Consider the following 112709-nt stretch of genomic DNA (forward strand, 5'->3'; position numbering starts at 1 on the left):
AATCGGATGGGGCTAGAAAAACTGGTGGCAGTAGGAAGGCAATGTAACATGTTCCATCCCAATCGAGGGGCAGACGAACATATGCGGTCTGACCACAAACAAAATAAGAATGACGTGAGGCTTTGAAAATAGAGTTCCCACTGTCACTATACTCGACCATAGTAGTACAATCACTATGTCCTACATGTGCGGAACCATTCTTTCTGACACATAATTCGCCTTTGACTGGTAGTACTGAAATAGCAGGCAAATCTGAAGTAGTCTCGGACTGAACATTCAGGACCATGAAATTCGAGGAATAATTACCTAAATCATATACTTCATTTTCTAGATCTAACCCTGTTCTATGGGATAGACCTTGCTTGTCTGGGAAACATGTTCTATTCAGAAAGGGACATATCAGTTGAGGATGACGTTAACGTGGACCATGCTCCACACGAACCATTATGTGAAAACGGATAGGGAAAGAGTGGCAGAACTCCCTTCGGTGTCTGGAAAGGGGGGAGTCGACCACACACCCAACAATTAGTGGCATTGTTGGTCTGGTGTGAATAATGCAACATTCGGATAAAGGTATTGTTACGCATAGCAAGACGATAGGATAACTCGTGAGGAGGCAGGTCACTAAACGTGTGCTCTGCTGTAGCATTAGAAAACATATGTACATGTGACATCGGAAAACATAAATATAAAGCATAACTTGTGCATGTAATCATTAGACTCAAAAATAACAAGAAGAATAGAACGACAATACATCTTTTAGAGTTTTGACTAACTCTCTCACTGTGTGGGTCTGTCTCATACATGTCAGGAACCTGTCTAACCGTTTCACCCGAGAGGGACTTAGACAATTAAACTGGCTGACTTATTTTACTAGACCTTAACTTGGCTTTATACTCCTCCTGCGGAGTTTTCTCTAACAGAGGGAGTTTCGGTTCAGAGTCTGTTTTTAGGCAGTCTTTAGGAATGAGGCAGTCCTTAAAAAATGTCTTTGGCCTAAGTCCATGAAACTTCTTAATATGGCTGGTGTGCACCCAGCCTTTGCGGTTCTCGAGCTTGACGGCGGTCCTGGTGGTGAGGAGGACAAGACGGGGCTCCTTCCATCGGGGCTCCAGCGGACTTGAACGATCAAAGTTCCTTACGAAGACCATATCACCTGGAACGACCTCATGCGGTTTCACCTCAGTGTTGTCTGGGAATGTAGCGGCAACCTGTGAACGACAAGATTGTAGTGCAGACATCAAGGAGGCTAGGTAATCTGTCAGCATATTACTGGAAACGTCTGTAATCTTTCGGGGCATAGGTGTACCCCACATATTTGGAGGGCGGCCGAATACGACCTCGTACGGGGACAGACCTGATCTGGAATGAGCAACCATTCTCATGTAGAACAGAGCAACTGGCAGAGCTACTAGCCAGTCTACACCTTTTTCTCTACATACTTTAGCAATTCGGATTTTCAGAATCTGATTATGTCTCTCTACGAGACCGGCTGCTTCAGGATGGCGTACACAATGGAACTTCCACTGGTACCCTAACAGAAGGGAAACTTGTTTCATGAGCTCGGATGAGAATGGCTGGCCGTTATCTGAATACACGACCCTAGGTAATCCGTAGCGGGGAAAGAACTCACGAACCAACTGCCTGGCAGTGGTCGCAGCTGTGTAATCTGGGACTGGATATGCTTCTGTCCACCTGGACAAAGCACACACAACTACAACGACATACTTGAAACCTCGACATCGCTCCATCTGAATATAATCCATCTGGAGGACTTCAAAAGGGTGGTCAGGAGGTTGGAAACCACCTTGTTCCACCGGGACACTTTTACCTGGATTGAACTGACAACAGATCATGCAGGTACGGACTTTCTGCTTGGCTGCTGCTCGTAAATGCTTGTTGAACCAGAGGTTCTGGATGCTGTCTAACATAGCTTTTTCTCCTAAATGTGCTGGATTATGTGCGGTATTAATAATGACTTGAACCATAGAGTCAGGGAGAAACCATGTGGCTTTTCCCTTTGTCAACCATCCTTGATCTGTCTGGACCCCTCCTTGTTCGGACCATTTCTTGATTTCATCAGGAGTAGCATGTGACTGTATATCTATGACATCTTGTGTAGGGTCCTTAACTGTCATACAAGTAGTCTGTTCTGGAATATGTGTCAGTGTTGTGTTAACTGGAATATCTGGAGTCTGAGCTGTGAGCTTGGCTGTTCGATCTGCTAGATCGTTACCTTGGGAAATGATGTCAGTGACTCTCGTATGTGCTTTGCACTTCATGATAGCGATAGCTGTCGGTAAATGTATTGCATCTAACAGAGCTTGAATGAGGAGACCATGCTGGATCTTGGTGCCATGAGAAGTCATGAAACCTCTCTCTTGCCAGAGCACTCCAAAGTCGTGTACGACTCCGAATGCATAACGTGAATCAGTGTATATATTTACTTTCAGGTTCTTGGCACGTATGCAGGCTTGGGTCAGAGCGACAAGCTCTGTTGCTTGAGCAGACAGGGTGTCAATACGGTGTGTTTCTATAACTTCGGTGTCAGTAGTCACTGCATACGCGGCTACTAGTTCTCCTGTACTTGTTCTCATACATGAACCATCCACATAAAGTGTCAGGTCGGGATCAGGTAATGCAATATCTGTCAAATCTTGTCTTGGCTTTGTCATGGTGTTAACAACTTCCACACAGTCATGTGTGGCAGGATTTGAAGTAACTGACGGTAATAGTGTAGCTGGATTTAAGATGTTGCAGCGTCTGATTTCTATGTGTGGCTGGAACAATGTCAGTTCATATCCTGTTAAACGTGCAATTGTCAAGTGCTGAGTCTGGGTTCGGTTTAAAAGAACTTCCACGGAGTGTGGGACTTGTACTGTCAGGGAATGTCCTAATACTATGGAATCACTTTGTCTGATAGCTAGTGCTGTGGCTGCAACTGACTTGAGGCACGCAGGCAGAGCCTGGGCCACTGGATCTAATGTGCTAGAAAAATAAGCAGAGGGCTTGTATTGTCCTGCTTGATCTTGTGTGAGAACAGATAATGCAGTACCATCACGTTCTGTGACAAAAAGTGTAAAAGGCTTACTATAGTTCGGTGTGGCTAGAACAGGTGCTTGACATAAAGCTTTCTTTAATTCATTAAAGACAAGTGTATGTTCCTGGGTCCAAGGGAGGACAGACGATACGGCTGCCTCCTGTGTCGTTAACTGTATCAGTGGCTTGGCTAGAAATGCATACTGAGGAATCCATTGTCTGCAGCAAGAAGTGAGGCCGATAAAAGCTCGTACCTCCTTCTGAGTCTTGGGCTGTGGAAGACATGCTATTAACTGGATACGGTCAGGTGTCAACTGCCTACCCCTCTTGGACAGTAAGTGTCCCAAGTAGACCACTTGCTGGACACAGAATTGTAATTTGGAAGGGGACACCTTGTGCCCCATCTCGGCCAGAAAATACAGGACTGTAAGTGACGCACGTTCGCAGTCACGTTCAGAACGGGCTGTGATCAGTAGATCATCAACATACTGGAGCAGGGCAGTGTCAGCTGGCATGTGAATATTGTCTAGTTGTCTCTTAAGTGCTTGACTGTAAATGCTAGGACTTTCTGTGAAACCTTGAGGAGCTCGTGTAAATTTATAGCTCCGTCCATTTAAACAGAATCCGAAAAGGAACTGGCTGTCTGGATGAATGGGGACACTGAAAAATGCGTTCTTGAGATCGATAACTGTAAAGAATGTGGCTTCAGAATCAATGGCTGTCAATAGGGAAGAAATATCGGGAACCACTGGGTACTGGGGTATGATACATTTATTAAGTTCTCGAAGGTCAATCACTAATCGATAAACTGGAGGTGCATTTGGATCAGTACGTTTCAGAATTGGAATGATAGGAGAATTACATACATTGGAGTCAGTTTCTACAACCACTCCTTGAGCAATGAGCTCGTCAATAATTTTGGATAAGGCTGCTACAGCCTCAGGTGGCAATTTGTACTGTCGGATTCGTGGTAATACCACACCTTGTTTCAGAGTCACACGATGGGGTGTGATATGCATACAACCTACATCAGTTGGACCTTGCGCCCATAAATGCTGTGGTACATTCAATAATCTTGGATCAAAATCACGTAATACATAATGACCTTTAAAATCTCTCAAGAACAGACGTACTCCTTCTGGAGAGCAGCATATTACTGCTCCTAATTCTTTTAATGTCTTAATGCCTAACAAATTTTCTGGGCAAGATTTCGTTGGACCAACTTCTAGAGTAACTGGTTTCGATATTTCATTAACAATAGGCTTTCCTGAAAATCCAAGGGAAACATTTCTAGAGCCTGAGAGCGGAGCCCCTGGAACCTCGTCATGACTGATAGTAGTCCTACTTGCCCCTGTATCAATCAGAAACTTTCTGTCTTTCCCCAATACTTGACTGTGTACATAGGGACCCTCTTGATCTACAGGTATCTCGATGAGAGGCAAGCCTACCTCCCTCTCTAGGCTGTTTCATGAATATGGCTGATAATCTGGATACTCGGACTGTGCATACTGATACATCTGCTGTGTAACGTGTTGTGTTGCAGCGATAGGCTGCGGTGCTGTAACTGTCTGTTGTGCATTCTGTGGTGGCTGAGAAGTCTGTGAAACTTGTTCTTGTCTAGGCGGACGTGGTCTTTCTTTAGTCTTACCAGTAGCTATGTTGTGTTTCAGAACTGCACACTCACTTATGAAATGACTGGGCTGTTTACAATAATTGCAGGTCCCTTTAACGGGAACTGCAGGATGACTGGCTTGATTCGTACCCCTCTTCTGACTGTCTTGGGGAACAGATTGTGCAACTAATACTTTCATTTTCGTGTCTTTCATACGTCTCCTTTCGTGTTCTTGTTCTTCCCTGATTCTGTTCTGGTGGTACTGGAGCATTTGTAACATCTGTGACGGAGTATTAGCTTGCCAGGTACTTTCGACTTTCAATACTCGATTTTTAACTTGTGGACTTGAATTCTCTACTAGTTTCGTGACAAAAAGATGAGGGTATGATTCACTACTTGTTTTCAGACCACTATTAATAATAAAACATTTCTCAAATCTAGAATAGAAATCACTAGTATCTTCGTCTTGTTTCTGTTTACAGGCTGAGATGGCATCCCAGTCTTCCTTTTTCGTGGCTAGTAATCTTGGCAAAACTTGTATCAATAACTCGGGCAATTCTTTAGCTTTATCCCCAAGACCGGTACCTGGTACTCGTGTATTATCTTCAGCTTCTAGAGCTGTCCAATCTATCTTTTTCTCTCCCACCTCCCATTCTTTTTCTTTGAGTTTTTCATATATGCCCGCAGGCAACAGGACCTTTAACATTTTAATGATATCTGGATACGTGTATTCTCCCATACGGAGCATGTCTTTTAATTCAGGTGGAACCCTGCTGGATCTTTATCGTGACAGGGAATTAGTTTCTTCATCTCTAAGAGTTCCATTTTCGTGATGGGGGTGTAAACAAATACTCGTTCTAGACCACCACCCTCTTTCTTGACTGGATGTACTTCTCGTAACGGATTCTGTCTGTCTATGTAGAATGATTTACTTTCTGGGGGTGAGACGTGAACAAAATGTGGATTCAGGAACGTTCGGTATTTGTGGCGCTGTTCTAGAATGACACTAATTAAATCGGTACCTAGACCTTTCCATCTGTACTGGAGTAACTCGTTTAATACATCATGTAGAGGACCTGGATCGGAATGCTGATCCTCATACAGTGTGATGAGGTGCTGGATCATATACATACCCACCAGTCGCTGTTCGGCTGGGGGAAGTTTCAGAAACGTTTGAGCCACTATTTCGTCAGGAAAAGTGGTAGAATCAGTAGTCCACCGGACTGCTGATCGGGCTAATTCTTGTTCATGCATGGTACTGAGCTCGCTATAACCTATTCGTGATTTCAGAATATGATCGGTAGCCTGGAATACTTGTTCCAGAGAACACTGTTCTGGTGCTGGAGAGGGAAAAACTTTCTTGTAGTCTAGGCGTGAATATCGGTCGGAAAGTCTAGTTCTACCTACATACGCTATTCTGTCGGGATTCTCGCTGTCTACCTCTTCACTGGAAGAGTTATTCTCTTTCTCGGTTGCTCTACTTACTCTCTCTTTCTCATGTATACTTACAATTTCCTTACGTATTTTCTTGTACATACTTTCTACACAACCTTGTGTCTTGTGTTTTCCATCTGCTATATTGTCACTCCACCTGGTCAGGACTTTCATTTCTTCCTTGTCTTTATCAGGATAATCTTGTTCTCCTATTAAACAGTTAATCAGAAACTTTAAAATCATGAGCTGAGTCTCAACTTTTCTTTGAACCATGGCTTCGTGAATGCTTTCTGGATTCACTCCTGTACGGATAAAACAATATATTCTGTCTAGATGTTCTTTCATATCGGGCAGGGTGTCCAAATAGCTGGCAACCTGTCTTAAACGTAATGAATATATGACCATGTGATCATCGCCTGGAACTGGATCATATCGACATTCAGTAAGGTTTCGCTTGAGATCTGCGTATGTAGTCACTTTTGGCGTACGCTGTTACGCTAGTTCATGTAGCGTCATACGTCTTGGTTGAGGCGGGGTACGAGGAGAACCTCCCCCCGCGGCTCCTAAACTAGAATCGTCGGGGAATACTGTACGGGCTGGTAGAGTGACTGGCAAAGCGGGTACATGTACTATGGGCTGGGCCGGGGGTGCTGTAACATTATCTGGACCCACGGGACCAGCGGCTGGAGGAACAGGAATTACATTATTTACGGGAGCAGGCGGGACAGGATTTGCATATTCTGGGACTGTGTCGTCCAAATAGGACGAAAGAAAAATATCAGCTGCGGTCGGTTTATGACGTAGCTTAATCGGGACTAATGGCGGTGGAAAATTACAGGATGCTTCCGGGGTTGCTTTTGGCAAGCCCTCAGCAAGAAGAGGATACATACCCTTAATAAGGGCATTTCTCTGTCTGTCTGACTGTTCTGCTCTAACTCGTTTACCTTCTTCGATTAATTCCCTTTCTTGGGCTTTCTCTGCGGATTCTCTACTTAATTCTGTTTTTCGGAATTCTTTTTCGGTTCTTTTATGAGATTCTTTGCGCCATAACTCGATGGCATCTTTCTGGGACTGTCTGGCTTTCTTTTTCCATAATGCTTCTTCTACTCGCATGATGCACTCGGCATCCCATGTACCTGATACAGGCCATCTATATTTCTCTTCGAGATCTTTGGTGTAATCAGACCATAAGTCTAGATATATTATGGCATCTAAGCCATGCTTGTGATACATAAAATGTCCTGGACTGTCCCTAGGAGGGACAGGGACTGCTTCTTCAAGCAACCCTTTTCTGGTCTTTAACTGACGTAACTTGGAAAACAGAGGCATTACGGGAATACACTTGAAATACAATACACAATAATCACAGTAGTAACACAGCAAACAAAACTTTCATACCACGACATAAAAATACATGAATAACAGTTCGAACAGAAATACTACCTGATACACTGAAAACAGAACGCATGAATTTCTTGAGAACTGAACTTACTAGAAATACTGGATGCACTGCTAAAACAGTACAGAACATACCGGTCTCATAAAGAGACACGTCTGGACCCGTACCCACCTAGGTGGATACTTCGTGCTGGATCTGTGTACCCAAACCCATCGGACCAGGAGCAAATTAATGCTCCTGTCTAGATACCCCCCTGTGACGGTACTCACCGGGAAAGCAGAAACTGGAAGGCCTCGGACTGGACTGGACTGCACTGCTACGACGTCGGACTACGAACTTCGGAAACTTCGGTTACTTCGGTTACAGGTGGGCCTCCAGATACTTCGGACCTTGCACTCTCGGCTTGGGCTCTGGTCGGGACTCGCCGCGTTCCTCACCGCCTCGTCTGGATGCTGGACCGCAACCTCCGTCTCCTCCGTGGGCCTGAGGGATACTTGAAGCAGAAATATCTTCACGTGCACGGTATGGTTCCGTCACGGCTGCTGAGGGTCAGGGGGCCTGCGTGGCTTCGCCGGCGCGTGGCGAAAGGGCAAGTGCCTATTTGGGCGCCATTATGTGGTAAATAAATAATTAATTACCGGTACTATTTTTGACAAGATATAACTAGAACAGATAGCTCAATAAATAAGAGGCAGGATCCGATGTATCCGAGTCAGAAGGATTTTATTCAGGCAAAAAGGAAGGGACTGGAACGGGACAGCCTGAAATAAAATAGGAAGGAAGACAAGAAGGCAGGAAGGCAGCTGCCGGGGAAATGGGAATCGAGGAATTGGGAATACATCACATTAACAGTATACAATATATATACCAAAACAATTACATTACATTCAATACAGTAGGCGTAGCAGTAGGCGTAACTCGTAGCAGTTGCGAAAGATAAGAGTGAAATGGGTGGAGAAAGAAAGCGTGTACAGGGCGTATACATAGACATGTGGTGTAAACGTAATAGAAGTGTCATAAATGGGGCGGAAACATGGAGGGGGCTACTCGAGCAGCTGGGACCTTTAACCTAGTGGTGCGCGCAAACGGGCAATGACGTATTACCAGGGAGAACTGGGGGCTATGACTTCTGCGCTAGAAGAGGAGACTAAAGTCTGCGGTGTCAGGACGACATGTACCTATATCATATCTGGTATCTGGTGTTTGGAGTACATGTTGATAGAATCCAAAAGTTATCAGGGCAAAGGCTACTTGACACTAAGACTGGAGCATGCATTATTCTACATGTATTGCGTGTGCTAGGAATATTCTATGAATATTAATACAGTATTTCTCTTACATGGAGACAGAAAGGCTAGACCCTGGCTGAAACTATTGATACGATTCAGTAGCTTAGGAATGCAAAGAAGGAGGGCTGGACTGATAACTAGAAGCATAACATACTCTTGGCAGACAGGCAGGCAGAGCCAGGCTGGGCCGGGCACTGTGCGGCAGGAAGTAAGCGAAAGGTCAGGGATGCAGGTGGGGGCTGCATCGCTCCTCGGAGTGGGTTCAGAAAACAAGAGCTTGAATCTGGTGTCCGGGCCCTTTTGAGGCCTAGAAACGGGGACATTTTACTGAATTAACGTGCACACTGTAAAACGTGGCAACATAGGCCTAATACTCGTTGCTTTCACGAGAACTGGAAACTGGCATACTAGAGTTGGACACAACTATGATTGCGTCTTTAATCGATCATAGGGGGATACATGCATATCGATCATGCACATATAGCATAATATGGGGAACACGTAGGCACATACAACATGGCAAAATTTACTTTTCCACAAATAGGGTCCCAAAAACTTGAGTGCCACATGAGAGTATGCATGAAAGCCTATCCTTTTCCAACCTAGAGATATACTCATGCAATTTTTGTTTTTAGGAGAGAATGTGCCTGCTGAAAAAAACATTATTTTTAAAAAGTGCATTGCAGAATACCAGGAATTTGCTGTGGGACACCTTGAAAACTTTCATACAGATTATTTGCACAAAACTTACAGTCAGTTGTTGTGGCCGAGTGGTTAAGGCGATGGACTAGAAATCCATTGGGGTCTCTCCGCGCAGGTTCGAATCCTGCCAATAACGAGAAATTTTTTAACATCGGCTACAATTTCAGAAGTTAACCTTTAGAATTTCTTCCATGTCAGTTTTATAAATAGGTGGCTTATTTTGGTGTCACTATTGCCCTTTCACATATTTATTATCGCTACCCCTTTCGTATCTTTGCTATAACTCTCGTCCTACATTGGCGCTGGCGCAAACACTTGAAATTATTATACCCTGGCTCTCTCAGTCATACCATTCATGCACTTGAAACTTACTTTACCAATAAAAGAAGCAAATAGAAAAATAAAACAAAAGTGCTTGCTGGATTAGGCAAACACACTTCATAAAACTGCATTTTCTTTTCTATTCTCCCCGTGTTACAAGTTTAACTGCTCCCTGTGTAATTTCTCTTAGCCTGCTGTCCCAGGAAGAGAAGTTTATCTACAGGCTCTTTCCGTGTTTTTTTCCTAGTCTTTCTTTCCCTTTTCTTAGATTTGTAACTGTTCCTTTATGTGCTCTATTTAGTCGCCATTAATCTCATTTGAGCTCCTTGTACCTGCTGCTGTTTTCTCCACACCTCATACTGCCTTTTCCCTCTTTCTCTCTTTCTCTGAGGTTGGTGGCTACTTTCCAAAGCTTCTGTTGCCCCAATGTTCCTTCATCTTGTTGTCAGACGTGAATTGGAAAAGCAACCAAATTAACAAGCCTTTACCACTCATACATGGCAGAGGTTTATACTTTAATTCAATGAGCTAAGAAAAGCGTGTTGTGGGGCCCCTACGAGCCATGGTGCTTGCTTCATCATAATTAGGCACGCAGTCATTAGCCACAGCTCTGATCATGGGTCACTGAGGTCAGTTTCAATAATTCCTCAAAAACCTAACCATGCAGTCCCCCCTAACTGTGTAGTTATCTTGCTTTACTGCTGTTTGTGTGATTAGCTGGGAGGAGCTCACGGCAGCAGCATCCCTATAAAAGTGTAGATGGACCTCTCCTTAACTTTTTCTTGCTTCACATACAGATGGCTTGAGGAGGCACAGGGGAGATACAGGTCTAATAGACAGAATAGAAGATCTGCGCCAGGTGTGTTTCTCTGCATTGGTGTCCCATCACAGGCCCACAAGTGTATGTGTGATCTTTGACTTCTGGCAGTTCACAAGCAGGCGGCCAGGAAACGGTTTCAGCCTATCAACCACTGAGGAGACAAAGCCTTTGTATAAGGAATGAGGAAGCAATGAACACATTCAGCCTATCACAGGAGTTCCCTGAGTGTTCCGAATTATAAATTCTCCATGTCACTGTATGCTATTGAGCCCAAGTAGCTTGCCGTGATCGTATAGTGGTTAGTACTCTGCGTTGTGGCCGCAGCAACCTCGGTTCGAATCCGAGTCACGGCATTGTGGTTGGCAATGTCACGGCAGTTGGGTTTTTCTTTTACAGAATTACCAAATGTACCAGTTGTTTTTGTAAAATGTCTATTAAAAACAGATCCTTTAAAATATTTAAACGATCTAACGACAAATTATTTAAACACACATGATTATAAGATGTAGCTATATTGTACCTACTGACATAAATTATCGTTCTTGAACCTATTTGCGGTGGCGGGAATGGAGCTCTCCCCCATGCCAATCAGAATGCAGTTGCAGTTGAGTGACCTGTGTTGTGGCTGTCTAGAGGGAATGCACAAATGTAGCTGTCTCGCAGCCCAATCCAGACGTCAATTGGAGACAGGTTTTCAGGCAAATAGAGCAGTAAGTGCAGAGAAATGCTCACTCTCTAAAAATGGCATTTATAAAATAGTAAAGTTAAATCCAACCTCACCAGTAAATAGGATTTATCAATAAATAAATAAAGCTTCTCCTCTCTGATATGGAATTACCCCCCAAAAAGTATAAGGGAATACCCAATGCTAACCTATGAGAGGGGTAGACCTCACTGTAGTGAAAAATGTAATAGACTGTTTGGTACTACCAGGACATGCAAACTACCACAGTACATGTCTTACCTTTTACTTACATAGCATGATGCCCCTAGGACTACCTAGGGCCTACCTTAGGGGTTACTTATATGTAATAAAATTGGAGTTTAAGGCTTGGCAAGTAGTTTTAAATGGCAAGTCGAAGTGGCAGTACACTGCAGCACAGGCACTGCAGTAGCAGGCTTGAGACAGGTTTGAAATGCTACTTCTTTGGGCGGCACAATCAGTCCCTGGGTATATGGTATACCACTTTACAAGGGGCTTTCAAGTCAATTAAATCTGTCAGTCAGGTATACTCCAATTACACACATGATTAGGGAAGAATCACGTGCACTTCAGCACTGATTAGTAGCGATAAAGTGATCAGAGTCCTAAGGCCAACAAAAAGATACAGCAAAATGCATAGGTGAAAAGCAATAAGGTAGGGTTGAGGCCACCTTAAGAATGCAAGGTCTAACAAAAACAAACTAAGAATAACATGAGTAAAACATCAGGTTTCTCTACGGCATTTGGTGAGACCAGTGTGCCTTCTTTTATCTTCCATAAATGCAATCTTTCCCTGACCCCTTTATTATATAGCTCTTTAAGTAAAAAAGATAAAGCACTTACAAAGGAGCCTCAAATACTCAAAGATGGTAGACTTCTGTAATATGGGCCATAGACTAAAAGCAGCACGAAAACAGAGTGCAATAGGGTCCCAAAAACTTGAGTGCCACATGAGAGTATGCATGAAAGCCTATCCTTTTCCAAACTAGAGATATACTCATGCAATTTTTGTTTTTAGGAGAGAATGTGCCTGCTGAAAAAAACATTATTTTTAAAAAGTGCATTGCAGAATACCAGGAATTTGCTGTGGGACACCTTGAAAACTTTCATACAGATTATTTGCACAAAACTTACAGTCGGTTGTTGTGGCAGGGTGGTTAAGGCACTGGACTAGAAATACATAGGGGTCTCCCCGTGCAGGTTTGAATTCTGCCAACAACGAGAAAATTGATAACATCGGCTACAATTTCAGAAGTTAACCTTTAGAATTTCTTCCATGTCAGTTTTATAAATAGGTGGCTTATTTGGTGTCACTATTGCCCTTTCACATATTTATTATCGCTACCCCTTTCATATCTTTGCTATAACTCTCGTCCTACATTAGCGCTGGTGCAAAAACTTCAAATTATTATTCCCTGGCTCTCTCAGTCATACCATTCATGCACTTGAAACTTACTTTACCAATAAAAGAAGCAAATAGAAAAATAAAACAAAAGTGCTTGCTGGATTAGGCAAACACACTTCATAAAACTGCATTTTCTTTTCTATTCTCCCCGTGTTACAAGCTTAACTGCTCCCTCTGTAATTTCTCTTAGCCTGCTGTCCCAGGAAGAGAATTTTATCTACAGGCTTTTTCCGTGTTTTTTCCTAGTCTTTCTTTCCCTTTTCTTAGATTTGTAACTTTTCCTTTACGTGCTCTATTTAGGCGCCATTAATCTCATTTGAGCTCCTTGTACCTGCTGCTGTTTTCTCCACACCTCATACTGCCTTTTCTCTCTTTCTCTCTTTCTCTGAGGTTGGTGGCTACTTTCCAAAGCTTCTGATGCCCCAATGTTCCTTCATCTTGTTGTCAGACGTGAATTGGAAAAGCAACCAAATTAACAAGCCTTTACCACTCATACATGGCAGAGGTTTATACTTTAATTCAATGAGCTAAGAAAAGCGTGTTGTGGGGCCCCTACGAGCCATGGTGCTTGCTTCATCATAATTAGGCACGCAGTCATTAGCGACAGCTCTGATCATGGGTCACTAAGGTCAGTTTCAATAATTCCTCAAAAACCTAACCATGCAGTCCCCCCTAACTGTGTAGTTATCTTGCTTTACTGCTGTTTGCGTGATTAGCTGGGAGGAGCTCACGGCAGCATCCTCCCTATAAAAGTGTAGATGGACCGCTCCTTAACTCTTTCTTGCTTCACATACAGATGGCTTGAGGAGGTACAGGGGAGATGCAGGTCTACTAGACAGAATAGAAGATCTGCGCCAGGTGTGTTTCTCTGCATTGGTGTCCCATCACAGGCCCACAAGTGTATGTGTGATCTTTGACTCTTGGCAGTTCACAAGCAGGCGGCCAGGAAACGGTTTCAGCCTATCAACCACTGAGGAGACAAAGCCTTTGTATAAGGAATGAGGAAGCAATGAACACATTCAGCCTATCACAGGGGTTCCCTGAGTGTTCCGAATTATAAATTCTCCATGTCACTGTATGTTATTGAGCCCAAGTAGCTCGCAGTGATCGTATAGTGGTTAGTACTCTGCGTTGTGGCCGCAGCAACCTTGGTTCGAATCCGAGTCACGGCATTGTGGTTGGCAATGTCATTGCAGTTGGGTTTTTCTTTTACAGAATTACCAAATGTACCAGTTGTTTTTGTAAAATGTCTATTAAAAACAGATCCTTTAAAATATTTAAACGATCTAACGACAAATTATTTAAACACACATGATTATAAGATGTAGCCTTATTTTTGTTTTTAGGAGAGAATGTGCCTGCTGAAAAAAACATTCTTTTTAAAAAGTGCATTGCAGAACATCAGGAATTTGCTGTGGGACACCTTGAAAACTTTCATACAGATTATTTGCACAAACCTTACAGTCAGTTGTTGTTGCCGAGTGGTTAAGGCGATGGACTAGAAATCCATTGGGGTCCCCCCGCGCAGGTTCGAATCATGCCAACAACGAGAAACTTTTTAACATCGGCTACAATTTCAGAAGTTAACCTTTAGAATTTCTTCCATGTCAGTTTTATAAATAGGTGGCTTATTTTGGTGTCACTATTGCCCTTTCACATATTTATTATCGCTACTCCTTTCATATCTTTGCTATAACTCTCGTCCTACATTAGCGCTGGTGCAAACACTTCAAACTATTATACCCTGGCTCTCTCAGTCATACCATTCATGCACTTAAAACTTACTTTACCAATAAAAGAAGCAAATAGAAAAATAAAACAAAAGTGCTTGCTGGATTAGGCAAACACACTTCATAAAACTGCATTTTCTTTTCTATTCTCCCCGTGTTACAAGCTTAACTGCTCCCTGTGTAATTTCTCTTAGCCTGCTGTCCCATGAAGAGAATTTTATCTACAGGCTCTTTCCGTGTTTTTTTCCTAGTCTTTCTTTCCCTTTTCTTAGATTTGTAACTTTTCCTTTACGTGCTCTATTTAGGCACCATTAATCTCATTTGAGCTCCTTGTACCTGCTGCTGTTTTCTCCACACCTCATACTGCCTTTTCCCTCTTTCTCTCTTTCTCTGAGGTTGGTGGCTACTTTCCAAAGCTTCTGATGCCCCAATGTTCCTTCATCTTGTTGTCGAATGTGAATTGGAAAAGCAACCAAATTAAAAAGCCTTTACCACTCATACATGGCAGAGGTTTATACTTTAATTCAATGAGCTAAGAAAAGCGTGTTGTGGGGCCCCTACGAGCCATGGTGCTTGCTTCATCATAATTAGGCACGCAGTCATTAGCCACTGCTCGGATCATGGGTCACTGAGGTCAGTTTCAATAATTCCTCAAAAACCTAACCATGCAGTCCCCCCTAACTGTGTAGTTATCTTGCTTTACTGCTGTTTGTGTGATTAGCTGGGAGGAGCTCACGGCAGCAGCATCCCTATAAAAGTGTAGATGGACCGCTCCTTAACTTTTTCTTGCTTCACATACAGATGGCTTGAGGAGGTACAGGGGAGATGCAGATCTACTAGACAGAATAGAAGATCTGCGCCATGTGTGTTTCTCTGAATTGGTGTCCCATCACAGGCCCACAAGTGTATGTGTGATCTTTGACTCCTGGCAGTTCACAAGCAGGCGGCCAGGAAACGGTTTCAGCCTATCAACCACTCAGGAGACAAGCCTTTGTATAAGGAATGAGGAAGCAATGAACACATTCAGCCTATCACAGGAGTTCCCTGAGTGTTCCGAATTATAAATTCTCCATATCACTGTATGTTATTGAGACTAAGTAGCTCGCCGTGATTGTATAGTGGTTAGTACTCTGTGTTGTGGCCGCAGCAACCTCGGTTCGATTCCGAGTCACGGCATTGTGGTTGGCAATGTCACAGCAGTTGGGTTTTTCTTTTACAGAATTACCAAATGTACCAGTTGTTTTGTAAAATGTCTATTAAAAACAGATCCTTTAAAATATTTAAACGATCTAACGACAAATTATTTAAACACACATGATTATAAGATGTAGCTATATTGTACCTACTGACATTAATTATCGTTCTTGAACCTATTAGCGGTGGGGGGAATGGAGCTCTCCCCCATGCCAATCAGAATGCAGATGAATGCAGTTGCAGTTGAGTGACCTGTGTTGTGGCTGTCTAGAGGGAATGCACAAATGTAGCTGTCTCGCAGCCCAATCCAGACGTCAATTGGAGACAGGTTTTCAGGCAAATAGAGCAGTAAGTGCAGAGAAATGCTCACTCTCTAAAAATGGCATTTATAAAATAGTAAAGTTAAATCCAACCTCACCAGTAAATAGGATTTATCAATAAATAAATAAAGCTTCTCCTCTCTGATATGGAATTACCCCCCAAAAAGTATAAGGAAATACCCAATGCTAACCTATGAGAGGGGTAGACCTCACTGTAGTGAAAAATGTAATAGACTGTTTGGTACTACCAGGACATGCAAACTACCACAGTACATGTCTTACCTTTTACTTACATAGCATGATGCCCCTAGGACTACCTAGGGCCTACCTTAGGGGTTAATTATATGTAATAAAATTGGAGTTTAAGGCTTGGCAAGTAGTTTTAAATGACAAGTCGAAGTGGCAGTACACTGCAGCACAGGCACTGCAGTAGCAGGCTTGAGACAGGTTTGAAATGCTACTTCTTTGGGCTGCACAATCAGTCCCTGGGTATATGGTATACCACTTTACAAGGGGCTTTCAAGTCAATTAAATCTGTCAGTCAGGTATACTCCAATTACACATATGATTAGGGAAGAAGCACGTGCACTTCAGCACTGATTAGTAGCGATAAAGTGATCAGAGTCCTAAGGCCAACAAAAAGATACAGCAAAATGTGTAGGTGAAAAGCAATAAGGTATGGTTGAGGCCACCTTAAGAATGCAAGGTCTAACAAACACAAACTAAGGATAACATGAGTAAAACATCAGGTTTCTCTACGGCATTTGGTGAGACAAGTGTGCCTTCTTTTATCTTCCATAAATGCAATCTTTCCCTAACCCCTTTATTATATAGCTCTTCAAGTAAAAAAGATAAAGCACTTACCAAGGAGCCTCAAATACTCAAAGATGGTAGACTTCTGTAATATGGGTCATAGACTAAAAGCAGCACGAAAACAGAGTGCAATAGGGTCCCAAAAACTTGAGTGCCACATGAGAGTATGCATGAAAGCCTATCCTTTTCCAAACTAGAGATATACTCATGCAATTTTTGTTTTTAGGAGAGAATGTGCCTGCTGAAAAAAACATTATTTTTAAAAAGTGCATAGCAGAATACCAGGAATTTGCTGTGGGACACCTTGAAAACTTTCATACAGATTATTTGCACAAAACTTGCAGTCAGTTGTTGTGGCCGAGTGGTTAAGGCGATGGACTAGAAATCCATGGGGGTCTACCCGCGCAGCTTCGAATCCTGCCAACAACGAGAAACTTTTTAACATCGGCTACAATTTCAGAGGTTAACCTTTAGAATTTCTTCCATGTCAGTTTTATAAATAGGTGGCTTATTTTGGTGTCACTATTGCCCTTTCACATATTTATTATCGCTACCCCTTTCATATCTTTGCTATAACTCTCGTCCTACATTAGCGCTGGTACAAACACTTCAAATTATTATACCCTGGCTCTCTCAGTCATACCATTCATGCACTTGAAACTTACTTTACCAATAAAAGAAGCAAATAGAAAAATAAAACAAAAGTGCTTGCTGGATTAGGCAAACACACTTCATAAAACTGCATTTTCTTTTCTATTCTCCCCGTGTTACAAGCTTAACTGCTCCCTGTGTAATTTCTCTTAGCCTGCTGTCCCAGGAAGAGAATTTTATCTACAGGCTCTTTCCGTGTTTTTTTCCTAGTCTTTCTTTCCCTTTTCTTAGATTTGTAACTGTTCCTATATGTGCTCTATTTAGGCGCCATTAATCTCATTTGAGCTCCTTGTACCTAGGGTGACCAACCGTCCGTAAATTTCACGGACGGTCCGTAATTTGGACCTGGCGTCCGTTGTCCGTCAGGATTCCTTTTACGGACGCCTTTTGTCCGTAATTTTGGATAGGCCTCTTCTCCCTGATGGCCGCCTAGCCCTCCTCCTGGAGCACAACAAGAGCAGCCCCACGCCGCCCATTGTCATTCTGTATGTCGCTGATTGCCACTTACAGAATGACAATGGATCAGTCTGGGCTGATAAAGCATGTAGCAGCCTCTTCCTGCCACAGTTTAGGGCAGCGCATTCTGTCAGACAGAAGAAATGTGCAAACACGCCAGTGCTGCTATGTGAGAAACCAGTTCGTTCAAAGAAGCTGGTGAAAAGTTGATATAAAGGGGCTGGAGTTCTTTCAGTCTCATTATTTTAGAAAAGTGCACTTTCAATATTATATTCAATGAAGCCATGGTTGCTGCATTTTCATTTTATGCAACTAACAACCATTGCCAAAGCCAATAGTCCTGGCTTGTAGTTGGTGTAATGATACTTGCTGTATTATATATCTGGATTTAATGACAGAAACAACATAATACCACTCGGGCGGAACACTATGCTAAGAACAGATTTTTATTTTAGGTGTTTTAAGTCACGCCCTTAATTACATCAAACGCCCCCTTTAGAGAGGACCCTCTTTTTTCACCCTGCTTAAAGCCCTGTAAAAACACCATGTCACAGTAACCTCATAGCATGGCACTGAGCATCATGCATGACTTGTGGAAAAGTAAATTTTGCCATGTTCTGTGTCCCTACATGTCCTCCATCTTATGTTATGTGTGCATGATTAAATATGCATATGTATCCCCCATGTTTGATTAAAGACGCAATTATAGTTGTGTCCATCTCTAGTATGCCAGTTTCCAGTTCTCGTGAAAGCTACGAGTATCAGGCCTATGTAAAGTTACGTTGCCACGTTTCTCAGTGTGCACGTTATTTCATTGTAAAGTCCCCGTTTCTAGGCCTCAAAAGGGCCCGGACACCAGATTCAGCTCCTGTCTCCTGAGCCTCGCTGAGGAGCGATACAGCCCCCACCTGTATCCTCGACCCTTCACTTACTTCCTGCCTCACAGTGCCCGGCTCAGCCTGGCTCTGCCTACGAGTCTGCCAAGAGTATGTTATGATTCTAGTTATCAGTCCAGCCCCCCTTCTCTGCATTCCTAAGCTACTGAATCGCATCAATAGTTTCGGTCATTGTCTAGCCTTTACGTCTCCATGTAAGAGAAATACTGCATTTAATGGTCATTTAATATTCTTCATCACGCACTACATGTAGAATAATGCATGCTCCAGTCTTAGAGTCCGTTAGCCTCTCCCCTCCTGACTCTTAGTTTATATCAACATGTTCTCTAAACATCAGATACTAGATACTGTTTAGGTACATGTCGCCCTGACTCTCCAGACTTCAGTCTCTGCTCCTAGCACAGAGTTCATAGCCCCCAGCTTCTCCTAGTAACACGTCATTGTCAGTTTGCGCGCACCATTAGGTTAGAGGTCCCGGCTCCTTAGGTAGCCCCCTCCATGTTTCCGCCCCATTTATGACATATTCTGTTACGTTTACATCACATGTCTATGTATACGCCCCTGTTACAACCATTTTCACCCTTATCTTTCGCGACTGCTATTGACCACACCCACTGCTCCGCCTACTGTAATTCATTGTAATGTAACTGTTTTAGTATATATATTTGTGCACTGTTATTAAAGGTTGCGCTGATTCTGATCCTGCCCCCGGCAGCGCTGCCATCCTGTTCCCGTGCAGGTTGTCCTGTTCCTGTCCTTTATGCTGTATTAAACCTGCAAACTCCTACTACCTCGAATCTTGACTCTTATTTATACAGCTATCTGTTATTCATTTATCCATTCAAAAATAGAGGTATTATTTATTTATTTACCACATAATGGCGCCCGAATAGGGACTTGCCCTTTCCCCACGCGCCGGTGAAGCCACGCCGGCCCCCTGACCCTCTGCAGCCGTGACGGAACCATACCGTGCACGTGCAGATATTTCTGCTTCAAGTATCCCTCAGGCCCACGGAGGAGACGGAGGTGGCGGTCCAGCATCCAGACGAGGCGGTGGAGGAACGCGGCGAGTCCCGACCAGAGCCCAAGCCGAGAGTCCAAGGTCCGAGGTATCCGGAGGCCCACCCGTAACAGAAGTCCGAAGTTCGTCCGTCCGGCGTCGAAGCAGTCCAGTCCAGTCCGAGGCCTTCCGTTCTTGCTGCCCGGTGAGTACCATTGCTGGGGTAGTATCTAGACAGGGTCAATCTAATTGACTCTGGTCCGTGGGTTGGTGGTACACAGACCCGAAACGAAGTGTCCACTTCGGTGGATGCGGGTCCTGACGTGTCTCTTTATGAGACCGGTAAGTTTCGTACTGTTTCAGCAGTGCATCTAGTTTCTGTTCTAGTCAGTTCTGTTCTCGAGAAAATTCATGTATTCTGTTTTCAGAATTCCAGGTAGTATTCTGTTTGAACTGTTATTTTAAATATTCTTCATGTATTTTAATGTCGTGGTATGAATGTGAAGTAATTATCGTGTTCATTGTGTATTGTATTGTGTCTAGATTACAGTTCAGTCATGCCCTTATTCTCGAAATTACGTCAGTTAAAAACTAGAAAAGGTCTGCTAGAAGCAGCAGTTCCTGTCCCGCCTAGGGACAGTCCAGGTCATTTTATGTATCAGAAGCATGGCATAAGTGCCATATTATATCTAGATTTATGGGTAGAGTATACCAAAGAGTTAGAGGAAAAGTATAGATGGCCTGTATCAGGCACGTGGGATGCCGAGTGCATCATGAGAGTAGAAGAAGCATTATGGAAAAAGAAAGCCAGACAGTCACAGAAGGATGCCATCGAGTTATGGCGCAAAGAATCTCATAAAAGAACCGAAAAAGAAATCAGAAAGTCAGAACTAAGTAGAGAATCCTTAGAACGAGCCCAAGAAAAGGGAACTAATCGAGATAGGTGAACGAGTTAAAACAGAACAGTCAGACAGACAGAGGAATGCCCTCATCAAGGGTATGTATCCTCTTCTTGCCGAGGGCTTGCCAAAAGCAACCCCGGAGGCATCCAGTAATTTTCCGCCACCATTAGTTCCGACCAAGCTACGTCACAAACCGACCGCAGCTGATATTTTCATCTCGTCCTATTTGGACGACACAGTCCCGGAATATGCAAATCCTGTTCCGCAAGTCCCTGTAAATCAGGCAATTCCTGCTCCCCCAGACACCGGGGCACCTCTTGCAGTACCTGCTACGGTACCCCCGGTCCAGCCTACATTACAATTTCCCGCCGCGCTGGTACGAAGAGTATCAGTCGACGATTCCAGTTTAGGGGCCGCAGGAGGAGGTCCTCCTGGTACCCCGCCACCGCACCAACGTAGAACGTTGGCCGAGTTACATGAATGTGCGTTACAGCGTACGCCCAAATTTAAGTCCGTTGCAGAAATCCGACGAGCTCTCACTGAATGCCGCTATGATCCAGTTGCAGGTGATGATAGTACAGTAATATATTCCATCCGTGTAAGACGGGTGACCGGGTATTTAGACACCCTACCAGATATGAAAGGAGATCTAGACAGAATATATCGTTTCATCCGTACAGGGGATGATCCAGAAAGTATTGGCGAAGCCATGTCTCAAAGGAAAGCTGAGATCCAGCTCATGTTATTAAAGTTTCTGATTAATTGTCTAATAAGAGAACAAGATTACCCGACTAAAGATCCGGCCGAAATGAAAATCCTGACAAGGTGGAGTGATAATATAGCCGAGGGTAAACACAAGACTATCAGTAGTATAGAGAGTATGTACAAGAAAATTCGTAAGGAAATACTAAAGTTACACGAACAACGTAAAGCAGCACAAGTAAGCGAGAAAGAAAATGACTCTACTGAAGAGGTAGAGGACGAGAATCCCGCTAGAATAGCGTATGTAGGAAAATCTAGATTTCCAGATCGCCATTTGCGCCTAGAACACAAGTCAGTTTTACATCATCCAGCACCAGAACAAGGTTCTCTGGAACAAGTATTTCAAGCTACCGATCACATTCTGAAATCACGAATCGGTTACAGTGAGTTAAGTACTATGCATGAACAAGAACTAGCCCGATCAGCAGTCCGATGGATTACTGATTCTACCACTTTTCCAGACGAAATAGTGGCACAAATGTTTCTGAAATTGCCCCCAGCCGAGCAACGACTGGTGGGTATGTATATGATCCAGCACCTCATTACTCTGTATGAGGGTCAACATTCTGATCCAGGTCCGTTACACGATGTCCTGAACGAGTTACTCCAGTATAGATGGAAAGGTCTAGGTACCGACTTAATTAGTGTCATTCTAGAACAGCGCCACAAATATAGTATGTTTTTGAACCCGCATTTTGTTCATGTCTCACCTCCAGAAAGTAAACCGTTTTACATAGACAGACAGAATCCGTTACGAGAAGTACACCCAGTTAGGACAACAGATGGTGAAATGCAACGAGTGTTTGTTTACACTCCGATTACAAAGATGGAACTCTTAGAGATGAAAAAGTTAATTCCCTGTCATGATAAAGATCCAGCAGGGTTCCACCGAGAATTAAAAGACATGCTCCGTATGGGAGAATACACGTATCCAGATATAATTAAAATGTTAAAAGTCCTGTTGCCCGCAGGGGTATATGAAAAACTCAAGGAAAAAGATTGGGAGGTGGGAGAGAAAAAGATCGATTGGGCAGTCCTAGAAGCTGAAGATAAGATACGAGTACCAGGTACCGGTCTAGGAGAGAAATGTAAAGAATTACCAGAACTGTTGATACAAGTTTTGCCAAGATTATTAGCCACTAAAAAGGAAGACTGGGATGCAATCTCAGCCTGTAAACAGAAACAAGACGAAGACACTAGTGATTTTTATTCTAGATTTGAGAAATGTTTTAGTATAAACAGTGGCCTCAAGACAAGTAGCGAGTCATACCCTCATCTTTTTGTTACTAAATTAGTCGAGAATTCAAGTCCACAAGTTAAGAATCGAGTTTTGAAAGTCGAAAGTACCTGGCAAGCTAATACCCCGTCCCAGATGTTACAGATGCTCCAATACCACCAGAATAGAATCAGAGAAGAGCAAGATCATGAAAGAAAACGTATGAAAGACACGAAAATGAAAGTACTAGTTGCACAATCTATTCCACAAGACAGTCAGAAGAGGGGTACGAATCAAGCCAGTCATCCTGCAGCTCCCGTTAAAGGGACATGCAATTATTGTAAACAGCCAGGTCATTTCATAAACGAGTGTGCAGTTCTGAAACACAATATAGCTACCGGTAAAACTAAAGAAAGACCACGTCCGCCTAGACAAGAACAAGTTTCACAGACTTCTCAGCCACAGAATGCACAACAGACAGTTCCAGTACCGCAGCCTATTGCTGCAACACAGCAGGTTACACAGCAGATGTACCAGTATGCACAGTCTGAGTATCCAGAGTATCAGCCATATTCATGAAACAGCCTAGAGAGGGAGGTAGGCTTGCCTCTCATCGAGATACCTGTAGATCAAGAGGGTCCCTATGTTCATAGTCAAGTATTAGGGAAAGACAGAAAGTTTTTGATTGATACAGGGGCAAGTAGGACCACCATTAGTCACGCCGAAGTTCCAGGGGCTCCGCTCTCAGGCTCTAGAAATGTTTCCCTTGGATTTTCAGGAAAGCCTATTGTAAATGAGATATCTCAGCCAGTTACTCTAGAAGTAGGTCCATTGTCCCGCACTACTGATCTGTTACTTACGAAGTCATGTCCAGAAAATCTGTTAGGCATTAAGACACTGAAAGAATTAGGTGCAGTTATTTGCCGTTCCCCAGAGGGAATACGACTGTTCCTACGTGACTTCAAGGGTCACTATGTATTACGAGATTTTGATCCGAGATTGTCTAATGTTCCGCAGCATCTATGGGCGCAAGGTCCAACTGATGTTGGCTATATGCAAATCACACCCCATCGTGTGACTCTCAAGCCAGGTGTAGTGTTACCACGAATCAGACAGTACAGACTGCCACCTGAGGCTGTAGCAGCCTTATCCAAAATTATTGACGAGCTCATCGCTCAAGGAGTAGTTGTAAAAACTGACTCCAATGTATGTAATTCTCCGATCATTCCAGTCATGAAACGTACTGATCCAAATGCACCCCCAGTATATCGATTAGTGATTGACCTTCGGGAACTCAACAAATGTATTATTCCCCAGTACCCAGTTGTCCCAGATATCTCTTCCCTATTGACAGCCATTGATTCTGAAGCCTCATTTTTTACAGTCATAGACCTCAAGAACGCGTTCTTCAGTGTCCCCATTCATCCAGACAGCCAGTTTCTTTTCGGATTTTGTTTAAATGGAAGGAGCTATATGTTCACACGCGCTCCTCAAGGTTTCACAGAAAGTCCAAGTATTTACAGTCAAGCACTTAAGAGACAACTAGACAATATTCACATGCCAACTGACACTGCCCTGCTCCAGTATGTCGATGATCTACTGATCACAGCCCGTTCTGAACGTGCTTGCGAGCGAGCATCCCTTACAGTCTTGTATTTCCTTGCCGAGATGGGGCACAAGGTGTCCCCTTCGAAGCTTCAATTCTGTGTCCAGCAAGTGATCTATTTAGGCCACTTACTGTCCAAGAGGGGTAGGCAATTGACACCCGACCGTATCCAGTTAATAGCGAGTCTTCCTCAGCCCAAGACCCAGAAGGAGGTACGTGCTTTTATTGGCCTCACTTCTTACTGCAGACAATGGATTCCTCAGTATGCATTTCTAGCTAAGCCACTGATACAGTTAACGACACAGGAGGCAGCCGTATCGACTGTCCTCCCTTGGACGTCTGAACATACACTTAGTTTTAATGAGTTAAAGAAGGCTCTATGCCAAGCTCCAGTTCTAGCTACACTGAACTACAGTAAGCCTTTTACACTTTTCGTCACAGAACGGGAAGGTACAGCATTATCTGTTCTCACACAAGATCAAGCAGGACAATACAAGCCCTGTGCTTATTTTTCGAGCACATTAGATCCTGTAGCCCAGGCTCTGCCTGCGTGCCTCAAGTCAGTTGCAGCCACAGCACTAGCTATCAGACAAAGTGATTCCATAGTATTAGGACATTCCTTGACAGTACAAGTCCCACACTCCGTGGAAGTTCTTTTAAACCGAACACAGACTCAGCACTTGACAATTGCACGTTTAACAGGTTATGAACTGACACTGTTCCAGCCACACATAGAAATCAGACGCTGCAACGTTCTAAATCCTGCTACACTGTTACCGTCAGTAAATTCAAATTCTGCCACACACGACTGTGTGGAAGTAGTTAACATTATGACTAAGCCAAGACAAGACTTGACGGATATTCCATTACCAGATCCCGACCTGACACTTTATGTGGATGGTTCATGTATGAGAACAAGTACAGGAGAACTAGTAGCCGCGTATGCAGTGACTACTGACACTGAAGTTATAGAAACACACCGTATTGACACCCTGTCTGCTCAAGCAGCAGAGCTAGTTGCTCTGACACAAGCCTGCATACACGCCAAGAACCTGAAAGTTAATGTTTACACAGATTCACGTTACGCATTTGGAGTCGTACACGACTTCAGAGTGCTCTGGCAGGAGAGAGGTTTCATGACTTCTCATGGAACCAAGATTCAGCATGGTCTCCTTATTCAAGCTCTGTTAGATGCCATACACTTACCGACATCCATTGCTATCATGAAATGCAAAGCACATACGAAAGTTACTGACACTATTTCTCAAGGTAATGATCTAGCAGATCGCACAGCCAAGCTTACAGCACAGACACCAGACGTTCCAGTAAATAAGACACCGACATACACTCCAGATCCGACTACCTGTATGACAGTTAAGGACCCCACTCAAGATGTCATAGATATCCAGTTACATGCTACTCCCGAGGAAATCAAGAAATGGTCCGAACAAGGAGGGGTCCAGACAGATCAGGGATGGGTAACGAAGGGTAAAGCCACATGGTTTCTCCCTGACTCTATGGTTCAAGTCATTATCAATACCGCACATAGTCCAGCACATTTAGGAGAAAAAGCTATGTTAGACAGTATCCAGAACATTTGGTTCAACAAGCATTTACGAGCTGCAGCCAAGCAGAAAGTCCGTACCTGTATGATATGTTGTCAGTTTAATCCAGGTAAAAGTGTTCCGGTGGAACAAGGTGGATTCCAGCCCCCTGACCACCCTTTTGAAGTCCTCCAGATGGATTATATTCAGATGGAGCGATGTCGAGGTTTCAAGTATGTCCTTGTAGTTGTATGCGCTTTGTCCAGGTGGTCAGAGGCATATCCAGTCCCAGATTACACAGCCGCGACCACAGCCAAGCAGTTGGTTCGTGAATTCTTCCCCCGCTACGGATTCCCTAGAGTCGTATATTCTGACAACGGCCAGCCATTCTCATCCGAGTTGATGAAACATGTTTCCCTTTTGTTAGGGTACCAGTGGAAGTTCCATTGTGTACGCCATCCAGAAGCAGCCGGTCTCGTAGAGAGACATAATCAGACCCTGAAAATCCGAATCGCGAAAGTATGTAAAGAGAAAGGTGTGGACTGGCTAGTAGCTCTGCCAGTTGCCTTGTTTTATATGCGCATGGTCGCACATTCCAGATCAGGTCTGTCCCCTTATGAGGTCGTATTCGGCCGCCCCCCTAATATGTGGGGTACACCTAGACCTCGAAGTATTACCGATGTTTCAAGTAATATGCTGACAGATTACCTAGCTTCCTTGATGTCTGCCCTCAACTCTTGTCGTTCACAGGTTGCTGCCGCATTTCCAGACAATACCGAGGTGGCACCGCATGAAATCGTTCCCGGATGCATGGTTTTGGTCAGGAACTTTGATCGTTCAAGTCCGCTGGAGCCTCGCTGGAAGGAACCCCGACAGGTCCTCCTGGCCACCCGTACTGCCGTCAAGCTGGAAGGCAGGAAGGGCTGGGTCCATTTGTCACATGTGAAAAGATTTTTTGGATTGAAACCTGTTTCAAAGAACATTTCCGAGGATCTTAAAGACTGCCAAAGTACTATTCTTAAGGACTGTCCCGCAAAAGACATTGCTACGAACCCTTCCCTGTTAGAGAAAACTCCGCAACAGGAGTATAAGCTTAAACTAAGGTCTAGTAAAATAAGTCAGCCAGTTTGATTGTCTAAGTCCTCCCCTAGGTGAAACGGTTAGACCGGTTTCTGACATGTATATAATAGACCCCCACAGAGAGAGAGTTAGTGAGAACTCTAGAAGTTGCACTATTATTTTATGTTTTCTGCTATATTTCAGCATTATAATTTCCTGCACCAGTTATGCATTTTATTTGTATTTTTCAGTTTCTCATGTAAATAAGTCTGCTAATGTTACAGTAGAGCACACGTTTAGTGATCTGCCTCCTCATGAACTTTCTTATCGTCTTGCTATGCGTAATAACTCTTTTATCCGCATGTTACATTATTCACACCAGACCAACAATGCCACAAATTGTTGGGTGTGTGGTCGACTCCCCCCTTTCCAGACACCGAAGGGAGTTCTGCCACTCTTTCCTTATCCATTTTCACATAATGGTTCGTGTGGAGCATGGTCCACGTTAACGTCATCCTCAACAGATATGTCTTTACTTAACAGTACATGTTTCCCAGACAAGCAAGGTCTTCCCCACAGAACAGGGTTAGATCTAGAGAACGAAGTTTATAATCTAGGTAATTATTCTTCGAATTTCATGGTCCTGAATGTTCAGTCTGATTCTACTCTAGACTTACCTGCTATTTCAGTACTACCAGTCAAAGGTGAATTATGTGTCCGAAATAATGGTTCCGTACATGTAGGCCATAGTGATTGTACTACTATTGTCAAGTATAGTGACAGTAGGAAATCTATTTTCAAAGCTTCACGTCATTCTTATTTTGTTTGTGGTCAGACCGCATATGTTCGTCTGCCCCTCGATTGGGAGGGTACATGTTACATTGCCTTCCTACTGCCACCAGTTTTCCTAGCCCCACCTGACTATCATAGGAATTCCCACCTAGTACATACTAGACACAAGAGAAATTTCCCGATTGTCGATTATACTGAAACTGCTCTAGAACAATACATAGATATCAATAAAGGTGTCTTCCCCTACTTAGGTACTGTCGTGAATAGTAAACTGATACGTAGATTAACCAGAACACTTGAAGCAGTAGTGATTGAGACTACTTCTGCTCTAGGTAACTTAACCGAAGAACAATCCTTTATGAGAATTGTCGTGCTCCAGAATCGTCTCGTCCTTGACATCATACTGGCCGATAGGGGCGGGGCATGTAGAGTCATCGGATCTAGTTGCTGCATTTTCATTCCTAATAACGCGCCGTCTGTTTATTCAGCTATTACCAGACTCCATAAAATTGCCCATATGTTACACCAAGATCCAGGCACCTGGACATGGTCCGGTTGGTTCTGGAATATAATTTCCGCCTGGGGATGGAAAGTATTGTCATTTCTGGGTATTGCAGTAGCGATCATATTCAGTTGCTGCCTCTGTTTACAATGTGGCCCTGCGATTTGCGGCATTTGTGCTACATCATGTGTTCCTAGTCCCAAGTCCCGTCCTAAATCCAGTTCCAAGAAAATTCGAGACGAGCAAATGATACTGTATGAAATGATAGATGGTATCATGAATATTGATGTTTCCTGATGGAAACGTAGTGACAAGGAGGGAATGTGGAAAAGTAAATTTTGCCATGTTCTGTGTCCCTACATGTCCTCCATCTTATGTTATGTGTGCATGATTAAATATGCATATGTATCCCCCATGTTTGATTAAAGACGCAATTATAGTTGTGTCCATCTCTAGTATGCCAGTTTCCAGTTCTCGTGAAAGCTACGAGTATCAGGCCTATGTAAAGTTACGTTGCCACGTTTCTCAGTGTGCACGTTATTTCATTGTAAAGTCCCCGTATCTAGGCCTCGAAAGGGCCCGGACACCAGATTCAGCTCCTGTCTCCTGAGCCTCGCTGAGGAGCGATACAGCCCCCACCTGTATCCTCGACCCTTCACTTACTTCCTGCCTCACAGTGCCCGGCTCAGCCTGGCTCTGCCTACGAGTCTGCCAAGAGTATGTTATGATTCTAGTTATCAGTCCAGCCCCCCTTCTCTGCATTCCTAAGCTACTGAATCGCATCAATAGTTTCCGTCATTGTCTAGCCTTTACGTCTCCATGTAAGAGAAATACTGCATTTAATGGTCATTTAATATTCTTCATCACGCACTACATGTAGAATAATGCATGCTCCAGTCTTAGAGTCCGTTAGCCTCTCCCCTCCTGACTCTTAGTTTATATCAACATGTTCTCTAAACATCAGATACTAGATACTGTTTAGGTATATGTCGCCCTGACTCTCCAGACTTCAGTCTCTGCTCCTAGCACAGAGTTCATAGCCCCCAGCTTCTCCTAGTAACACGTCATTGTCAGTTTGCGCGCACCATTAGGTTAGAGGTCCCGGCTCCTTAGGTAGCCCCCTCCATGTTTCCGCCCCATTTCTGACATATTCTGTTACGTTTACATCACATGTCTATGTATACGCCCCTGTTACACCCATTTTCACCCTTATCTTTCGCGACTGCTATTGACCACACCCACTGCTCCGCCTACTGTAATTCATTGTAATGTAACTGTTTTAGTATATATATTTGTGCACTGTTATTAAAGGTTGCGCCGATTCTGATCCTGCCCCCGGCAGCGCTGCCATCCTGTTCCCGTGCAGGTTGTCCTGTTCCTGTCCTTTATGCTGTATTAAACCTGCAAACTCCTACTACCTCGAATCTTGACTCTTATTTATTGAGCTATCTGTTATTCATTTATCCATTCAAAAATAGAGGTATTATTTATTTATTTACCACAGACTCATGACTTCCACTTTTTCAGACTGCCTATGTACAGGGGCATAATGACCCACCCCACCCCTTGCTTCAGGAACTACAGCAGGATGAATTTCTTGATGGGCCTCTTCTGTATGCAACTCTGCAGACAGAGGCTCAGCTCATAATTAATATGAAAATGTGAGTGAGTGAGCAAGTGAAGGGATGGGTGGATGGCTGGATGGATTAGTGAAAGGGTGAATGGCTAAATGAAAGGATGAGTAGAAGGATAATGAGCGAAAGGACGGATGGATGAGTGAAAGGGTGGATGATTGGCGAGTGAATGGGTGGATGGATGAGTGATAGGGACAATGGATGGATTCATGAGTGGATGAGTAGATGGATGGGTGATTGGATGGAAGGAAGGATGGCTAAGTGAAAGGGTCGACGGAGAGAGAAAGGGAGGATAAATGGATGACTGAAAAGGTGAATGGGTGGAAGGATGAGTGACTGGCTGGATGGATGAGTAAGTGAAAGGATGGCTGGGTGGATGAAAGGCTAAATGGCTGGATGGATGAGTGGATGGATGGGTGGAAGAGTGGATGGATGAGTGTACGGATGGATAGGGTGAAAGGGTGGGTGGATGGATAAATGGATGAGTGAAAGTGTGGATGGAGGGATGGATGGGTGAAATTATGGATGTAAGGATACATGATAGATAGGTTTGCAAATGGATGAATATGTTTGGATATAGATGGGATTACTTATATACTATTGCACGACCTCCTCTGATCTGCCTGAAAAACGTGCTTTTTGTCCTGAATTTTGATCCCCTGTCCTGAATTTTTGTCCTGAATTTTGACCCTCTATCCTGAATTTTTACACTCACCATCCTGAATTTGCACCCATGCCAGTTGGTCACCCTACTTGTACCTCCTGCTGTTTTCTCCACACCTCATACTGCCTTTTCCCTCTTTCTCTCTTTCTCTGAGGTTGGTGGCTACTTTCCAAAGCTTCTGATGCCCCAATGTTCCTTCATCTTGTTGTCAGACGTGAATTGGAAAAGCAACCAAATTAACAAGCCTTTACCACTCATACATGGCAGAGGTTTATACTTTAATTCAATGAGCTAAGAAAAGTGTGTTGTGGGGCCCCTACGAGCCATGGTGCTTGCTTCATCATAATTGGGCACGCAGTCATTAGCCACAGCTCTGATCATGGGTCACTGAGGTCAGTTTCAATAATTCCTCAAAAACCTAACCATGCAGTCCCCCCTAAATGTGTAGTTATCTTGCTTTACTGCTGTTTGTGTGATTAGCTGGGAGGAGCTCACGGCAGCATCCTCCCTATAAAAGTGTAGATGGACCGCTCCTTAACTCTTTCTTGCTTCACATACAGATGGCTTGAGGAGGTACAGGGGAGATGCAGGTCTACTAGACAGAATAGAAGATCTGCGCCAGGTGTGTTTCTCTGCATTGGTGTCCCATCACAGGCCCACAAGTGTATGTGTGATCTTTGACTCCTGGCAGTTCACAAGCAGGCGGCCAGGAAACGGTTTCAGCCTATCAACCATTGAGGAGACAAAGCCTTTGTATAAGGAATGAGGAAGCAATGAACACATTCAGCCTATCACAGGAGTTCCCTGAGTGTTCCGAATTATAAATTCTCCATGTCACTGTATAATATTGAGCCCAAGTAGCTCGCCGTGATCGTATAGTGGTTAGTACTCTGCGTTGTGGCCGCAGCAACCTCGGTTCGAATCCGAGTTACGGTATTGTGGTTGGCAATGTCACGGCAGTTGGGTTTTTCTTTTACAGAATTACCAAATGTACCAGTTGTTTTTGTAAAATGTCTATTAAAAACAGATCCTTTAAAATATTTAAACTATCTAACGACAAACTATTTAAACACACATGATTATAAGATGTAGCTATATTGTACCTACTGACATAAATTATCGTTCTTGAACCTATTTGCGGTGGGGGGAATGGAGCTCTCCCCCATGCCAATCAAAATGCAGTTGCAGTTGAGTGACCTGTGTTGTGGCTGTCTAGAAGGAATGCACAAATGAAGCTGTCTCGCAGCCCAATCCAGACGTCAATTGGAGACAGGTTTTCAGGCAAATAGAGCAGTAAGTGCAGAGAAATGCTCACTCTCTAAAAATGGCATTTATAAAATAGTAAAGTTAAATCCAACCTCACCAGTAAATAGGATTTATCAATAAATAAATAAAGCTTCTCCTCTCTGATATGGAATTACCCCCAAAAAAGTATAAGGGAATACCCTATGCTAACCTGTGAGAGGGGCAGACCTCACAGTAGTGAAAAATGTAATAGACTGTTTGGTACTACCAGGACATGCAAACTACCACAGTACATGTCTTACCTTTTACTTACATAGCATGATGCCCCTAGGACTACCTAGGGCCTACCTTTTGGTTAATTATATGTAATAAAATTGGAGTTTAAGGCTTGGCAAGTAGTTTTAAATGGCAAGTCGAAGTGGCAGTACACTGCAGCACAGGCACTGCAGTAGCAGGCTTGAGACAGGTTTGAAATGCTACTTCTTTGGGCGGCACAATCAGTCCCTGGGTATATGGTATACCACTTTACAAGGGGCTTTCAAGTCAATTAAATCTGTCAGTCAGGTATACTCCAATTACACACATGATTAGGGAAGAAGCACATGCACTTCAGCACTAATTAGTAGCGATAAAGTGATCAGAGTCTTAAGGCCTACAAAAAGATACAGCAAAATGCGTAGGTGAAAAGCAAAAAGGTAGGGTTGAGGCCTCCTTAAGAATGCAAGGTCTAACAAAAACAAACTAAGGATAACATGAGTAAAACATCAGGTTTCTCTACGGCATTTGGTGAGACAAGTGTGCCTTCTTTTATCTTCCATAAATGCAATCTTTCCCTGACCCCTTTATTATATAGCTCTTCAAGTAAAAAAGATAAAGCACTTACAAAGGAGCCTAAAATACTCAAAGATGGTAGACTTCTGTAATATGGGCCACAGACTAAAAGCAGCACGAAAACAGAGTGCAATAGGGTCCCAAAAACTTGAGTGCCACATGAGAGTATGCATGAAAGCCTATCCTTTTCCAAACTAGAGATATACTCATGCAATTTTTGTTTTTAGGAGAGAATGTGCCTGCTGAAAAAAACATTATTTTAAAAAAGTGCATTGCAGAATATCAGGAATTTGCTGTGAGACACCTTGAAAACTTTCATACAGATTATTTGCACAAAACTTACAGTTAGTTGTTGTGGCCGAGTGGTTAAGGCGATGAACCAAAAATCCATTGGGGTCCCCCTGCGCAGGTTCGAATCCTGCCAACAACGAGAAACTTTTTAACATCGGCTACAATTTCAGAAGTTAACCTTTAGAATTTCTTCCATGTCAGTTTTATAAATAGGTGGCTTATTTTGGTGTCACTATTGCCCTTTCACATATTTATTATCGCTACCCCTTTCATATATTTGCTATAACTCTCGTCCTACATTAGCGCTGGTGCAAACACTTCAAATTATTATACCCTGGCTCTCTCAGTCATACCATTCATGCACTTGAAACTTACTTTACCAATAAAAGAAGCAAATAGAAAAATAAAACAAAAGTGCTTGCTGGATTAGGCAAACACACTTCATAAAACTGCATTTTCTTTTCTATTCTCCCCGTGTTACAAGCTTAACTGCTCCCTGTGTAATTTCTCTTAGCCTGCTGTCACAGGAAGAGAATTTTATCTACAGGCTCTTTCCGTGTTTTTTTCCTAGTCTTTCTTTCCCTTTTCTTAGATTTGTAACTGTTCCTTTATGTGCTCTATTTAGGCGCCATTAATCTCATTTGAGCTCCTTGTACCTGCTGCTGTTTTCTCCACACCTCATACTGCCTTTTCCCTCTTTCTCTCTTTCTCTGAGGTTGGTGGCTACTTTCCAAAGCTTCTGATGCCCCAATGTTCCTTCATCTTGTTGTCAGGCGTGAATTGGAAAAGCAACCAAATTAACAAGCCTTTACCACTCATACATGGCAGAGGTTTATACTTTAATTCAATGAGCTAAGAAAAGCGTGTTGTGGGGCCCCTACGAGCCATGGTGCTTGCTTCATCATAATTAGGCACGCAGTCATTAGCCACAGCTCTGATCATGGGTCACTGAGGTCAGTTTCAATAATTCCTCAAAAACCTAACCATGCAGTCCCCCTAACTGTGTAGTTATCTTGCTTTACTGCTGTTTGTGTGATTAGCTGGGAGGAGCTCATGGCAGCATCCTCCCTATAAAAGTGTAGATGGACCGCTCCTTAACTCTTTCTTGCTTCACATACAGATGGCTTGAGGAGGTACAGGGGAGATGCAGGTCTACTAGACAGAATAGAAGATCTGCGCCAGGTGTGTTTCTCTGCATTGGTGTCCCATCACAGGCCCACAAGTGTATGTGTGATCTTTGACTCCTGGCAGTTCACAAGCAGGCGGCCAGGAAACGGTTTCAGCCTATCAACCATTGAGGAGACAAAGCCTTTGTATAAGGAATGAGGAAGCAATGAACACATTCAGCCTATCACAGGAGTTCCCTGAGTGTTCCGAATTATAAATTCTCCATGTCACTGTATAATATTGAGCCCAAGTAGCTCGCCGTGATCGTATAGTGGTTAGTACTCTGCGTTGTGGCCGCAGCAACCTCGGTTCGAATCCGAGTTACGGTATTGTGGTTGGCAATGTCACGGCAGTTGGGTTTTTCTTTTACAGAATTACCAAATGTACCAGTTGTTTTTGTAAAATGTCTATTAAAAACAGATCCTTTAAAATATTTAAACTATCTAACGACAAACTATTTAAACACACATGATTATAAGATGTAGCTATATTGTACCTACTGACATAAATTATCGTTCTTGAACCTATTTGCGGTGGGGGGAATGGAGCTCTCCCCCATGCCAATCAAAATGCAGTTGCAGTTGAGTGACCTGTGTTGTGGCTGTCTAGAAGGAATGCACAAATGAAGCTGTCTCGCAGCCCAATCCAGACGTCAATTGGAGACAGGTTTTCAGGCAAATAGAGCAGTAAGTGCAGAGAAATGCTCACTCTCTAAAAATGGCATTTATAAAATAGTAAAGTTAAATCCAACCTCACCAGTAAATAGGATTTATCAATAAATAAATAAAGCTTCTCCTCTCTGATATGGAATTACCCCCAAAAAAGTATAAGGGAATACCCTATGCTAACCTGTGAGAGGGGCAGACCTCACAGTAGTGAAAAATGTAATAGACTGTTTGGTACTACCAGGACATGCAAACTACCACAGTACATGTCTTACCTTTTACTTACATAGCATGATGCCCCTAGGACTACCTAGGGCCTACCTTTTGGTTAATTATATGTAATAAAATTGGAGTTTAAGGCTTGGCAAGTAGTTTTAAATGGCAAGTCGAAGTGGCAGTACACTGCAGCACAGGCACTGCAGTAGCAGGCTTGAGACAGGTTTGAAATGCTACTTCTTTGGGCGGCACAATCAGTCCCTGGGTATATGGTATACCACTTTACAAGGGGCTTTCAAGTCAATTAAATCTGTCAGTCAGGTATACTCCAATTACACACATGATTAGGGAAGAAGCACATGCACTTCAGCACTAATTAGTAGCGATAAAGTGATCAGAGTCTTAAGGCCTACAAAAAGATACAGCAAAATGCGTAGGTGAAAAGCAAAAAGGTAGGGTTGAGGCCTCCTTAAGAATGCAAGGTCTAACAAAAACAAACTAAGGATAACATGAGTAAAACATCAGGTTTCTCTACGGCATTTGGTGAGACAAGTGTGCCTTCTTTTATCTTCCATAAATGCAATCTTTCCCTGACCCCTTTATTATATAGCTCTTCAAGTAAAAAAGATAAAGCACTTACAAAGGAGCCTAAAATACTCAAAGATGGTAGACTTCTGTAATATGGGCCACAGACTAAAAGCAGCACGAAAACAGAGTGCAATAGGGTCCCAAAAACTTGAGTGCCACATGAGAGTATGCATGAAAGCCTATCCTTTTCCAAACTAGAGATATACTCATGCAATTTTTGTTTTTAGGAGAGAATGTGCCTGCTGAAAAAAACATTATTTTAAAAAAGTGCATTGCAGAATATCAGGAATTTGCTGTGAGACACCTTGAAAACTTTCATACAGATTATTTGCACAAAACTTACAGTTAGTTGTTGTGGCCGAGTGGTTAAGGCAATGAACCAAAAATCCATTGGGGTCCCCCTGCGCAGGTTCGAATCCTGCCAACAACGAGAAACTTTTTAACATCGGCTACAATTTCAGAAGTTAACCTTTAGAATTTCTTCCATGTCAGTTTTATAAATAGGTGGCTTATTTTGGTGTCACTATTGCCCTTTCACATATTTATTATCGCTACCCCTTTCATATATTTGCTATAACTCTCGTCCTACATTAGCGCTGGTGCAAACACTTCAAATTATTATACCCTGGCTCTCTCAGTCATACCATTCATGCACTTGAAACTTACTTTACCAATAAAAGAAGCAAATAGAAAAATAAAACAAAAGTGCTTGCTGGATTAGGCAAACACACTTCATAAAACTGCATTTTCTTTTCTATTCTCCCCGTGTTACAAGCTTAACTGCTCCCTGTGTAATTTCTCTTAGCCTGCTGTCACAGGAAGAGAATTTTATCTACAGGCTCTTTCCGTGTTTTTTTCCTAGTCTTTCTTTCCCTTTTCTTAGATTTGTAACTGTTCCTTTATGTGCTCTATTTAGGCGCCATTAATCTCATTTGAGCTCCTTGTACCTGCTGCTGTTTTCTCCACACCTCATACTGCCTTTTCCCTCTTTCTCTCTTTCTCTGAGGTTGGTGGCTACTTTCCAAAGCTTCTGATGCCCCAATGTTCCTTCATCTTGTTGTCAGGCGTGAATTGGAAAAGCAACCAAATTAACAAGCCTTTACCACTCATACATGGCAGAGGTTTATACTTTAATTCAATGAGCTAAGAAAAGCGTGTTGTGGGGCCCCTACGAGCCATGGTGCTTGCTTCATCATAATTAGGCACGCAGTCATTAGCCACAGCTCTGATCATGGGTCACTGAGGTCAGTTTCAATAATTCCTCAAAAACCTAACCATGCAGTCCCCCTAACTGTGTAGTTATCTTGCTTTACTGCTGTTTGTGTGATTAGCTGGGAGGAGCTCATGGCAGCATCCTCCCTATAAAAGTGTAGATGGACCGCTCCTTAACTTTTCCTTGCTTCACATACAGATGGCTTGAGGAGGTACAGGGGAGATGCAGGTCTACTAGACAGAATAGAAGATCTGCGCCAGGTGTGTTTGCCTGCATTGGTGTCCCATCACAGGCCCACAAGTGTATGTGTGATTTTTGACTCCTGTCAGTTCACAAGCAGGTGGCCAGGAAAGAGTTTCAGCCTATCAACCACTGAGGAGACAAAGCCTTTGTATAAGGAATGAGGAAGCAATGAACACATTCAGCCTATCACAGGAGTTCCCTGAGTGTTCCGAATTATAAATTCTCCATGTCACTGTATGTTATTGAACCCAAGTAGCTCGCCGTGATCGTATAGTGGTTAGTACTCTGCGTTGTGGCCGCAGCAACCTCGGTTCGAATCTGAGTCACGGCATTGTGGTTGGCAATGTCACGGCAGTTGGTTTTTTCTTTTACAGAATTACCAAATGTACCAGTTGTTTTTGTAAAATGTCTATTAAAAACAGATCCTTTAAAATATTTAAACGATCTAACGACAAATTATTTAAACACACATGTTTATAAGATGTAGCTATATTGTACCTACTGACATAAATTATCGTTCTTGAACCTATTTGCGGTGGGGGGAATGGAGCTCTCCCCCATGCCAATCAGAATGCAGTTGCAGTTGAGTGACCTGTGTTGTGGCTGTCTAGAGGGAATGCACAAATGTAGCTGTCTCGCAGCCCAATCCAGACGTCAATTGGAGACAGGTTTTCAGGCAAATAGAGCAGTAAGTGCAGAGAAATGCTCACTCTCTAAAAATGGCATTTATAAAATAGTAAAGTTAAATCCAACCTCACCAGTAAATAGGATTTATCAATAAATAAATAAAGCTTCTCCTCTCTGATATGGAATTACCCTCCAAAAAGTATAAGGGAATACCCAATGCTAACCTATGAGAGGGGTAGACCTCACTGTAGTGAAAAATGTAATAGACTGTTTGGTACTACCAGGACATGCAAACTACCACAGTACATGTATTACCTTTTACTTACATAGCATGATGCCCCTAGGACTACCTAGGGCCTACCTTAGGTGTTAATTATATGTAATAAAATTGGAGTTTAAGGCTTGGCAAGTAGCTTTAAATGGCAAGTCCAAGTGGCAGTACACTGCAGCACAGGCACTGCAGTAGCAGGCTTAAGACAGGTTTGAAATGCTACTTCTTTGGGCAGCACAATCAGTCCCTGGGTATATGGTATACCACTTTACAAGGGGCTTTCAAGTCAATTAAATCTGTCAGTCAGGTATACTCCAATTACACACATGATTAGGGAAGAAGCACGTGCACTTCAGCACTGATTAGTAGTGATAAAGTGATCAGAGTCCTAAGGCCAACAAAAATATACAGCAAAATGCGTAGGTGAAAATTAATAAGGTAGGGTTGAGGCCACCTTAAGAATGCAAGGTCTAACAAAAACAAACTAAGGATAACATGAGTAAAACATCAGGTTTCTCTACGGCATTTGGTGAGACAAGTGTGCCTTCTTTTATCTTCCATAAATGCAATCTTTCCCTGACCCCTTTATTATATAGCTCTTCAAGTAAAAAAGATAAAGCACTTACAAAGGAGCCTCAAATACTCAAAGATGGTAGACTTCTATAATATGGGCCATAGACTAAAAGCAGCATGAAAACAGAGTGCAATAGGGTCCCAAAAACTTGAGTGCCACATGAGAGTATGCATGAAAGCCTATCCTTTTCCAAACTAGAGATATACTCATGCAATTTTTTTTTTTAGGAGAGAATGTGCCTGCTGAAAAAAACATTATTTTAAAAAAGTGCATTGCAGAATACCAGTAATTTGCTGTGGGACACCTTAAAAACTTTCATACAGATTATTTGCACAAAACTTACAGTCAGTTGTTGTGTCCGAGTGGTTAAGGCGATGGACTAGAAAGCCATTGGGGTCTCCCCGCGCAGGTTTGAATCCTGCCAACAACGAGAAACTTTTTAACATCGGCTACAATTTCAGAAGTTAACCTTTAGAATTTCTTCCATGTCAGTTTTATAAATAGGTGGCTTATTTTGGTGTCACTATTGCCCGTTTACATATTTATTATCGCTGCCCCTTTCATATCTTTGCTATAACTCTCGTCCTACATTAGCGCTGGTGCAAACACTTCAAATTATTATACCCTGGCTCTCTCAGTCATACCATTCATGCACTTGAAACTTACTTTACCAATAAAAGAAGCAAATAGAAAAATAAAACAAAAGTGCTTGCTGGATTAGGCAAACACACTTCATAAAACTGCATTTTCTTTTCTATTCTCCCCATGTTACAAGCTTAACTGCTCCCTGTGTAATTTCTCTTAGCCTGCTGTCACAGGAAGAGAATTTTATCTACAGGCTCTTTCCGTGTTTTTTTCCTAGTCTTTCTTTCCCTTTTCTTAGATTTGTAACTGTTCCTTTATGTGCTCTATTTAGGCGCCATTAATCTCATTTGAGCTCCTTGTACCTGCTGCTGTTTTCTCCACACCTCATACTGCCTTTTCCCTCTTTCTCTCTTTCTCTGAGGTTGGTGGCTACTTTCCAAAGCTTCTGATGCTCCAATGTTCCTTCATCTTATTGTCAGACGTGAATTGGAAAAGCAACCAAATTAACAAGCCTTTACCACTCATACATGGCAGAGGTTTATACTTTAATTCAATGAGCTAAGAAAAGCGTGTTGTGGGGCCCCTACGAGCCATGGTGCTTGCTTCATCATAATTAGGCACGCAGTCATTAGCCACAGCTCTGATCATGGGTCACTGAGGTCAGTTTCAATAATTCCTCAAAAACCTAACCATGCAGTCCCCCCTAACTGTGTAGTTATCTTGCTTTACTGCTGTTTGTGTGATTAGCTGGGAGGAGCTCATGGCAGCATCCTCCCTATAAAAGTGTATATGGACCGCTCCTTAACTTTTTCTTGCTTCACATACAGATGGCTTGAGGAGGTACAGGGGAGATGCAGGTCTACTAGACAGAATAGAAGATCTGCGCCAGGTGTGTTTGCCTGCATTGGTGTCCCATCACAGGCCCACAAGTGTATGTGTGATCTTTGACTCCTGTCAGTTCACAAGCAGGCGGCCAGGAAACAGTTTCAGCCTATCAACCACTGAGGAGACAAAGCCTTTGTATAAGGAATGAGGAAGCAATGAACACATTCAGCCTATCACAGGAGTTCCCTGAGTGTTCAGAATTATAAATTCTCCATGTCACTGTATGTTATTGAGCCCAAGTAGCTCGCCGTGATCGTATAGTGGTTAGTACTCTGCGTTGTGGCTGCAGCAACCTCGGTTCGACTCTGAGTCACGGCATTGTGGTTGGCAATGTCACGGCAGTTGTTTTTTTCTTTTACAGAATTACCAAATGTACCAGTTGTTTTTGTAAAATGTCTATTAAAAACAGATCCTTTAAAATATTTAAACGATCTAACGACAAATTATTTAAACACACATGATTATAAGATGTAGCTATATTGTACCTACTGACATAAATTATCGTTCTTGAACCTATTTGCGGTGGGGGGAATGGAGCTCTCCCCCATGCCAATCAGAATGCAGATGAATGCAGTTGCAGTTGAGTGACCTGTGTTGTGGCTGTCTAGAGGGAATGCACAAATGTAGCTGTCTCGCAGCCCAATCCAGACGTCAATTGGAGACAGGTTTTCAGGCAAATAGAGCAGTAAGTGCAGAGAAATGCTCACTCTCTAAAAATGGCATTTATAAAATAGTAAAGTTAAATCCAACCTCACCAGTAAATAGGATTTATCAATAAATAAATAAAGCTTCTCCTCTCTGATATGGAATTACCCCCAAAAAGTATAAGGCAATACCCAATGCTAACCTATGAGAGGGGCAGACCTCACAGTAGTGAAAAATGTAATAGACTGTTTTGTACTACCAGGACATGCAAACTACCACAGTACATGTCTTACCTTTTACTTACATAGCATGATGCCCCTAGGACTACCTAGGGCCTACCTTTTGGTTAATTAGATGTAATAAAATTGGAGTTTAAGGCTTGGCAAGTAGTTTTAAATGGCAAGTCGAAGTGGCAGTACACTGCAGCACAGGCACTGCAGTAGCAGGCTTGAGACAGGTTTGAAATGCTACTTCTTTGGGCGGCACAATCAGTCCCTGGGTATATGGTATACCACTTTACAAGGGGCTTTCAAGTCAATTAAATCTGTCAGTCAGGTATACTCCAATTACACACATGATTAGGGAAGAAGCATGTGCACTTCAGCACTGATTAGTAGCGATAAAGTGATCAGAGTCCTAAGGCCAACAAAAAGATACAGCAAAATGTGTAGGTGAAAAGCAATAAGGTAGGGTTGAGGCCATCTTAAGAATGCAAGGTCTAACAAAAACAAACTAAGGATAACATGAGTAAAACATCAGGTTTCTCTACGGCATTTGGTGAGACAAGTGTGCCTTCTTTTATCTTCCATAAATGCAATCTTTCCCTGACCCCTTTATTATATAGCTCTTCAAGTAAAAAAGATAAAGCACTTACAAAGGAGCCTCAAATACTCAAAGATGGTAGACTTCTGTAATATGGGCCATAGACTAAAAGCAGCACGAAAACAGAGTGCAATAGGGTCCCAAAAATTTGAGTGCCACATGAGAGTATGCATGAAAGCCTATCCTTTTCCAAACTAGAGATATACTCATGCAATTTTTGTTTTTAGGAGAGAATGTGCCTGCTGAAAAAAACATTATTTTAAAAAAGTGCATTGCAGAATACCAGGAATTTGCTGTGGGACACCTTGAAAACTTTCATACAGATTATTTGCACAAAACTTACAGTGAGTTGTTGTGGCCGAGTGGTTAAGGCGATGGACTAGAAATTCATTGGGGTCTCCCCGCGCAGGTTCGAATCCTGCCAACAACGAGAACCTTTTTAACATCCGCTACAATTTCAGAAGTTAACCTTTAGAATTTCTTCCATGTCAGTTTTATAAATAGGTGGCTTATTTTGGTGTCACTATTGCCCTTTCACATATTTATTATCGCTACCTCTTTCATATCTTTGCTATAACTCTCGTCCTACATTAGTGCTGGTGCAAACACTTCAAATTATTATACCCTGGCTCTCTCAGTCATACCATTCATGCACTTGAAACTTACTTTACCAATAAAAGAAGCAAATAGAAAAATAAAACAAAAGTGCTTGCTGGATTAGGCAAACACACTTCATAAAACTGCATTTTCTTTTCTATTCTCCCCGTGTTACAAGCTTAACTGCTCCCAGTGTAATTTCTCTTAGCCTGCTGTCCCAGGAAGAGAATTTTATCTACAGGCTCTTTCCGTGTTTTTTTCCTAGTCTTTCTTTCCCTTTTCTTAGATTTGTAACTGTTCCTTTATGTGCTCTATTTAGGCGCCATTAATCTCATTTGAGCTCCTTGTACCTGCTGCTGTTTTCTCCACACCTCATACTGCCTTTTCCCTCTTTCTCTCTTTCTCTGAGGTTGGTGGCTACTTCCAAAGCTTCTGATGCCCCAATGTTCCTTCATCTTGTTGTCAGACGTGAATTGGAAAAGCAACCAAATTAACAAGCCTTTACCACTCATACATGGCAGAGTTTATACTTTAACTCAATGAGCTAAGAAAAGCGTGTTGTGGGGCCCCTACGAGCCATGGTGCTTGCTTCATCATAATTAGGCACGCAGTCATTAGCCACAGCTCTGATCATGGGTCACTGAGGTCAGTTTCAATAATTCCTAAAAAACCTAACCATGCAGTCCCCCCTAACTGTGTAGTTATCTTGCTTTACTGCTGTTTGTGTGATTAGCTGGGAGGAGCTCATGGCAGCATCCTCCCTATAAAAGTGTAGATGGACCGCTCCTTAACTTTTTCTTGCTTCACATACAGATGGCTTGAGGAGGTACAGGGGAGATGCAGGTCTAATAGACAGAATAGAAGATCTGCGCCAGTTGTGTTTCTCTCTATTGGTGTCCCATCACAGGCCCACAAGTGTATGTGTGATCTTTCACTTCTGGCAGTTCACAAGCAGGCGGCCAGGAAACGGATTCAGCCTATCAACCACTGAGGACACAAAGCCTTTGTATAAGGAATGAGGAAGCAATGAACACATTCAGCCTATCATAGGAGTTCCCTGAATGTTCCGAATTATAAATTCTCCATGTCACTGTATGTTATTGAGCCCAAGTAGCTCGCTGTGATCGTATAGAGGTTATTACTCTGCGTTGTGGCTGCAGCAACCTTGGTTCGAATCCGAGTCACAGCATTGTGGTTGGCAATGTCACGGCAGTTGGGTTTTTCTTTTACAGAATTACCAAATGTACCAGTTGTTTTGTAAAATGTCTTTTAAAAACAGATCCTTTAAAATATTTAAACGATCTAACGACAAATTATTTAAACACACATGATTATAAGATGTAGCTATATTGTACCTACAGACATAAATTATCGTTCTTGAACCTATTTGCGGTGGGGGGGATGGAGCTCTCCCCCATGCCAATCAGAATGCAGTTGCAGTTGAGTGACCTGTGTTGTGGCTGTCTAGAGGGAATGCACAAATGTAGCTGTCTCGCAGCCCAATCCAGACGTCAATTGGAGACAGGTTTTCCGGAAAATAGAGCAGTAAGTGCAGAGAAATGCTCACTCTCTAAAAATGGCATTTATAAAATAGTAAAGTTAAATCCAACCTCACCAGTAAATAGGATTTATCAATAAATAAATAAAGCTTCTCCTCTCTGATATGGAATTACCCCCCAAAAAGTATAAGGGAATACCCAATGCTAACCTATGTTAGGGGTAGACCTCACTGTAGTGAAAAATGTAATAGACTGCTTGGTACTACCAGGACATGCAAATTACCACAGTACATGTCTTACCTTTTACTTACATAGCATGATGCCCCTAGGACTACCTAGGGCCTACCTTAGGGGTTAATTATATGTAATAAAATTGGAGTTTAAGGCTTGGCAAGTAGTTTTAAATGGCAAGTCGAAGTGGCAGTACACTGCAGCACAGGCACTGCAGTAGCAGGCTTGAGACAGGTTTGAAATGCTACTTCTTTGGGCAGCACAATCAGTCCCTGGGTATATGATATACCACTTTACAAGGGGCTTTCAAGTCAATTAAATCTGTCAGTCAGGTATACTCCAATTACACACATGATTAGGGAAGAAGCATGTGCACTTCAGCACTGATTAGTAGCGATAAAGTGATCAGAGTCCTAAGGCCAACAAAAAGATACAGCAAAATGTGTAGGTGAAAAGCAATAAGGTAGGGTTGAGACCACCTTAAGAATGCAAGGTCTAACAATATCGAACTAAGGATAACATGAGTAAAACATCAGGTTTCTCTACGGCATTTGGTGAGACAAGTGTGCCTTCTTTTATCTTCCATAAATGCAATCTTTCCCTGACCCCTTTATTATATAGCTCTTCAAGTAAAAAAGATAAAGCACTTACAAAGGAGCCTCAAATACTCAAAGATGATAGACTTCTGTAATATGGGCCAAAGACTAAAAGCAGCACGAAAACAGAGTGCAATAGGGTCCCAAAAACTTGAGTGCCACATGAGAGTATGCATGAAAGCCTATCCTTTTCCAAACTAGAGATATACTCATGCAATTTTTGTTTTTAGGAGAGAATGTGCCTGCTGAAAAAAACATTATTTTTAAAAAGTGCATTGCAGAATACCAGGAATTTGCTGTGGGACACCTTGAAAACTTTCATACAGATTATTTGCAAAAAACTTACAGTCAGTTGTTGTGGCCGAGTGGTTAAGGCGATGAACCAAAAATCCATTGGGGTCTCCCCGCGCAGCTTCGAGTTCTGCCAACAACGAGAAACTTTTTAACATCGGCTACAATTTCAAAAGTTAACCTTTAGAATTTCTTCCATGTCAGTTTTATAAATAGGCGGCTTATTTTGGTGTCACTATTGCCCTTTCACATATTTATTATCGCTACCCCTTTCATATCTTTGCTATAACTCTCGTCCTACATTAGCGCTAGTGCAAACACTTCAAATTATTATACCCTGGCTCTCTCAGTCATACCATTCATGCACTTGAAACTTACTTTACCAATAAAAGAAGCAAATAGAAAAATAAAACAAAAGTGCTTGCTGGATTAGGCAAACACACTTCATAAAACTGCATTTTCTTTTCTATTCTCCCCGTGTTACAAGCTTAACTGCTCCCTGTGTAATTTCTCTTAGCCTGCTGTCCCAGGAAGAGAATTTTATCTACAGGCTCTTTCCGTGTTTTTTTCCTAGTCTTTCTTTCCCTTTTCTTAGATTTGTAACTGTTCCTTTATGTGCTCTATTTAGGCGCCATTAATCTAATTTGTGCTCCTTGTACCTGCTGCTGTTTTCTCCACACCTCATACTGCCTTTTCCCTCTTTCTCTCTTTCTCTGAGGTTGGTGGCTACTTTCCAAAGCTTCTGATGCCCCAATGTTCCTTCATCTTGTTGTCAGACGTGAATTGGAAAAGCAACCAAATTAACAAGCCTTTACCACTTACACGTGGCAAAAGTTTATACTTTAATTCAATGAGCTAAGAAAAGCGTGTTGGGGGGCCCCTACGAGCCATGGTGCTTGCTTCATCATAATTGGGCACGCAGTCATTAGCCACAGCTCTGATCATGGGTCACTGAGGTCAGTTTCAATAATTCCTCAAAAACCTAACCATGCAGTCCCCCCTAACTGTGTAGTTATCTTGCTTTACTGCTGTTTGTGTGATTAGCTGGGAGGAGCTCACAGCAGCATCCTCCCTAAAAAAGTGTAGATGGACCGCTCCTTAACTTTTTCTTGCTTCACATACAGATGGCTTGAGGAGGTTCAGGGGAGATGCAGGTCTAATAGGCAGAATAGAAGATCTGCGCCATTTGTGTTTCTCTGCATTGGTGTCCCATCACAGGCCCACAAGTGTATGTTTGATCTTTGACTTCTGGCAGTTCACAAGCAGGCGGCCAGGAAACGGTTTCAGCCTATCAACCACTGAGGAGACAAAGCCTTTGTATAAGGAATGAGGAAGCAATGAACACATTCAGCCTATCACAGGAGTTCCCTGAGTGTTTTGAATTATAAATTCTCCATGTCACTGTATGTTATTGAGCCCAAGTAGCTCGCCGTGATCGTATAGTGGTTAGTACTCTGCGTTGTGGCCGCAGCAACCTCGGTTCGAATCCGAGTCATGGCATTGTGGTTGGCAATTTCACGGCAGTTGGGTTTTTCTTTTACAGAATTACCAAATGTACCAGTTGTTTTTGTAAAATGTCTATTAAAAACAGATCCTTTAAAATATTTAAACAATCTAACGACAAATTATTTAAACACACATGATTATGAGATGTAGCCTTATTTTTGTTTTTAGGAGAGAATGTGCCTGCTGAAAAAAACATTATTTTTAAAAAGTGCATTGCAGAATATCAGGAATTTGCTGTGGGACACCTTGAAAACTTTCATACAGATTATTTGCACAAAACTTACAGTCAGTTGTTGTGGCTGAGTGGTTAAGGCGATGGACTAGAAATCCATTGGGGTCCCCCCGCGCAGGTTCAAATCCTGCCAACAACGAGAAACTTTTTAACATCGGCTACAATTTCAGAAGTTAACCTTTTGAATTTCTTCCATGTCAGTTTTATAAATAGGTGGCTTATTTTGGGGTCACTATTGCCCTTTCACATATTTATTATCGCTACCCCTTTCATATCTTTGCTATAACTCTCGTCCTACATTAGCGCTGGTGCAAACACTTCAAATTATTATACCCTGGCTCTCTCAGTCATACCATTCATGCACTTGAAACTTACTTTACCAATAAAAGAAGCAAATAGAAAAATAAAACAAAAGTGCTTGCTGGATTAGGCAAACACACTTCATAAAACTGCATTTTCTTTTCTATTCTCCCCGTGTTACAAGCTTAACGGCTCCCTGTGTAATTTCTCTCAGCCTGCTGTCCCAGGAAGAGAATTTTATCTACAGGCTCTTTCGGTGTTTTTTTCCTAGTCTTTCTTTCCCTTTTCTTAGATTTGTAACTGTTCCTTTACATGCTCTATTTAGGCGCCATTAATCTCATTTGAGCTCCTTGTACCTGCTGCTGTTTTCACCACACCTCATACTGCCTTTTCCCTCTTTCTCTCTTTCTCTGAGGTTGGTGGCTAGTTTCCAAAGCGTCTGATGCCCCAATGTTCCTTCATCTCGTTGTCAGACGTGAATTGGAAAAGCAACCAAATTAACAAGCCCTTACCACTCATACATGGCAGAGGTTTATACTTTAATTGAGCTAAGAAAAGCGTGTTGTGGGGCCCCTACGAGCCATGGTGCTTGCTTCATCATAATTAGGCACGCAGTCATTAGCCACAGCTCTGATCATGGGTCACTGAGGTCAGTTTCAATAATTCCTCAAAAAACCTAACCATGCAGTCCCCCCTAACTGTGTAGTTATCTTGCTTTACTGCTGTTTGTGTGATTAGCTGGGAGGAGCTCACGGCAGCATCCTCCCTATAAAAGTGTAGATGGACCGCTCCTCAACTCTTTCTTGCTTCACATACAGATGGCTTGAGGAGGTACAGGGGAGATGCAGGTCTACTAGACAGAATAGAAGATCTGCGCCAGGTGTGTTTCTCTGCATTGGTGTCCCATCACAGGCCCACAAGTGTATGTGTGATCTTTGACTCCTGGCAGTTCACAAGCAGGCGGCCAGGAAACAGTTTCAGCCTATCAACCACTGAGGAGACAAAGCCTTTGTATAAGGAATGAGGAAGCAATGAACACATTCAGCCTATCACAGGAGTTCCCTGAGTGTTCCGAATTATAAATTCTCCATGTCACTGTATGTTATTGAGCCCAAGTAGCTCGCCGTGATCGTATAGTGGTTGGTACTCTGCGTTGTGGCCGCAGCAACCTCGGTTCGAATCCGAGTCACGGCATTGTGGTTGGCAATGTCACGGCAGTTGGGTTTTTCTTTTACAGAATTACCAAATGTACCAGTTGTTTTTGTAAAATGTCTATTAAAAACAGATCCTTTAAAATATTTAAACGATCTAACGACAAATTATTTAAACACACATGATTATAAGATGTAGCTATTTTGTACCTACTGACATAAATTATCGTTCTTGAACCTATTTGCGGTGGGGGAATGGAGCTCTCCCCCATGCCAATCAGAATGCAGATGAATGCAGTTGCAGTTGAGTGACCTGTGTTGTGGCTGTCTAGAGGGAATGCACAAATGTAGCTGTCTCGCAGCCCAATCCAGACGTCAATTGGAGACAGGTTTTCAGGCAAATAGAGCAGTAAGTGCAGAGAAATGCTCACTCTCTAAAAATGGCATTTATAAAATAGTAACGTTAAATCCAACCTCACCAGTAAATAGGATTTATCAATAAATAAATAAAGCTTCTCCTCTCTGATATGGAATTACCCCCCAAAAAGTATAAGGGAATACCCAATGCTAACCTATGAGAGGGGCAGACCTCACAGTAGTGAAAAATGTAATAGACTGTTTGGTACTACCAGGACATGCAAACTACCACAGTACATGTCTTACCTTTTACTTACATAGCATGATGCCCCTAGGACTACCTAGGGCCTACCTTTTGGTTAATTATATGTAATAAAATTGGAGTTTAAGGCTTGGCAAGTAGTTTTAAATGGCAAGTCGAAGTGGCAGTACACTGCAGCACAGGCACTGCAGTAGCAGGCTTGAGACAGGTTTGAAATGCTACTTCTTTGGGCGGCACAATCAGTCCCTGGGTATATGGTATACCACTTTACAAGGGGCTTTCAAGTAAATTAAATCTGTCAGTCAGGTATACTCCAATTACACACATGATTAGGGAAGAAGCACGTGCACTTCAGCACTGATTAGTAGCGATAAAGTGATCAGAGTCCTAAGGCCAACAAAAAGATACAGCAAAATGCGTAGGTGAAAAGCAATAAGGTAGGGTTGAGGCCACCTTAAGAATGCAAGGTCTAACAAAAACAAACTAAGGATAACATGAGTAAAACATCAGGTTTCTCTACGGCATTTGGTGAGACAAGTGTGCCTTCTTTTATCTTCCATAAATGCAATCTTTCCCTGACCCCTTTATTATATAGCTCTTCAAGTAAAAAAGATAAAGCACTTACAAAGGAGCCTCAAATACTCAAAGATGGTAGACTTCTGTAATATGGGCCATAGACTAAAAGCAGCACGAAAACAGAGTGCAATAGGGTCCCAAAAACTTGAGTGCCACATGAGAGTATGCATGAAAGCCTATCCTTTTTTAAACTAGAGATATACTCATGCAATTTTTGTTTTTAGGAGAGAATGTGCCTGCTGAAAAATACATTATTTTAAAAAAGTGCATTGCAGAATACCAGGAATTTGCTGTGGGACACCTTGAAAACTTTCATACAGATTATTTGCACAAAACTTACAGTCAGTTGTTGTGGCCGAGTGGTTAAGGCGATGGACTAGAAATCCATTGGGGTCTCCCCGCGCAGGTTCGAATCCTGCCAACAACGAGAAACTTTTTAACATCGGCTACAATTTCAGAAGTTAACCTTTAGAATTTCTTCCATGTCAGTTTTATAAATAGGTGGCTTATTTTGGTGTCACTATTGCCCTTTCACATATTTATTATCGCTACCCCTTTCATATCTTTGCTATAACTCTTGTCCTACATTAGCGCTGGTGCAAACACTTCAAATTATTATACCCTGGCTCTCTCAGTCATACCATTCATGCACTTGAAACTTACTTTACCAATAAAAGAAGCAAATAGAAAAATAAAACAAAAGTGCTTGCTGGATTAGGCAAACACACTTCATAAAACTGCTTTTTCTTTTCTATTCTCCCCGTGTTACAAGCTTAACTGCTCCCTGTGTAATTTCTCTTAGCCTGCTGTCCCAGGAAGAGAATTGTATCTACAGGCTCTTTCCGTGTTTTTTTCCTAGTCTTTCTTTCCCTTTTCTTAGATTTGTAACTGTTCCTTTATGTGCTCTATTTAGGCGCCATTAATCTCATTTGAGCTCCTTGTACCTGCTGCTGTTTTCTCCACACCTCATACTGCCTTTTCCCTCTTTCTCTCTTTCTCTGAGGTTGGTGGCTACTTTCCAAAGCTTCTGATGCCCCAATGTTCCTTCATCTTGTTGTCAGACGTGAATTGGAAAAGCAACCAAATTAACAAGCCTTTACCACTCATACATGGCAGAGGTTCATACTTTAATTCAATGAGCTAAGAAAAGCGTGTTGTGGGGCCCCTACGAGCCATGGTGCTTGCTTCATCATAATTGGGCGCGCAGTCATTAGCCACAGCTCTGATCATGGGTCACTGAGGTCAGTTTCAATAATTCCTCAAAAACCTAACCATGCAGTCCCCCCTAACTGTGTAGTTATCTTGCTTTACTGCTGTTTGTGTGATTAGCTGGGAGGAGCTCACGGCAGCATCCTCCCTATAAAAGTGTAGATGGACCGCTCCTTAACTTTTTCTTGCTTCACATACAGATGGCTTGAGGAGGTACAGGGGAGATGCAGGTCTAATAGACAGAATAGAAGATCTGCGCCAGGTGTGTTTCTCTGCATTGGTGTCCCATCACAGGCCAACAAGTGTATGTGTGATCTTTGACTTCTGGCAGTTCACAAGCAGGCAACCAGGAAACGGTTTCAGCCTATCAACCACTGAGGAGACAAAGCCTTTGTATAAGGAATGAGGAAGCAATGAACACATTCAGCCTATCACTGGAGTTCCCTGAGTGTTTCGAATTATAAATTCTCCATGTCACTGTATGTTATTGAGCCCAAGTAGCTCGCCGTGATCGTATAGTGGTTAGTACTCTGTGTTGTGGCTGCAGCAACCTCGGTTCGAATCCGAGTCACGGTATTGTGGTTGGCAATGTCACGGCAGTTTTGGTTTTTCTTTTACAGAATTACCAAATGTACCAGTTGTTTTTGTAAAATGTCTATTAAAAACAGATCCTTTAAAATATTTAAACGATCTAACGACAAATTATTTAAACACACATGATTATAAGATGTAGCCTTATTTTTGTTTTTAGGAGAGAATGTGCCTGCTGAAAAAAACATTATTTTTAAAAAGTGCATTGCAGGATATCAGGAATTTGCTGTGGCACACCTTGAAAACTTTCATGCAGATTATTTGCACAAAACTTACAGTCAGTTGTTGTGGCCGAGTGGTTAAGGCGATGGACTAGAAATCCATTTGGGTCTCCCCGCGCAGGTTCGAATCCTGCCAACAACGACAAACGTTTTAACATCGGCTACAATTTCAGAAGTTAACCTTTAGAATTTCTTCCATGTCAGTTTTATAAATAGGTGGCTTATTTTGGTGTCACTATTGCCCTTTCACATATTTATTATCGCTACCCCTTTCATATCTTTGCTATAACTCTCGTCCTACATTAGCGCTGGTGCAAACACTTCAAATTATTATACCCTGGCTCTCTCAGTCATACCATTCATGCACTTGAAACTTACTTTACCAATAAAAGAAGCAAATAGAAAAATAAAACAAAAGTGCTTGCTGGATAAGGCAAACACACTTCATAAAACTGCATTTTCCTTTCTATTCTCCCCGTGTTACAAGCTTAACTGCTCCCTGTGTAATTTCTCTTAGCCTGCTGTCCCAGGAAGAGAATTTTATCTACAGGCTCTTTCCGTGTTTTTTTCCTAGTCTTTCTTTCCCTTTTCTTAGATTTGTAACTGTTCCTTTACGTGCTCTATTTAGGCGCCATTAATCTCATTTGAGCTCCTTGTACCTGCTGCTGTTTTCTCCACACCTCACACTGCCTTTTCCCTCTTTCTCTCTTTCTCTGAGGTTGGTGGCTACTTTCCAAAGCTTCTGATGCCCCAATGTTCCTTCATCTTGTTGTCAGACGTGAATTGGAAAAGCAACCAAATTAACAAGCCTTTACCACTCATACATGGCAGAGGTTTATACTTTAATTCAATGAGCTAAGAAAAGCGTGTTGTGGGGCCCCTACGAGCCATGGTGCTTGCTTCATCATAATTGGGCACGCAGTCATTAGCCACAGCTCTGATCATGGGTCACTGAGGTCAGTTTCAATAATTCCTCAAAAACCTATCCATGCAGTCCCCCCTAACTGTGTAGTTATCTTGCTTTACTGCTGTTTGTGTGATTAGCTGGGAGGAGCTCACGGCAGCATCCTCCCTATAAAAGTGTAGATGGACCGCTCCTTAACTTTTTCTTGCTTCACATACAGATGGCTTGAGGAGGTACAGGGGAGATGCAGGTCTAATAGACAGAATAGAAGATCTGCGCCAGGTGTGTTTCTCTGCATTGGTGTCCCATCACAGGCCCACAAGTGTATGTGTGATCTTTGACTTCTGGCAGTTCACAAGCAGGCGGCCAGGAAACGGTTTCAGCCTATCAACCACTGAGGAGACAAAGCCTTTGTATAAGGAATGAGGAAGCAATGAACACATTCAGCCTATCACAGGAGTTCCCTGAGTGTTTCGAATTATAAATTCTCCATGTCACTGTATGTTATTGAGCCCAAGTAGCTCGCCGTGATCGTATAGTGGTTAGTACTCTGCGTTGTGGCCGCAGCAACCTCGGTTCGAATCCGAGTCACAGCATTGTGGTTGGCAATGTCACGGCAGTTGGGTTTTTCTTTTACAGAATTACCAAATGTACCAGTTGTTTTTGTAAAATGTCTATTAAAAACAGATCCTTTAAAATATTTAAACGCTCTAACGACAAATTATTTTAACACACATGATTATAAGATGTAGCTATATTGTACCTACTGACATAAATTATCGTTCTTGAACCTATTTGCGGTGGGGGAATGGAGCTCTCCCCCATGCCAATCAGAATGCAGATGAATGCAGTTGCAGTTGAGTGACCTGTATTGTGGCTGTCTAGAGGGAATGCACAAATGTAGCTGTCTCGCAGCCCAATCCAGACGTCAATTGGAGACAGGTTTTCAGGCAAATAGAGCAGTAAGTGCAGAGAAATGCTCACTCTCTAAAAATGGCATTTATAAAGTAGTAAAGTTAAATCCAACCTCACCAGTAAATAGGATTTATCAATAAATAAATAAAGCTTCTCCTCTCTGATATGGAATTACCCCCCAAAAAGTATAAGGGAATACCAAATGCTAACCTACGAGAGGGGCAGACCTCACAGTAGTGAAAAATGTAATAGACTGTTTTGTACTACCAGGACATGCAAACTACCACAGTACATGTCTTACCTTTTACTTACATAGCATGATGCCCCTAGGACTACCTAGGGCCTACCTTTTGGTTAATTATATGTAATAAAATTGGAGTTTAAGGCTTGGCAAGTAGTTTTAAATGGCAAGTCGAAGTGGCAGTACACTGCAGCACAGGCACTGCAGTAGCAGGCTTGAGACAGGTTTGAAATGCTACTTCTTTGGGCGGCACAATCAGTTCCTGGGTATATGGTATACCACTTTACAAGGGGCTTTCAAGTCAATGAAATCTGTCAGTCAGGTATACTCCAATTACACACATGATTAGGGAAGAAGCACGTTCACTTCAGCACTGATTAGTAGCAATAAAGTGATCAGAGTCCTAAGGCCAACAAAAAGATACAGCAAAATGCGTAGGTGAAAAGCAATAAGGTAGGGTTGAGGCCACCTTAAGAATGCAAGGTCTAACAAAAACAAACTAAGGATAACATGAGTTAAAACATCAGGTTGCTCTACGGCATTTGGTGAGACAAGTGTGCCTTCTTTTATCTTCCATAAATGCAATCTTTCCCTGACCCCTTTATTATATAGCTCTTCAAGTAAAAAAGATAAAGCACTTACAAAGGAGCCTCAAATACTCAAAGATGGTAGACTTCTGTAATATGGGCCATAGACTAAAAGCAGCACGAAAACAGAGTGCAATAGGGTCCCAAAAACTTGAGTGCCACATGAGAGTATGCATGAAAGCCTATCCTTTTCCAAACTAGAGATATACTCATGCAATTTTTGTTTTTAGGAGAGAATGTGCCTGCTGAAAAATACATTATTTTAAAAAAGTGCATTGCAGAATACCAGGAATTTGCTGTGGGACACCTTGAAAACTTCGATACAGATTATTTGCACAAAACTTACAGTCAGTTGTTGTGGCCGAGTGGTTAAGGCGATGGACAAGAAATCCATTCGGGTCTCCCCGCGCAGGTTCGAATCCTGCCAACAACGAGAAACTTTTTAACATCGGCTACAATTTCAGAAGTTAACCTTTAGAATTTCTTCCATGTCAGCTTTATAAATAGGTGGCTTATTTTGGTGTCACTATTGCCCTTTCACATATTTATTATCGCTACCCCTTTCATATCTTTGCTATAACTCTCGTCCTACATTAGCGCTGGTGCAAACACTTCAAATTATTATACCCTGGCTCTCTCAGTCATACCATTCATGCACTTGAAACTTACTTTACCAATAAAAGAAGCAAATAGAAAAATAAAAAAAAGTGCTTGCTGGATTAGGCAAACACACTTCATAAAACTGCATTTTCTTTTCTATTCTCCCCGTGTTACAAGCTTAACTGCTCCCTGTGTAATTTCTCTTAGCCTGCTGTCCCAGGAAGAGAATTTTATCTACAGGCTCTTTCCGTGTTTTTTTCCTAGTCTTTCTTTCCCTTTTCTTAGATTTGTAACTGTTCCTTTATGTGCTCTATTTAGGCGCCATTAATCTCATTTGAGCTCCTTGTACCTGCTGCTGTTTTCTCCACACCTCATACTGCCTTTTCCCTCTTTCTCTCTTTCTCTGAGGTTGGTGGCTACTTTCCAAAGCTTCTGATGCCCCAATGTTCCTTCATCTTGTTGTCAGACGTGAATTGGAAAAGCAACCAAATTAACAAGCCTTTAACACTCATACATGGCAGAGGTTTATACTTTAATTCAATGAGCTAAGAAAAGCGTGTTGTGGGGCCCCTACGAGCCATGGTGCTTGCTTCATCATAATTAGGCACGCAGTCATTAGCCACAGCTCTGATCATGGGTCACTGAGGTCAGTTAAAATAATTCCTCAAAAACCTAACCATGCAGTCCCCCCTAACTGTATAGTTATCTTGCTTTACTGCTGTTTGTGTGATTAGCTGGGAGGAGCTCACGGCAGCATCCTCCCTATAAAAGTATAGATGGACCGCTCCTTAACTTTTTCTTGCTTCACATACAGATGGCTTGAGGAGGTACAGGGGAGATGCAGGTCTAATAGACAGAATAGAAGATCTGCGCCAGGTGTGTTTCTCTGCATTGGTGTCCCATCACAGGCCCACAAGTGTATGTGTGATCTTTGACTTCTAGCAGTTCACAAGCAGGCGGCCAGGAAATGGTTTCAGCCTATCAACCACTGAGGAGACAAAGCCTTTGTATAAGCAATGAGGAAGCAATGAACACATTCAGCCTATCACAGGAGTTCCCTGAGTGTTCCGAATTATAAATTCTCCATGTCACTGTATGTTATTGAGCCCAAGTAGCTTGCCGTGATCGTATAGTGGTTAGTACTCTGCGTTGTGGTCGCAGCAACCTCGGTTCGAATCCGAGTCACGGCATTGTGGTTGGCAATGTCACGGCAGTTGGGTTTTTCTTTTACAGAATTACCAAATGTACCAGTTGTTTTTGTAAAATGTCTATTAAAAACAGATCCTTTAAAATATTTAAACGATCTAACGACAAATTATTTAAACACACATGATTATAAGATGTAGCCTTATTTTTGTTTTTAGGAGAGAATGTGCCTGCTGAAAAAAACATTATTTTTAAAAAAGTGCATTGCAGGATATCAGGAATTTGCTGTGGCACACCTTGAAAACTTTCATGCAGATTATTTGCACAAAACTTACAGTCAGTTGTTGTGGCCGAGTGGTTAAGGCGATGGACTAGAAATCCATTGGGGTCTCCCCGCGCAGGTTCGAATCCTGCCAACAACGAGAAACTTTTTAACATCGGCTACAATTTCAGAAGCTAACCTTTAGAATTTCTTCCATGTCAGTTTTATAAATAGGTGGCTTATTTTGGTGTCACTATTGCCCTTTCACATATTTATTATCGCTACCCCTTTCATATCTTTGCTATAACTCTCGTCCTACATTAGCGCTGGTGCAAACACTTCAAATTATTATACCCTGGCTCTCTCAGTCATACCATTCATGCACTTGAAACTTACTTTACCAATAAAAGAAGCAAATAGAAAAATAAAACAAAAGTGCTTGCTGGATTAGGCAACACACTTCATAAAACTGCATTTTCTTTTCTATTCTCCCCGTGTTACAAGCTTAACTGCTCCCTGTGTAATTTCTCTTAGCCTGCTGTCCCAGGAAGAGAATTTTATCTACAGGCTCTTTCCGTGTTTTTTTCCTAGTCTTTCTTTCCTTTTTCTTAGATTTGTAACTGTTCCTTTACGTGCTCTATTTAGGCGCCATTAATCTCATTTGAGCTCCTTGTACCTGCTGCTGTTTTCTCCACACCTCATACTGCCTTTTCCCTCTTTCTCTCTTTCTCTGAGGTTGGTGGCTACTTTCCAAAGCTTCTGATGCCCCAATGTTCCTTCATCTTGTTGTCAGACGTGAATTGGAAAAGCAACCAAATTAACAAGCCTTTACCACTCATATATGGCAGAGGTTTATACTTTAATTGAGCTAACAAAAGCGTGTTGTGGGGCCCCTACGAGCCATGGTGCTTGCTTCATCATAATTAGGCATGCAGTCATTAGCCACAGCTCTGATCATGGGTCACTGAGGTCAGTTTCAATAATTCCTCAAAAACCTAACCATGCAGTCCCCCTAACTGTGTAGTTATCTTGCTTTACTGCTGTTTGTGTGATTAGCTGGGAGGAGCTCATGGCAGCATCCTCCCTATAAAAGTGTAGATGGACCGCTCCTTAACTCTTTCTTGCTTCACATACAGATGGCTTGAGGAGGTACAGGGGAGATGCAGGTCTACTAGACAGTATAGAAGATCTGCGCCAGGTGTGTTTCTCTGCATTGGTATCCCATCACAGGCCCACAAGTGTATGTGTGATCTTTGACTCCTGGCAGTTCACAAGCAGGCGGCCAGGAAACAGTTTCAGCCTATCAACCTCTGAGGATACTATGCCTTTGTTTAAGGAATGAGGAAGCAATTAACACATTCAGCCTATCACAGGAGTTCCCTGAGTGTACCGAATTATAAATTCTCCATGTCACTGTATATCATTGAGCCCAAGTAGCTCGCCGTGATCGTATAGTGGTTAGTACTCTGCGTTGTGGCCGCAGCAACCTCGGTTCGAATCCGAGTCACGGCATTGTGGTTGGCAATGTCACGGCAGTTGGGTTTTTCTTTTACAGAATTACAAAATGTACCAGTTGTTTTTGTAAAATGTCTATTAAAAACAGATCCTTTAAAATATTTAAACGATCTAACGACAAATTATTTTAACACACATGATTATAAGATGTAGCTATATTGTACCTACTGACATAAATTATCGTTCTTGAACCTATTTGCGGTGGGGGAATGGAGCTCTCCCCCATGCCAATCAGAATGCAGATGAATGCAGTTGCAGTTGAGTGACCTGTATTGTGGCTGTCTAGAGGGAATGCACAAATGTAGCTGTCTTGCAGCCCAATCCAGACGTCAATTGGAGACAGGTTTTCAGGCAAATAGAGCAGTAAGTGCAGAGAAATGCTCACTCTCTAAAAATGGCATTTATAAAGTAGTAAAGTTAAATCCAACCTCACCAGTAAATAGGATTTATCAATAAATAAATAAAGCTTCTCCTCTCTGATATGGAATTACCCCCCAAAAAGTATAAGGGAATACCCAATGCTAACCTACGAGAGGGGCAGACCTCACAGTAGTGAAAAATGTAATAGACTGTTTTGTACTACCAGGACATGCAAACTACCACAGTACATGTCTTACCTTTTACTTACATAGCATGATGCCCCTAGGACTACCTAGGGCCTACCTTTTGGTTAATTATATGTAATAAAATTGGAGTTTAAGGCTTGGCAAGTAGTTTTAAATGGCAAGTCGAAGTGGCAGTACACTGCAGCACAGGCACTGCAGTAGCAGGCTTGAGACAGGTTTGAAATGATACTTTTTTGGGCGGCACAATCAGTTCCTGGGTATATGGTATTCCACTTTACAAGGGGCTTTCAAGTCAATGAAATCTGTCAGTCAGGTATACTCCAATTACACACATGATTAGGGAAGAAGCACGTTCACTTCAGCACTGATTAGTAGCAATAAAGTGATCAGAGTCCTAAGGCCAACAAAAAGATACAGCAAAATGCGTAGGTGAAAAGCAATAAGGTAGGGTTGAGGCCTCCTTAAGAATGCAAGGTCTAACAAAAACAAACTAAGGATAACATGAGTAAAACATCAGGTTTCTCTACGGCATTTGGTGAGACAAGTGTGCCTTCTTTTATCTTCCATAAATGCAATCTTTCCCTGACCCCTTTATTATATAGCTCTTCAAGTAAAAAAGATAAAGCACTTACAAAGGAGCCTCAATACTCAAAGATGGTAGACTTCTGTAATATGGGCCATAGACTAAAAGCAGCACGAAAACAGAGTGCAATAGGGTCCCAAAAGCTTGAGTGCCACATGAGAGTATGCATGAAAGCCTATCCTTTTCCAAACTAGAGATATACTCATGCAATTTTTGTTTTTAGGAGAGAATGTGCCTGCTGAAAAAAACATTATTTTAAAAAAGTGCATTGCAGAATACCAGGAATTTGCTGTGGGACACCTTAAAAACTTTCATACAGATTATTTGCACAAATCTTACAGTCAGTTGTTGTGTCCGAGTGGTTAAGGCGATGGACTAGAAAGCCATTGGGGTCTCCCCGCGCAGGTTTGAATCCTGCCAACAACGAGAAACTTTTTAACATCGGCTACAATTTCAGAAGTTAACCTTTAGAATTTCTTCCATGTCAGTTTTATAAATAGGTGGCTTATTTTGGTGTCACTATTGCCCGTTTACATATTTATTATCGCTGCCCCTTTCATATCTTTGCTATAACTCTCGTCCTACATTAGCGCTGGTGCAAACACTTCAAATTATTATACCCTGGCTCTCTCAGTCATACCATTCATGCACTTGAAACTTACTTTACCAATAAAAGAAGCAAATAGAAAAATAAAACAAAAGTGCTTGCTGGATTAGGCAAACACACTTCATAAAACTGCATTTTCTTTTCTATTCTCCCCGTGTTACAAGCTTAACTGCTCCCTGTGTAATTTCTCTTAGCCTGCTGTCACAGGAAGAGAATTTTATCTACAGGCTCTTTCCGTGTTTTTTTCCTAGTCTTTCTTTTCCTTTTCTTAGATTTGTAACTGTTCCTTTATGTGCTCTATTTAGGCGCCATTAATCTCATTTGAGCTCCTTGTACCTGCTGCTGTTTTCTCCACACCTCATACTGCCTTTTCCCTCTTTCTCTCTTTCTCTGAGGTTGGTGGCTACTTTCCAAAGCCTCTGATGCCCCAATGTTCCTTCATCTTATTGTCAGACGTGAATTGGAAAAGCAACCAAATTAACAAGCCTTTACCACTCATACATGGCAGAGGTTTATACTTTAATTCAATGAGCTAAGAAAAGCGTGTTGTGGGGCCCCTACGAGCCATGGTGCTTGCTTCATCATAATTAGGCACGCAGTCATTAGCCACAGCTCTGATCATGGGTCACTGAGGTCAGTTTCAATATTTCCTCAAAAACCTAACCATGCAGTCCCCCCTAACTGTGTAGTTATCTTGCTTTACTGCTGTTTGTGTGATTAGCTGGGAGGAGCTCATGGCAGCATCCTCCCTATAAAAGTTTAGATGGACAGCTCCTTAACTTTTTCTTGCTTCACATACAGATGGCTTGAGGAGGGACAGGGGAGATGCAGGTCTACTAGACAGAATAGAAGATCTGCGCCAGGTGTGTTTGCCTGCATTGGTGTCCCATCACAGGCCCACAAGTGTATGTGTGATCTTTGACTCCTGTCAGTTCACAAGCAGGCGGCCAGGAAACAGTTTCAGCCTATCAACCACTGAGGAGACAAAGCCTTTGTATAAGGAAGGACGAAGCAATGAACACATTCAGCCTATCACAGGAGTTCCCTGAGTGTTCAGAATTATAAATTCTCCATATCACTGTATGTTATTGAGCCCAAGTAGCTCGCCGTGATCGTATAGTGGTTAGTACTCTGCGTTGTGGCTGCAGCAACCTCGGTTCGAATCTGAGTCACGGCATTGTCGCTGGCAATGTCACGGGAGTTGGTTTTTTCTTTTACAGAATTACCAAATGTACCAGTTGTTTTTGTAAAATGTCTATTAAAAACAGATCCTTTAAAATATTTAAACGATCTAACGACAAATTATTTAAACACACATGATTATAAGATGTAGCTATATTGTACCTACTGACATAAATTATCGTTCTTGAACCTATTTGCGGTGGGGGGAATGGAGCTCTCCCCCATGCCAATCAGAATGCAGATGAATGCAGTTGCAGTTGAGTGACCTGTGTTGTGGCTCTCTAGAGGGAATGCACAAATGTAGCTGTCTCGCAGCCCAATCCAGACGTCAATTGGAGACAGGTTTTCAGGCAAATAGAGCAGTAAGTGCAGAGAAATGCTCACTCTCTAAAAATGGCATTTATAAAATAGTAAAGTTAAATCCAACCTCACCAGTAAATAGGATTTATCAATAAATAAATAAAGCTTCTCCTCTCTGATATGGAATTACCCCCAAAAAGTATAAGGCAATACCCAATGCTAACCTATGAGAGGGGCAGACCTCACAGTAGTGAAAAATGTAATAGACTGTTTGGTACTACCAGGACATGCAAACTACCACAGTACATGTCTTACCTTTTACTTACATAGCATGATGCCCCTAGGACTACCTAGGGCCTACCTTTTGGTTAATTATATGTAATAAAATTGGAGTTTAAGGCTTGGCAAGAAGTTTTAAATGGCAAGTCGAAGTGGTAGTACACTGCAGCACAGGCACTGCAGTAGCAGGCTTGAGACAGGTTTGAAATGCTACTTCTTTGGGCGGCACAATCAGTCCCTGGGTATATGGTATACCACTTTACAAGGGGCTTTCAAGTAAATTAAATCTGTCAGTCAGGTATACTCCAATTACACACATGATTAGGGAAGAAGCACGTGCACTTCAGCACTGATTAGTAGCGATAAAGTGATCAGAGTCCTAAGGCCAACAAAAATATATACAGCAAAATGCGTAGGTGAAAAGCAATAAGGTAGGGTTGAGGCCACCTTAAAAATGCAAGTTCTAACAAAAACAAACTAAAGATAACATGAGTAAAACATCAGGTTTCTCTACGGCATTTGGTGAGACAAGTATGCCTTCTTTTATCTTCCATAAATGCAATCTTTCCCTGACCCCTTTATTATATAGCTCTTCAAGTAAAAAAGATAAAGCTCTTACAAAGGAGCCTCAAATACTCAAAGATGGTAGACTTCTGTAATATGAGCCATAGACTAAAAGCAGCACGAAAACAGAGTGCAATAGGGTCCCAAAAACTTGAGTGCCACATGAAAGTATGCTTGAAAGCCTATCCTTTTCCAAACTAGAGATATACTCATGCAATTTTTGTTTTTAGGAGAGAATGTGCCTGCTGAAAAAAACATTATTTTAAAAAAGTGCATTGCAGAATACCAGGAATTTGCTGTGGGACACCTTGAATACTTTCATACAGATTATTTGCACAAAACTTACAGTGAGTTGTTGTGGCTGAGTGGTTAAGGCGATGGACTAGAAATCCATTGGGGTCTCCCCGCGCAGCTTCGAATCCAGCCAACAGCGAGAAACTTTTTAACATCGGCTACAATTTCAGAAGTTAACATTTAGAATTTCTTCTTGTCAGTTTTATAAATAGGTGGCTTATTTTGGTGTCACTATTGCCCTTTTACATATTTATTATCGCTACCCCTTTCATATCTTTGCTATAACTCTCGTCCTACATTAGCGCTGGTGCAAACACTTCAAATTATTATACCCTGGCTCTCTCAGTCATACCATTCATGCACTTGAAACTTACTTTACCAATAAAAGAAGCAAATAGAAAAATAAAACAAAAGTGCTTGCTGGATTAGGCAAACACACTTCATAAAACTGCATTTTCTTTTCTATTCTCCCAGTGTTACAAGCTTAACTGCCCCCTGTGTAATTTCTCTTAGCCTGCTGTCCCAGGAAGAGAATTCTATCTACAGGCTCTTTCCGTGTTTTTTTCCTAGTCTTTCTTTCCCTTTTCTTAGATTTGTAACTGTTCCTTAATGTGCTCTATTTAGGCGCCATTAATCTCATTTGAGCTCCGTGTACCTGCTGCTGTTTTCTCCACACCTCATACTGCCTTTTCCCTCTTTCTCTCTTTCTCTGAGGTTGGTGGCTACTGTCCAAAGCTTCTGATGCCCCAATGTTCCTTCATCTTGTTGTCAGACGTGAATTGGAAAAGCAACCAAATTAACAAGCCTTTATCACTCATACATGGCAGAAGTTTATACTTTAATTCAATGAGCTAAGAAAAGCATGTTGTGGGGCCCCTACGAGCCATGGTGCTTGCTTCATCATAATTGGGCACGCAGTCATTAGCCACAGCTCTGATCATGGGTCACTGAGGTCAGTTTCAATAATTCCTCAAAAAACCTAACCATGCAGTCCCCCCTAACTGTGTAGTTATCTTGCTTTACTGCTGTTTGTGTGATTAGCTGAGAGGAGCTCACGGCAGCATCCTCCCTATAAAAGTGTAGATGGACCGCTCCTTAACTTTTTCTTGCTTCACATACAGATGGCTTGAGGAGGTACAGGGGAGATGCAGGTCTAATAGACAGAATAGAAGATCTGCGCCAGGTGTGTTTCTCTGCATTGGTGTCCCATCACAGGCCCACAAGTGTATGTGTGATCTTTGACTTCTGGCAGTTCACAAGCAGGCGGCCAGGAAACGGATTCAGCCTATCAACCACTGAGGAGACAAAGCCTTTGTATAAGGAATAAGGAAGCAATGAACACATTCAGCCTATCACAGGAGTTCCCTGAGTGTTTTGAATTATAAATTCTCCATGTCACTGTATGTTATTGAGCCCAAGTAGCTCGCCGTGATCGTATAGTGGTTAGTACTCTGCGTTGTGGCTGCAGCAACCTCGGTTCGAATCCGAGTCACGAATTGTGGTTGGCAATGTCACGGCAGTTGGGTTTTTCTTTTACAGAATTACCAAATGTACCAGTTGTTTTTGTAAAATGTCTATAAAAACAGATCCTTTAAAATATTTAAACGATCTAACGACAAATTATTTAAACACACATGATTATAAGATGTAGCCTTATTTTTGTTTTTAGGAGAGAATGTGCCTGCTGAAAAAAAACATTATTTTTAAAAAGTGCATTGCAGAATATCAGGAATTTGCTGTGAGACACCTTGAAAACTTTCATACAGATTATTTGCACAAAACTTATAGTTAGTTGTTGTGGCCAAGTGGTTAAGGCGATGGACTAGAAATCCATTGGGGTCCCCCCGCACAGGTTCGAATCCTGCCAACAACGAGAAACTTTTTAACATCGGCTACAATTTCAGAAGTTAACCTTTAGAATTTCTTCCATGTCAGTTTTATAAATAGGTGGCTTATTTTGGTGTCACTATTGCCCTTTCACATATTTATTATCGCTACCCCTTTCATATCTTTGCTATAACTCTCCTCCTACATTAGCGCTGGTGCAAACACTTCAAATTATTATACCCTGGCTCTCTCAGTCATACCATTCATGCACTTGAAACTTACTTTACCAATAAAAGAAGCAAATAGAAAAATAACACAAAAGTGCTTGCTGGATTAGGCAAACACACTTCATAAAACTGCATTTTCTTTTCTATTCTCCCCGTGTTACAAGCTTAACTGCTCCCTGTGTAATTTCTCTTAGCCTGCTGTCCCAGGAAGAGAATTTTATCTACAGGCTCTTTCCGTGTTTTTTTCCTAGTCTTTCATTCCCTTTTCTTAGATTTGTAACTGTTCCTTTATGTGCTCTATGTAGGCGCCATTAATCTAATTTGAGCTCCTTGTACCTGCTGCTGTTTTCTCCACACCTCATACTGCCTTTTCCCTCTTTCTCTCTTTCTCTGAGGTTGGTGGCTACTTTCCAAAGCTTCTGATGCCCCAATGTTCCTTCATCTTGTTGTCAGACGTGAATTGGAAAAGCAACCAAATTAACAAGCCTTTACCACTCATACATGGCAGAGGTTTATACTTTAATTGAGCTAAGAAAAGCGTGTTGTGGGGCCCCTACGAGCCATGTTGCTTGCTTCATCACAATTAGGCACGCAGTCATTAGCCACAGCTCTGATCATGGGTCACTGAGGTCAGTTTCAATAATTCCTCAAAAACCTAATCATGCAGTCCCCCCTAACTGTGTAGTTATCTTGCTTTACTGCTGTTTGTGTGATTAGCTGGGAGGAGCTCACGGTAGCATCCTCCCTATAAAAGTGTAGATGGACCGCTCCTTAACTCTTTCTTGCTTCACATACAGATGGCTTGAGGAAGTACAGGGGAGATGCAGGTCTACTAGACAGAATAGAAGATCTGCGCCAGGTGTGTTTCTCTGCATTGGTGTCCCATCACAGGCCCTCAAGTGTATGTGTGATCTTTGACTCCTGTCAGTTCACAAGCAGGCGGCCAGGAAACAGTTTCAGCCTATCAACCACTGAGGAGACAAAGCCTTTGTATAAGGAATGAGGAAGCAATGAACACATTCAGCCTATCACATTAGTTCCCTGACTGTTCCGAATTATAAATTCTCCATGTCCCTGTATGTTACTGAGCCCAAGTTGCTCGCCGTGATCGTATAGTGGTTAGTACTCTGCGCTGTGGCTGCAGCAACCTTGGTTCGAATCTGAGTTACGGCATTGTGGTTGGCAATGTCACGGCAGTTGGGTTTTTCTTTTACAGAATTACCAAATGTACCAGTTGTTTTTGTAAAATGTCTATTAAAAACAGATCCTTTAAAATATTTAAACGATCTAACGACAAATTATTTAAACACACATGATTATAAGATGTAGCTATATTGTACCTACTGACATAATTTATCGTTCTTGAACCTATTTGCGGTGGGGGGAACGGAGCTCTCCCCATGCCAATCAGAATTCAGATGAATGCAGTTGCAGTTGAGTGACCTGTGTTGTGGCTGTCTAGAAGGAATGCACAAATGTAGCTGTCTAGCAGCCCAATCCAGACGTCAGTTGGAGACAGGTTTTCAGGCAAATAGAGCAGTAGGTGCAGAGAAATGCTCACTCTCTAAAAATGGCATTTATAAAATAGTAAAGTTAAATCCAACCTCACCAGTAAATAGGATTTATCAATAAATAAATAAAGCTTCTCCTCTCTGATATGGAATTACCCCCCAAAAAGTATAAGGGAATACCCAATGCTAACCTATGAGAGGGGCAGACCTCACAGTAGTGAAAAATGTAATAGACTGTTTGGTACTACCAGGACATGCAAACTACCACAGTACATGTCTTACCTTTTACTTACATAGCATGATGCCCCTAGGACTACCTAGGGCCTACCTTTTCGTTAATTATATGTAATAAAATTGGAGTTTAAGGCTTGGCAAGTAGTTTTAAATGGCAAGTCGAAGTGGCAGTACACTGCAGCACAGGCACTGCAGTAGCAGGCTTGAGACAGGTTTGAAATGCTACTTCTTTGGGCGGCACAATCAGTCCCTGGGTATATGGTATACCACTTTACAAGGGGCTTTCAAGTCAATTAAATCTGTCAGTCAGGTATACTCCAGTTACACACATGATTAGGGAAGAAGCACGTGCACTTCAGCACTGATTAGTAGCGATAAAGTGATCAGAGTCCTAAGGCCTACAAAAAGATACAGCAAAATGCGTAGTTGAAAAGCAATAAGGTAGGGTTGAGTCCACCTTAAGAATGCAAGGTCTAACAAAAACAAACTAAGGATAACATGAGTAAAACATCAGGTTTCTCTACGGCATTTGGTGAGACAAGTGTGCCTTCTTTTATCTTCCATAAATGCAATCTTTCCCTGACCCCTTTATTATATAGCTCTTCAAGTAAAAAAGATAAAGCACTTACAAAGGAGCCTCAAATACTCAAAGATGGTAGACTTCTGTAATATGGGCCATAGACTAAAAGCAGCACGAAAACAGAGTGCAATAGGGTCCCAAAAGCTTGAGTGCCACATGAGAGTATGCATGAAAGCCTATCCTTTTCCAAACTAGAGATATACTCATGCAATTTTTGTTTTTAGGAGAGAATGTGCCTGCTGAAAAAAACATTATTTTAAAAAAGTGCATTGCAGAATACCAGGAATTTGCTGTGGGACACCTTGAAAACTTTCATACAGATTATTTGCGCAAAACTTACAGTCAGTTGTTGTGGCCGAGTGGTTAAGGCGATGGACTAGAAATCCATTGGGGTCTCCCCGTGAAGGTTTGAATCCTGCCAACAACGAGAAACTTTTTAACATCGGCTACAATTTCAGAAGTTAACCTTTAAAATTTCTTCCATGTCAGTTTTATAAATAGGTGGCTTATTTTGGTGTCACTATTGCCCGTTTACATATTTATTATCGCTACCCCTTTCATATCTTTGCTATAACTCTCGTCCTACATTAGCGCTGGTGCAAACACTTCAAATTATTATACCCTGGCTCTCTCAGTCATACCATTCATGCACTTGAAACTTACTTTACCAATAAAAGAAGCAAATAGAAAAATAAAACAAAAGTGCTTGCTGGATTAGGCAAACACACTTCATAAAACTGCATTTTCTTTTCTATTCTCCCCATGTTACAAGCTTAACTGCTCCCTGTGTAATTTCTCTTAGCCTGCTGTCACAGGAAGAGAATTTTATCTACAGGCTCTTTCCGTGTTTTTTTCCTAGTCTTTCTTTTCCTTTTCTTAGATTTGTAACTGTTCCTTTATTTGCTCTATTTAGGCGCCATTAATCTCATTTGAGCTCCTTGTACCTGCTGCTGTTTTTTCCACACCTCATACTGCCTTTTCCCTCTTTCTCTCTTTCTCTGAGGTTGGTGGCTACTTTCCAAAGCTTCTGATGCCCCAATGTTCCTTCATCTTATTGTCAGACGTGAATTGGAAAAGCAACCAAATTAACAAGCCTTTACCACTCATACATGGCAGAGGTTTATACTTTAATTCAATGAGCTAAGAAAAGCGTGTTGTGGGGCCCCTACAAGCCATGGTGCTTGCTTCATCATAATTAGGCACGGAGTCATTAGCCACAGCTCTGATCATGGGTCACTGAGGTCAGTTTCAATAATTCCTCAAAAACCTAACCATGCAGTCCCCCCTAACTGTGTAGTTATCTTGCTTTACTGCTGTTTGTGTGATTAGCTGGGAGGAGCTCATGGCAGCATCCTCCCTATAAAAGTGTATATGGACCGCTCCTTAACTTTTTCTTGCTTCACATACAGATGGCTTGAGGAGGTACAGGGGAGATGCAGGTCTACTAGACAGAATAGAAGATCTGCGCCAGGTGTGTTTGCCTGCATTGGTGTCCCATCACAGGCCCACAAGTGTATGTGTGATCTTTGACTCCTGTCAGTTCACAAGCAGGCGGCCAGGAAACAGTTTCAGCCTATCAACCACTGAGGAGACAAAGCCTTTGTATAAGGAATGAGGAAGCAATGAACACATTCAGCCTATCACAGGAGTTCCCTGAGTGTTCAGAATTATAAATTCTAAGCATGGGCGTAAAATCCGCTCCGCTCGCGGATTTTTCGGATTTTCGGCAAATTCGCAATCCGCGAACTCTCGCGAATTTGTCAAAAATCCGTGAATCCGCTCGCGGTGGATTTTTTGCTTGGTTGCGGCGCGCGGCGTGGTGCACGGCGTTCACTTTCCGTCATTTTAGCGTTTGCCGAGTTGTTTTTCTTTGCGAGTGACGCGCCATTTTAGATCTTGCTGCGTGTTCCCGCGGGAGTTTGTCGCCCGCGAATACGTACTCGCGGCTTGCCACCTTGCACAGCACACCTCGCGAGAGTTCGCAATTGCGAACACGTAGTTGCGGCGGAAAGGAACAATCTCGCACTTGCGAAATAGAGATTTTGCAATTTCGCACAAGAAAATCACCAGCAAACAGGATAAACCTTCAGAAAATTATGATTTTTATCAGAATCACTCCTCAGGTTGACATTTGCATGGCCTTTTTTTTTGCAAGGAGTCCATTTTGGGGGGGGGGGAGGAAGGAAGTGCCCCACAGTCTCCAACTTCCTGTTCCTGTCCAGCAGGCTCCTCCCAGTGCTTTGTCCATCTCCTGGTCACTTTCATTTGGATCTGGAGCTGGAAGGATTACTTTTTGTGGGTGCTGCTGGATATTTGGATTTGAGGCCTTTTTGACTGTCTTTGGATCACTTTTGGATTAGAAATCAACTTTCACAAGTAAGTTTGTTTGGGGCATTACAGTTGCTGCAAGTACAATTTTTGAACTTTTTCAGAAAATTAAATAAATTATATTGTGGGTAGCCACAGTATCCAGTAGGACCAGGGTTGGTTATGGGTGCATGATACAACTGTTTTGTTGAATTTAAACACCATTGAGGCCATGGATGGGCTGGGATTGTGCAGATTTTATTGTTTTTTGTCGTTTTTTTGGGCCTGCTGGTGTGGCCCTTTGCCCAGGGGTGGTGAGTGAGTGTTGCATGGGCCTAGTCTTTCTGTGGGGTGTCTTCTTGCATTTAAACATAATTGAGGCCATGGATGGGCTGGGATTGTGCTTATTTTATTGTTTTTTGTCGTTTTTGGGGGGCTGCTGGTGTGGCCTTTTGCTTGCCCAGGGGTGGTGGTGGTGCATGGACTGAGTGTGCCTGTGGTGTGGTCTCACTCTCTTTGATGTAAACATCATGGATGGCATTGGATTGTGGTGATTTCTGGCTGTTTTTCTGTTTTTTGGGGGTGTACTGTTGATGTGGACTGGCCATGTGGGTGGTGGTGGTGGCCATCTTGAGTGCTGGCTGGTACAGGCAACATGTGCTTGGGGTGTAAGGGGGCCATTTTGAGGAGAGGCAGTGTCTGAGGCCTGCACTTGTTTTGCCTACTTTTCATCCCTTATGCCCAGGGGTAGTGAGTGTTGCATGGGCCTAGTGTTTCTGAGGGGTGTCTTCTTGAATTTAAACACCATTGAGGCCATGGATGGGATGGGATTGTGCAGATTTTATTGTTTTTTGTCGTTTTTTTGGGCCTGCTGGTGTGGCCCTTTGCCCAGGGGTGGTGAGTGTTGCATGGGCCTAGTCTTTCTGTGGGGTGTCTTCTTGAATTTAAACATAATTGAGGCCATGGATGGGTTGGGATTGTGCTTATTTTATTGTTTTTTGTCGTTTTTGGGGGGCTGCTGGTGTGGCCTTTTGCTTGCCCAGGGGTGGTGGTGGTGCATGGACTGAGTGTGCCTGTGGTGTGGTCTCACTCTCTTTGATGTAAACATCATGGATGGCATTGGATTGTGGTGATTTCTGGCTGTTTTTCTGTTTTTTGGGGGTGTACTGTTGATGTGGACTGGCCATGTGGGTGGTGGTGGTGGCCATCTTGAGTGCTGGCTGGTACAGGCAACATGTGCTTGGGGTGTAAGGGGGCCATTTTGAGGAGAGGCAGTGTCTGAGGCCTGCACTTATTTTGCCTACTTTTCATCCCTTATGCCCAGTGGTAGTGAGTGTTGCATGGGCCTAGTGTTTCTGAGGGGTGTCTTCTTGAATTTAAACACCATTGAGGCCATGGATGGGCTGGGATTGTGCAGATTTTATTGTTTTTTGTCGTTTTTTTGGGCCTGCTGGTGTGGCCCTTTGCCCAGGGGTGGTGAGTGTTGCATGGGCCTAGTCTTTCTGTGGGGTGTCTTCTTGAATTTAAACACCATTGAGGCCATGGATGGGCTGGGATTGTGCAGATTTTATTGTTTTTTGTCGTTTTTTTGGGCCTGCTGGTGTGGCCCTTTGCCCAGGGGTGGTGAGTGTTGCATGGGCCTAGTCTTTCTGTGGGGTGTCTTCTTGAATTTAAACATAATTGAGGCCATGGATGGGCTGGGATTGTGCTTATTTTATTGTTTTTTGTCGTTTTTGGGGGGCTACTGGTGTGGCCTTTTGCTTGCCCAGGGGTGGTGGTGGTGCATGGACTGAGTGTGCCTGTGGTGTGGTCTCACTCTCTTTGATGTAAACATCATGGATGGCATTGGATTGTGGTGATTTCTGGCTGTTTTTCTGTTTTTTGGGGGTGTACTGTTGATGTGGACTGGCCATGTGGGTGGTGGTGGTGGCCATCTTGAGTGCTGGCTGGTACAGGCAACATGTGCTTGGGGTGTAAGGGGGCCATTTTGAGGAGAGGCAGTGTCTGAGGCCTGCACTTATTTTGCCTACTTTTCATCCCTTATGCCCAGGGGTAGTGAGTGTTGCATACTTGCATGTCCCTAGTCTTTCTGTGGGGTGTCTTCAATGTAAACATCATGGATGGCATGGGATTGTGCTCATTTTTCTGTGTTTTGTCGATTTTTTGGGGTGTATAACTGAACTGATGTTCCTCTGTCTTCCATTGCTTTTAGGTGCACAAGAAGACTCAATAGAACCACCAGTGCCAGGAAGAAGTCCTGCAGCGGTGTGTGCAGCATAACGTCACGCGACGTCACGTCTGGACACAGAACCCTCTGCAACTCGTGCAACTGCTGCCTGCTGACCTGCTCTGAAGAAGATGGCCCCAAAAAAAGTAACCCGTAGCTCCTCTAGCAAGAAAGGTGCCAGTAAGGAGCAGAAGAAGCAAGTTACCAAGGACACTGGTGTGCCGCCCGCCCCTTTTTTTGGGAGTAAAAAAAAAAGTATGCCTGCAGCAGCTGCAGCGGGATCTGCTGGGGACCAAGCTGGCAGCAGCACCCCCGCTCCATTGGGCTCAGTGCCACCACCACCACCACGCCAACTTAAGTCCAAGCCCTTGAGTGCTGCAGAGGCAGCCAGTATACTTCTTCAATCACCATCGACCAGTGATGTTGGCTCATCGCAAGAAAGCAGCAGCAATGTCCCTCAATCAACACAGGTTGTTGTAGCTCATCTGACGAGTGTTGAACAACCACAGCCGCAACAACAATCACATGTGCAAGTACAAGCCCAAGTACATGTGGAAGGAGAGGCAGCGCAAGGAGATGCGCAAGCAGAGGTGCATGGAGGGTCACAACAAGTGCCCACAATAGTTGTTCCTCCCGAAGTAGGGGCACATCAGGAAATCGACAATCAAGGCGAGGTATCATTTGAGGAAGCCACTCCTCCTGATGATCCTTCATTGTCTTCCACACCCCTAGCAAGGAAGAGATCAAGGGTGGTGTCTACATCCTCTTCAAGCACACCTCCTTCTGATGATACGGATCAAACTTGGGAACAAACAAAGGTAGTTAAGCGTAAAAGGAAGCTCGTCCAAAGTCTCAGAGTTATGGAGTGTGATGAGTCTCAACAAGAAGTGGCGGATACTGCTGCTGATGAAGACTCTGCCAACGACGACCCAGTCATCATAAAGGTCACTGCAGCCCCAGCGGGCATGCAGCAAACAGACATTTTGACCCTAGCCCGAAGAGCTGCTGAGCGTGATGATGATGTTGTCGATGAGGAGGCAGTGGAAACACCACAATCATTGGAGTTAAGTAGTACACCAACTCGTCCCGCTTCCATATTTCTTTCTGGCAAGAAGAGACCTCCGTCAACCTCGACCTTAATTAGTGGCGGTGAAAGTGCAAAACGTACAAAAGTTGGGCAATCCACATCCTCCACTTCATCTGGCATTAGCTTCATGACCACCACCACCAGTATCGCCGCCTCCTCCATGTCCCACAGACACTTCAAGTCCCCAGTTTGGGACTTCTTTACTGTTTGTCCAAAAAATCCAAAGTTTGCCATTTGTACCCTTTGTAAGCTTGCAGTTAGTCGTGGTAAGTCAGGTACCAACTATGGTACCGGCGGCCAGAGAGGTCATCTTGAGAGAAAGCACACTGTCAAATGGTTTGCGCACCTAGATGCGATCAAGAAAGGCCAAATTCAAGGAAACGTTGATGTTTCATCTGATGATGACGAGCAGGAAGAAGACGTGTCAAACACTTCCCTTACACCCAGTACCCCTGTCAGCAGCACACCCAATGTGAGGCACACTAAGAGTGTTGGAGCGAGTGAGACACCAACGCACAAAAGTTCACCAGCGAGCAAAATTGGGTCAACGAAGTCATTATCAGCCCGTAAATGCTTGGTCCAGGGCAACATTAGAACAATGCTTACTTCAGACGTGCCATATGAACGCAACCACCCACTGACGCGTCTGTATAACACTAAGCTGGCTAAAATGCTAGCTGTGGACCTTCTACCTTTTTCTTTTGTAGAAGCGGTAGGTTTTCTTGAATTAGTGGCAACGCTCTGCCCTAAATGGAAGGTTCCGAGCCGGTTCTATTTTGCCAGAGTTGCGGTTCCAGCACTACATGAAGATGTGCTGCAGGCGATTGGGGCAGCTTTGCAGAAGAGTGCTGTTCACACAATACATCTGACAACAGACATGTGGACCAGTGGCGCAGGCGCTGATTACATGTGCATCACTGGACACTGGGTCTCTTTTTCAGGTGTTTTAGCAAAGCTAAACGCAGGTGTTGACCCGGACAAAGTTTTCAAAGCTGCTCGGAAGCATGCAACACTAGCCATGTTTGGCTTGGAGAAAAGTCACACAGCAGAAAACCTTTTGGAAGAGTTTAACAAAAAGGTCTTGAAAATGCTATCCCCCCTAAAACTCAAGATTGGTTATGTTTCCACGGATAATGGCGCCAATGTAGTAAAGGCCATGCAGAAGGGTGACCATGTTAGAGTGCCGTGTTTGGCGCACTGTATCAACCTGGTAGTTCAAAAATTCTTGAGTGATAAAGACAGTACAGCGTTCGAGGTAATGGCCACCTGCCGCAAAATGTGCAACCATTTCAGCCATTCTTTTAAGGCCCGGAAGCATCTGCGGAGACTGCTATTTCAACGTGGAATGCCAGTGAAAGTACTCATCCAGGAGGTGGCAACACGTTGGAACTCAACCTTCTACATGCTTGAGCGTCTGTATGAGCAGTCTACGGTACTCGATCACTATTTCTTCACAGAGGGTACATCTCAGAAGGAGGACCTGCGGATGAGTGCGGCGCAATGGGACATAGTTAAAAGCCTGACAGACATGCTTCGTCCTTTTGAGTTCTTCACGCGTGCAGTCAGCCAGGAGGACTGTAATTTGGGAAAAGCTATCCCATTGTTGTGCATGCTGGAGCACCAACTGATGGCGGTGTCTTCTGAGTTTGAAAAAGATGTACAAAAAAAAGACCATTTTATTTTGTCTGAGAAATTATTAGAGCGCCTACGTGGTGATGAACGTCTTCAAAAGATCAAGTCAGATCAGCATTACATTTGTGCTACTATTCTGGATCCACGCTACAAAAAGGCGCTGGCAGGCGAAGCATTCTTTCCTTTTGCTGATGCAGATGTTCAAAAGTACAAACATTGGTTAGCCTGGTCAGCCAAGAGGTTTGAAAAAGAACGGCAGGTTATTGAAGGAGAAGCCAGTACATCAGCATCAGCATCAGCATCAGCAGGCCATCCCCAGTCACAAGAATCCACTTCTGCACCTGTGGCTGGGGCACAAGTGACCTCTCAGCCGTTAAAGACACCGGCAACTGGATCATCTGCACCACACACAACAAAAACAGTGGCTGTTGTAGTGGATTGGCTAAGTTTGCTTGGGTATGGTTCTCGAAAAAACGTCACAGCCACAGCAAAAAGTAAGCAAAGTGGAGGAACCGTTGCTGACCTTGAGTCGATGGTGCAGGACTATCTGAATGACTCAACAGTGGTCTTTCTTAATGATGAGCCATTGCAGTATTGGCATGGCAAAAAACAATTGTGGCCACAGCTCTTCAACCTGGCTATAAACTATTTGTCTTGCCCACTCGCAAGTGTGTCTTCTGAACGTGTTTTCAGTGCTGCTGGTGGCATTGTAACTCCCAAACGGAGCCGCCTCTCGCCCAAAAATGTGGAGCGGCTGACAATGATCAAGATGAATCAGCACCTCATACCACCAGATTACAAAGTACGAGAAAGCACGCCGCATGAAGACGAGGAGGACGGCAACGTAGATGAGGGGATTTGTTCTCTGTTCGGTGTCACTGACCTCATCCAGCCTGAATTCGCAGAGTATGATGACGAAATCTTGTTCTTATTCCCTGACACCGAGCCCTGAAAATGAGACAATCAATCAAGAACTTTCTTTTTCGTCCTTATTCACTTTTATTCCTGTGTGCTTTGTGTCTCTCTTTCTTTGTTTTGCACAGTTAATTTAATTCAAACTTTAATCACCTAATCCCAAAAACAAGACCATCATCAGAACTGTCTTCACTTGTTTGCTTATTGATTTGAAGGTGCCGTAGTCTACATTCCTCAGGTTCACAAGTTCTGAAGAACATGCTCCTCTATCCTCCTCCTCCAGACTGCGATTTCCCTCCAAGCAGAGTGCTGGATTACGCCCAATGAAGAAAGACTCAGCACTTGTGGGGGTGTTGTACTTCTTTGCGGGTCAGTTGACGGATTTGGGCCCATTGCTGTGAAGCTCTAATAATGGACAAAAGTGTTTTGGACCAAATATGAGGTGGAAATTTCTTGGCGTTTTTGCTGACTTGCTTGCCTTTGAGGTGCTCTTTGGCGGGGTTCCGGGTGTTTGTGGGTAATTTTTGGTGTCTGTCGAAGCACTGATGCGACATTCTAATCTTGATTGCATTTGCTTTTCAGGAAATCCGTGGTGGAAAACAGGAGTTATGATGATTGATGATGATGACCTAGCTGAACAGCGCCGCATTTGGACCGAAGGCCGAGAGATATTGTAAGTATGAGATTTTGCTTTTTCGCTGTTTGGGGGTGTTGTCGGGTGCTTTTTTGCGGGTGGGTTGGCGGGTCTTGCCTGGGGCATTCCTGGGAAGGTCTAATACCGGATAGAAGTGTTTTGGACAAAATCCATAAGGAACAGCCTTTTTTTTACTATTTCTTCTGAAATCTTGCTCAATGTAGCGTTTTGGGGGGCTTCCTGCTGTTCATTGGTGGGTTGCAGCCGGGGTCTCTGTCTTGTCGAAGCACTGCTGCGACAGTCTAATCTTGATTGCATTTGCTTTTCAGGAAATCCGTGGTGGAAAACAGGAGTTATGATGATTGATGATGATGATGACCTAGCTGCACAGCGCCGCGTTTGGCCCGAAGGCCGAGAGACATTGTAAGTATGAGATTTAGCTTTTTCGCTGTTTGGGGGTGTTGTTGGGTGTTTTTTTGCGGGTGGGTTGGCGGGTCTTGCCTGGGGCATTCCTGGGAAGGTCTAATACCGGATAGAAGTGTTTTGGACAAAATCCATAAGGAACAGCCTTTTTTTTGCTATTTCTTCTGACATCTTGCTCAATGTAGCGTTTTGGGGGGCTTCCTGCTGTTCGTGGGTGGGTTGCAGCTGGGGTCTCTGTCTTGTCGAAGCACTGCTGTGACAGTCTAATCTTGATTGCATTTGCTTTTCAGGAAATCCGTGGTGGAAAACAGGAGTTATGATGATTGATGATGATGATGACCTAGCTGCACAGCGCCGCGTTTGGCCCGAAGGCCGAGAGACATTGTAAGTATGAGATTTAGCTTTTTCGCTGTTTGGGGGTGTTGTCGGGTGTTTTTTTGCGGGTGGGTTGGCGGGTCTTGCCTGGGGCATTCCTGGGAAGGTCTAATACCGGATAGAAGTGTTTTGGACAAAATCCATAAGGAACAGCCTTTTTTTTGCTATTTCTTCTGACATCTTGCTCAATGTAGCGTTTTGGGGGGCTTCCTGCTGTTCGTGGGTGGGTTGCGGCCGGGGTCTCTGTCGAAGCACTGCTGCGACAGTCTAATCTTGATTGCATTTGCTTTTCAGGAAATCCGTGGTGGAAAACAGGAGTTATGATGATTGATGATGATGACGACCTAGCTGCACAGCGCCGCGTTTGGACCGAAGGCCGAGAGACATTGTAAGTATGAGATTTAGCTTTTTCGCTGTTTGGGGGTGTTGTGTCGGGTGTTTTTTTGCGGGTGGGTTGGCGGGTCTTGCCTGGGGCATTCCTGGGAAGGTCTAATACCGGCTAGAAGTTTGTTGGACAAAATCCATAAGGAAACACCAGTTTTGGCACTTTTTGTAAGTTAGGGTTCGTTAGGGTTAGCCCTAGCAGCAGGATTGCATGTGTTTCGGGGGGTTCTATTGCAACGCGGTTCTGTTGTTGTAGAGCACTGTTGGAGCGATGCTGGCTATGGATACTTTTGCTTGCTTGCAAGTGGTTTGAATACAATCCACGGTCTGTATTTGGGCCTACTGTTACTTTCAAAGTACGTTTTGTAACCATTTTTCTGCTAGGCATCGTTTTTGGAGATATGATTGGGGTTCTTCTACATTTTTGCGACTGGCTTTAGTAAGGGTCTTGGTGGGAGCATTGCTGGGAAGGTCAAATTTTGTTCTAAAACACAGTAGTACACCTACCTTGAGGGGAAAGATCCGCTATAATATTTTGGCCATACTTATTGATCCTTAAAAAGGTGACTCAGACAGAGCACGCAATTTCAAAAATATTGTACTGTCTATTAGGGAAATCAAAGTGTCACTTTTTGAACCACACAGCGTACATACCTTTTATTTATTTATCAGTGGTATTGTAATAGCACTTCCTGTTTTCCGTTCAATAATTACAGGCCGGGTTTCAGTCAACATCCGCCAGGCAGGCAGTGGACAGGGTGTCTTCTGTCAGTGGTCACCACATTGATGGACGAAGCGTCAGCTGGAATGGAGGAGTGCCGCCAATAAGAGGAATTGTTTGCTGCATGCAACTTACTTACCAAATTCAACAGGACAACTCCAACAACATACGTAATACAGATACAGTATCCATTGTTGTCTTTTATTCTATGAGTGTGACTGCATGTGCTTACCTTTAGTTTGTAACCAAAGATTGTCTGTATCTTCAATTATTGTTTGTCCATGCTCTGCTTTTTTTTTCTTCTCTCAACAAAACCTACCCAAAAAGAAACCCCCATTCCCATCCATTTTACAAACCCTAACCCTCTTCCCCCGGGCTGTGTTGTTTTGCTTGATGTCTGACTAAAATGACATCAATAATTCCACACACTTGCTGGGGAGGATAAGGTCATAGCAGCAACAGGCTGGTGAAGGAATACGAGGATATCTTCTAGACTTACTCAGCTTCAGTACTATATCTTCTAGTAGTAGTAGCCAATGTCAAATAAATTCAACGCAAGTACTAGTTATACTTGCAAGCAAATACTTTACCATTTGTTAGGCTACATTATGGCACTGTTCTAGTGTACTGTCACCTGCTATTTTCTCGATCGTACCGTAACCGTTGTAATGCTACAGTAAGGAGGACAAACAAGGTTTCGTTTTCTTTTTTTCCATAGGCATGCAACTGCCACTGTGTCACACCACTAGTACCACCGCAATGAGGAAATGTCACCCGCCCAGGATTGACAACGTTAATCCCCATTTCACCTGGAGCCAGCCCTGGGCCTAGCCCTAATTTCTAACACAAATTACAGGTAAGATAAGCGTTTGGTGGGAGGTAGTATAATGGAGTATTATTTCGGAGTAGACAAGAGATTGACGGTTGTACTACTAAAGTCCTACGACTGTTCAGGAAAACAAAGTTACTGTTACACCCCCGCCCCCCACCCACCAGACTGAAAAGCAGTAAAAAACAGGTATGGTCAGATAAAGTTGAAAAATATATTTATTTAGCCCTAACAAAATAATCTCCCTCACCCACCCTAACCCCAACGATTGTCTCTGAAACGTCCCAAAACGATCCCAACTCCCAAATCCCACCCCCCAAAAGTCTATAAAAAAAGGGCAAGGGACACTCCACTACTGGAGGGTGCTGGTGCTGGTGCATGATGCGGCATGGGCATCATACTCCTTGCGGAGGGTGGCAAGCTCGGAGCGGAGGCCCTTAACCAAGTTCTTATACCTCAGGACCTCCTGCTCCAGGTTGGACATGCGGACTCGTAGGCGGCGTTGGCGTTCCTTGCAGCTCCTGTGGGGGGCAGCTGGTATTTCGGTTGCTTGGCGGTGGCGGTCGTCTTTCTTAGCCCGGCTCGGTCCCGCTGGCTTAGTCACGGAGGAGGATGCAGTGGTCACAGTCGAGGATGTTGCCCCGCTCGACTGCGTGTCCTCCTCCTCCTCCAGGGCCACCAGCCGCCGATATTCGGCGACTGTGGCCTCCAGCCTCCGTTGCCGGGCCAATCTAGCCTGCTCCCTCCTTGTTGTTGATTTGGAAGGAGCAACTATATGAAGAAAGAAAGACATAGTCTGTAACCAATGCTCCTTATTAATAACACAAAGTGATTGAGCCGAAAGTTGGGTCACAGAGTACAAGTAGCAAATTGAAAGCACAGTACATAACTATTGAGGACAGTATCTATGTAACCTCCCACTTCTGCATCCTTGCTCTAACAGTAGTGGTAGTTTAATGAACTAATTCTACGACCACTATGGACTTCCATTACAGTCGACTATGACAGTACACCAGTCTTATTCTTCTTCTTCTCTCTTGTTTAGGGAAATGGGTACGTTATCTTATGCAAGCCGGCAGAATGACATGGACACAGCACAGTGAACTTGCACCCGAGAAAAAAAGTTGCACACCATGATGAGTGAGACAGACTTGCGTTACTGTACCGGTCCAGTACATGCAGGTGGTGAAGCTATTACTTTTCTATTACGGGTGGCACTGAGAATACTCTGTTACAAGGGCTACTGCTTAATTAATTTACCTTTCACCCTACAGTGCAAATGAGTACTAGAAAAGGAAACTGAAGAAGCTAACTAATTTGATTATCTATCACTTCACATGGGACGTATTTAATGACAGATGAGATGACTTTAGGTGCTTTGCTTAATATTGAGTGAACAGTGATACACCCACACATGAATGACGTACTACAAGTAAACTAAAGTTATTAAGAGAGGTACGGAGTGTCCACCGTAATAACCAGATATATGCTGTGAATGCAAACGCAATACAAAGTACTGCTACTATTCATGGTAGTATTGGACACATTTACAATTTCTTTTCCTTGCCTTCCCTGCACTGGAACGGACGTGCGGGTGCGGTGGTACATGCTCTTCAAGGTAACATTTACTTCACCTGGCGACCATCTACTCTCTCTAGATACACATGTGCTATCTAAGAGTCAGAGAATACCATGCTCCAGGCATCCATTCAGTCAAAGTATACGCACACATACAGTTTCTGTTTCACCCACCCAGGCTGCTGTCCTTCCACCCATCCTTGCTTCATCATTGACCCAGCCATGCACCATACCATATTCTTTCCTTCCCAGCCACCTCGGGGGCCAAGCAAACACATATCGTTATTCTTTGCCAGCCATCATACAAGTTCGCGTCCCACTTACTTACACCCTTCTTTCGCTTTTCGTTCATCCCATCCATCACGTTCGTCTAAGAACTTATTGGGATTCTTCTCACCAAAAACTTCACAGCTAAGTCGAAGTACATTTCGAGGAGGCTACTACCTGGTTGATTTGTAATTGTAATACACCCGTGCAGAAAGCACACTATGCAGTCTTCAATCTCAATAAGTAAGGAATATATAGCTTACCTGTTTCCGCCACCACCGTTTGATCCCCCACAGGAACGTCCGCCAGCTCTTCTACCGCCGCCTCCTCCCCAGAGGCCTCCGAGTCCTGGTCCAACACAGCCACCTCCACGCTGGCCCCGTCACCAGATGTTACACCTACAAAGTACATTTAAGAATGTTAGAATACACCACTCACTACTATATAATATTTGGTCTAGGAGAAATGTTAAAAAAACAGAATACAATGTAATAATTTGTGACTGTCTACTCCATAGTAAAAATTTCCCATTTTCCAGGGAAGGCTGTTGTCTTGCTGCACTTTTATGCACAACTGATGAATGCTTGCTTTTGATTTTTAACACGCACCACTTTTTCTCCTAACAGACAGAAGCTTGACTCCTGAGTCCTAAGAACACGACCAGGATCAAGTTCAAACCAGGTGAGAGTTCGGCTCGACCACAAGAAATGTGTCCAATTAATCGTCAGCACTAACCACTTTTCCGTTTACAGTTAAATAGTTTTATGACAAAGTAGATTTTAATAAATGTGTTTACTTTTAATAAAGCTTTTAAACTTAAATAGACTCTGTGGTTTTTGTTCCTCTAGACTAGAGTGGATGAGCTAAAGGTTTTGGAATTTTTGCAAGCATGAGTGCCTCTGACACTTCTTGACTGTGCTGTGACTCCGTACTACTCTCTTGTCCTGCGTACGATAATCTAGAGATCATTGGGGATCTATAATCGGTGACTTCGGGAGCTGAATGACTCTGCCACACTATCTAGTCAGTAAGGAGACAGTGCATAGAGGTATTGCTGAATATAATGGGAGTCCAATGGAATTGCCAAATGTCCAATCTTAGTTAGCTACACAGACAGACTAATAAGAATAGTCTAGTAATACCACAGGGAGTCATATTCGAGGCAGGATAAGAATGTATATCCAGTCTACAAGAAGATCAAAGACGATTTAGAAAAAATCGAATGAGGAACGCTAGGAAAAAATAGGTACTGTTTATTAAAATGTAAACTTACTGGGGCCAGCAAAGGAGCCCTCGCCTGCCCGATCCTGGCCTGCATCCTCAGCACCCTCCTCCTGTGTCCTCTTGCCCTTGGGGGGAGCTGATGTACAACATGAAAGAAAGAAAAACCAGAAAACATGGATGAGATTTTTCAACCAAATCAAACATTTCAAAAGAACAATAACAACATATTTTGGAAAAATAGCAAATAGATAGACAACTATTCCACGGGATCTATCTCATGTGGTATACTACGTTATTCGTATTGCCTGATTTGCGGAACGTTGACTTAGAAAGTTCCTATGTAACTCAATAAACAGACTACTAAAGAGGTTTGCCTAGGCCTGGCACTGCAGGCAGCAGTGCGCAAAACGTGACAGACAAAGTCCATCCTGCTTGCAGATCAGTGAATACTCAAACTATCAATCCACCCGCCACCACCGCCACTATTTCTTCTTATAGCCATGTGACTGTCTAAAGGAAGGACTGGACTTCAGTCTGTTGGGGCTGATTTAGAAGTCCCTTGCGGAAGTTGCGGCTGATTTTCCTCCATTGTTGCGTGCCTTTTCTGACGCAGCGGCAGAACAAAAGACTCGCCATGGTGTTGGTGCGGCGTATATATTAAAAAAAAAAACACATATGGGCATATGGGCGATGCATCACGTTGTAAAGCCCTGCGCCATCAGGGGGCGTTCCGGCGCAAGGGAGGGCGTACCTGCGCAGGAACGAATCCTAAAAGTGGCTGAGGGAAATCTACAAGATGTCAATCAGTCACTTTTAGGACAATGATGCATGACTCAAACCCTGCGCGCTTGAAGCCGACGTACGGCTTGATGCAGCATTGGGGAGATAGGGTACCCCAGAGCATTGCTGGAGCTGCGCCATCGTTGCCACGCAACTCCAGCAATGCGCTGCCTTTACGGCACAGATGCGTAAGGCTTCTGTGACGTTTTGGGCCAATGGGTGGTGGTGGCATGGCACACAATTACTGCCGCATCCCTGCTACTTTGCAGGGATGCGCCGGTAATTGAAAATATGACCCTTACTGTCTAGCATTACGCAGTTCTTTTCTTTACAGTACACTCATACATAATTTCTCAGGCCAATGAAATGCTTCTGAACACAACATACAAAACAAAGAAGCATAGTAGCAAGCAAGGCTACTGAGAAGGAGAGCAGTGCACCTGAAATGCATAGAAGATTTTGAAATATAATTTACCTCAATGTAATCGGCAGCATTATTGCTCTTGGTAAAGAACAAAGATTTGCAAATAACAGAGCAGGATAAAACAGAGTAGTAAATGTACTACTACTACTACTCACCAAGCCCGGGGACCTCTACGCCGAGCGCATCCAGCAAGTCCCGCTCCCGGTCCATGACATCGGTCCAGCGGTGGGTGGCCTGGTTATATGTGCGCCGGACCCTAGAGATCTTGTACATGGCCCGGCACACCTTCTCCCACCGCTTGCGACGCTCCCGGATGCCATAGCCGGTCGCGATCTTGCCGCCTCCCAGGATCGTCTTGGGGAGGCGGCGCTGGACGTGGAAGATCAGTGCTGCCACTTCCTCCGCGCTGAAGATCTCCCTCGGGACCACTTGCTCCCCCTTAAACGCCCGCACGGGAGCCGGGCACGGGGTGCGGGACCCTTCCCCTTCTCAGGGTGCTTCCCGGCTCCCTTTACCATGGTCTGGGCAGAAATAAACTTAAATGATAAAGAAGAAATAGAATAGTGAAGAAGAAAAGAAAAGAGTTTAAAAAAGTAGTTTAAAAGTAACTAAAAGCTGCAGAAAACACAAAAATATAGAGGTAGAAAAATAGAGGGATAGATAATAAGTAAAATTAGATCAAAAAAACTTCAAACAAGCAAAGGATGGCAGAGATTGAGAGAGGATAGAGAAAGCATGCCCAGAACCATAGCAATGAATGAGAAACAAGATGGCCGCGCCCGTTCACGACCGCGTGGGTAAGTTCGCGCGAGATTTTCCTTGCGAGTACGCGCGAAATTGTACTAGCGAGCAGCAAAACTTTGCGAGATTACACATAGCGGGCGGAAACGGAATTACGTCACGCCAACAAGATGGCCGCGCCCGTGTACGACCGATAGGGTAACTTGGCAAACGTATAGCTAGAAGCGCCTCGCGAACACGCGCAAGATCACGCGAACATACACGTCGCAACAAAAACAATTTTGTATTCGCACGTATTCGCGGCTTCCGAAATCGATCTCGCACGGATTCGCGCCCCAAAAAACGCGCGAAATTGCAGAAAAAACGATTTTAGCTAAACTGAAAGCAATGAGCAGGTGCAAAAGTTCAAACTTAACATTAGTAACATTCAAGGTAGTGCTTCCTGATGGGCCCCTCCAGAGTTTGCAACTATTCTATGACCCTGCTATGACCCAAACAGCAGGCTCATAGAATAGCACCATAAAGGTCCTGTGAAAAAAAAATTTCACTGCAACAAAAAGCAAATTACAGATAAGGAAGGAAGCAGGTGCCAGCCAGACTGGAACTTTCAAAATTACTGACACATTAATGAAACACAAATTAATTGATGGCAGTTGAAGAAGGGCAGGTGTGCTTGCTTTTTTCAACCACCATAATCTACAGTGATAAATAAACCTAATAGGTGCCAGTGAGGATGTACCAGAGGGTGGCATGGGTGTCCCAGAGGGTGGCAGTGGTGAAACAGAGGGTGCTGTGAACCTGTGATGATAAACCAGACGTAGAAACAACATAGTCGCGGCCGTTGCGAGCCGAAAAGTAAGTTCGCAATTGCGAACTTGTCCCAAAATCGGCGCGAACACGCGCCAACACAAAAAACGGAAAAATCCGCAAATCCGCTAGAGTTCGCGGATCTTCGCGGATTGCGAATCCGTAAATCCGCAAGTTCGCGTACGCGAGATCCGCTAGATCCGCCCATGCTTAATAAATTCTCCATGTCACTGTATGTTATTGAGCCCAAGTAGCTCGCCGTGATCGTATAGTGGTTAGTACTCTGCGTTGTGGCTGCAGCAACCTCGGTTCGAATCTGAGTCACGGCATTGTGGTTGGCAATGTCACGGCAGTTGTTTTTTTCTTTTACAGAATTACCAAATGTACCAGTTGTTTTTGTAAAATGTCTATTAAAAACAGATCCTTTAAAATATTTAAACGATCTAACGACAAATTATTTAAACACACATGATTATAAGATGTAGCTATATTGTACCTACTGACATAAATTATCGTTCGTGAACCTATTTGCGGTGGGGGGAATGGAGCTCTCCCCCATGCCAATCAGAATGCAGATGAATGCAGTTGCAGTTGAGTGACCTGTGTTGTGGCTGTCTAGAGGGAATGCACAAATGTAGCTGTCTCGCAGCCCAATCCAGACGTCAATTGGAGACAGGTTTTCAGGCAAATAGAGCAGTAAGTGCAGAGAAATGCTCACTCTCTAAAAATGGCATTTATAAAATAGTAAAGCTAAATCCAACCTCACCAGTAAATAGGATTTATCAATAAATAAATAAAGCTTCTCCTCTCTGATATGGAATTACCCCCAAAAAGTATAAGGCAATACCCAATGCTAACCTATGAGAGGGGCAGACCTCACAGTGTTGAAAAATGTAATAGACTGTTTGGTACTACCAGGACATGCAAACTACCACAGTACATGTCTTACCTTTTACTTACATAGCATGATGCCCCTAGGACTACCTAGGGCCTACCTTTTGGTTAATTATATGTAATAAAATTGGAGTTTAAGGCTTGGCAAGTAGTTTTAAATGGCAAGTCGAAGTGACAGTACACTGCAGCACAGGCACTGCAGTAGCAGGCTTGAGACAGGTTTGAAATTCTACTTCTTTGGGCGGCACAATCAGTCCCTGGGTATATGGTATACCACTTTACAAGGGGCTTTCAAGTCAATTAAATCTGGCAGTAAGGTATACTCCAATTACACACATGATTAGGGAACAAGCACGTGCACTTCAGCACTGATTAGTAGCGATAAAGTGATCAGAGTCCTAAGGCCTACAAAAAGATACAGCAAAATTCGTAGGTGAAAAGCAATAAGGTAGGGTTGAGGCCACCTTAAGAATGCAAGGTCTAACAAAAACAAACTAAGGATAACATGAGTAAAACATCAGGTTTCTCTACGGCATTTGGTGAGACAAGTGTGCCTTCTTTTATCTTCCTTAAATGCAATCTTTCCCTGACCCCTTCATTATATAGCTCTTCAAGTAAAAAAGATAAAGCACTTACAAAGGAGCCTCAAATACTCAAAGATGGTAGACTTCTGTAATATGGGCCATAGACTAAAAGCAGCACGAAAACAGAGTGCAATAGGGTCCCAAAAACTTGAGTGCCACATGAGAGTATGCATGAAAGCCTATCCTTTTCCAAACTAGAGATATACTCATGCAATTTTTGTTTTTAGGAGAGAATGTGCCTGCTGAAAAAAACATTATTTTAAAAAAGTGCATTGCAGAATACCAGGAATTTGCTGTGGCACACCTTGAAAACTTCCATACAGATTATTTGCACAAAACTTACAGTCAGTTGTTGTGGCCGAGTGGTTAAGGCGATGGACTAGAAATCCATTGGGGTCTCCCTGCGCAGGTTCGAATCCTGCCAACAACGAGAAACTTTTTAACATCGGCTACAATTTCAGAAGTTAACCTTTAGAATTTCTTCCATGTCAGTTTTATAAATAGGTGGCTTATTTTGGTGTCACTATTGCCCTTTCACATATTTATTATCGCTACCCCTTTCATATCTTTGCTATAACTCTCGTCCTACATTAGCGCTGGTGCAAACACTTCAAATTATTATACCCTGGCTCTCTCAGTCATACCATTCATGCACTTGAAACTTACTTTACCAATAAAAGAAGCAAATAGAAAAATAAAACAAAAGTGCTTGCTGGATTAGGCAAACACACTTCATAAAACTGCATTTTCTTTTCTATTCTCCCCATGTTACAAGCTTAACTGCTCCCTGTGTAATTTCTCTTAGCCTGCTGTCACAGGAAGAGAATTTTATCTACAGGCTCTTTCCGTGTTTTTTTCCTAGTCTTTCTTTTCCTTTTCTTAGATTTGTAACTGTTCCTTTATTTGCTCTATTTAGGCGCCATTAATCTCATTTGAGCTCCTTGTACCTGCTGCTGTTTTCTCCACACCTCATACTGCCTTTTCCCTCTTTCTCTCTTTCTCTGAGGTTGGTGGCTACTTTCCAAAGCTTCTGATGCCCCAATGTTCCTTCATCTTGTTGTCAGACGTGAATTGGAAAAGCAACCAAATTAAGAAGCCTTTACCACTCATACATGGCAGAGGTTTATACTTTAATTCAATGAGCTAAGAAAAGCGTGTTGTGGGGCCCCTACGAGCCATGGTGCTTGCTTCATCATAATTAGGCACGCAGTCATTAGCCACAGCTCTGATCATGGGTCACTGAGGTCAGTTTCAATAATTCCTCAAAAACCTAACCATGCAGTCCTCCCTAACTGTGTAGTTATCTTGCTTTACTGCTGTTTGTGTGATTAGCTGGGAGGAGCTCACGGCAGCATCCTCCCTATAAAAGTGTAGATGGACCGCTCCTTAACTTTTTCTTGCTTCACATACAGATGGCTTGAGGAGGTACAGGGGAGATGCAGGTCTACTAGACAGAATAGAAGATCTGCGCCAGGTAAGTTTCTCTGCATTGGTGTCCCATCACAGGCCCACAAGTGTATGTGTGATCTTTGACTCTTGTCAGTTCACAAGCAGGCGGCCAGGAAACAGTTTCAGCCTATCAACCACTGAGGAGACAAAGCCTTTGTATAAGGAATGAGGAAGCAATGAACACATTCAGCCTATCACAGGAGTTCCCTGAGTGTTCCGAATTATAAATTCTCCATGTCACTGTATGTTATTGAGCCCAAGTAGCTCGCCGTGATCGTATAGTGGATAGTACTCTGCATTGTGGCCGCAGCAACCTCGGTTCGAATCCAAGACACGGCATTGTGGTTGGCAATGTAACGGCAGTTGGGTTTTTCTTTTACAGAATTACCAAATGTACCAGTTGTTTTTGTAAAATGTCTATTAAAAACAGGTCCTTTAAAATATTTAAACGATCTAACGACAAATTATTTAAACACACGTGATTATAAGATGTAGCTATATTGTACCTACTGACATAATTTATCGTTCTTGAACCTATTTGCGGTGGGGGGAATGGAGCTCTCCCCCATGCCAATCAGAATGCAGATTAATGCAGTTGCAGTTGAGTGACCTGTGTTGTGGCTGTCTAGAAGGAATGCACAAATGTAGCTGTCTCGCAGCCCAATCCAGACGTCAGTTGGAGACAGGTTTTCAGGCAAATAGAGCAGTAGGTGCAGAGAAATGCTCACTCTCTAAAAATGGCATTTATAAAATAGTAAAGTTAAATCCAACCTCACCAGTAAATAGGATTTATCAATAAATAAATAAAGCTTCTCCTCTCTGATATGGAATTACCCCCCAAAAAGTATAAGGGAATACCCAATGCTAACCTATGAGAGGGGCAGACCTCACAGTAGTGAAAAATGTAATAGACTGTTTGGTACTACCAGGACATGCAAACTACCACAGTACATGTCTTACCTTTCACTTACATAGCATGATGCCCCTAGGACTACCTAGGGCCTACCTTTTGGTTAATTATATGTAATAAAATTGGAGTTTAAGGCTTGGCAAGTAGTTTTAAATGGCAAGTCGAAGTGGCAGTACACTGCAGCACAGGCACTGCAGTAGCAGGCTTGAGAAAGGTTTGAAATGCTACTTCTTTATGCGGCACAATCAGTCCCTGGGTATATGGTATACCACTTTACAAGGGGCTTTCAAGTCAATTAAATGTGTCAGTCAGGTATACTCCAATTACACACATGATTAGGGAAGAAGCATGTGCACTTCAGCACTGATTAGTAGCGATAAAGTGATCAGAGTCCTAAGGCCAACAAAAAGATACAGCAAAATGTGTAGGTGAAAAGCAATAAGGTAGGGTTGAGGCCATCTTAAGAATGCAAGGTCTAACAAAAACAAACTAAGGATAACATGAGTAAAACATCAGGTTTCTCTACGGCATTTGGTGAGACAAGTGTGCCTTCTTTTATCTTCCATAAATGCAATCTTTCCCTGACCCCTTTATTATATAGCTCTTCAAGTAAAAAAGATAAAGCACTTACAAAGGAGCCTCAAATACTCAAAGATGGTAGACTTCTGTAATATGGGCCATAGACTAAAAGCAACACGAAAACAGAGTGCAATAGGGTCCCAAAAACTTGAGTGCCACATGAGAGTATGCATGAAAGCCTATCCTTTTCCAAACTAGAGATATACTCATGCAATTTTTGTTTTTAGGAGAGAATGTGCCTGCTGAAAAAAACATTATTTTTAAAAAGTGCATTGCAGGATATCAGGAATTTGCTGTGGCACACCTTGAAAACTTTCATGCAGATTATTTGCACAAAACTTACAGTCAGTTGTTGTGGCCGAGTGGTTAAGGCGATGGACTAGAAATCCATTTGGGTCTCCCCGCGCAGGTTCGAATCCTGCCAACAACGAGAAACTTTTTAACATCGTCTACAATTTCAGAAGTTAACCTTTAGAATTTCTTCCATGTCAGTTTTATAAATAGGTGGCTTATTTTGGTGTCACTATTGCCCTTTCACATATTTATTATCGCTACCCCTTTCATATCTTTGCTATAACTCTCGTCCTACATTAGCGCTGGTGCAAACACTTCAAATTATTATACCCTGGCTCTCTCAGTCATACCATTCATGCACTTGAAACTTACTTTACCAATAAAAGAAGCAAATAGAAAAATAAAACAAAAGTGCTTGCTGGATAAGGCAAACACACTTCATAAAACTGCATTTTCTTTTCTATTCTCCCCGTGTTACAAGCTTAACTGCTCCCTGTGTAATTTCTCTTAGCCTGCTGTCCCAGGAAGAGAATTTTATCTACAGGCTCTTTCCGTGTTTTTTTCCTAGTCTTTCTTTCCCTTTTCTTAGATTCGTAACTGTTCCTTTACGTGCTCTATTTAGGCGCCATTAATCTCATTTGAGCTCCTTGTACCTGCTGCTGTTTTCTCCACACCTCATACTGCCTTTTCCCTCTTTCTCTCTTTCTCTGAGGTTGGTGGCTACTTTCCAAAGCTTCTGATGCCCCAATGTTCCTTCATCTTGTTGTCAGACGTGAATTGGAAAAGCAACCAAATTAACAAGCCTTTACCACTCATACATGGCAGAGGTTTATACTTTAATTCAATGAGCTAAGAAAAGCCTGTTGTGGGGCCCCTACGAGCCATGGTGCTTGCTTCATCATAATTGGGCACGCAGTCATTAGCCACAGCTCTGATCATGGGTCACTGAGGTCAGTTTCAATAATTCCTCAAAAACCTATCCATGCAGTCCCCCCTAACTGTGTAGTTATCTTGCTTTACTGCTGTTTGTGTGATTAGCTGGGAGGAGCTCACGGCAGCATCCTCCCTATAAAAGTGTAGATGGACCGCTCCTTAACTTTTTCTTGCTTCACATACAGATGGCTTGAGGAGGTACAGGGGAGATGCAGGTCTAATAGACAGAATAGAAGATCTGCGCCAGGTGTGTTTCTCTGCATTGGTGTCCCATCACAGGCCCACAAGTGTATGTGTGATCTTTGACTTCTGGCAGTTCACAAGCAGGCGGCCAGGAAACTGTTTCAGCCTATCAACCACTGAGGAGACAAAGCCTTTGTATAAGGAATGAGGAAGCAATGAACACATTCAGCCTATCACAGGAGTTCCCTGAGTGTTTCGAATTATAAATTCTCCATGTCACTGTATGTTATTGAGCCCAAGTAGCTCGCCGTGATCGTATAGTGGTTAGTACTCTGCGTTGTGGCCGCAGCAACCTCGGTTCGAATCCGAGTCACAGCATTGTGGTTGGCAATGTCACGGCAGTTGGGTTTTTCTTTTACAGAATTACCAAATGTACCAGTTGTTTTTGTAAAATGTCTATTAAAAACAGATCCTTTAAAATATTTCAACGATCTAACGACAAATTATTTAAACACACATGATTATAAGATGTAGCCTTATTTTTGTTTTTAGGAGAGAATGTGCCTGCTGAAAAAAACATTATTTTTAAAAAGTGCATTGCAGGATATCAGGAATTTTCTGTGGGACACCTTGACAACTTTCATACAGATTATTTGCACAAAACTTGCAGTCAGTTGTTGTGGCCGAGTGGTTAAGGCGATGGACTAGAAATCCATTGGGGTCCCCCCGCGCAGGTACGAATCCTGCCAACAACGAGAAACTTTTTAACATCGGCTACAATTTCAGAAGCTAACCTTTAGAATTTCTTCCATGTCAGTTTTATAAATAGGTGGCTTATTTTGGTGTCACTATTGCCCTTTCAAATATTTATTATCGCTACCCCTTTCATATCTTTGCTATAACTCTCGTCCTACATTAGCGCTGGTGCAAACACTTCAAATTATTATACCCTGGCTCTCTGTCATACCATTCATGCACTTGAAACTTACTTTACCAATAAAAGAAGCAAATAGAAAAATAAAACAAAAGTGCTTGCTGGATTAGGCAACACACTTCATAAAACTGCATTTTCTTTTCTATTCTCCCCGTGTTACAAGCTTAACTGCTCCCTGTGTAATTTCTCTTAGCCTGCTGTCCCAGGAAGAGAATTTTATCTACAGGCTCTTTCCATGTTTTTTTCATAGTCTTTCTTTCCTTTTTCTTAGATTTGTAACTGTTCCTTTACGTGCTCTATTTAGGCGCCATTAATCTCATTTGAGCTCCTTGTACCTGCTGCTGTTTTCTCCACACCTCATACTGCCTTTTCCCTCTTTCTCTCTTTCTCTGAGGTTGGTGGCTACTTTCCAAAGCTTCTGATGCCCCAATGTTCCTTCATCTTGTTGTCAGACGTGAATTGGAAAAGCAACCAAATTAACAAGCCTTTACCACTCATATATGGCAGAGGTTTATACTTTATTTGAGCTAAGAAAAGCGTGTTGTGGGGCCCCTACGAGCCATTCTTCATCATAATTAGGCACGCAGTCATTAGCCACAGCTCTGATCATGGGTCACTGAGGTCAGTTTCAATAATTCCTCAAAAACCTAACCATGCAGTCCCCCCTAACTGTGTAGTTATCTTGCTTTACTGCTGTTTGTGTGATTAGCTGGGAGGAGCTCATGTCAGCATCCTCCCTATAAAAGTGTAGATGGACCGCTCCTTAACTCTTTCTTGCTTCACATACAGATGGCTTGAGGAGGTACAGGGGAGATGCAGGTCTACTAGACAGTATAGAAGATCTGCGCCAGGTGTGTTTCTCTGCATTGGTGTCCCATCACAGGCCCACAAGTGTATGTGTGATCTTTGACTCCTGGCAGTTCACAAGCAGGCGGCCAGGAAACAGTTTCAGCCTATCAACCACTGAGGAGACAAAGCCTTTGTATAAGGAATGAGGAAGCAATTAACACATTCAGCCTATCACAGGAGTTCCCTGAGTGTACCGAATTATAAATTCTCCATGTCACTGTATGTTATTGAGCCCAAGTAGCTCGCCGTGATCGTATAGTGGTTAGTACTCTGCGTTGTGGCCGCAGCAACCTCGGTTCGAATCCGAGTCACGGCATTGTGGTTGGCAATGTCACGGCAGTTGGGTTTTTCTTTTACAGAATTACCAAATGTACCAGTTGTTTTTGTAAAATGTCTATTAAAAACAGATCCTTTAAAATATTTAAACGATCTAACGACAAATTATTTTAACACACATGATTATAAGATGTAGCTATATTGTACCTACTGACATAAATTATCGTTCTTGAACCTATTTGCGGTGGGGGAATGGAGCTCTCCCCCATGCCAATCAGAATGCAGATGAATGCAGTTGCAGTTGAGTGACCTGTATTGTGGCTGTCTAGAGGGAATGCACAAATGTAGCTGTCTCGCAGCCCAATCCAGACGTCAATTGGAGACAGGTTTTCAGGCAAATAGAGTAGTAAGTGCAGAGAAATGCTCACTCTCTAAAAATGGCATTCATAAAGTAGTAAAGTTAAATCCAACCTCACCTGTAAATAGGATTTATCAATAAATAAATAAAGCTTCTCCTCTCTGATATGGAATTACCCCCCAAAAAGTATAAGGGAATACCCAATGCTAACCTACGAGAGGGGCAGACCTCACAGTAGTGAAAAATGTAATAGACTGTTTTGTACTACCAGGACATGCAAACTACCACAGTACGTGTCTTACCTTTTACTTACATAGCATGATGCCCCTAGGACTACCTAGGGCCTACCTTTTGGTTAATTATATGTAATAAAATTGGAGTTTAAGGCTTGGCAAGTAGTTTTAAATGGCAAGTCGAAGTGGCAGTACACTGCAGCACAGGCACTGCAGTAGCAGGCTTGAGACAGGTTTGAAATGATACTTTTTTGGGCGGCACAATCAGTTCCTGGGTATATGGTATACCACTTTACAAGGGGCTTTCAAGTCAATGAAATCTGTCAGTCAGGTATACTCCAATTACACACATGATTAGGGAAGAAGCACGTTCACTTCAGCACTGATTAGTAGCAATAAAGTGATCAGAGTCCTAAGGCCAACAAAAAGATACAGCAAAATGCGTAGGTGAAAAGCAATAAGGTAGGGTTGAGGCCACCTTAAGAATGCAAGGTCTAACAAAAACAAACTAAGGATAACATGAGTTAAAACATCAGGTTTCTCTACGGCATTTGGTGAGACAAGTGTGCCTTCTTTTATCTTCCATAAATGCAATCTTTCCCTGACCCCTTTATTATATAGCTCTTCAAGTAAAAAAGATAAAGCACTTACAAAGGAGCCTCAAATACTCAAAGATGGTAGACTTCTGTAATATGGGCCATAGACTAAAAGCAGCACGAAAACAGAGTGCAATAGGGTCCCAAAAACTTGAGTGCCACATGAGAGTATGCATGAAAGCCTATCCTTTTCCAAACTAGAGATATACTCATGCAATTTTTGTTTTTAGGAGAGAATGTGCCTGCTGAAAAATACATTATTTTAAAAAAGTGCATTGCAGAATACCAGGAATTTGCTGTGGGACACCTTGAAAACTTCGATACAGATTATTTGCACAAAACTTACAGTCAGTTGTTGTGGCCGAGTGGTTAAGGCGATGGACTAGAAATTCATTGGGTTCTCCCCGAGCAGGTTCGAATCCTGCCAACAACGAGAAACTTTTTAACATCGGCTACAAATTCAGAAGTTAACCTTTAGAATTTCTTCCATGTCAGTTTTATAAATAGGTGGCTTATTTTGGTGTCACTATTGCCCTTTCACATATTTATTATCGCTACCCCTTTCATATCTTTGCTATAACTCTCGTCCTACATTAGCGCTGGTGCAAACACTTCAAATTATTATACCCTGGCTCTCTGTCATACCATTCATGCACTTGAAACTTACTTTACCAATAAAAGAAGCAAATAGAAAAATAAAACAAAAGTGCTTGCTGGATTAGGCAACACACTTCATAAAACTGCATTTTCTTTTCTATTCTCCCCGTGTTACAAGCTTAACTGCTCCCTGTGTAATTTCTCTTAGCCTGCTGTCCCAGGAAGAGAATTTTATCTACAGGCTCTTTCCATGTTTTTTTCATAGTCTTTCTTTCCTTTTTCTTAGATTTGTAACTGTTCCTTTACGTGCTCTATTTAGGCGCCATTAATCTCATTTGAGCTCCTTGTACCTGCTGCTGTTTTCTCCACACCTCATACTGCCTTTTCCCTCTTTCTCTCTTTCTCTGAGGTTGGTGGCTACTTTCCAAAGCTTCTGATGCCCCAATGTTCCTTCATCTTGTTGTCAGACGTGAATTGGAAAAGCAACCAAATTAACAAGCCTTTACCACTCATATATGGCAGAGGTTTATACTTTATTTGAGCTAAGAAAAGCGTGTTGTGGGGCCCCTACGAGCCATGGTGCTTGCTTCATCATAATTAGGCACGCAGTCATTAGCCACAGCTCTGATCATGGGTCACTGAGGTCAGTTTCAATAATTCCTCAAAAACCTAACCATGCAGTCCCCCCTAACTGTGTAGTTATCTTGCTTTACTGCTGTTTGTGTGATTAGCTGGGAGGAGCTCATGGCAGCATCCTCCCTATAAAAGTGTAGATGGACCGCTCCTTAACTCTTTCTTGCTTCACATACAGATGGCTTGAGGAGGTACAGGGGAGATGCAGGTCTACTAGACAGTATAGAAGATCTGCGCCAGGTGTGTTTCTCTGCATTGGTGTCCCATCACAGGCCCACAAGTGTATGTGTGATCTTTGACTCCTGGCAGTTCACAAGCAGGCGGCCAGGAAACAGTTTCAGCCTATCAACCACTGAGGAGACAAAGCCTTTGTATAAGGAATGAGGAAGCAATTAACACATTCAGCCTATCACAGGAGTTCCCTGAGTGTACCGAATTATAAATTCTCCATGTCACTGTATGTTATTGAGCCCAAGTAGCTCGCCGTGATCGTATAGTGGTTAGTACTCTGCGTTGTGGCCGCAGCAACCTCGGTTCGAATCCGAGTCACGGCATTGTGGTTGGCAATGTCACGGCAGTTGGGTTTTTCTTTTACAGAATTACCAAATGTACCAGTTGTTTTTGTAAAATGTCTATTAAAAACAGATCCTTTAAAATATTTAAACGATCTAACGACAAATTATTTTAACACACATGATTATAAGATGTAGCTATATTGTACCTACTGACATAAATTATCGTTCTTGAACCTATTTGCGGTGGGGGAATGGAGCTCTCCCCCATGCCAATCAGAATGCAGATGAATGCAGTTGCAGTTGAGTGACCTGTATTGTGGCTGTCTAGAGGGAATGCACAAATGTAGCTGTCTCGCAGCCCAATCCAGACGTCAATTGGAGACAGGTTTTCAGGCAAATAGAGTAGTAAGTGCAGAGAAATGCTCACTCTCTAAAAATGGCATTCATAAAGTAGTAAAGTTAAATCCAACCTCACCTGTAAATAGGATTTATCAATAAATAAATAAAGCTTCTCCTCTCTGATATGGAATTACCCCCCAAAAAGTATAAGGGAATACCCAATGCTAACCTACGAGAGGGGCAGACCTCACAGTAGTGAAAAATGTAATAGACTGTTTTGTACTACCAGGACATGCAAACTACCACAGTACGTGTCTTACCTTTTACTTACATAGCATGATGCCCCTAGGACTACCTAGGGCCTACCTTTTGGTTAATTATATGTAATAAAATTGGAGTTTAAGGCTTGGCAAGTAGTTTTAAATGGCAAGTCGAAGTGGCAGTACACTGCAGCACAGGCACTGCAGTAGCAGGCTTGAGACAGGTTTGAAATGATACTTTTTTGGGCGGCACAATCAGTTCCTGGGTATATGGTATACCACTTTACAAGGGGATTTCAAGTCAATGAAATCTGTCAGTCAGGTATACTCCAATTACACACATGATTAGGGAAGAAGCACGTTCACTTCAGCACTGATTAGTAGCAATAAAGTGATCAGAGTCCTAAGGCCAACAAAAAGATACAGCAAAATGCGTAGGTGAAAAGCAATAAGGTAGGGTTGAGGCCACCTTAAGAATGCAAGGTCTAACAAAAACAAACTAAGGATAACATGAGTTAAAACATCAGGTTTCTCTACGGCATTTGGTGAGACAAGTGTGCCTTCTTTTATCTTCCATAAATGCAATCTTTCCCTGACCCCTTTATTATATAGCTCTTCAAGTAAAAAAGATAAAGCACTTACAAAGGAGCCTCAAATACTCAAAGATGGTAGACTTCTGTAATATGGGCCATAGACTAAAAGCAGCACGAAAACAGAGTGCAATAGGGTCCCAAAAACTTGAGTGCCACATGAGAGTATGCATGAAAGCCTATCCTTTTCCAAACTAGAGATATACTCATGCAATTTTTGTTTTTAGGAGAGAATGTGCCTGCTGAAAAATACATTATTTTAAAAAAGTGCATTGCAGAATACCAGGAATTTGCTGTGGGACACCTTGAAAACTTCGATACAGATTATTTGCACAAAACTTACAGTCAGTTGTTGTGGCCGAGTGGTTAAGGCGATGGACTAGAAATTCATTGGGTTCTCCCCGAGCAGGTTCGAATCCTGCCAACAACGAGAAACTTTTTAACATCGGCTACAAATTCAGAAGTTAACCTTTAGAATTTCTTCCATGTCAGTTTTATAAATAGGTGGCTTATTTTGGTGTCACTATTGCCCTTTCACATATTTATTATCGCTACCCCTTTCATATCTTTGCTATAACTCTCGTCCTACATTAGCGCTGGTGCAAACACTTCAAATTATTATACCCTGGCTCTCTCAGTCATACCATTCATGCACTTGAAACTTACTTTACCAATAAAAGAAGCAAATAGAAAAATAAAATAAAAGTGCTTGCTGGATTAGGCAAACACACTTCATAAAACTGCATTTTCTTTTCTATTCTCCCCGTGTTACAAGCTTAACTGCTCCCTGTGTAATTTCTCTTAGCCTGCTGTCCCAGGAAGAGAATTTTATCTACAGGCTCTTTCCGTGTTTTTTTCCTAGTCTTTCTTTCCCTTTTCTTAGATTTGTAACTGTTCCTTTATGTGCTCTATTTAGGCGCCATTAATCTCATTTGAGCTCCTTGTACCTGCTGCTGTTTTCTCCACACCTCATACTGCCTTTTCCCTCTTTCTCTCTTTCTCTGAGGTTGGTGGCTACTTTCCAAAGCTTCTGATGCCCCAATGTTCCTTCATCTTGTTGTCAAACGTGAATTGGAAAAGCAACCAAATTAACAAGCCTTTACCACTCATACATGGCAGAGGTTTATACTTTAATTCAATGAGCTAAGAAAAGCGTGTTGTGGGGCCCCTACGAGCCATGGTGCTTGCTTCATCATAATTAGGCACGCAGTCATTAGCCACAGCTCTGATCATGGGTCACTGAGGTCAGTTTCAATAATTCCTCAAAAACCTAACCATGCAGTCCCCCCTAACTGTATAGTTATCTTGCTTTACTGCTGTTTGTGTGATTAGCTGGGAGGAGCTCACGGCAGCATCCTCCCTATAAAAGTATAGATGGACCGCTCCTTAACTTTTTCTTGCTTCACATACAGATGGCTTGAGGAGGTACAGGGGAGATGCAGGTCTAATAGACAGAATAGAAGATCTGCGCCAGGTGTGTTTCTCTGCATTGGTGTCCCATCACAGGCCAACAAGTGTATGTGTGATCTTTGACTTCTGGCAGTTCACAAGCAGGCAACCAGGAAACGGTTTCAGCCTATCAACCACTGAGGAGACAAAGCCTTTGTATAAGGAATGAGGAAGCAATGAACACATTCAGCCTATCACTGGAGTTCCCTGAGTGTTTCGAATTATAAATTCTCCATGTCACTGTATGTTATTGAGCCCAAGTAGCTCGCCGTGATCGTATAGTGGTTAGTACTCTGCGTTGTGGCTGCAGAAACCTCGGTTCGAATCCGAGTCACGGCATTGTGGTTGGCAATGTCACGGCAGTTGGGTTTTTCTTTTACAGAATTACCAAATGTACCAGTTGTTTTTGTAAAATGTCTATTAAAAACAGATCCTTTAAAATATTTAAACGATTTAACGACAAATTATTTAAACACACATGATTATAAGATGTAGCCTTATTTTTGTTTTTAGGAGAGAATGTGCCTGCTGAAAAAAACATTATTTTTAAAAAGTGCATTGCAGGATATCAGGAATTTGCTGTGGCACACCTTGAAAACTTTCATGCAGATTATTTGCACAAAACTTACAGTCAGTTGTTGTGGCCGAGTGGTTAAGGCGATGGACTAGAAATCCATTGGGGTCTCCCCGCGCAGGTTCGAATCCTGCCAACAACGAGAAACTTTTTAACATCGGCTACAATTTCAGAAGTTAACCTTTAGAATTTCTTCCATGTCAGTTTTATAAATAGGTGGCTTATTTTGGTGTCACTATTGCCCTTTCACATATTTATTATCGCTACCCCTTTCATATCTTTGCTATAACTCTCGTCCTACATTAGCGCTGGTGCAAACACTTCAAATTATTATACCCTGGCTCTCTCAGTCATACCATTCATGCACTTGAAACTTACTTTACCAATAAAAGAAGCAAATAGAAAAATAAAACAAAAGTGCTTGCTGGATTAGGCAAACACACTTCATAAAACTGCATTTTCTTTTCTATTCTCCCCGTGTTACAAGCTTAACTGCTCCCTGTGTAATTTCTCTTAGCCTGCTGTCCCAGGAAGAGAATTTTATCTACAGGCTCTTTCCGTGTTTTTTTCCTAGTCTTTCTTTCCCTTTTCTTAGATTTGTAACTGTTCCTTTACGTGCTCTATTTAGGCGCCATTAATCTCATTTGAGCTCCTTGTACCTGCTGCTGTTTTCTCCACTCCTCATACTGCCTTTTCCCTCTTTCTCTCTTTCTCTGAGGTTGGTGGCTACTTTCCAAAGCTTCTGATGCCCCAATGTTCCTTCATCTTGTTGTCAGACGTGAATTGGAAAAGCAACCAAATTAACAAGCCTTTACCACTCATACATGGCAGAGGTTTATACTTTAATTCAATGAGCTACTGTTAGATCTGGGGGTCTCTAGTTGGCAGAGGTAGGTACCACTGTCCAAATAGGGACCCTTGCTTCTAGTCAGGACAAGGAGATAACTCTCTGAGATAACCCCTGCTCGCCCTCTAGGTAGCTTGGCCTGAGCAGTCTAGGCTAATCAGAGGCAATGCGTAAAGTATTTGTACCAACACTCACAGTAACACAGTGAAAACACCACAAACTGATTCCACAACAGTTTAGAAAAATAAAGGTATTTATTCTAAAACTACACAAGACCAAAACGATAAAAATCCAACATACACGGTTCAAGAATATGGTTTCAAAGAGTTCTTAAGGTTGCGTTAAAGTTCTTCAAGTTGCGGTAAAAATAAACCACAGTTGCGTGAAAAGTTCACAGTTGCGTCACGTTTACTCACAGTACCTTTAGTTGCAACAAAGTTCCAAAAGCAGAAGCTGGTGCGGTGGAAAACAAGCGATGCGTTGCTCCTGAGACCCTGGGGAGGCGATGCGACAGCCCCGCTGCAGCAGCGGGCGTGTTGCGACGAATCCGGTCTGTATGGGGAGGAAGGCCACTTGTATGGATTCCGGTGCGTAGGTTCCGTAGGAAGTCTGTTCTCGCAAAGACACGATGCGACGATCTCGTAGGTGCTGCGACGATCTCCGGGGCGACGATGCGCGGTCCAGCGGTGATCCTTTCTCTCGCAGCTCCTCGATGCGATGATTCTGCGACGACACTCGCAGCGACGTGATGCGGTCCGCAAGCAAGCGGTGCGGCGTTCTCACCCAGCGACGACAGGCTCTGCGACGATACTCGCAGCGATGTTCGATTCTCCCGCACCGGTCTGGTGCGTCCCGCAAACGGAGGATGCGACGTCTCTGGCAGCGGCGTCAGGCGCTGCGACGATCTCGACCTCCGTAGCGGCGGGAAACTTCTCGCACTGTCGGGGATGCGCTCCGCAAGCGAGCGATGCGACACTTTTCAATTTCAAAAGTCTCTCAAGCTTTAGTCTCAAGCTTCCCAGCACAGGTCCAACCTCCAGAGGCCCCACAACTGGACCAAGCACTCTAGGAGGGACAGAACTCACTCAGCAGAGTTCAGGGAAGCTGGGGGTGAAGTCCTTTTGTTCCTGGGACTTCAAAACAGGGAGCCAGCTCGTCTCAGGCCCTTGGAGATTCCTTTCAAGACAGGGGACACAGCTCACAGCAAAGTCCTTCCCCTCTCCTTGGCAGCAAAGCAACAGCAGGTCAGTCCAGCAGAGCAACAGCAAGACAATCTTCCTTCTTCAGAGTCAGCTTTCTCCTTGGCAGAGGTTCCTTCTTGATTTCCAGGATGATCTAATTTTCTGTTGTCAGTGGTCCTGTACTTATACCCCTAAAGTCTTTGTTCTCTTGGTGCATGTGGGCCCTGTGCCCGGTCTGAACCAGTTCTGGGTGGATCCTGAGCACTTTGTTTTGGTGGCTGCATCTTTCCTTTCAGAGTGAGGGGCAGGGTCCTCAGCCGCCCAGCAGGGGGGTGGAGCCAGCATTGTGGAAGGCAGGCACAGCCCTATTCAGCCCAGGTGCTAACTCCTCCCACCACTCAAGTCATTCAGCCTAGTGCTGACTCATCCATCCTGCCGGGGAGTTTCCCAGCCCCTGTCACTCACAAACCAGACAGTCAATACACAAACAGGCCCAGGCACACAGAAGGTTCAGACAAGAGAACAGCAACTTTCTAAAAGTGCTGTTCTCAAACACAGGATTTAAAAACAACCTTTCCTAAAAGATGTGTTATTAAATTCTGAGTTCAGGGATACTAGATACTTATGTCCTATCTTGTTCCTATGGGAAGAAATGCTGTTAACCACTGTAGCCAGCATCCCCCATGTTAATCTATGGAGCAAGATAGCCTTACAATAGTGAAAAACGAAAATGGCTGTAATTCACTACCAGAACATGTTACCTGTACCAGTACATGCTCTACCTTTTACATACACTGCACCCTGCCCAGGGGGGTACCTTGGGCCTTCCATAGGGGTGACTGATGTGCACAAAAAGGGAAGGGTTAGGCCTGGTCAGTGGGGACACTGACCAGGAGGACATGGCAGTTCTAAACTGCCCATAGGCACTGCAGTGGCAGGCCTGAGACACCATTTTAGAGCTACTCATGTAGGTGGCACAATCAGTGCTGCAGGCCCACTAGTAGCATTTGTCATCACCAGCCCTGGCACACCCAGTGCACTTTACTAGGGACTTCATGGTGATACAAATATGCCAAACATGTATATTCAATCAGAATAACAATTTACACAGGGAGCACTTACACTCTGGCACTGGTCAGCAGTGGAAGAGTGTCCAAAGCATCTAAACCAGCAAAAACGAAATCCAGCACAGCATCAAAAATACAGGAGGTAGAGGCAAAAAGATAGGGGAAACCACGCCAAAGATGCCAGGTCTAACACGTGTCCCCTCCAGCTGAAAATGGGGAGAACTACCCACCCTCTTGGGAGTTCTCTTCACTAAGGCGGAAAAACCTGGACAGACCATCAGCGTTGGCGTGTTCCGTACCAGGGCGGTGTTCCACCGTAAAGTCCATTCCCTGTAGGGAGATGGACCACCTCAACAGCTTTGGGTTCTCACCCCTCATATGCATTAACCATCTGAGGGGCCTGTGGTCGGTCTGAACACGGAAGTGAGTCCCAAACAGGTAGGGCCTCAACTTTTTCAGAGCCCAGACCACAGCAAATGCTTCTCTCTCAATCGCACTCCACCTCTGTTCCCTGGGGAGTAGTCTCCTGCTAATGAAGGCTACCGGCTGGTCTCCTCCCTCCTCAGTGATCTGTGAGAGTACTGCTCCCACACCATGCTCTGAAGCGTCTGTCTGAACTATGAACTCACGAGAAAAGTCAGGTGCCTTGAGCACCGGCGCTGTGCACATAGCAGTTTTCAGGGTTTCAAAAGCAGTTTGGCAGGCGTCAGTCCAGTCAACTCTTTTGGGCAACTTCTTGGAAGTGAGTTCTGTCAAAGGGGCGACAATGGTGCCGTAGCCCTTGACAAAACGCCTGTAATACCCGGTGAGTCCTAAAAAGGCTCTCACCTCTGTCTGGGTCTTGGGGGGCTCCCAAGCCAGAATGGTATCAATCTTGGCCTGTAGGGGCGCCACCTGGCCGCTCCCCACCTGGTGTCCCAAATACACCACAGATCCCTGCCCTATCTGGCACTTGCTGGCCTTGATAGTGAGGCCTGCCCTTTGCAGAGCCTTCAACACTTCGCAGAGGTGTTGCAGATGTTCCTCCCACGTGGAGCTGAACACAGCAATGTCATCCAGGTATGCGGCGCTGAATTCCTCCAGCCCGGTCAGTACCTGGTTAACCAGCCTCTGGAATGTGGCAGGGGCATTCTTCAACCCAAAGGGCATGACACGGAACTGGAAGTGCCCCTCTGGCGTTGAAAATGCAGACCTCTCTTTGGCCCAATCAGTTAAGGCAATCTGCCAGTACCCCGAAGTCAAATCAAATGTACTGAGGTAGCGGGCAGCTCCTAACCGATCCACGAGCTCATCAGCTCTGGGGATGGGGTGTGCGTCAGTCTTCGTGACCGCATTGAGCCCACGGTAGTCCACGCAAAACCGGAGTTCTGTGGGGCCACCGGGGGTAGCAGCTTTCTTGGGGACCAAGACCACTGGGCTAGCCCAGGGGCTGCTGGAGGGCTCAATCACCCCTAGCGCCAACATCTTGGAAACCTCTTCCTTGATGCTGGCCCTGACCTTGTCAGCTACCCTGTAAAATTTCTGTTTCACAGGCAGACTATCTCCAGTGTCCACATCATGGACGCACCAGTTGGTGACTCCTGGGGTCAGGGAGAACAGGGAGGAGAACTGACCCAACACTTGGCGACAGTCACTCTGCTGTTCTGGGGTCAGGGTGGGCGAGAGGACCACACCATCCACTGACCCATCTTGCTCCTTAACTGCCAGGAGGTCAGGGAGAGGATCACTATCCTCTTCCATTCCTGCATCTGTAGCCAGGAGCATGGTTACTTCAGACCTCTTAAAGTGGGGTTTGAGGCGGTTCACGTGCAAGACTCTCAGGGGCTGCCTGGGAGTCTTCATGTCAACCAGGTAGGTTACCTCGCTCTTCCTTTCCACCACCTCATATGGCCCAGTCCACTTGTCTTGGAGCGCACAAGGCTCCACTGGTGCCATCACCCACACTTCCTGCCCAGGTTGAAATTCGACCAGAGTGGTATTCTGGTCATACCATCTCTTCATTTCTTCCTGGCTTGCTTCCAGGTTCGCCTGAGCGAGCTTCCTGAAGCGTTGTGTCTGGTTGCGGATGGCCAGCACATAGCTGAACACATCCTGGGGGGTTTTCCCACGGGACTTTTCCCAACCCTCCTTCACCAGTGAGAGAGGTCCTCTAACAGGGTGGCCATACAGGAGTTCGAAGGGACTGAACCCTAAGGACTTCTGAGGCACCTCCCTGTAGGCAAACAACAGGCATGGTAACAAGACGTCCCACTTACGTCTCATGGGCTCCGCTAGGCCCATAATCATACCTTTCAGGGTCCGGTTGAACCTTTCAACCAACCCATTTCCTTGCGGGTGGTAAGGAGTGGTGAACTTATAAGTTACCCCACACTCCTCCCACAGAGACTTCATATACCTAGAGATGAAGTTGGTACCCCGGTCGGAGACCACCTCTCTGGGGAACCCCACACGGGAAAAGATCCCCATCAATGCACGGCCCACCACGGGTGCTGTGATTGTCCGGAGGGGGACTGCTTCCGGGTACCGAGTGGCATGGTCCACCAAGACCAGGATGAACCTGTTGCCTAAGGCTGTCTTGGGATCCAGGGGCCCTACGATGTCTATGCCCACCCGCTCGAAAGGGGTGCTCACCACTGGGAAGGGCTGAAGGGGGGCCTTCAGCTTCATTCCAGTCTTGCCCCTGGCTTGACAGGTTTGGCAAGATCTGCAAAAGGAACCAACGTGCTTTCTCATCTGGGGCCAGTGAAAGTGGGTGACAAGCCGGTTTAGGGTCTTGTCTTGCCCCAGATGTCCTGCAAGAGGCACGTCATGAGCCAGACCCATTAGGAAGTTTCTGAAGCGCTCGGGTACCACCAGCACACGGGCTGCACCGGGCTCAGCAAACTTAGGCTCACTATACAACAAGTCATCTTCCCAGTAGATAAAGTGATCTCTGGCTGCTCCACCTGCTGCCTGGTCTACAGCCTGTTGCCGCAGACCCTCGAGGGAAGGGCATTCTTTCTGCGCCTGGCAGAATTCCTCCCTGGAGGGACCACCTTCTTGCTGCCAATGGGTCAGCTCAGGCAATTCTCCCAGTTCGGCTACCTGTTCCCCTGTAGGTTCCAGGGCATCCCCCTCAGGTTCTGCTCCTTCCTGGACCGTGGGAACGGCTGGGGCTGGTTTCCCGCGCCCTCGGCCTCTTCCTCTCCTGGCAGGTCTCTGGGCCACTGTTTCAGGCTCCAGTTCTGCTGAATCACCCTTACTGGCTGCCATAGCACGCGTGGTCACACAGATCCACGCAGGCAGACCCAACATCTCCAAGTGAGTTCTGTGTTCTACATCCTTCCATGGAGAACTCTCCAGGTCGTTACCTAACAGACAGTCTACAGGCAAGGCATCACTGACAACTAACTCCAAAAGACCAGAGACTCCTCCCCATGCAAAGGGAACTTTCGCCAGCTTGCAGAGGCGCACTGAACTGTCAGCTGCCACTACAGGGCGGAGTACACCAGGGATGATTTGCTCTTCAGACACCCACTGACACCTCACGGATGTTACGCTGGCTCCTGTGTCTCTCAAAGCCTCAACCTCCCTCCCATTGATGGTCACCTTCTGCCCATATTTCTTAGTGTTAGAGGGCAGTAAGGTTTCCTGGACCATCTCTTGGTCTCCTAGAGAGACAAGGGTCATAACCGCTAACTCCCCCCAATCACTAGAAACCAAATCCCCTCCCAAAGCTACACTAGCTAACGCTGGGGTGGGGGCACCAGTGGGTGCTTGCTTCTTCTTGGGACATTTTGGAGCTATGTGGCCCACCTCATTGCAGTGATAGCAGGTAGGTGGGCCCCTGTTGTCTTTATTGTCCCGCCTGCCCTTAGAGGGCCATGGCTGCTTAGGTTTGGGGGTTTGGGATTCCTTTCCCTGGGAACTATTTTGGGGCCCTTCTGAGAACTCCTTTTGGTTACCCTTGTCCCCCCCACTCTTCTGCTGGGGACCCTGCCCACCTTTGGCTGTGGTACCCACAATTCCTCTGTGGACCCTGGTACTGGTCCAGCGGTCCGCCTCCTTAGCAAGCTCAATGGGGTCTGTCAGCTTGCTGTCTAAAAGATGCTGGCGCAGCTCTGGAACACAAAGACTACTCAAGTGCTCCCAACTGATTAAATGCAACAACCCCTTAAAATCAGTTACTTTACTGCCCTTCATCCAACCTTCCAGTGCACGCGAGTACAAATTCACACACTCCATCCAAGTCTCAGACTCTTTCTTCTTGGAGTTCCTAAACTGCAGTCTGTACTGCTCTGGGGTAAGGCCATACCTGAGACATAAGGCCTCCTTCATATTGGGGTAGGTCATGGCACCTGCTAATTCTAAGGGCTCTAGAGCACTCCTCCCAGATGCCTCAAAATGTTTCCACAGGCCCGCCCCCCAATGCTGATCAGGCACACCATTCATCTTCAATGCAATTTCATACGAAGTGAACCAGGCATAAATATCCTCACCCCTATGGTAATTCTGTACCAGGTCCTTGGGAATATATACTTTACCCCCATGCACTGGCTGCGCGCTGCCACCATTAGAACTGGCATCCACCTCCTTGGCTTTAAGATCCAGTTCTCTCATGCTCAACTCATGAGCCAAAAGCAATTTCTTCTCTTCTAAGGCGCGGGCACTTTTGCTCTCCTCCGCCGCCTTTTCTCTCTCTTTATCCATTTCAAATTGCTTCATTTGCATTCTCATTTTCATGACTTCCAATTCATATTCTCTTACTCTCTGATTTTCTTGTAACTCTTCTGGGGTGAGGCCCCTACCGGAGTGGTTGCTGCCAGCTCCTGAGCCTACTCTGCCCACTGGCAGATCTTTGATTTGAAAACCATTTTCTACATCCACATCATCTTCTCCCTCTTGTGCCTCCCAATGGGCCATCAAGATTTTCTGCAGCTCCTCCTTTCTGTAGGCGCTTTTTATGGGGCACTCAAACTCAAGGCAGAATTTCCTAAGTTGCTCAACTTTGTATGAATACAAATCTCCAATGGCAAACTCCATCTCTACTTCTGCCTCTTTACTGGGTGCCTTCCCATGCACAGACATGATGTGTTGAAGAGTTACTCAAAAATAGAAAAATCAAAACCAAAAACCAGTAGTATGCGGTGGCGTAGTGGTCTGCACTCACTAGTGATGTACACCAATTACTGTGGGTCAAGTACAAATACAAGTTCAAATCCCACCGCCTGACCACCAATGTTAGATCTGGGGGTCTCTAGTTGGCAGAGGTAGGTACCACTGTCCAAATAGGGACCCTTGCTTCTAGTCAGGACAAGGAGATAACTCTCTGAGATAACCCCTGCTCGCCCTCTAGGTAGCTTGGCCTGAGCAGTCTAGGCTAATCAGAGGCAATGCGTAAAGTATTTGTACCAACACTCACAGTAACACAGTGAAAACACCACAAACTGATTCCACAACAGTTTAGAAAAATAAAGGTATTTATTCTAAAACTACACAAGACCAAAACGATAAAAATCCAACATACACGGTTCAAGAATATGGTTTCAAAGAGTTCTTAAGGTTGCGTTAAAGTTCTTCAAGTTGCGGTAAAAATAAACCACAGTTGCGTGAAAAGTTCACAGTTGCGTCACGTTTACTCACAGTACCTTTAGTTGCAACAAAGTTCCAAAAGCAGAAGCTGGTGCGGTGGAAAACAAGCGATGCGTTGCTCCTGAGACCCTGGGGAGGCGATGCGACAGCCCCGCTGCAGCAGCGGGCGTGTTGCGACGAATCCGGTCTGTATGGGGAGGAAGGCCACTTGTATGGATTCCGGTGCGTAGGTTCCGTAGGAAGTCTGTTCTCGCAAAGACACGATGCGACGATCTCGTAGGTGCTGCGACGATCTCCGGGGCGACGATGCGCGGTCCAGCGGTGATCCTTTCTCTCGCAGCTCCTCGATGCGATGATTCTGCGACGACACTCGCAGCGACGTGATGCGGTCCGCAAGCAAGCGGTGCGGCGTTCTCACCCAGCGACGACAGGCTCTGCGACGATACTCGCAGCGATGTTCGATTCTCCCGCACTGGTCTGGTGCGTCCCGCAAACGGAGGATGCGACGTCTCTGGCAGCGGCGTCAGGCGCTGCGACGATCTCGACCTCCGTAGCGGCGGGAAACTTCTCGCACTGTCGGGGATGCGCTCCGCAAGCGAGCGATGCGACACTTTTCAATTTCAAAAGTCTCTCAAGCTTTAGTCTCAAGCTTCCCAGCACAGGTCCAACCTCCAGAGGCCCCACAACTGGATCAAGCACTCTAGGAGGGACAGAACTCACTCAGCAGAGTTCAGGGAAGCTGGGGGTGAAGTCCTTTTGTTCCTGGGACTTCAAAACAGGGAGCCAGCTCGTCTCAGGCCCTTGGAGATTCCTTTCAAGACAGGGGACACAGCTCACAGCAAAGTCCTTCCCCTCTCCTTGGCAGCAAAGCAACAGCAGGTCAGTCCAGCAGAGCAACAGCAAGACAATCTTCCTTCTTCAGAGTCAGCTTTCTCCTTGGCAGAGGTTCCTTCTTGATTTCCAGGATGATCTAATTTTCTGTTGTCAGGGGTCCTGTACTTATACCCCTAAAGTCTTTGTTCTCTTGGTGCATGTGGGCCCTGTGCCCGGTCTGAACCAGTTCTGGGTGGATCCTGAGCACTTTGTTTTGGTGGCTGCATCTTTCCTTTCAGAGTGAGGGGCAGGGTCCTCAGCCGCCCAGCAGGGGGGTGGAGCCAGCATTGTGGAAGGCAGGCACAGCCCTATTCAGCCCAGGTGCTAACTCCTCCCACCACTCAAGTCATTCAGCCTAGTGCTGACTCATCCATCCTGCCGGGGAGTTCCCCAGCCCCTGTCACTCACAAACCAGACAGTCAATACACAAACAGGCCCAGGCACACAGAAGGTTCAGACAAGAGAACAGCAACTTTCTAAAAGTGCTGTTCTCAAACACAGGATTTAAAAACAACCTTTCCTAAAAGATGTGTTATTAAATTCTGAGTTCAGGGATACTAGATACTTATGTCCTATCTTGTTCCTATGGGAAGAAATGCTGTTAACCACTGTAGCCAGCATCCCCCATGTTAATCTATGGAGCAAGATAGCCTTACAATAGTGAAAAACGAAAATGGCTGTAATTCACTACCAGAACATGTTACCTGCACCAGTACATGCTCTACCTTTTACATACACTGCACCCTGCCCAGGGGGGTACCTTGGGCCTTCCATAGGGGTGACTGATGTGCACAAAAAGGGAAGGGTTAGGCCTGGTCAGTGGGGACACTGACCAGGAGGACATGGCAGTTCTAAACTGCCCATAGGCACTGCAGTGGCAGGCCTGAGACACCATTTTAGAGCTACTCATGTAGGTGGCACAATCAGTGCTGCAGGCCCACTAGTAGCATTTGTCATCACCAGCCCTGGCACACCCAGTGCACTTTACTAGGGACTTCATGGTGATACAAATATGCCAAACATGTATATTCAATCAGAATAACAATTTACACAGGGAGCACTTACACTCTGGCACTGGTCAGCAGTGGCAGAGTGTCCAAAGCATCTAAACCAGCAAAAACGAAATCCAGCACAGCATCAAAAATACAGGAGGTAGAGGCAAAAAGATAGGGGAAACCACGCCAAAGATGCCAGGTCTAACAGCTACGAAAAGCGTGTTGTGGGGCCCCTACGAGCCATGGTGCTTGCTTCATCATAATTGGGCACGCAGTCATTAGCCACAGCTCTGATCATGGGTCACTGAGGTCAGTTTCAATAATTCCTCAAAAACCTATCCATGCAGTCCCCCCTAACTGTGTAGTTATCTTGCTTTACTGCTGTTTGTGTGATTAGCTGGGAGGAGCTCACGGCAGCATCCTCCCTATAAAAGTGTAGATGGACCGCTCCTTAACTTTTTCTTGCTTCACTTACAGATGGCTTGAGGAGGTACAGGGGAGATGCAGGTCTAATAGACAGAATAGAAGATCTGCGCCAGGTGTGTTTCTCTGCATTGGTGTCCCATCACAGGCCCACAAGTGTATGTGTGATCTTTGACTTCCGGCAGTTCACAAGCAGGCGGCCAGGAAATGGTTTCAGCCTATCAACCACTGAGGAGACAAAGCCTTTGTATAAGCAATGAGGAAGCAATGAACACATTCAGCCTATCACAGGAGTTCCCTGAGTGTTCCGAATTATAAATTCTCCATGTCACTGTATGTTATTGAGCCCAAGTAGCCTGCCGTGATCGTATAGTGGTTAGTACTCTGCGTTGTGGCTGCAGCAACCTCTGTTCGAATCCGAGTCACGGCATTGTGGTTGGCAATGTCACGGCAGTTGGGTTTTTCTTTTACAGAATTACCAAATGTACCAGTTGTTTTTGTAAAATGTCTATTAAAAACAGATCCTTTAAAATAATTAAACGATCTAACGACAAATTATTTAAACACACATGATTATAAGATGTAGCCTTATTTTTGTTTTTAGGAGAGAATGTGCCTGCTGAAAAAAACATTATTTTTAAAAAGTGCATTGCAGGATATCAGGAATTTGCTGTGGCACACCTTGAAAACTTTCATGCAGATTATTTGCACAAAACTTACAGTCAGTTGTTGTGGCCGAGTGGTTAAGGTGATGGACTAGAAATCCATTGGGGTCTCCCCGCGCAGGTTCGAATCCTGCCAACAACGAGAAACTTTTTAACATCGGCTAAAATTTAAGAAGCTAACCTTTAGAATTTCTTCCATGTCAGTTTTATAAATAGGTGGCTTATTTTGGTGTCACTATTGCCCTTTCACATATTTATTATCGCTACCCCTTTCATATCTTTGCTATAACTCTCGTCCTACATTAGCGCTGGTGCAAACACTTCAAATTATTATACCCTGGCTCTCTCAGTCATACCATTCATGCACTTGAAACTTACTTTACCAATAAAAGAAGCAAATAGAAAAATAAAACAAAAGTGCTTGCTGGATTAGGCAACACACTTCATAAAACTGCATTTTCTTTTCTATTCTCCCCGTGTTACAAGCTTAACTGCTCCCTGTGTAATTTCTCTTAGCCTGCTGTCCCAGGAAGAGAATTTTATCTACAGGCTCTTTCCGTGTTTTTTTCCTAGTCTTTCTTTCCTTTTTCTTAGATTTGTAACTGTTCCTTTACATGCTCTATTTAGGCGCCATTAATCTCATTTGAGCTCCTTGTACCTGCTGCTGTTTTCTCCACACCTCATACTGCCTTTTCCCTCTTTCTCTCTTTCTCTGAGGTTGGTGGCTACTTTCCAAAGCTTCTGATGCCCCAATGTTCCTTCATCTTGTTGTCAGACGTGAATTGGAAAAGCAACCAAATTAACAAGCCTTTACCACTCATATATGGCAGAGGTTTCTACTTTAATTGAGCTAAGAAAAGCGTGTTGTGGGGCCCCTACGAGCCATGGTGCTTGCTTCATCATAATTAGGCATGCAGTCATTAGCCACAGCTCTGATCATGGGTCACTGAGGTCAGTTTCAATAATTCCTCAAAAACCTAACCATGCAGTCCCCCCTAACTGTGTAGTTATCTTGCTTTACTGCTGTTTGTGTGATTAGCTGGGAGGAGCTCATGGCAGCATCCTCCCTATAAAAGTGTAGATGGACCGCTCCTTAACTCTTTCTTGCTTCACATACAGATGGCTTGAGGAGGTACAGGGGAGATGCAGGTCTACTAGACAGTATAGAAGATCTGCACCAGGTGTGTTTCTCTGCATTGGTATCCCATCACAGGCCCACAAGTGTATGTGTGATCTTTGACTCCTGGCAGTTCATAAGCAGGCGGCCAGGAAACAGTTTCAGCCTATCAACCACTGAGGAGACAAAGCCTTTGTATAAGGAATGAGGAAGCAATTAACACATTCAGCCTATCACAGGAGTTCCCTGAGTGTACCGAATTATAAATTCTCCATGTCACTGTATGTAATTGAGCCCAAGTAGCTCGCCGTGATCGTATAGTGGTTAGTACTCTGCGTTGTGGCCGCAGCAACCTCGGTTCGAATCTGAGTCACGGCATTGTGGTTGGCAATGTCACGGCAGTTGGGTTTTTCTTTTACAGAATTACAAAATGTACCAGTTGTTTTTGTAAAATGTCTATTAAAAACAGATCCTTTAAAATATTTAAACGATCTAACGACAAATTATTTTAACACACATGATTATAAGATGTAGCTATATTGTACCTACTGACATAAATTATCGTTCTTGAACCTATTTGCGGTGGGGGAATGGAGCTCTCCCCCATGCCAATCAGAATGCAGATGAATGCAGTTGCAGTTGAGTGACCTGTATTGTGGCTGTCTAGAGGGAATGCACAAATGTAGCTGTCTCGCAGCCCAATCCAGACGTCAATTGGAGACAGGTTTTCAGGCAAATAGAGCAGTAAGTGCAGAGAAATGCTCACTCTCTAAAAATGGCATTTATAAAGTAGTAAAGTTAAATCCAACCTCACCAGTAAATAGGATTTATCAATAAATAAATAAAGCTTCTCCTCTCTGATATGGAATTACCCCCCAAAAAGTATAAGGGAATACCCAATGCTAACCTACGAGAGGGGCAGACCTCACAGTAGTGAAAAATGTAATAGACTGTTTTGTACTACCAGGACATGCAAACTACCACAGTACATGTCTTACCTTTTACTTACATAGCATGATGCCCCTAGGACTACCTAGGGCCTACCTTTTGGTTAATTATATGTAATAAAATTGGAGTTTAAGGCTTGGCAAGTAGTTTTAAATGGCAAGTCGAAGTGGCAGTACACTGCAGCACAGGCACTGCAGTAGCAGGCTTGAGACAGGTTTGAAATGATACTTTTTTGGGCGGCACAATCAGTTCCTGGGTATATGGTATACCACTTTACAAGGGGCTTTCAAGTCAATGAAATCTGTCAGTCAAGTATACTCCAATTACACACATGATTAGGGAAGAAGCACGTGCACTTCAGCACTGATTAGTAGCGATAAAGTGATCAGAGTCCTAAGGCCAACAAAAAGATACAGCAAAATGCGTAAGTGAAAAGCAATAAGGTAGGGTTCAGGCCACCTTAAGAATGCAAGGTCTAACAAAAACAAACTAAGGATAACATGAGTAAAACATCAGGTATCTCTACGGCATTTGGTGAGACAAGTGTGCCTTCTTTTATCTTCCATAAATGCAATCTTTCCCTGACCCCTTTATTATATAGCTCTTCAAGTAAGAAAGATAAAGCACTTACAAAGGAGCCTCAAATACTCAAAGATGGTAGACTTCTGTAATATGGGCCATAGACTAATAGCAGCACGAGCACAGAGTTCAATAGGGTCCCAAAAACTTGAGTGCCACATGAGAGTATGCATGAAAGCCTATCCTTTTCCAAACTAGAGATATACTCATGCAATTTTTGTTTTTAGGAGAGAATGTGCCAGCTGAAAAAAACATTATTTTTAAAAAGTGCATTGCAGAATACCAGGAATTTGCTGTGGGACACCTTGAAACTTTCATACAGATTATTTGCGCAAAACTTACAGTCAGTTGTTTTGGCCGAGTGGTTAAGGCGATGGACTAGAAATCCATTGGGGTCTCCCCGCGCAGGTTCGAATCCTGCCAACAATAAGAAACTTTTTAACATCGGCTACAATTTCAGAAGTTAAACTTTAGAATTTCTTCCATGTCAGTTTTATAAATAGGTGGCTTATTTTGGTGTCACTATTGCCCTTTCACATATTTATTATCGCTACCCCTTTCATATCTTTGCTATAACTCTCGTCCTACATTAGCGCTGGTGCAAACACTTGAAATTATTATACCCTGGCTCTCTCAGTCATACCATTCATGCACTTGAAACTTACTTTACCAATAAAAGAAGCAAATAGAAAAATAAAACAAAAGTGCTTGCTGGATTAGGCAAACACGCTTCATAAAACTGCATTTTCTTTTCTATTCTCCCCGTGTTACAAGCTTAACTGCTCCCTGTGTAATTTCTCTTAGCCTGCTGTCCCAGGAAGAGAATTTTATCTACAGGCTCTTTCCGTGTTTTTTTCCTTGTCTTTCTTTCCCTTTTCTTAGATTTGTAACTGTTCCTTTATGTGCTCTATTTAGGCGCCATTAATCTCATTTGAGCTCCTTGTACCTGCTGCTGTTTTCTCCACACCTCATACTGCCTTTTCCCTCTTTCTCTCTTTCTCTGAGGTTGGTGGCTACTTTCCAAAGCTTCTGATGCCCCAATGTTCCTTCATCTTGTTGTCAGACGTGAATTGGAAAAGCAACCAAATTAACAAGCCTTTACCACTCATAGATGGCAGAGGTTTATACTTTAATTCAATGAGCTAAGAAAAGCGTGTTGTGGGGCCCCTACGAGCCATGGTGC

At 43.5% G+C, this 112709-nt stretch overlaps 32 non-coding genes across 32 annotated transcripts; all 32 read left to right on the plus strand.

The window, feature by feature from the left end:
• The first annotated feature begins 9529 nt into the window (after nucleotides 1-9529).
• On the plus strand, nucleotides 9530-9611 carry TRNAS-AGA (transfer RNA serine (anticodon AGA)). The gene has a single exon. It is a non-coding gene; the product is annotated as a tRNA-Ser (tRNA).
• A 1286-nt stretch (nucleotides 9612-10897) lies between these two features.
• Nucleotides 10898-10969, plus strand: TRNAH-GUG (transfer RNA histidin (anticodon GUG)). The gene has a single exon. It is a non-coding gene; the product is annotated as a tRNA-His (tRNA).
• Nucleotides 10970-14191: 3222 nt separating this feature from the next.
• TRNAS-AGA (transfer RNA serine (anticodon AGA)) lies at nucleotides 14192-14273 on the plus strand. The gene has a single exon. It is a non-coding gene; the product is annotated as a tRNA-Ser (tRNA).
• Nucleotides 14274-15558: 1285 nt separating this feature from the next.
• On the plus strand, nucleotides 15559-15630 carry TRNAH-GUG (transfer RNA histidin (anticodon GUG)). The gene has a single exon. It is a non-coding gene; the product is annotated as a tRNA-His (tRNA).
• A 1498-nt stretch (nucleotides 15631-17128) lies between these two features.
• Nucleotides 17129-17210, plus strand: TRNAS-AGA (transfer RNA serine (anticodon AGA)). Its single transcript has one exon. It is a non-coding gene; the product is annotated as a tRNA-Ser (tRNA).
• A 15679-nt stretch (nucleotides 17211-32889) lies between these two features.
• On the plus strand, nucleotides 32890-32971 carry TRNAF-AAA (transfer RNA phenylalanine (anticodon AAA)). The gene has a single exon. It is a non-coding gene; the product is annotated as a tRNA-Phe (tRNA).
• Nucleotides 32972-35816: 2845 nt separating this feature from the next.
• TRNAF-AAA (transfer RNA phenylalanine (anticodon AAA)) lies at nucleotides 35817-35898 on the plus strand. Its single transcript has one exon. It is a non-coding gene; the product is annotated as a tRNA-Phe (tRNA).
• A 2846-nt stretch (nucleotides 35899-38744) lies between these two features.
• Nucleotides 38745-38826, plus strand: TRNAS-AGA (transfer RNA serine (anticodon AGA)). Its single transcript has one exon. It is a non-coding gene; the product is annotated as a tRNA-Ser (tRNA).
• Nucleotides 38827-41681: 2855 nt separating this feature from the next.
• TRNAS-AGA (transfer RNA serine (anticodon AGA)) lies at nucleotides 41682-41763 on the plus strand. The gene has a single exon. It is a non-coding gene; the product is annotated as a tRNA-Ser (tRNA).
• A 2844-nt stretch (nucleotides 41764-44607) lies between these two features.
• TRNAF-AAA (transfer RNA phenylalanine (anticodon AAA)) lies at nucleotides 44608-44689 on the plus strand. The gene has a single exon. It is a non-coding gene; the product is annotated as a tRNA-Phe (tRNA).
• Nucleotides 44690-45975: 1286 nt separating this feature from the next.
• On the plus strand, nucleotides 45976-46047 carry TRNAH-GUG (transfer RNA histidin (anticodon GUG)). The gene has a single exon. It is a non-coding gene; the product is annotated as a tRNA-His (tRNA).
• A 295-nt stretch (nucleotides 46048-46342) lies between these two features.
• On the plus strand, nucleotides 46343-46424 carry TRNAS-AGA (transfer RNA serine (anticodon AGA)). The gene has a single exon. It is a non-coding gene; the product is annotated as a tRNA-Ser (tRNA).
• A 2852-nt stretch (nucleotides 46425-49276) lies between these two features.
• Nucleotides 49277-49358, plus strand: TRNAS-AGA (transfer RNA serine (anticodon AGA)). The gene has a single exon. It is a non-coding gene; the product is annotated as a tRNA-Ser (tRNA).
• A 1654-nt stretch (nucleotides 49359-51012) lies between these two features.
• Nucleotides 51013-51094, plus strand: TRNAS-AGA (transfer RNA serine (anticodon AGA)). The gene has a single exon. It is a non-coding gene; the product is annotated as a tRNA-Ser (tRNA).
• Nucleotides 51095-53950: 2856 nt separating this feature from the next.
• TRNAS-AGA (transfer RNA serine (anticodon AGA)) lies at nucleotides 53951-54032 on the plus strand. Its single transcript has one exon. It is a non-coding gene; the product is annotated as a tRNA-Ser (tRNA).
• Nucleotides 54033-55317: 1285 nt separating this feature from the next.
• On the plus strand, nucleotides 55318-55389 carry TRNAH-GUG (transfer RNA histidin (anticodon GUG)). The gene has a single exon. It is a non-coding gene; the product is annotated as a tRNA-His (tRNA).
• A 296-nt stretch (nucleotides 55390-55685) lies between these two features.
• TRNAS-AGA (transfer RNA serine (anticodon AGA)) lies at nucleotides 55686-55767 on the plus strand. Its single transcript has one exon. It is a non-coding gene; the product is annotated as a tRNA-Ser (tRNA).
• A 1280-nt stretch (nucleotides 55768-57047) lies between these two features.
• Nucleotides 57048-57119, plus strand: TRNAH-GUG (transfer RNA histidin (anticodon GUG)). The gene has a single exon. It is a non-coding gene; the product is annotated as a tRNA-His (tRNA).
• Nucleotides 57120-58615: 1496 nt separating this feature from the next.
• TRNAS-AGA (transfer RNA serine (anticodon AGA)) lies at nucleotides 58616-58697 on the plus strand. The gene has a single exon. It is a non-coding gene; the product is annotated as a tRNA-Ser (tRNA).
• Nucleotides 58698-63288: 4591 nt separating this feature from the next.
• TRNAS-AGA (transfer RNA serine (anticodon AGA)) lies at nucleotides 63289-63370 on the plus strand. Its single transcript has one exon. It is a non-coding gene; the product is annotated as a tRNA-Ser (tRNA).
• Nucleotides 63371-66221: 2851 nt separating this feature from the next.
• TRNAS-AGA (transfer RNA serine (anticodon AGA)) lies at nucleotides 66222-66303 on the plus strand. The gene has a single exon. It is a non-coding gene; the product is annotated as a tRNA-Ser (tRNA).
• An 18754-nt stretch (nucleotides 66304-85057) lies between these two features.
• On the plus strand, nucleotides 85058-85139 carry TRNAS-AGA (transfer RNA serine (anticodon AGA)). Its single transcript has one exon. It is a non-coding gene; the product is annotated as a tRNA-Ser (tRNA).
• A 2856-nt stretch (nucleotides 85140-87995) lies between these two features.
• TRNAS-AGA (transfer RNA serine (anticodon AGA)) lies at nucleotides 87996-88077 on the plus strand. Its single transcript has one exon. It is a non-coding gene; the product is annotated as a tRNA-Ser (tRNA).
• Nucleotides 88078-89730: 1653 nt separating this feature from the next.
• On the plus strand, nucleotides 89731-89812 carry TRNAS-AGA (transfer RNA serine (anticodon AGA)). Its single transcript has one exon. It is a non-coding gene; the product is annotated as a tRNA-Ser (tRNA).
• A 1272-nt stretch (nucleotides 89813-91084) lies between these two features.
• Nucleotides 91085-91156, plus strand: TRNAH-GUG (transfer RNA histidin (anticodon GUG)). Its single transcript has one exon. It is a non-coding gene; the product is annotated as a tRNA-His (tRNA).
• A 1498-nt stretch (nucleotides 91157-92654) lies between these two features.
• Nucleotides 92655-92736, plus strand: TRNAS-AGA (transfer RNA serine (anticodon AGA)). The gene has a single exon. It is a non-coding gene; the product is annotated as a tRNA-Ser (tRNA).
• Nucleotides 92737-94015: 1279 nt separating this feature from the next.
• TRNAH-GUG (transfer RNA histidin (anticodon GUG)) lies at nucleotides 94016-94087 on the plus strand. The gene has a single exon. It is a non-coding gene; the product is annotated as a tRNA-His (tRNA).
• A 1498-nt stretch (nucleotides 94088-95585) lies between these two features.
• Nucleotides 95586-95667, plus strand: TRNAS-AGA (transfer RNA serine (anticodon AGA)). The gene has a single exon. It is a non-coding gene; the product is annotated as a tRNA-Ser (tRNA).
• A 1286-nt stretch (nucleotides 95668-96953) lies between these two features.
• Nucleotides 96954-97025, plus strand: TRNAH-GUG (transfer RNA histidin (anticodon GUG)). The gene has a single exon. It is a non-coding gene; the product is annotated as a tRNA-His (tRNA).
• A 295-nt stretch (nucleotides 97026-97320) lies between these two features.
• Nucleotides 97321-97402, plus strand: TRNAS-AGA (transfer RNA serine (anticodon AGA)). Its single transcript has one exon. It is a non-coding gene; the product is annotated as a tRNA-Ser (tRNA).
• Nucleotides 97403-108942: 11540 nt separating this feature from the next.
• TRNAS-AGA (transfer RNA serine (anticodon AGA)) lies at nucleotides 108943-109024 on the plus strand. Its single transcript has one exon. It is a non-coding gene; the product is annotated as a tRNA-Ser (tRNA).
• Nucleotides 109025-111873: 2849 nt separating this feature from the next.
• Nucleotides 111874-111955, plus strand: TRNAS-AGA (transfer RNA serine (anticodon AGA)). The gene has a single exon. It is a non-coding gene; the product is annotated as a tRNA-Ser (tRNA).
• The last annotated feature ends 754 nt before the right edge of the window (nucleotides 111956-112709 follow it).

The sequence above is a fragment of the Lissotriton helveticus genome, chromosome 12 (assembly GCF_964261635.1).
Source record: "Lissotriton helveticus chromosome 12, aLisHel1.1, whole genome shotgun sequence".
In the NCBI taxonomy this organism is placed as follows: Eukaryota; Metazoa; Chordata; class Amphibia; order Caudata; family Salamandridae; genus Lissotriton; species Lissotriton helveticus.